The sequence below is a fragment of the Macrotis lagotis genome, chromosome 1, assembly GCF_037893015.1.
Source record: "Macrotis lagotis isolate mMagLag1 chromosome 1, bilby.v1.9.chrom.fasta, whole genome shotgun sequence".
NCBI classification, from domain to species: domain Eukaryota; kingdom Metazoa; phylum Chordata; class Mammalia; order Peramelemorphia; family Peramelidae; genus Macrotis; species Macrotis lagotis.
This window is the reverse complement of record NC_133658.1, coordinates 557,288,116-557,432,294: the sequence shown is the minus strand read 5'-3', so window position 1 is coordinate 557,432,294 and position 144,179 is coordinate 557,288,116. Positions and strand designations below refer to the sequence as shown.

Here is a 144,179-nt window from a genome sequence, read left to right as displayed (position 1 = left end):
TTGGGCAAGTTACTTAACCCCATTGCCTTGCAAAACAAAAAAAAGAAAGAAAGAAAATAAAACTGGAAACCAAAACTGTAAAAATTGGATTTCTGCCACATTCCATCAGCAACAAAGAAGTTTATTATCTGTCAACTATCTTATTTATCTATCTTCATATCATAAACAAATTGGAAAAGGTAAAATGATACCTCTCACAATGATGATTAGAAGCTGAGATATTGAACAGACCAGGGAGAAAAGATCATAGGTGACAAACTAAATAATTTTGATTATATAAGAGGACATTTTTTCCATAAACAAAATCAATGCAATCAGATTTAGGAAGGGAAGAGTTAACTAAGGAAAAATCTCTGCAAGAAGTTTCTCTGAGAAAGAACTGGTAGTCAAAAATAAAGAAAAATAATTCAAATAAATAATGTCATTATCCAGTAGCTAAATGGTCAGAGAATGTGGATAAGGATGTTTTCAAAAGAAGCAATGCAGGCTATTAATTACTGTTCAAAAATTTCATGACCATTTAAAAATAGAGAGAATCACAAAGATGAAATGGACAATTTTGATTACATAAAATTTTAAAAGCTTTTGCATAAGCAAAACCACTGTAATTAAGATAGGAAGGAGGAAAAGGAAAATGATCAATGTTAGAAGAACTTCAAGAAGAGAAACATAAGGATATGCTGTTGGTAATGTTGTGAATTGTTCTAGTTGACTCAACAATCCCCCCCTTTTTGGGAGGTTTTTGCAAGGCAACGGGGGTTAAGTGACTTGCCCAAGGTCATACAGCTAGGCAATTATTAAGTATCTGAGACCACATTTGAACTCAGGTACTCCTGACTCCAGGGCCAGTGCACTATCCACTCCCTACCTAGCCACCCCCAACAATCCCCTTTGATCCAGCAATACTAACACTAGGTCTACATCCAAAAAAGATTTTGTTTTAAAAGAGGAAAAAGACCCATATTATAAAATTATTCATAGCTCTTTTTTTAATGGAAAAGAACCGGAAATTAATGGAGTGTCCATTAATTGGGCAATAGCTGAACAAATTATGATATGTGAATATAATGGAAAAATTATTATGCCACAAAAAATAATGAAAGGGACAGTTTTGAGAAGACAGAATATTTCTATCAACTTCTGCAAAGTGAATAGAAATAAAAGAAATTTCATGTAAAATTACTACAATAGTATGAAGGAAAACAATTTTGAAAGATTTAAGAACCCAATAAATAAATTCATCAATCATGACATCAGATGACAGGTGATAAATCATACTTCCAACCTTTGGTCAGGAAAATGATAGACCAATTGTACAGAATGAGTGATACAATTTTAGATATTTGGATTTGTTTTGCTCTACTATGTTTATATGATAGAAGGAAGGTCTTTTGGGAGAAGTTAATAGAAAAGAATGGAGTGGAGACACATAATGATAAAGATATACCCCACCTACCCAAAGAGAAAACCACATGACATTTGAATGTATCCAGAAAAGAACAAAAGGAAGATTATAAGGGACCTAGCAGTACCTCATTTCTCTGCTGGAAAGGAGAAAACATGTTTCATTTTCTTCTCTAGGACCTTCATTGCTTCTTCCATTACTGATTTTTATTTCTTTTTTGTTTTCATTTATTTTATTGTCATCAATTTATTGATTATTTTCTTGGTCCTGATTATTTTCCCCCACCAGCTCATACAAATAGAAGTAGAGGAAATATCAAAAGAAATATGTTCCATAATAAAGCCATTCCCTCTGTACTTTACATTAATACTAATCACCCTTTCTTCAAGTCCCCATCCATTTGTGCAAGGTATGAGATTCGATCAATTAACATTTAGTAGAATACCTTCTACTCTCTGGTAACTACTCCCAGTTTGCCCCCAGGCACAAAACAACCCCTATCAACAATACAATGGATCCCTGCCTTAACCTAAAAGGACTGAGTCTTTGACCTTTCACTTTTCATCTAAGTATCCCTAATTACCTCATCTCTACTCTCCAAGTTAAATGCCTCCAAAAACTTGTACCTAATCATCTCATCTTCCTGATCTTTTAAATGCTTACTCATTCAATTGAGTTGCTTGTGTCCCTTTGGGAAGCTAATCTTCTCTTGGGGGGCATCATTCCCTAAACTCTCCTGCATCTACACACCTTGTAATTTATATCTTCTTAAAATTGTATTTATTTATTTTGAATTTTACAATTTTTAATCTAATCTTGCTTCCCTTCCTCCACCCCCCACAGAAGGCAGTCTGTTAGTCCTTACACAATTTATTTCTTGATGGCTTCTCTTCTAGTGAAGCTAGCCTACTTTTGGGGAGTAGGTTGTCTCAAGTAATCGCTCATGTTTCTCTATACCTTTCCTTTATACCTATACCTGCTCATCTTCTCATGCCAGTTTAGGTTGTTAATGTTGAAGCTGTTGCAGATGTGGCTGCTGCTGCTGTTGATCACTTTAAAAAAACTTCTTCAAAGAAGATTCCACTCACCACCTGGGCACACACTCACAGACAACAAAAGATTCAATAGACCTGAAAGTGGAACAGCTCTTGTATGCAAGCTCAGTAGGTATACACATAGCAGCCTTGAATGAAACAAGGCTGGCAAATGAAGTCAGAGCTGGATATGCGTTTTTTTCAGGAGTGGTTACAGTTAAGGGGAGCACCTGAAACTATCAAAACTAATCTAGTCAACAAGCTTCAATACCTACCAAAAGGAGTGAATGACAGGCTCATGACAATGACATTACCACTTCCAGTAAAATGCCAAGCCGCCATCATCAGTGCCTATGCTTCCACCATGATGAACCCTGATCAACTCAAGGAAAAAAAGAAAAATTTTGTGAAGACCTGGAGACCCTTATCATCAATGTATCAAAAGAGGATAAGTTTATAATGCTAGTGACTTTAATGTTATATTAGACTCAGATTACTAGACATGGCAGGGAGTCCCTGGGAGGAATAGGGTTGGAAACAGCAATAGCCATGTCACCCACTACTGGACTTGGGTGTCTCATGACTTTCTCATCACAAACACTGTCTTCCATGTACTTAAACATAATAAAAGTTCCTGGATACATCCTCATAGCAAACATTGGCATCTAATGGACTGTGTGATTGTAATGTTTTTCTTTCATCTTCGAAGAAGCCCACAGTATCAGGGAGATGATGCCATGACAAGTATGTGAATTGGTTTTGAGTGAAGGAGTGCTGTGCTAAGTCACCAGCCTCACTTTCTCCCCCAGAATCATCTGGGTCCAGTGGCCAGATATGAATCAAGACAACTGGACATGGCCCTGGATGTGAGGGTTAAGTGACTTGTCCAAAGTTGCACAGCTAGGGGCACCTAGGTGGTACAGTGGATAGAGCACTAGCCCTGGAGTCATGAGTATCTGAGTTCAAATCTGACCTCAGACACTTAATAATTACCTAGCTGTGTGACCTTGGGCAAGCCACTTAACCCCATTGCTTTGCAAAAAAAAACAAAACACCTAAAATAAAAAAAAAGTTGCACAGCTAGTAAGAGTCAAGAGTCTGAAGTTGAATTTAAACTTCTGTCCTCCTGACTTCAAGGTCAGTGCTGTATCTACTATACCATCTAGTTGCCCATAAGGCCAAGAAGCAGACAGAATGTGAGTGACAAAGGCAGAGTGGTGCAGAGTGCTAAATTGATCACAGACTCATCTTCTCCTAGCTAAAAATGTACATTCAAACAAAACAGCAGCCCCAAGGAAAGAACAATTTATTCCTAACTTGGAGGGAAAACTGAGCCAACACACTGTTGAGCAGAAAAGAAGTGGATAGCTTTCAGAGATCTGGTGTATAGCACCACCTTTGCTCATTTGGGTCAGAATACTCACAAACATCAAGACTGGTATGTTGAAAATGATGGGGAAATACAGAGGCTGCCAGATGAAAAACAAGAACTCCACAGGGTTTACTGGCAGGTTAGTTTATCCATTTCTAAGAAGACAGTATTTAATTTCATCAAAGGTAAAATACAAGTGAAGCTTAGAAAGATGCAGGACTCAGTAAGAAGGCAGATGAAATTCAATTTCTTTTATGATGCCCTGAAGGCTATTTATGAACCAAAGACCTACAGTGCATCCCCACTACCAGTGCTGATGGAGCCATATTGATTGATGATAGGGAAATGATCCTAGAGAGCTGGGCTGTTCTGAATAGAGTATCAATTAATGCAGAAGTCATTGACCATTTACATCAAGTTGAACTCAATCCATCCCTGGCTGAATGAAGAACCATGCCAGGAAACTGAATCACTTCCATTTAAATTGTCTTAGAAAGATTCTGGGGGGGGGCCGCTAGGTGGCGTAGTGGATAAAGCACCAGCCTTGGAGTCAGGAGTACCTGGGTTCAAATCTGGTCTCAGACACTTAATAATTACCTAGCTGTGTGGCCTTGGGCAAGCCACTTAACCCCATTTGCCTTGCAAAAAAAAAAAAATTCTGAAGATTACCTGGCAGGAAAAGATACCAGACGCTGAAATCTTTTCTCAAGCTAAACCACCTAGCATTCCAACATTACTATAGACAATGCAACTGTGATGGGCTGGACATGTTAAAATGCCAGATGTATGCTTGCCAAAAAAAAGACACTTTTGTGGAGAACTCACCCAGGGCAAGCACTCACAAGGAGGGTTAGAAGAGGTGATACTGGAACACCTCTTAAGAACTTCAGAATTGATTATACAGCATGGGAGAACACTGGCACAGCATGGCATGCCCTCATCAGTAAGGGTGCTGCACTCTATGAAGAAGGCAGAATTGAAGCAACTCAAAGGAAATGTGACATCCATAAGTTTAGAGGAAACACCCCAGGTGTGCACATGGATGATTTGTGCCCAACCTGTGGTAGATTATTCTGAGCTTGTATTGGTCTGATCTCTTTGAACTTCTTGGACAATGAAGGACTAGAACCAACTAGCCAACCAAGTAATGTTCTTAAGGGATAAGTGTCTCCCAACTGCCTTTACTCTTTCTTTTTCCTTAACTTCTTCTAACCACAATATGTAAATAAACCTTTTTTGCCCCCAAATCCTCCTGGATTAGAGTAGGTCTTTTACATGAATTCTTTCATGTTCCACACAAAAAATTTAGCCAGCTATATTTTCCCCCCAGCATCAAGATTTTCTTTTTTTTCTTTGAATTCTTCATATTAATCAGTCTGTACTTTATTATATTATCCCATTGCTTTCATTTCCAAGGGGGTACTGAAGCCAGAATATGCCAGATCTTTGAGAGACAAATTATAGTTTTCATAATGACCAATTACAACTTTGAAATCAGCAAATGTTATACATCAAGCCTTGATTTATTTTGCTGATTGTTTAGAATTAAAGTGATGGAGAAAAGGTAAATAATACCAACTAAACTTAAAACTGTCCTGTTAAATATTTACCTGTATACCCTTGTGTATACAGTCATTCTTTAGTAATTGAACATATTCCATTTCTAGTCCTTTAATACCACAAAGAGGGCAGCTATGAATATTTTAGTATATATCAGATTTTTATTTCTATCTGACTTCTTTGTTTAGTGTTATTATTGCTTATTCTGTAAAACCCCACCATTAAAGACCAACGAAATACTGAAGTTATCTTTTATGTGGAATTTATGTTGAATTCATATTATTTTAAACTAATTGAATAAAATTGGACTTATAGAATAACAAGAAAAGACCTTAGCCAGTGAGATTGAAAATCACTACATAGGAGCAGCTAGGTGGCCAAATGGATAGAGCACTGGTCCTAGAGTCAGGAGATTCTGAGTTCAAATCAGTCTCAGACACATAATTACCCAGCTGTGTGATCTTAGGCAAGTCATTTAACCCCAGTCTTGTAAAAACTAACCCCCCCCAAACACTACATATCATAGATTTTATCCTAGCAATTATAACATAAATTTTCTCCATAATAGACCAACAAGAAGTTCTTGAAAGAAAAATAACATGTATATTCTACAATATCTACAGATTAAGCCATATTCTTGTTCAAGCTGCAGAAATATGTACAGATGCTATTGGTAGATTCTTTAGAGTTTAAATGAACTTTAGAGGCCACCTAGAACAATCACACTTCCCTTTAGATAGAAAGCTCCTTGGCTGTTTTGGCTGTTGTTTCTCTCCCTGGTGCTTAACATAATGCTAGCTGTTACTGATTCCTTTTACCCACAAAGAAAACAAAGCCCAGAAACATGACTTGCTCAGATCAGATTGGGAAGAAGTGGCAGAGGAGGCATTTGAACCCTGGGCCTTTGACTAAAATATAGCACTCTTTCTGTTGTACCACATTGTCTATATTTTATTAAAAATACATCACATAAATGGTCAAAGGATATGCAAAGACAATTCACAGATGAGGAAAACAAAGCTCTCCATAGTCATATGAAAATTTGTTCTAAATCATTACTGATTAGAGAAATGCAAATTAAAGCACCTCTGAGGTACCATCGCACACCTATCAGATTGGCCAATATGACCAGAAAGGACAATGTTCAATTTTGGAAAGGATGTGAGGAATCTGGGACACTAATACATTATTGGTGGAGCTGTGAACTCATCCAACTTTTCTTGAGAGCAATCTGGAATTATGCCCAAAAGGCAACAAAAATGTGCTGGGTCTATACCCTGAAGTCATGCAAAAGGGTAAAAACATCACTTCTACAAAAATATTAATGGAAATCAAGTGAATGTCCAGCAACTGGGGAATGGCTGAACAAATTATGGTACATGTATATTGTAGAACACTATTGTTCTATTAGAAACCAAGAAGGATAGGAATTCAGAGAAGTGTGGAAAGACTTGCATGAGCTGATGATGAGTGAGATGAGAAGAACCAGAAGAACATTGTACCCCCAACAACAACATGGGGGTGATGCTTATTCTGTAAAACCCCACCATTAAAGACCAATGAAATACTGAAGTTATCTTTTATGTGGAATTTATGTTGAATTCATATTATTTTAAACTAATTGAATAAAATTGGACTTACAGAATAACAAGAAAAGACCTTAGCCAGTGAGATTGAAAATCACTACATAGGAGCAGCTAGGTGGCCAAATGGATAGAGCACTGGTCCTAAAGTCAGGAGATTCTGAGTTCTTATTGGATTCTGAGTCTTATTGGACTTGCTCATTCCATCAATGCAATAATCAGGGACAATTTCTATGAGAGAGAATATCATCTGTACCAAGAAAGAACTGTGGAGTTTTAACAAAGACCAAAGTCTATTATCTTCAATTTTTTTTTTATAAAAAAAGTCTTATGTATTACATAATTTTGCTAGCTCCAATATTTTATTTTCTCCTGAAGGATATGATATCACCTGGCATATTTCATGGGTGTATATCATGTATTAATGATGGTCAAAATGGCCCATAAAACTGCTTTAAAAAATATAAAGTATCAAAAATGTGAATTAGAACTGTGGTTGTCACTTTCACACTATTTCAATGAGCTAATCCTCATCTCAAGATAAAATTGTGATATTTGTCACAAACCTCCAAAAAGAAGTACTTTAATACTTCCTGGGACAATTCAATTTATATAATATTTTTACTCTATACTCTATAAAAGAAAACAGTTATAGAATCATTACTTGATCTATTGGTATCTTCCATGGTACTGGAACTCTCTAGCATGAGGCCACTTTGAATGCTGAGTAGCTCCTAAATTTTTAGTCTGTGTTAAAATATGTATGCACGCATTTTATTATGAACATTACAATGAACATAAAATACTTCTCTTTATCACAGATGCTTCACCTTAGTGGGTGACTTAGCCATTAAATGACAGATGGCACCAAGGAAACAATTGCTTACCAATCAAGAAGAATGTTGTCTACAGAATGAAACTAGGCAAAAATGATCAAATCCCCAACTGTTCCCAAGAAGGCAAAGTTCCATAACTACCTCCATGCCTACAATGTTACTTTTGTTTGTTCATTTTTTAAATCACAAACTCACTTGTGGAATTTCTTCCAAAAGCTCAGTTTATATTCTTAATTAATTATAGAATATTTGCAGTCATTCTTTGGCTCCAGAATTATTATTATTATTACCACATGCTTACCCACTAGTCTGGAAGAGAGCAACATTGCATGTTGATATAAAGAAGAATTATATATTTCAGAATATTCAGTGTAATTTCCCAAAAGATACTTTCTGTTCCTCAAAAAGTGACCAAGAACCATCTCCACAGATAAATTTCACAAGCCTGGAATTCTTAAGCATGACTGCTTCAAGTCCTGATTTATATCTGGCCACTGGACCCAGATGACTCTGGAGGAAAAGTGAAGCTTGGTAACTTAGCACAGCATTTTCTTACTCAAATCCAATTCAGTTTATAAATGCTTCCTTAAGCATCCAAGTAATTTACATAGCCCTAGTACCTATCAGACAAATGTTCTCCAAGTATGGTTAAAGTATCTCTAGAGCGTTCTCAAGACCCTTGAGTCTTGAAGGTCAAAATTTTTCAAAATAACGTTAAGGTGTCATTTGGATTTTTCTTCCATTCTCTCATGAGTATACATACAGCAGAGTTTTCCCCAGGTTACATAACCTTTGAATTAAAGATGGAATTGCAAACCCAAAATCTGAATTAGTGTCCTACAAATTTGTCCTTTTGCCCTGTGAATGAATGAATCTACATACGTGGTTATACTTGCTATTTTGTTTGTACTTGCCTACTATTAGAACCAACTAATCACTGAAAATCTGTAATGAAAATGCTTAGAACAAACAAGTGGTACTGAGATATTCAAAGTGTTAAATAACTTCTTTTGAATTTCATGGTTTACCTGGAGCAACTGTGCTGACATGAACCCTGATGATACAAAGGCAAAGATGGGTAAAATGCCTTAGCATAGCTACCATACTAGGAGTCTTATATTCTTCACTATCATGCACTTTCAGCAAAAGTAAAGTAAAATTAAATGCCAGTTTCACTTAAGAATGTTCTTGATGAAGCAATAAAAAACCATTAATTTTGTTGAATCTCAACTCTGAGTACACCTCTTTTTCATATTCTGTGTGAAAAATGGGAAGTATATATATATAAAATACTTCTGCTGCATCATCAAAGTATAAGCAAACTTTTGAAATTCAGGTGCTTCCTAAGCCAGTGTCTAAGTTATCTTTAGTCTCAAGGTAGAATTTATAAGACAGTGATTCAGGACAGCCTAGCATGATATGCCCTCATCAGAGAGTGGTTATATTCTATTAGTAAGGCAGAATTGAAGCAACTCAAAGAAAACATGAAATTCATAAGTTTAGAGTAACTACCCCAGGTTTCTATTGAGCTAGCTCTGGTAATGTGAGTGTCAGCCCATTATTAATGTGTACCTCCCTGGAAAACACACTTCAATGTCAGTGAACTTGTCCATAGTACTCAAAACTTCTCTATTTGCTGTTACTGATGGTTTCACATATGGATGGTGGGGTACTGGCTGTTGGAGCACCTGTATATTCTTGGTGTTGTTAGACCAAAATTAGCAACAGAGAATTGATCCAGACTTTGTAGCATCTCAGCTTCAGAGGGTTGCATTGAGAGCACAATCATCTGCAAACAGATGATCATGCAACAACACTCCCTCCTGTTTTGTATTGATTTGTAGCGTTTTCAACTTGAAGACTTGATGCCATGATCATCTCAGTGAAGATATTTGATAACAATACTAAAAACATCATGCTAAAAAGCATGGGAGTAAGGACACAGCCTGGTTTCACTTCATTGGTTATTGGGAAAACATGACAGCATTGTTCACTGTCCAGAACCCGGGCAAGCACATACTGTGTATTGTACTTCATTATAAAATCACTTGATTTTATGTGATAAACTTCTCCAGAAACCAAATTTTGACAAAATTTTCCATAAACCCTCATGACTGATAGTATCAAAGCCTTGGTCAGATCTACATCATTGTGATAGGGACATCATCAATGTAACTCTATCAGTACTGAGTAGTTAAGATGAACCATAGGTCTTTGACCCATAAATGCTCTTCAGGGCATCACAAAAGCACTTTGGATTGTTACCATTAATATAAAACTAAATTTCACCTGTCTTCTTGCTGAGCCAAGAGTCCTGCATCTCTCTAAACTTCACTTGTACTTTACTTTTGTTGGAATTAAATGTTGCCTTCTTAGACATGGATGGATTGGGGGCAGAGCCAAGATGACAAGAATAAAAGCAGCGATTCCCATGAGCTCTCCCCCAAACTACTCCAAATATCTTTAAATAATGACTCTAACCAGATTTTAGAGCAGCAAAACCCACAAAAAGACTGAATGAAACAATTTTCTAGTCTAAGACAAGTTGGAAAATCTGAGGGAAGGGTCTGTTACACCGGGGTTAGAAAAGGTCCTTAGTACAGCCCAGGCTCACCAGAGAGAACCGGAATAAACTTTGGGATGCCTGTATCCTTGGGGGCTTCTGGGTGAGTGGCAGCACCGGTGGCTTCCAGACCTCTAAGCCCCAGGATTTCCAAGTACAATTGGGCAAGTCAGCAGGAAAACTGCTACCAGAGTGAGAGTGAGCACAGGCCTGGGGAGTCATCTGCAACTACTTCTAGAGAGCTCAGCCCAATGAAGGTAAGGGGGTCAGGGGAGATTGCAGAGGACTCTTTACTATCCCTGAGGCAGGACTCTGTGGCTTTGCTAATACTCAGATACAGGTCACAGTCTGGGGTCCCAATCCCAGGAAAAGGAGCAAAGTAAATCTCACTGCACACATCAATAAGGGAGCAGAAACACCCCTCATGGTTCCAGGGCAGAAAGGCATGCTTGTAGTCATTCACTCACAGACCAGAGTACAGGTTAGGAGAGCAGTTAAAGCTTCTCAGAAGACCTTGGAGGAATTGAGAACTTACAGGTCCCTGGAAGTGGGGAGGTCCCTGAAAACAGCTGCAAAAATCCTCAAAAGCCTTGAATCTGGAAGTAGAGCTCCACCTTAACAAAGAGTTAAAATCAAGCCTATAGGTTGAGGAAATGAGCAAAAAAACAGAAGAAAAAAATCCAACCATAGACAATTACTTTGGTCCTATGGAAGATCAAAATATACAATCAGAAGATAACAAAATCAAAGATTCTGTTTACAAAGGCTCCAAGAAAAATATGAATTGGTCTTAGGTTATGAAAGAGCTCAAAAAGGAAAGCTGATAACTTTGTGAGAAATCAAGAAATAATCAAATAAAGCCTAAAGAATGAAAAACTGGAAGAAAATGTGAAATAGCTCATTGGAAAAGCAACTGACCTGGAAAACAGAACCAGGTGAGATAATTTAAAAATTATTGGACTACCTAAAAGTCATGACCAAAAAAAAAAAACCTACAAATAATTTTTCAAGAAAATTATCTAGGAAAACTGCCCTGATATCCTAGAAGCAGAGGGTAAAATAGAAATTGAGAGAATTCATTGATCACCTCCTGAAAGATATCCCAAAATGAAAATTGCTAGGAATGTTATAGCCAAATTTCAGAACTCTCAAGTCAAGGAGAAAATATTACAAGCAGCCAGAAAGATACAATTCTAACATGGAATTACAGTCAGGAAACCACAAGATTTAGCAGCTTCTATATTAAGAATTCATAGGGATATCTATCCCTATGAGCTCTTTATATATATATATATATTATAACCAAGAATCAACTACCCAGCAAAACTGAACATACTCTTTCAAAGGGAAAAGATGAATATTCAGTGAAATAGGGGACTTCCAAACTTTCCTGATGAAACAACCAGAACTGACAAAAAGTTTGATTTTCAAGTACAGGATTCAGGTGGAACATAGAGAAGGTGGATGGCAAGAGCAAATCATGAGGGATTTAATGATGTTGAACTTGTATTCCTACATGGAAAGATAATTCATATGAACTTTCTCATTTATTAGGTCAGTTAGAATATAGACAAGGCACAGGAAGGAGTTGAATTTGAAGGTATAATACATTAAAAAGATGGAGTTAATGGGGAAGAAAGGAATGTACTGGGAGAAAGGGAAAGGAGAAGTAGAATGGGGTAAGTTATTCACATAAAAGAAGCAAGAAAAAGCTTTTGTAGTGGAATGGGAGATGGAAAGGTAAGAAAGTGAGTGAGCCTTATTCTCATCAGAAGTGGCTCAGAAAGGGAATGAAATACTCACTCAATTGGATATAGAAATCTATCTTACTCTAGAGGAAAATAGGAAAAGAAAGGAATGGGAGAAAGAGGCGGGGGGGGCGGGTATAGGTGATAGAAGAGAGGGAAAATCCTGGGAGAGAGTAGTCAGATGCAGCACACTTATGAGGAGGGACAGGGTAAAAGGAGAGAAAGGAATGAATGGAGGTGGGGAGAAATAGGATGGAGGGACACACAACTAGCAAGAGCAACTGTGAGAAAAAAGATTGAAGCAATTTCTCTGATGGACTTATGACAAAGAGCAAGCCTATGGTGTCTGAATACAGACCAAAGCACACCCCCCCCCCTGTATTTTTCTGAGAGTTCTCTTTCTTTTGGGGGGGTATGTTTACTTTTACAACATGACTATTGCAGCAATGTTTTTCATGGCTACACATTTTTAACTTACTTGCTTTCTCAATGAGGGAGAGTGGGGTGAGAGGAAGGGAGATAATTTAGAACTCAAAATTTTAGAGGTAAATGTTGAAATTTGTTTTTGCAGGTAACTGAGAGAAAAATTAAAAAATAAAATAAATAAATAAATAAATTTAAAGAAAAAAAAATAGAAGGAAATGAATGGATTATCCTACTGGTAAACCCTGTGAAGTTCTTGTTTTAACTTTAGCAGCATCTATATTTCCCCATCATTTTCATCAAACAAATAATTGATGGTTGTGAGTGTTCTGACTCAGATGAGCAAATGTGTGGCTGTACACCAAATCTGTGTAAGCCACTCACTCTTGTTCTGCTCCACTGTTGCCAATTGTGTGCTGGATCAGTTTTCCTTCCAAGTTATAAATAAACTGTTCCTGCTCAGAGAGACACTCTAATTTCTTCACATTAATTCTTCTTCTGTAATCATTGTGCCTTGGTGCTGCGTTTCAGTTGAATGTGAAAAGTTAGCTTGGAGAGGATGAGTCTGTGATCAGTCCAGCACTCTATACCACACATTGCCTTCATCACTTTCACATCCTAGTTGCCTCTTGTCCTTATAATCATATAGTCTATTGATACTAAGGTTTGCTGAGAGGGTACATTCAGAAAATTTTATTGCATTTAGGTTAAGTGGAATACAGTGTTTGCGATGAGGTCATGAGATGCACAAGTCTTCAATTGTAGGTGACCTTGGCTGTTGTTATTTCCAAGTCCATTTCTCCTAAGGACTCTCTGCCATGTCTGGTAGTCTGAGATTATTCTAGCATTAAAGTCACTCAGAATTATGAACTTGTTCTCTTTTGGTACATTGATGATAAAGTCTCCAGGCCTTCATAAATTTAGGCACTGATGATGGTGGCATGGCATTTTCCTCTAGGTTCCAATCTTACTGTCATGAGTCTGTCATTCACTCCTTTGGTAAACATTCAAGTCTGTTGACCAGATTAGTTTTGATTACAAAACCTCCCTCAACTGCAGCCAGTCCAGAAAGATGTATATCCAGCTTCAACTTCAGTAAGCTACCCTTCATTTGTCAGCCTTGTTTCACTCAAGGCTTCCATTTGGATATAATATCTGCTGAGTTCTCTTGCCACAAACACTGTTCATCTTTCAGGTCTATTGGAGTTTGTGTGGTCTATGAGTATGCACATATTCCATGTACCAATGGTGAGTGGAATCTTCTTTGAAGAAGTTTAGTACTTTTTTTGTGTGTGTTTTGACCATAAAGTAATGAAGCCAGAGTTGAGAAAGCAATTTTAGGGCACCTTTTCTAGCCCCTTGCTCATACCAGGAGGTGGGCAGTGTGATCCTTAAAAGGTTGCTCAAGGAGCAGTTAGGTGAATAGAGCACCGGTCCTAGAATCAGGAGGACCTGAGTTCAAATCTGACCTCAGACACTTAATAATTACCTAGCTGTGTGGCCTTGGCAACTTAACCCCACTGCAAAAACCTTACAAAAAAAAAAAAAAAAAAGGTTGCTCAAACACCCAGGAGGCTGCTGAATCCCACTGAGAAGACAACTCTATGACCTAGGTCACTGTATGCAGGATTGTGTATCCATACTCCCAGTTTATCCATACCTGTTGTTTCTTCACTTACCTTCTGATACCACAGAACTTTGAGATAAGAATGGTAAAATGGTATGGGTGATGTCTTTTGATTCCTGAATAATTTGGATTTAAGTGATGCATAATTCCACAAAGTCTTCAGCCTCACTCTCTCTTCCAAAGTCATTATGGTCCAGTGGCAAGACAGTCAAGATAACTGGTGATGGCTCTTAGATGCTCTAGAACTTGGAATCTTTGATGTATAATCAAGCTCCACAGAGCCTATTTTAACTGCCTTTGTAATCATTGGAATCAATTGTTCTCATCTACCCATTCCACCAATGAAAGACTTCACATGCTTGAGATGGATATCCCACCAACTCCTCCTGAGTTACCCTCAACGGTTTACCATCTTCCAAAAAGTTTGACCAAGGTGTGGCTGCTGTACATGCTTCAGCTTCTTAATGGCACAGGTGATAATTAAGTGGCTCAGGTGGACATCAAAGATGAAAAGCAGTCCTGAAAAGGGCTCAGTAGCCCTCATAGCAAAGATACTAGTCTTCCTTGAATACATCCTACACTCATAACTCATGGGTGAATTAGATTTAAATAAGGCAGAGTTGCACAAAGTTATTAGCCTCACTGTCTCTTCTAGTCACCAAAGTCCAGTGACAAGCCACAACACAACTACTGAGATAGTTTTACTAGAGTATGAACATTATGCATGATGCCACAGATATGAGTTTGGTGACAGATGGACACCAAAGGTGGATGAGTATCCCTGAAAAGTCCTCAATCAGAGGTACTTGCTCTCCCAGCAAGAAACCAATGGAAGTTTCTGAGCAGGGAAATCACATAAGAAGACCAACACATTAGGAAGATTATTTTTGTAGCCATGTGAAAGCTAAATTGCAAAAGGGAGATTCTCAAGAAAGGAAATTCAGTTACCAAAGTACACAGAAGTTCAGCAATTCAGGTGAAATATGTTGAGGGACTTGAACCAGGGTAGTGGAAGCATTGAGTAAAGGGAAAAAGATGTTGACTCAGCAGTAGAATTGTTGAAGTGTCTGCTCTCCTCTAGATATAGCTGATATTTTTATCTACCTATCTTGAAGACTAACCTGAGCTGTTAGACTAAGGAAGTAAGAATTCTATACCTTAACTCTGCCATGAATTTACTTGGTTTTTCTAGACACAGATTTTCATAAGATTATCACCCAGATGATAAAAAGATTATCAGTTAAAAGGAAAGGGGTGCCAGATACACTATAAAATATTTTGGCACAGTGTTTGTTTTTGTCATTTAGGACCTTCAACGAAGAGAAGAGGGGTTATTCTTAACACACCATAGTCATAAAAGGATGCTTTCTCAGACCAATTCTACGTATGAGGCAAAACTCAGTTGCTAAGGCATCATTCTTTTCTGCTTTCATAGCATTCTGCTGACCTATGCTGGTTCATACCTCTTTCTTGTCCCTCTGACCTTTTTTCCTACCTTTTGTCTCACTGGATCAGATTATGTTCTTTGGCCCACACCAGAGATTCTGATGCCTGGAAAATATTGTCCCAGTTTGAGTGGGGGGGAAAAATTACTGGTTCTATTTCCTGCCTGTTGGGGAATCAAAAGTGAGTTGCATTTTTAAAACCTTCTGCCCTTAGACAAGCACTCTAGACACTTCTCATTGCCAGCTTTGTTGCTTGTCATAGTTGTGCTTTCCACATGGCTATACAACTATGACAGCTGGAATTGAACACAACTGAAAATTACTTAAAAACACAAAAGAGTATTGCCAAACTTTTAAAAAGTATCTCCAGTACTGTATATCATGTCATCAAGATTAATAGGTTTTTCTACCACTCATTGTGGAATTCAGCCATGACAACATTTACATTCTCTCGGATACAAACTATGATTTTCACCCTTGGTTCTTTCCTATTCTATTTGTACTATTGTTTCTGTAGTTAATGCCTGCCCAGGGGATCTGGATACTGCCCAAGTCTACTTACATTATTATTCTGCAGACAGTCAAAAATACATATAAATGGGAGCTAATGGAGCTCAGATTCCCCCAAGGAACACTTACGGGCAGATCAGGTTTGGATGGTTACTGAAAATCTGACAGACCCTCAAGGTAACAGAATAGCCTTCCAATATAACACTGCTGCCCTCTTAACTACCCCAACCCCAATTACCATTGTTCCTTATTGTGGTGTACCTGTCTTTAATTTGGACTTTATCAAGTCTAGATTCACTCCCACTCCTTGAAGAAATGAAGAATAATATGAAATATCTTGCACTTACAGAAGCATCAGCGTTACCTCAAGTACCTTGGGTTGTTCTAATTATACTCCCCTCTGATCTCTTCTGCCTTTTCCACACCATTCAGAGGTCTATAGTTTTCTCTATGTTTTAAGAATTTTTTTTTATGGGAGCTAAGTGGCACAATGGATAGAGCACTGATCTTAGGAGGACAGGAGTTCGAATTTAGCCTCAGATACTTGCCTACTTACTAGCTGTGTGACATTAGGTAGGTCACTTAACCTTGACTGCCTCACACCCAGGGTCATCTGCAATTTTCCTGATTCAACTGGTCATAGAATCCAGATGGCTCTGGAAGAGAAAGTGAGGCTGGTGACTTAGCACGGCACCTTCTCACTCAAATCCAATTCATATGCTTGTGGTGACATCACCTCCCTAAAGTCTTCTTTAAGAATGACGGACAAACAACATCAAGAATTTTTTAATAGCATTTTATTTTTTTTCCTCAATTACCAAGAAATTTTTTAGCATTCATTTTTACAAGATTTTGAAGTTTAATTTTTTCTCCCTCTTTCCAATTCTAAAAATGGGATGTAGATTGATATATTTTATGCATGTACTATCATATAAATCATATTTCCAAATTAGTCTCAGTTGGAGAAGAAGAAACAGATCAAAAGGGGAAAAGACCCTTGGAAAATATTTTTTAAAAAAGGAAGAAAGAAGCCTAGGTTTCTCCTTCTTAATATGTCTACAGAAGTTTGCTCCATTGCTATAGAAGGCTTTTAAATCAGGAACTCCTCATTAATGATCTGATTTCATTACTCTGACATTAAAAAAACTTTGCCAAAAACCGCATTATCTTAGGTTAGGGAAAAGATTCATCACATCTAGGAAAAATCACATGGTTTGGGAATTATCCTAAATAAAAATATATTATTAAATACATTACTAGGGCTTTACTCACTAAGAATAACATGTCTGAACCCAGCTCAGTTTTTCTTCTAACTCTGATTGGAAGAATCTGCTTTCTCCAAAGGACCTCCCCAGACCATTTTTTAGGAACAACTAGACCACCTCTATTGTTGATGTTGTTTGTCCTTTGTTCTCAAAAAAAGACCATGACATCAGGGAGGTGATGTTATGGCAAACATATGAATTGGGTTTGAGTGAGGGGGGTGCCATGTCAAGGCACCAGCCTCACTTTCTGCTCCCGAGTCATCTGGGTTCAGGGGCTAGAGATGAATTAGAGAGATGGTCATGGGTATGGAGAATCAATCCGGGTTCAATGACTTGCCCAAAGTCACACAGCTAGCATGTCTCCAAGTGTCTGAGGCTAGTTTTGAACTCTCATCCTCTTGATTCCAAGGTCAGTGCTATTTCCACTATACCATAGTAATGGTAGTACTTATCCAAGAGATAAATAATTTAGGTAAATTAACCAGATATGGGTAGTATAATAGCCCATTGTTAAAATAGGTGCTAAAATTTCAAGGGGATAAATGTTGAGAATGATAGTAAAACATTTTGGAGGATGTAGTTTTCATTTCCCTTGGTGGGGTAGGGAGATTGAGATTTTGCTTTGGACAGAATTTAAATGAAAGGGCTTTTGGAATATAGGGAATGAAATGAGATCTGGAAAGAAATAGCAGCATTGTTAGATGGACAAAGCAGGTGGAGGCTGTTTGGGGAAAAAAGTGATTGCGAACCTCAACAGTCAGAGTGGGAGAAGACAGAGATAGTTTATTTTCCCCTCCTTGTCTGAGGCCAAGAAGGTGAGGTGTCTTTTTTCTTCATTTTCCCCTCATCTAGTCTCTCAGCTAGAGATCATCCTTAATGTCTTTTATTCCCTTCGTGCTGGTCATTTATAATTATAATTGATGAAGGAAACATATGAGGGTGTAGGGTTTGAGAATGTAAATGAACTCACTTAAAAGAACAACTCCTGACCCAAAAGTATTTAGGAACAAAAAAAGTTTATTCAATCAAGATAACAGAGTAAACCATTTTAAACAGTAATGGAATTTAGCAAAGAAGAAAAGTAAGGGCAGTTACAAGAGGGTTGCAGTTGAACTGTTCAGCAACAAGGAATAAACAGAATAAAGAAAGAAATTAAGGACAGGTGCAATGGTATTGCAATTAGTTTGATAATAACAGGAGGCAGGGATTAAGGCCAGGGTTTAATACCAACTCCAGGCATAATCTCTGACCATATGTGTTCCCTGTTTGTATGGATGCCAAGACATGCAAGTGAATTGGATTTAAATGAGGCAGGGCTGTACCAAAGTCACCAGTCTTTCTCCTTCAGAGTCATCTGGATCCAGTGGCCAGATACAGATCAGAACTGGAGATGACCCTGGATATAGTGAGGACCTTGACTTTTTATATATACCTTGATCTCTCTCAATTAGGGGCAGATTGTGAGAGAGCAATCATTTGTCAACCTAGAAAGACAGAAGAATGGCACAAGGGATCCTGAGAATGAAATGGTAGGGAAAGTATAAATTAGATATCTATTTTTCACTTGATAAAATGATATCTCTCCATTTTCATAGTCAAGGAAAATGCCAACCTTTAAGTCAGGCACACTGAACTGGCGAAATTGTACATGGGTATTAAGATTATTCTGGGCCATAGCATAAAGATAGTAGAAACCATTTACCTCCATATTTCTAAGCAAAAAGAAATATCGAGATTCTGTTGATTTTTTACAGATGCCAACACACCAGGCAGTATCATCTGGCACATCCACCTCCCAGTAATATCTTCCTGAAATGAAGGACTGAGTACCAAGAACTTGGGGAAAATCTGTTAATCTCCTACTGTTGTTGGGTACTTCTTCCTGGATCCCTCCATATCTCACACTCTTCAAATCCTCAGATATGATGAGACCAGGATCAGCTGTGTTGCGATCCAGAGTGATGTCCACTTTCAAATTGAAAAGCCATTCCATAATTCCTGGGATGGGCCGGATAGGGACACATATTTGGATGACTTCTATATCCTTTTGGAGCACAACTTCATTCCTGTTTAAGATTCCTTTCACATCCTGGAGCAAATCAAGATCTGGTTTCTTACATTCATCCTCTAACTCTGTTATCCTCTTCCTTAATTCTTGACTCTGATGGGACAATTCACTGATTCTCTTCCTCAGGCCTTCTAAACTGATCATTCCCTTTGTTTGCAGATTTGATAGATATACATCCTTCTCTTCATGTAGAAACCGTATAATTTTCCGGAATTCAGACAAAATATTCTTCTTTTGAATTTCTAGTTCCATCTTCAACAATGCAAATGTAATCTTCTCCTTGTTTATCTGTTGAATAACAACCTCACTTTTCCTCCACAAAGCAGTCACAGTTTTTTGGAACTTTTCCCTGACGTTCTCAGCAGCCTTATCTATGTAGTGGAGGCTGTGAGCTTTATGCTCTTGAGATTGAGAACAGGACATGCAGATTGGGCTCAGGTCATCTTCACAGAACAGCACCTTCACTTTCTGATGTACCTCACACTTGGTATATCCTTCACGGCATTGCCCACCATCGGTTTTTAGATGTCTGGCAATGGTTGCCAGTTTTCCAAGTCGCACATTGACTCTGTATTCCCTCAGCTGGGACATATTCTTGCACTCTGGACAGGAGAAAACGGTGGAGGCTTCCTGCCAACTCCCAAGGAGGCAACACTGGCAAAAATTGTGGCCACAGTCAATGGACACTGGGTTTATGAAGAAATCCTGGCAGATGGGGCAAGTGAGCTCTTTCTGGAGGTCTTGAATCGGCTCTGGAGAAGAAGTCATGTTGCTTTGTTTCTTCTGAGATATTTTCTTGAGCCTCAGAGCTCTACCTTTTTCTCTGCTTGTGGTGCCACAGAGAATCTGAGCCTGCCTTATCTAAGTAAGACTATAATATATTCCTGGAACTCTGAAGCCCCTCCTTCCTTTAAAGTGAAAATTCTGGTTTTCATCAGATTTTTTCTTCAGCTTCAGAGCTCTGCCCTTTTTCTCTTCTCATAGTGCACAAAAGGAATCTGAGTCTGCTCCATCCCAGCAGCCCTTTTATATATCCCTGGAACTCTGAAGCCCCTCCTTCCTTCCAGGTGTGAATTCCTCAAGTTTTCACTAGATGTTTTCTTCAGCCTCAGAACTCCACCCTTTTTCTCTGCTTGCAATTGGACAAGAAAACTTATGTATGGAGTATATATCAATAGGGAAATAACTAAAAATATAAATTGTTAAATTTCTAAAAAAATACAATTGTTCAGTAAATGGGCACTGTTTCAGAAAGAAAGTATTTCATGAAAACCTTGAGGCTTTTTTTGTTTCTTTGAAGGTCAGTGAGGTTAAGTGACTTGCCCCAAGTCACACAGCTAAGTAATTATTAAATGTCTGAGGCCTGATTTAAACTGCAATCTTTCTGACTCCAGGACCAGTGCTCTATTCACTATGCCACCTAGCTGCCCCAGAAGGCTTGTTTAAACCCTACAGAATAACCTAAGAAGAACTAGAAAAACAAATTATACAATCACAATATTATAAAGAAAAACAACTTTGAAAGACTTCAAAAAAAGTCTGATCAAGGATGGATGAAATAAGTAATCACAATTTTGAGTACTGATATTAAAAATATAAGATGTAGAATGACATTTTTGAATATGGATAATATGGGAACTTTGTTATGATTGATTATGCAATTTTGTTATAGAGGTTTCAGTTTTCTTTTTGTGGGGGAGGATAGTCATAGGGTCCTCTGCCCTCAAAAACTAAAGGAAAGAAAGAACAAAAGAGCAATAGAAAAGACAAAGAATAGAAAATCACTGACAAGTTGGATAGCTTTGAAAGTTACATATTGAATGCATTATATACTTATAAAGAAAAACAAGCTCTGCATGATATAAACTCCAAATTTCAGATATAATCTACTATTCTAAAATATACAGGGAAATACTCAATTTCTTTGGTGCTTGCTAAATACAGAATTTTTGGAGGGAGGAGTGGTGGTGAGGCAACCTGAGTTAAGTTACTTGCCCAAGGACACACAGCTGATAAGTATTTGAGGTCAGATTTGTACTCATGAAGAAGAGTCTTTCTTTCTTTCCTAGTCTTTCCCCTCTCCCCTGCCCAATTTTTTTTTAAGAGAAATTAGGAAGGAAAAAACAAATAGAACTAAACTAAAGGAGGAGCTCCAGAGAGTATGAGTGTGTCTGAGTCTATGGGGGGAGAAAGCCTTGTCTGGGAACCCATCCCTTACATGAAAGTCTGAAGATTTCCTCCCTTGTCTCTCACCCCTTATAGTGTTGGTCTCCTCCTCCCCTCCCTCCACCTTGTGGTTGACTTCTTAGTGACACCTTGTGGTTACACAAAGAAAACACAACTTCCATAGGATCCATTTAGATAATCTTTTATAATTATATAAAAAAACCCCAAACAAACCAAAACCTTTCATGTACATTTTTTTTTGCATTTGAGTAAGCTTGTAACAACTCAAAGGTCCTATGACAGACATTATTTCTTGGTAATAGATAAAGAAATGGAAACTTATAGAATTTTGTGATTGTCTGGTCATACCATCATTGGTCAATAACAAAGCTGAGTTTAGAAACTAGGTCTTTGATATCTATTCCGAGATTCGTTCCGCAGAATTTCCCAGTTCCATGAGGTGTCCAACCATCATATGTAAAAATCCACTAAGCTGACAAGATGTTATTATCATTGTCCAGTATATTCAGAAGATGCTCACCTTTTGCATGAAATACCTTGAGATCAAGGAACATGTCTTATTTATTTCTATGTCCACAGTCTGCATTCAGGGCCATCTCTGGGAAGCTAGGGGGTGAAGTGGACAGAGTCAGGAGGACCTGAGTTCAAATTTGAATTACCTAGCTGTGTGACCTTGGGCAAGTCACTTAACCCTATTGCCATGCAAAAAATAAAAAGGAAAACAAACAAAAGGCAGGGCTATCTCCAGTTGTCCTGATCATATCTGGCCACTGGACCAGAGAGTTCTGGAGCAGAAAGTGAGACTGATAACTTTGCACAGTGTTTCTTCACTTAAATCCAATTCACTTGCATATCACAGCATTGCCTGTGATATCACCAGCACATGTCACTTATTATTCAGTTGTGTCCAAATCTTCATGACCCCATTTGGTCTTTTCTTGGCAATGATACTGCAGTGATTTGTCATTTCTTCTCCAGTACATTTTATAGGTGATAAAATTAAGACAAACCGGGTGAAGTGACTTGTCCAGGGTCACATGATTAGTAAGTGTCTGAAGTTAAATTTAAACTAAAGAAGATAAGTCTTCCTGACTCCAAGCCTGATTCTCTATCCACTGTGCTACCTAGCTGCTCAGCACATACCACGAACCTTGTATATAGTAGGAACTTCATGAATGTTAAGTTAATATTTTAAATCTAATATATCCTATCACATTTGCAAAATAAGTGTAGTAGATGATACTGAAACAAAGAGATTTAATGACTTACAAACTCGTGGAATCTTAGAACTGGAAAGTATTTTAGCAGTAATCCAGGTTTACCCATCACTTTAAAATGAAGTTCATTGACAATTTCCTCTCAGTGATCTCCAGTAATAAGGAGGTCACCTTTTAAAAAAGTCTATTTTATTTTGGGATAGTTTGAGAGTTGTATTCTTATTAAGCAGAAATCTCACACTCTGAAACTTCACCAAGTCAAATAATTTCAGAGCTAAAAGGGTCCTCAGAAACTTTTAATTCTATTCCTGAATGAGAATCTCCTAGTTCTATCCTCTGGAAACAAAGAATGCTATCCTAATCCTTTTTTCACAAGACAACCTACAGTATTTGAAGATATCCAAATGTCTAAGTTCTAACTCCCAAATTTCCTCTTCTCTAACTAATCAAATCATTATTTCTTTTATCATAATCTTCAATCATGTGGTTTCAAGTCTTTTCCCCATTCTGGTCCCCATAATCAAGATTTTTCTAGCCTTTTCTTCTTAGATTATGGCACCCAGAACTAAAACTAGCACTCCATAAACTTCATGAACAAAGAAATGTATAGTAAGACTGTTGATTTCACTGAAATATTTTTCTTTTTCTTTTTTTATTCTTTGTTACAAAGGAGGCCCTACTCAGAGATGGTTAGGGAAGGTTATATTCATAAATGAATGCAATACAAAAACAAAAGATATGAATAACAAGTTTCATTTTATTCAGTTTAATCCTTCAACTGGTCATGTAAAATTCAGTGGAATTCTGATCTCAACTATGGGAGTCTTACCTTCATATATTGGTATAGTTCACAATCAATCTATATCTTCTGTTCCTGTGCAATTTGTATCCTTGTTTTCCCATAAATCTATCCCATCATGATAGATTTGCCTATTTGTAAGTCCTTTTTCTTTTCTGTTAGTACTTTTGTTGCTTGCAGTCTATTCAGATGTTATTCCAGACTGCTGGATCAGACTATGTCCTTTTCTATACTTTCTTAGATATTATAACTTAGGTCTGTTTTTGCAGATAGATTGTAGTTAGAATTATATTGTAAATTCTACTTGTAGCCACAAACTAGAATATCTGGTGGGGAGGGAGGAATCTTATTGTCCTTAGATAATATATCCTCTTTCCATTTGAACTATGTGTGAGATATCTTCCATAATATTGATGATTATATCCATAATTCATCTTTGCTGAGTATGCATTTCTCTATTACATACCTTGCTTTATAACGATGATCTGAAGAGAGTTCTCCGTGATTGATTACATCTATCAGAGAATCTTTTATGCTTTTAATAAATGCATAATAGTCTCCTTAGGGGCAAGCCTTTAAGAACACATTTTACTCCATAAAGTTATTTTGTAGGAAAAGGTAAGTCAACAATCAGCAAGCATGGTGACTTCTTGTCTTTTGTATTTTTCCATATATTACATCACTCTAAGATAGTCTGATGTGGATAACAATTATTTGTGAACTTTTGTTTCATGTTCACAGAGAATAGGCTTGATATCTTTATAGATCATTTTAAAGATTTATAAAGGATGAGAAAGCATCTATATGCATCAGTAACTATTGATGTCTCTTTCTAAGTAACAATATCATTCATTTTTTCCCCATTCTTTTCTCCTTTCTGAACTATTTTATTAAAAAACTAAAAATCAATCTTTAATGTTTTTAAGATTGTATTGTCTTGAACACTAATTCTTCTGTGTGTTCTTGGTCTGATTCAGTCATTCTTCCCTCCTTAATCTTCATAAGTGCCCTTTCTATTTCCTTTATCTAGTATAGACATGTCAAACTCATGGCCATTAGACCACAAACAACACTGCCCCCAAAACAACAGCAATAATAATTCAGGAGTGAAAGTTGAACTAGATTGAAATGTAATTGGGAAATATTTTAACAAAATAAATAAAAAAAACACAATACAACATAAAATCCTGGTGCTCCAAGGATTCATTTCTATTTCAATTTGACACCACTGATCTGAATAGCAAAGTTAAGATACTAGTTTAAAAGTGGCAGCTTCAATATCCTTGATAAGGGGAAAAAAAATAGAAAAACTGACAAATCTGTCCTGCTCCACATCTTTATTGTACTCCATTATTTTCCTCCAAAATTCCTTTGATATAACATGGCTTAAGTAGTATTTTTTTGGTACTTGCAAGGCAAAAAAGAAACACTCAATAATTATCTAACTTTCCCAAGATCACACAGTTAGATAATTATTAAGTGTTTGAGGATGGATTTGAACTCAAGTCTTCCTGACTCCAGGGCCAGCAATCTATCCACTGTGCCACCTAGCTGACCCTTAAGTAGCATATTTTTCCTTTTATGGTTTATTTTATATTATTATAATTATTTTGTGAAAATAAACATACCCCCTAAGAAAGATAGAGATATCTCAAGAATAGTGAGAGTTCCTTTTATGGTTTATTTATTTTATATTATTATAATTATCTTGTGAAAATAATACCCCCCCCCCCCCAAGAAAGATAGAGATATCTCAAGAATAGTTAGAGAGGAAAAAAAAGTACACTTCAGTCTGTGTTCAGATTCCAACAGCTCTGTCTCTGGGATGAGTTGCTTTCTTTTTCACAAGTCCACCAGAGAAGTTGCTTTGACATCTTTTCCCACAGTCATTATTACTTGTTATATTTCCCTCCACTCTCATTTATTCTATTCTCTCAGTCCTTTCATGCTGTCCCTGCTCAGAAGTGTGTTGCATCTGACTCCCCTGTCCTATAAACTTTCCTCTCTTCTATCACCTACTCCCCCCTCCCCTCCCTCCCCTCCCTTATCCCATCCCTTTCCTCTCATTTTCTCTAGAATAAGATAGATTTCTACACCCTATTAAGTCTGTATGTTATTTCCTCTCTGAGATGTTTCTGATGAAAATGAAGGTTCAATCATTCCCCCTCACTTTCCCCCATTCCACTCCTTTGTAAAAGCTTTTTCTTGACTCTTTTATGTGAACTATCTTAGCCCCTTCTTTCTCTCCTTTCCCTTCCCCCCAGTACTTTCTTTTATTACCCATTGACTCCATCTTTTTACTATATTATACCATTACATCCAATTCCCTCTTGTGCCTTATACATGCTCCTAACTGCTGTTATAAATGAGAAGGTTCATATGAGTTATCATATCTTCTTCTTATGCAGGAATAAATGCAGTCCAACATCATTAAATCCCTCATAATTAGCCCTTACCATTCACTCTCTATATGCTTTGCCGGAGTTCTGGACTTGGAGATCAAACTTTCTGTTCAGCTCTGGTTGCTTCAACAGGACAGTTTGAAAATCCCCTGTTTTATTGAATGTTCATCTTTCCCCCCCTGAAAGAGGACATTCAGTTTTGCTGGGTAGTTGATTCTTTGTTGTAAACCAAGCTCTTTTGTCTTCTGGAATATCAGATTCCAGTCTCTATGAGCCCTTAATATAGATGCTTCCAGATCCTGTGTAATCCTGACTATAGAGCCATGGTATTGAATTGTTTGTTTCTGGCAGCTTTTAGTATTTTCTCTTTGGAAGTTGGCTATAATATTCCTGGGAATTTTTTTGGGGGGGATGTCTTTCAGGAGGTGATTGGTGAATTCGCCCAATTTCCATTTTACCCTCTGCTTCTATTTCAGGGCAATTTTGCTGCCTTATTTCTTGAAAAATGAAGTCTAGGTTCTTTTCTTGGTCATGACTTTCAGGTAGCCCAATAATTTTTAAATTATTTCTTCTGGGTCTGTTTTCTAGGTCAACTGTTTTTCCAAAGACATATTTTATACTTTCTTCTAATTTTTCATTCTTTTGGTATTGTTTTATTGTTTCTCAATTTTTCACAAAGTCATCAACTTCCCTTCTACATTTGAAGGAATTATTTTCTTCAGAGGGTTTTTTTTTTAAATCTCCTTTCCCAGCTGGCCAATGCTGCTTGTCAAGGCACTCTGGTCCTCTTTTTGCCTTTTGGGGTTTTTTCCCATTTGGCCTAAAAATAGTTTTTAAAGTGTTATTTTCTTCAGTTTTTTGTATTTCTTTCACCAAGCTGCTGACCTGATTTATGATTTATCTGTATTGCTCTCATTTCTCCTCCCAGTTTTTCCTCTACCTCCCTTACTTGTTTTCCAAAGACTTTTTGGATTCTTCTTTTGCCTGAGCCATTTCCTATTTTTCTTGGAGGCTTTGGATATAGAAGCTTCAATTTTGTCATCTTCTGAGTGTGTACAATTATGTAAACTTATTCCCAAAGCAATTTTCTATGGCTAGATTCTTCTTTATCTGTCATTTGCTCATTTCCTCAGCCTATGATCAATTTACTGCACTTCCAAGGCTTTGGGGGTGGGGAGTTTAGGACACCCCCACAGAGACCTTAATTCCTCCAAGATCTTATGAGAGGCTCTGACTGCTCTCTTGCCTGTGCTCTGGGAGGTAGATGATCACAGGCCCTTGCCCTGCCCTGGAGCTGTGAGCAGGATCCCAGCTCAGGGATGGGAGCCCAGACTGTGACCTGGATCTGAGTGTGGGCAAACAGGGGAAGAGCAGAGAGAGAGCTCTGCGGTCTCTCCTCACACTCTTACTGTCTGTGGGCTGGGCACTCTAGAAGTACTGGGTGGCTCTGCTGATTACCACTGCAGGTTCTCACTACAGGGCTGCTCTGACACCAGTGCTCTGTGCTCACTCTGTCTGGTGCTGCAGAGTTCTCTCACCATCCCTTCAAGCTATCCCTGGTGATCCCTGGGTCAAGAAGTCTGAAAACCACTCCCCCTGCCATGGACCCAGGTGCTCCCAGGGACCAGGTGCCCCACAAGCTGCTCCTGGAAGGTTGGAGCTGGTTTGCCCCAGTCCAGTTGCACTGTGTTGCTGCTGTTCTGTGGCTCTTTCCAACCTCCAGTTCCAGTGAAACAGACCTGTAGTGCAGAACTTCTAAGTTGTCTTGGACTGGGAAGTTGTACCACTCAGTGGGTTCTGCTGTGGGTTCTGCCCCTCTAGATTTTGGCTGGAGTAATAATTTGATGGCTTTTTGAGTTTTGAGGGGGACTAAGTTTCTGGGAATTCCTGCCTTCACAATGACATCCTGGTTCCTCCCCTTAAAGTAGTATTTTTAACAAGTTTTTTCTTCCTTTGCATATTGTTGTTTTCTAAAGCAATGTTATTTCATCATTCTTCATAATGTTTTATAAACTGGTATTTCAAACTAATATTGCTCTCGGCTGCTATGTTTCTCTACTGGGCAAGCAGAACAACTCCTTGGGTTCTTTTAGCTTCCTCATTCATGGTGGCTGCTTTACACTGGTTAAAATTTTGCTGGAAATTGGTGACAAAGGTCTCATTTCTCAAATATAGAGAAAACAGTCAAGTAAATAAAAATGTAAGTTATTTTTGATAAATAGTTAAAAGCTATAAAAGGCAGTTTTTAGATGAAGAAATCAAAGCCATCTACAATCATGAAAAAAATGCTGTAAATGACTATTGATAAGAGAAATACAGATTAAAACAACTCTGAGGTACCACCTCACACTTATCAGGTTGACTAAAATGACAACAAAGGAAAATATTGGATGTTGGAGAAGTGAGCCTGATACATTAGTGATAAAGTTGTGAACTAATTCAACCATTCTGGAGACCAATTTGGAACTATGCCCAAACAGCAATAAAATACTAGGTCTCTATCCCAAAGAGATGATAATAAAGGGAAAAGAACTCACATATACAAACATATTTATAGTAGCTCTTTTTGTAGTGATAAAGAACTAGAATTGAGGGAATGTCCATCAATGGATGAATGGTTGAACAAATTGTGTTTTATGGATGGGATGGACTCCCATTGTTCTATAAAAAATGATGAGTAGGTGGATTTTAGAAAAAACTGCAAAGACTTACATAAAGTGATACTGAGTGAAGTGAGAACCAGTAGAACATTGTGTACCATAATAGCAATATTGTGCAATGATCAACTATGATTGATTTAGCTTTTTCAGTTATACAGTGATCCAAGACAATTTCAAAAAGATTCATAATAGAAAATGCTATCCACATGCAGAGAAAGAACTGATGGAATCAATGCAGATTGAAGCATATTTTCACTTTTTAAATAAGTTTTTCATTTTATTCTATTTTTTATTTTACAACATGACTAATGTAGGGATAAATTTACATAATTGTACATATGTAAACTATATCAAATTGTCATTTTAGGGAAATGGGAGGGAGAAAAGTTTGAACTCAAAATTTTATTTAAAAAACACATGGTTAAAAGTGTCTTTAATGTAATTGGATAAAACAAAACACTTAAAGAAATTTGTGGCAATGAAGATAAAAATCTTTGCCTCTTCTATCTCATCCCTTGAGGAAGATCACATTGCTACCCTAAGGAATGAACACTATCTCCCACTGCCTGAATAAGAAGATATCAAGAACACTTCATATTCCACCCTCCAAGTATTTTCCTACTGATTCTGCTTTGTAGGCATTTCCCTTATATCTCAGCTTGGACTCTGTCCTTTTCACCCAGGTTCATTACAGGCCTTTTGTTCCTGGAATTGGCAAAGTTGAGAAGTTTGTATAGAAAGAAAAGATCTATGTTTAAAACTTGCTCATTTTTTACTTGATTTACTGCTATTCAGTATAGAATATATTTTCGATATTTTTTTTTCTTTCAAAAGCTATTTCTATTTTGCACATAACTGACATCTTTTTTTGGGGGGGGAGAAGAGGGGATTGCTAATTTTCAAGTGTTTATACTCTGTAATGCCCTAGAATTCCTCTGTGCTCCCCAATGAAATAAAACTATCAAAAAAATTCTTGTTTCTATATTCACTAGGATGGTCCTCTATTTGATTTCATGGTCTAAACAATTGGCTCCTATGGGACTCACCTCTGTTAACATCTATTTTCTGCAGCCTTCTTTACAGAATACTAGTTTTCTGCTAAAGTGCTCTGGGGGGGAAAAAAGTCAGTTGGCATATAAAAAATGCTTGTGCTCAAGGAAGAGACCAGCTATGAGAAAAGAGCAAATTTCTGTTTGATATGGGAGAGTGCTAAGGGTAGAAAGCAGACTTTAACTGAGTAAGTAGTAATAGCTAAAACAGAGAGAGGGTAAATGTCAATCCTCCCCAGGAAGCTTCACACTTAACTCTCCTGTCTTGGCAGGGAGTTACAATGGAAGTCATCTTTCCTAAATGCTTGGTCTTTGTAAAAGGTTAGCAGCTTTAGGTATTCATTAGACCTTTCTTCCCCTTCTCAGGATAAGTCCAATGGGGGAAAAGTACATGTTATTGATTTATCTGTTCTCCTTTCTTTGATAATCTCTAGGTTCCTGAAGGGTTTTGATCCATTGGTTTCCATACCTAGCTTCCTCCCAAATTTAAAGGGATGCCTGAGTATGATTTACAACTGAATTTTAGAGTTTAAAAAATGTATCTCATTTAGTCCTAGGTCCCCCAGTATTGCTTCTTGTATGAAAATCACCAATAAAGAGGAAACCCAAGACCAGCCCATTTCACCTTTGCTTTAGTATAGGAAGAATTTCTTTACATTAATCTTATATTCATCCCATTTACTATTACTTCTAGTTCTCCCCCTAGGGTCTAACATAAACAGTCTAATCTCTCTTCCTTATAATAGCTATTCAAGTTTTTGAATACACCACTTCTTTCCCTTTGCTCCTTACCACCAACCTTCTCCTACCAATGTTAAGTTTCAAGATCATCTTAGTGGATGTGGGACAACTCTTGTAGGATATTCTGACTACTGGTCACCCTGGGTACATCAACATCTACCTCAAAACTCTAAAAACTAAGAAAAAAATTACCAACATTTAAGAGCTGAAGAAAAGAAAAAAATAGTAGGGGGTCACAACCATAGTTTGTAAGGAATTTTTACTATTAACGAAACAAAACCTCTGTTTCATTTTTCTTTACAGCTGCGGTGATGAATCTTTTATTCTGCCAAGAGTCATTTGGATATTTATAATATCATTTGCCTGCTCTATAAGGTAAAGCATTTACTTAATTCACCCTAAAAATCTATTAGATTTATTGAATTTTGAGTACTGCCTATGATTGCACAGGTTTATAGGGCACCTTCCTGAAACTGCCTTCAACTCACTTTATCATCATGTAGACTACACTTTAGAAATTAACATACTGAATTAAGGACACAGTTCAAGACCATAACTTTAATTTAATGAAGAATTTTACTTCTATTTGAATGAGGCCTGGTTCAAACAGAGCTCTGATCAGAGTCCCAAGCATCAGAGAATTCCTCAATTTAAGCAACTGACAAATAGGTCCACATTAATGACACAAAAACATTCACTGTAGTTAAGACTCTCACACATATTGGTCATATACCGTAGAATTGTGGAATATGAATTAGATTCCAATTCATGCAAAATACCTACATACTCTATAATTAACACTTTACCAAGTTGTTCTGTATGAACTGGCCTCAACTTTCCTTTTCAAAGGCAATAATGTATGTAAAGCACTTGACAAACATTAAAATGCTATTAAAAATGTTAGTTATTATCTATGATCCTACAAATTTGCACTTTTCAAGCATCTCAGAGGCATAGTAGAAAAAGTCCTTGTCATAGAATTAGGAAAACCCAAGTTCAAACTTTGTCTCAAAGTCTTATTAGCTCTGTGGTCTGAGTAAATAACTTAATCCTTTTCTCATTTACAAATAAAATGACTAACTCTGTATTTCCCTCCATGACATCTCCCCCCATTTATACTTTTCTCTTTCCTTTCCCCCTTAGTCCTCCTCACAATGTTTTGCTCCCTTGCCCCTTTACTTTTTCTTTTACCTTCCCTTTTATCAGTCCCTTCCCCCCTTTCTTTCTCTCTCTCCCACTTCCCTGTAGGGTAGGATAAATTTTTAAACCCAATTGGAAATATATGCTATTCCCTTTTTGAGCTAAATATGTTGAGAGTAGGATTTTCTCAGTGTCCACACCCTCCCTTCTGGTTAAATCACTTAATCTCTCTCTATTTCTCATTTTCTCTTATGAAGTTACTGATGGCATCAAGCTTCTTAGGATTATTGTGAGAATCAAAAGAGATAACATGTATAAAACATTTTGTAAATCTTAGGCTACCATATAAATACTAGATATTGTTATTTTAAGCCTTTACTTTTATCCTTCACAAACTGAAGATTAACATTGTGCACGTAGTTTTTTTTTTAAAACTACTGTGATCAAATAAAATGTCCAGTTGTTTTCTAAGGATAGAGATATCTCCTTAAATTTCTTAAAAAGAAAGGCAATCATTCTGATTTTGCTAGATGGGCAAATTCATAAAAATGACTTTGTGACTTAATCTACCATCCCATACAATATAGAAATACTTTCTAATTAACAAGTTGATAAGATCAACTACCTACCATATATCAGACAAGGTAATGGTGATGATGATATTTGTCCTTTGTTCTTGAAGAAGACCATGACTTAAGGGAAGTAATGTCATGACAAACACATGAATTGGATTTGAGTGTCTCCAGCCTCACTTTCTCTTCCAGAGTTATCTGGGTCTGATGGCCAGATATGAATCAGGACAACTGGAGATGGCCCTGGATGTGAGGTAATCAGGGTATTGGTAAGGAATAAAGTATAAGAAGACTGAAATAGGAGGAGGGGGCAAGGGCTCTGAATGCCAAACAGAGCATTTTGAATTTAATCCTGGGGGCAATAGGGAGTCACTAGAGTTTCTGGAGGAGACATGGTTAGCCCTGAACTTTAGGAAAATCAATTTAGTGGTTGAATGGAGGCTGGACTGGAATGGGGAGAGACCTGAGGCAAGCAGACCTATCTGCAGGCTACTGTAATTGTCCAGGTGTGAAGTGATAATATCCTGTACTAGAGTAATGGCTGTTTCAGAGGAGAAAGGGGGGTGTATCAAGAGAGAGATGCTGGAGACAGAGCCAAGATGGTGACAGGAAAGGACCTTCTCTCAGTTGCTCTGGAGCAAAACTTATAAACTAAGGACTCTAACTACGTTTTTGAGAGACAGAACCCACAGAGGGACCCAGGGAGGCACTTCTCCCACCCAAGGTAACCTGGAAAAGAGCGGAAAGGCTTGGCTCCATGGGGTTGGAGGAGTGACCCACCAGAGGGGTGGCCTGCTAGAGCAAAGGAACTTCAGCCTCCCCGAGACAGCCCCAGGGCACTGGGAGCGAGGCTCACAGCAGCAGGGGCAGTTTCCTGACTTACACCCTGGGGAGCACTGGGCACAACTTGGGGGAACAGCAGGGGAACCTCTGCCAGAGCACTTGAAGCCCAGCCTGAAGCAACCCAGATCCAGGAACCAGAAGCAGGCAGAGCCGGTAGGAGCCCCAAGGGCATGAGCTTGCTGAGCCTAGGGAGGGGAGTAAAGAGAGACTGCTGAGTTCTGTTCTCTGTCCCTGGAACAGGACTCTGGGGCTCTGAACACATTCAGATCCTGATCTCAGTATAGGCCCCCCCCATAGAACAGCAGGCCCCCCCCACCTCAGCCCTGCAGCAGAGAGGGGTGCTTATGGTCATTCACAGACCAGGAGGGAGGACAGAGCCTCACACACTGAGATCCTTATGGGAGGTGTCCCAAAAGCTCAGGAAGCACCCCAAAACCAGGCTCAAGCTGGGAAAATGAGTAAGCAGAGAAAAAAGAGGAACACCATTGACAAATACTTTGCCTGTGATCCCAAGAAGGATCAAAACATTCAATCTGAAGATGAGGAGGTACAAGTTCCTGCATCTAAAAACCCTAAGAAAAACAGAAATTGGGCTCAGACCATGACAGAGCTCAAAAATGACTTTGAAAATCAAGTGAGAGAGATAGAGGAAAAATTGGGAAAAGAAATTAAAGAGATGCAGGAAAAACATGAAAATGAAGTCAGCAGCTTAATCAAGAAGATCCAAAAAAATGCTGAAGAAATAACATGTTAAAAACCAGCATAGGTCAAATGGATAAAACAGTTTAAAAAAGTTATTGAGGAGAAGAATGCTTTAAAAAGTAGAATTGGACAGATGGAAAAGGAGATAAGAAAGCTCTCTGAGGAAAACAAATCCTTCAGACAAAGAATAGAACTCAGGGAGACTGCTGATTTTATGAGAAACCTGGACTCAATACTTCAAAACCAAAAGAATGAAAAATTAGAAGAAAATGTGAAACATCTCATTGAAAAAAACAGCTGCTATGGAAAACAGATTTAGGAAAGATAATTTAAAAATTATTGGAATACCTGAAAGTCATGACCAGGAAAAGAGCCTTGACATCATTTTCAAAGAATTATTACAGGAAAATTTCCCTGATATCCTAGAAGCAGAGGGCAAAATAGAAATGGAGAGAATCCACCAATCTCCCTGAGAAAGCGATCCAAAAAAAAACAACCCCCAGGAATATTACAGCTAAGTTCCAGAACTCCAAAGTCAAAGAGAAAATATTACAAGCAGCCAGGACACAACTCAAATATCGTGGAGCTGCAGTCAGGATCACACAGGACTTAGCAGCAACTACATTAAAAGCTCATAGGGCTTGGAATATAATATTCTGGAAGGCAAAAGAGCTTAGAATGCAACTGACAACTACCCAGCAAAACTGAATGTCCTCTTCCAGGGGAAAAAGATGGACTTTCGATGAACCAGGGGAATTTCAAATGTTCCTGTTGGGATGGCCAGAGCTGAACAGAAGGTTTGATCTTCAAATACAGGACTCAGGTGAAGCCTAGAGAGTGGAGGAGAAGAGGAAAATATGAGGGACTTAATGATGATGAACTACATGTATTCCTGTATAGAAAAATGATAATGATAATACTTATATGAAATTTCTCATTTACTAGAGCAGGTAGAAGGAGCTTTTATAGATGAAGCACAGGAGAAAACTGAATTTGAAGATATATTGTGGTATAAAAATGGAGTCAATAGATAAAAGGGAAATGTAATGGGAGAAAGAAAAAGGAGAGGAGGAATAGGCTAAGATATTTCATATCATAAGATTTTTCTTTATTACAATGAGCTATTGCAATGATATGGAAAGGGGGGAATGTGAGGGGGAATGAGGGAATCTTTGCCCTTATCAGAGGTGGCTAGGAGAGGAAACAGCATACATACTCAATGGGGTATAGACATCTGGAGTAAGAAGGATGGGGGAAGGGCGGGGTATGTGAGTGATGAAGGACAGGATGGACCATGGGGGGAGAGTGGTCAGATATAACAAATTTTCTTTTTAATTTCTTGCAAGGGGCTGGGATTGGATGGCCTGTCCAGGACCATAGGGCTGGGTGGATGCTGGGTAAGGGGTGGTATGTGGGTTCAGGGCCTTTTGGCCCCAGGGCTGGGGATCTGTTTGCTGTGCCACTCAACTACCCTACAGCAGAGACAGATTGAAAGGAGAGAAAAAATATAGTATATGGTAGTAGAGAAGTATGAATGGAGGGAGTTGTGATCAGCAATGGCAATGGTGGAAAAATATGGAAGTAACTTTTGTGATGAACTTATCCTAAAGAATGTGATCCACCCGCGACAGAGCTGGTGGTGTTGGAACACAGACTGAAGCACAATTTTTATTATTATTATTTTCTGGGGGGTGTTGCAGGGCAAATGGGACTGGGTGGCCTGCCTGGGACCGCACAGCTGGGTGATTGTTGGGTGACTGAGGCTGGATTTGGACCTGGGTGCTCCTGGTTCAAGGGCTAGAGATCTGTCTGCCACCCAGCCACCCCTACTATTATTATAACTATTTTATTTTATTTGGGGGGGGTTGTTTTTTGTAGGGTAATGGGCTTGGGGTGGCTTGCATGGGGTCACACAGCTGGGTGATTGTTGGGTGTCTGGGGCCGGATTTGGGCTCAGGTGCTCCTGGCTCCAGGGTCAGTGCTCCATCCACTGCACCACCTGGCCATACCTACAATTATTATTATTTTTTTTAATTTTAATTTTAATTTTTTTCTCTCCCCTTTACTTTATCACTTATGCAGGTCTATATTTTCTTGGGGGGAGGGGGTATTATGTTTACTCTTAAACAAGAATATTTTAGTAATGTATAAAAAAACATTATTTGTGCAAAATAAGAATAAATAAATTAATTAATTAATAAAAAAAAAGAAATCAGTAGGGATGGGAATTCAGGGAAGCCTGGAGGGATTTGCATAAACTGATGCTGAGTGAGATAAGCAGAACCAGAAAAACACTGTACACCCTAACAACAACATGGGGGTGATGATTAACCTTGATGGACACACTTATTTCATCAGTGCAATAATCAGGGACAATTTTGGGCTGTTTGCAATGGAGAATACCATCTGTATTCAGATAAAGAACTGTGGAGTTTGAACAAAGTTCAAGGACTATTCCCTTTAATTTAGGGGGAAAAAACTGCTATCTTATTGTCTGATCTTGTTAACCTTATACTTTATGTTTCTTCTTTAAGGATATGATTTCTCACTCATCACACTCAATTTGGATCAATGTACAACATGGAAGCAATGTAAAGACTGACAAATTGCTTTCTGTGTGGGGGTGGGGGAGGGAAGTGAGATTGGGGGAAAAATTGTAAAACTCAAACAAGAGGGAAGAAAGAGAGAGAGATGTTACAAAGGTGAAGCTGATAGACCTAGAAAATAGATTGCACCTGGGGAGAAGACTGGGGAAGGAGATAGTGAGGTGTTTAGGGTGAGCCTAATAGGAAAGGCAGGAGGTAAGGGGACTTTAGGGGAAAGATAACAATCCCTGGTTCAGACAGGTTAAATTTAAGACATTTATTGAGCATTGTTTGGAATGTCTGAAAGACATTTGGAGTTGTGAGAATAGAAGTCAGTAGAGAATACCGGGCAAGAAAAGTAGATTGAAGAATCATCAGCATAGAGATGATAATTGAATCTATGGGAACCGATAAGGTCACCAAGGGAGATAATATAAAGACGGAAGAGAAGAAGGCCCAGGACAGAGCCTTAAGGAAGACCTGTGGTTAGAGGTCATGACATAGAGGTGGCTATTGCTGTTCAGTCCTGTCTGACACTTTGTGACTTGGGAGTCATACTGACTACAGGATTTTCTTGACCAAGATACTGGAGTAACTTGCCATTTCGTTCTCCAGTGGATTAAGATAAAGAGAATTTAAGAGATTTGCCTAGGGTCACACAACTAGTAAGTTTCTGAGATCAGCTCTGATCTCAGTTTTTCCTGTTTCCAGGTCGAGCTCTCTATCCACTGAGACTCCTAGCTACTTCCATGACCTCAGAGGAGGATACAGCTAAAGATTCTTAAAGGCCACATATTATTTTAAAATGTAGTCTTATCTCTACTTTATTATATTTTATTTATATTTTTAAATATTTCCAATTACATTTTAATTTGGTTCAGAGCTATATGTTGCCTGAAGGCCACATGTTTGACATCTCTAGACAAATTTATCTTTGAAGTGCCTTCCTGCTCTAGATTTGTGATCTACCTCATGTAGTAGGAGGGGACAGAAATGAATGATATGGCTGAGGTAGAATCAAGTGTTAGTATTAGTTTTAAAAACAATTTCCCTATAGACTATTCATTGGTCTTGATTTTGCCTTCTGGAAATAAAGAAAATAAATTTACTGCTTTTTACTACATAATAGCCCAGAATTATACTCAATATATGATATCATTCAGGAGATGTCTCATCCACAGTTTCACCAGCTCCCTTGCCATCTTTTTTCCCTCTCAATTACTGGAATCATGAAGCATGATCAACTGTACCATTGTTCCAAGATGTAGCATGTCAATCAACTCATCATCCCAGTAATTTTCCAGACCACAGTACTCCTCTCTGATCACCCCTTTCTTTTGTGCTTATAAGCTCTTTGAATATAAGAACTATAGGTATCTCCAGTCAGCCAAATGCCAAGGCACACATTCAATATTTAATAGATGCTTTATCATTCATTCATTAAACTATTTACCAAGGTATGTATGAGTTATAATTTGTGTGGCAGAGAGAATAACTCTAAGAAAGGCATGGATTTATTTTTTGAAGATGACATTTTTTGGCAGAGAATCATAGGTATAGGGAATATTGAAATTAATTGGAAATAAATTTTGTAAATCTTCTGATTGCACTGTTAAAAAATCTTAACTCTTCCTCTGTCACTCTGTTAAAATGCTTCATCTTGACCTCCAGTCTGACCTTGGCCATGATCTCATTGGTAAAGCAAACTAGATTACCCAGGCAATGAAATTTCATCTTGAGAACACCTAGAATCAGAGACTCCTGAGCCCTCCCCAAAAGGCAAACTCTCCATTCAGGACTTGGGCAACTCCCAAATCAATACCTCTTCCCATGGACCCTGAGGGGGATTTAAGGAGATTTACTTTCAGACTTCTGTTTGATCTTGCAGCTGGACTGTCAGGATTATATTAGCAATCCACATAGTTTTTTAAAAATTTCTCTTTAACTTCTTTATCACTCTCTTTGTGTTGTGACTACTCGATAAATTTCTATTTTCTTTTTTACAACTGCATTCCCAGATCAGGTAGTGATTCTTCAAAGGAAAACACTGAACCACTGGAATATGGTGACCAGGTCTCATTATTGGTCCTTTGAAATTACAGCCTAATGCTCTATACCTTTCTTTTAAAATTTTTTTTATTTATTTAAGGCAATGAGGTTGTGACATGTCCAAGGTCACATAGCTAGGCAATTATTAATTGTCTGAGGCTGAATTTGAACTTAGGTCCTCTTGACTCCAGGACCAGTGCTCTGTCCACTGTGCCACCTAGCTGCTCCCACTCAGTACTTTTCAAAGGAAATCAGATCTCACTCATCTAATATATAGACTAGGACTGTTGAGTTTTCAATAATAATTTTTTAAAACTTTGATATGTTTCTTCAAACATGTCCTAAAATTAGAGTCTTGTTCTAAACGTTTTTTAAAGGAAAAATTTCAAGCATTGGCTATAATGATCATCACCACAACTCTGCCACAGTTACCATTTTTAGACTGACAATTCTGCATTATAATTAGATGTTTGCTCACTCAACCAGGGTTAATCGTATTTATTCTGTTGAGCAAGAAGCTATATGCTCTTTCAGTTAGGGACTGTCTCAAAGCTAGTAAAGTACTGTAGGTAATAACAAATTTCCTTTGCAATATAGATTTTAACAAATGGACAAGGGTGTGTGTGTGTGTGGGGGGGTAAAATTGAATAGGGAGAGTAGGATTGAGGAACTCAGGAGTGCCCAAACAATAAACCTTTCTGTCTACCTTTGTCACAGACTTCTGGCTTGTTAATTATTCTCATCAATTCACTAATCTCTACCTTATCAAGTTTGAACAGGGTTATACTAACAAGGTAAGACTCAATATTTTATAAATTCAATTGAAAAAGACCAGGGGAACTTAATTCTCTGAATGAATTTTTTAAAATTTCATGAAAACTTTTGGTGACTTATTTTTTCAAGAATAAAATTTTAGGTATCTATGTTATTTCTAAAAAATAAAAATAACAGTTGTGTTATCTATCTTACAAGATCATAAAGAAAGTGATTTGTAAACCATAACTGTGATTGATGAATAGTACCAAGTAAAAAGTTATAGAAGCTAGAAAACTGACATTTGTGGGGCAAAGAATGTGGGCAACATTAGATGGGCTAATTCTCTCCTACAATTGAACCCCCAAAATTGATTAAATTCCAATTTAATTTTTCCCCTTCCCCCCCTACTCCTGCCAGTTTACCAAATAGTTTCTCCAACTGCAAAAAGGCTTCTTGGCCTACAAGACAGATTTCCAAAATACACACATTTGTGGATTGGTTATTCAAAAGTTCCTTTCTATCATCATTAATCACCCTGATGCTTTTCTACATCACACATACACTGCACATATATGAGGGTTCCTACAGAAGAGAGGAAATCTGACTTTCACAGCAAGATTTTCAGTGTATTCAGCTTTCTTCTCTAAAGTGTGTTAACCCAACTACTGAATCTTGAATTTAATTTCTTTTTAAAAAAAATTTCTTCTGACTGTGAAATAAATTGAATCTTTTTAATCTGTCCCTCACAGAGTAAACTAAATTTCCATTTAACCTTCAAACTCGGGCAATCAGATCAATTCTCCTTGTTAACAGTTTGATATGTAACAAATTAAACTGCCACTAGCACATTTGATGGAATGGAACTCGTATCATGAAAACAGACCCAATATTTGAAATATGGAGTTACTTATCTGCTGTTTTTCCAGCTGAGTTTATGCAATAGCAGATTATGTCTTAAGTGTCTCAAATTTTTAAAAAGCATAAGACAGCCCCATCAGCTGAAAAAGACTCAAATCAATTTTATACCAGGAAGTCAAAGATGCAATTAGTAGCTTTGTTTAATTCAATTCAACTCAGCTAGTATTTATTTAGTATCTTTTGTGTTCCAAGTACTATGCAAGGTTCTTGGGATGAAGAGAAAAGAAAACTGAATCAGTCCCTGCCCTCAGAAAGCTTAACATTCCTTGGAAGGAAACAATATATACAGAAAAAAACCCCAATGCTTTGTTATTACTGGGATTTAAGATGAGGTGGGACAGCAAGTGAGGGGCAGTTCTGCCTCATTGGCTGACCTGATAAGGAAGGAACCCTAGGTCAGGGTTGTAGGTAAGTGACAGAATTCACAAGGATAATCGATATCTTGAGATTTAGGGAGAGTGAGGGCTCCCAAGAGACAGGGATGGGAAGGGAAAACATTCCAGGCAGAGAGACAGCTTATACAAAGTGGGAGATGAAATGTCATAGTAATAGCATTTAAATCATTACTGTATTTCAGGCACTATATCCTGGATTCTAGGAAATAGCAATTTGGTCAGGCAGCTGAAATATAGGGTATGAAGGAAAGTAGTCTAGAAAGGCAGATTGAGGCCGGATTGAGGGGTTTAAGTGAGTGACAGAGCAATTTCTATTATATCACAAAAACTATAAGGAAGTACTGAACATACTCTAATACTGAGGAGAATGACTTGATTTCTAGGTGGGACAGTAAATAGAGCACTGGCCTTAAGTCACAAAGACCTGAATTCAAATTTAACCTCAGGCACTACTTATTAGCTGTGTGTCCCTGGCCAAGTCACTTAACCCCTATTCAATTTAGTAAATCATCTGTAAAATGGGTGCACATCCAAGAAGAAAATAGTGAATTCTTGGCCAAGAAAACCCTATGGAGAAGTCCATGGGCTCACAAAGTTTAGGACATGACTGAACAACAATTCCTTTAGGAACCTCAATTTGGCTATTGTTTAGAAAATTAATTAAAGAGGTTAGAGCCTGGCAACAAGGAGACTAATTAAAAAAGCTACTGGAATAATCCAAGCAAGGGGTGTTGAGGGTCTGAACAGCAATTTTATGCCCTCAATAAAGAGATAACTGCTCTATAAGGCATAAATTTAGGCTTAAGTTTCATCCTCATTGACATGTCTTTTAATATACTGGAAGCTCCTAATAATAATATAGTAAGTCCCTGGAGAAAAGAGGCTTTATCTTAAATTTCTTCTTTGTCTTCCTAATGCCTACCAGTGACTTACACATCATAAACATTTAGTAAGTTTTTCATTAACTTGAATTTATATATTAGCTAAACACCAAGAAAACAACTGGAAAATAATGCAGCTAACATTTATTAAGCATTTGCTGTGTACCAAGTACCATGATAAATACTACATTTACAAAGAAAAAAGAAATAGACCTCTGTCTTCAAGTAAGTTATTATGTTTTATTGGGAGGGGAGAATAAAATTAACCTGTCATCAGTTTACAATTATACCACATGATGCCTAAATTCATGAAGCCTAAACAATTTGTACTTTGGTAGAGCTACTAGCTCAGTATTTTTCAAACAAAACTGTAACATTTTTCAATTCTCTTCCATAGACTGTTCTGTCCCCTGAAGCTTCAACACCTCTTATCTCCTAAAATATATTGGTAAGAATTCAAGAGTTCAAGGAAAAGCAGTGAGGCAGGGTTCACGTTAAACTTAAGAGATATGTGTAGTAAGCTTTTTGGAAGTGAATGGGTTAAAATGTGAGATTTCTTATAGAAAATATTTTAGAGGCCCCCTGCTCTTCCTTCCTGACCTCTTCCTTCCTGCATTAGGCACTTTTGGATATCCTGTTTATTACCCTCTTGCTCCAACCCCACCTGCATTAGGTGCTTTGGGCAAATGTTTCACTTACATCCTGTTCATTTAGATTCCATGGTAAGAGCACATCCTCAGCCAATGAGGATAAGGTCAGTGTTGGGCAGAAGCTGTAGCAGGGACCCTATATAATACCCTCACTAGGTGTACTTACTGTCTGTTTTCTGGTATTTTTCTGGTGAAGATGTTGTTTGCCTCTCATGAGGAATGAGGAAAGGTTTTCATTTTGAATCTAGAGGCATCTATGAGTTTTAATTTTGGTTAAAGGTGCATTCTGTACCATATGGTTTTAGGGGGTGCAGGATCATGAGTAGTGGGAGGATTGAAAGTTTCTCAAGCCCACCAAGACAGTGTAGCACTCTGCCTGATTATTTCTTGGCAGCTTGCATGGGTTTTCAGGATTGCATGTCTAACTCCTGTAACTATCAACTTTTTCAATTCCTGCAAATGCCCTTGGTGGACTAGCTTACAGTGGTCCCAGTAGAGTCCAGACTGTATAGATAGGGATCCTGAAAGTAGATAAAATTTGGGGGATGTTAGTACTCAACAGTATTAGGAAAGCTCTTTTTCTGTTTGTGAACATAGCCAAGAACTGTATAGCATTGGCAGTCCTACCCCAAGTAAGAGAAGAGGGGAGAAAAATGAGACCCATAGATTTCCTATCAAAAGTACTAGGTCCTATAGCAAAAGGATGGCCCATTTGCATGCAAGCGGTGTAAGCCACTACCTGGTTGGTGGGAGAAAGTGGAAGCTCACCTTCTGAGGAAGCTCCATTGTCAAAGCCCTTCACCAGTTTAGAACTATATTAAACCAGAAAGTAGGCAGATGTTTGGCTGACTCTAGAATCATGAAATACGAGACTATATAGTATTACAAAAATACAATTTGGTAATATCTCCAAGTCAATTTAAACCCAACCTCATTTTTAACCTCAACCCTGGAGTCTAACCCAGATGAAGAATAATGTCTGGAATTAATGGACTACCAAACTAGAGTGAGGACTGACTTATAGGAGTCCCCAACCGGGAGAACTCGATTGGTTCATTGATAGATCTTTTAGAGTAGAAAATGGGAAAAGAAACAGTTGGTTTGCAATCATTAATGGAGACATGACCACCGTTGTAAGGTCTGGGGGATTACTAGTCACTTGGTCAGCACAGACCTGTGAGCTGTATGCACTTAATTATGCCTTAAAACTCTAAAAGGAAAAAAGATGGAAACATATATATGATTTTAAATATGCCTGGGGAGTAGTACACATGTTTGGAAAAATGTGGGAGGAAAGAGGATTGGTCAATAGCAAAGGGAAAGAGTTGGTACATCATACATTGATTCAAGAAGTACTAGATAACATTTTTAGACCTGAGAATGTGGCTGTAATACATGTTAGAGGGCATCAGAACGGTAACTCCTTCAAAGCCTAGGGTAACAAATTAGCAGATGAGGAAGCACGAGAGGTTGCAGGGAAAAATGAGAATCCAGGTATGTTCGTGCTAAGACCCCAGCACTTCTCCCTTGTATATCCTCTCCCATCTATGTAACAGAAGAGACAGAAAAAGCTTCATCCCTTGGAGGAATTAAAAGGGCAGATGGCTGTTGGTTCCTACCAGATAGCAGAGAGGTACTGACGAGAGCAAGTATGAGACAGGTCCTCCAACATTACATCAAGTGAGCCAATGGGGTATTCAAAACCTATGTGATGCCATATTAACCTAAGTATGTAACTCCTGGGTTGTTGTATACTCTGGCTTGACAGATGGTAGGTGGCTACTTGATTTGTGGGATGGAGGATGAACAAGACAACCCCATGCCACATCTCATGGGGAGGTCGACCACCTAGCATAAGGCCTTTTCAAAACATCCAGGCAGATTTTACTGAACTTCCCCTGGTAGGATGACTCAAATATTTGCTAGGCATAGTGGACTATCTGACCTCTTGGGTGGAGGCCTTCCCCTTGTCTAAAGTAACTGCTTCAATGGTCACTAAAACTTTGTTAGAGCAAATTATCCCTAGATATGGAATAGTGGAGAAGATAGACTCTGAGCAGGGAGCACATTTTACAGTCAAGGTTCTGAAGGACCTAGCTAAAGCACTTGAGATTACCTGGGAGATTCATAACCCTTGGCATCCTCCATCTTCTGGCAAAGTTGAGAAAATGACCCAGGAAATCAAAAGGCAGTTGACTAAACTGGCAATAAAAACACACCTCCCCTGGACCAAGTGTTTACCCCTGGCTTTGGTAAGGATCAGAACTAAAACTCATCAAGATATTGGACTATTGCCTTATGAATTACTATATGGACACCCCTTTCTCACCCCAACCCTTCCCTCTCAATAAACCTGGGATCCTATCTTTGATACCAAAGACTTATTCTTGTAAAGGTACCTTAAAACCTTAATAACTCACAACATTACATCAGAAAGGGTTAATTGCACAAACCCCTCCTTTAGGTTTCCCTGTACACAAATTCCAACTTGAATATACATAAAATTTGGATATAATTTTGAGTATACATAAAAATTTGGAAAGATGAAAAACTAATTCCAGACTGGGATAGCTTCTTTCAGGTTTTGCTAATTTCAAATACCTCTATCCGCAGTCAGGAGCGTAGCTGTATATATATCACACCTGGGTGAAGGGACCTACACCCCCACCAGAACCAGAGTGAATGACCAAAAAGAGGAATGACTTCAAACTACACCTGAAAATGAAACTTCCCACTGGGTGGTTGCATGATCCTTGCTTTGTCCAGCTTCGCCTCTTCTTCAATCTGTAAGGGTTATTGGTGTACTTTTCTTCTAATGATAATATTGTTAATTTTGGTGTTTGTGGCAGGATGTATTGTTTATATTTCTGAATCTTTCCATACCTATCCCATGACATTCCAATGTCACTCCTTAGGATTAGCCCTATCGCTTCTCAGCTCATATTGACTTTATCAGCCTTAAGTTAGCTTATGTTGCAACCCTCCTGACATCCCTATTCCTCACAAAGGCTAGGCCTATTCCCTCTTAGATAGAGTACCAATTCCTATTGCTTATGCAGAATATTGGAGGAACTTTTAACTTTTCTAACAGTTGGATTTATGGGGGACCACAACAATTGGATCAGTGGCCTTGGGTTCCAGCTCCATTGGTCCCAGCATGGATACTTAGAAAAACTTGTGGGAAATTGAATATTTCCACCTGTTGTGTCAAAATTGATGATAATGGACAATTGATAAAGGAAATCATCAAAAACATCAGCAAGCTTGCACATGTCCCTGTACAAACCTGGAACACTCTCTTTAATACCTCATGGTAGCCCTGGTTTGGCAGAAATTGGTAGAAACAAATTCTTTGGTTCCTCCTGTTGTCAGTATATTTACCATGCATGATCCAACTAATGACCCAGGTGGCTCAGGATAGTCTTAATAAAATGGTCACTGTTACCACTAATCATACCAGGATATTAATATTAAAGGGGCAGGGATGTATCTGTCAACCAAAAAGATCCTGAGGATTATGACCAAATAAATTAACAATGTAAGGCAGCATTATGAAATTTTGAAGAAATCTCATCAAAATAAAGAGGAGGGATTGAATGGATTAAAATATGAGATTTTTTTTATTTTACCAAAATAGTATTTTTATTATTCATTTTAGGTCAAAATGTTGATGAAATAAAAGGACAGACCAGAACCATATCAAATAATAAGTCACAAAGGATCAAGAGCATTCAAGATTCACACATCCCTAATATACAGGCATTACTCCTTCCCATTGTTAGGAAAAAAAATCACAAGAGTATTTATGCCTACAGAGCTCAGATCATTTTCAGTGCAGAACAAGGTTGAATATAGAGTCCAGTCTTACTGCAGTCAAATCAGATAAATACTTAATTACAGTTTTTGCTACATCAGGGCTTTGTCCTTTAAGTATAAAGAATACAGATGGATTTAAAAGCTAAACTGTGAGATTTCTTATAGAAAATATTTTAGAGGCCTCCCGCCCTTTCTTCTTCATCTCCTTACTGCATTAGGTACTATAGGACATCCTGTTTATCATTGTTCCAACCCCACCTGCATTAGGTACTTTGGGCAAATATGTTTCATTTACATCCTATTTATCACCCCCTTGTTCAAACCCTTCCTGCAGTAGGTATTTTAGGATACATTACCCCCTTGTTCCAGCCCCACCTGCATTAGGTACTTTGTGCAAATATGTTTCATTTACATGCTACTTATTTAGATTTCGTGCTTAGATTTCAAGATTGCATCCTGGGCAAATGAGGATAAAGGTCAGTGGTGGGCAGAGGCTGTGTCAGGGACCCTATATAATACCCTCACTACTTATATTTGAGTTGATTGTTCAGTGAATAAATGAATAAAACCTTTCATTTTGTACCTAGAGACATTTCCAAATTTTAATTTTGGCAAGAGTCAGTTTCTATAACATACAAAAGTAAAATTTTTATGGAATCATTGGAAACTGACTATGTATCAACAGTTGGGAATCACTGATTTAATATCAGCTCCCTTTTTTGGAATTGATAATTTAATTTTTTTTCCAATTACATGATATGGTAGTTTTTCAACATTAATCCCTTCACAAATGTTAAAGTTAAACATTTTTCTATCACTCTCTTCTCCCCTCTCCTTGGCAGCAGTCTGGTAAAAGTTGTTTATATTCGTTTGTATTTAACATATTTACATATTAGTCATTTTCTATAAGAAGAATTAGGACTAAGAAAGAAAATCATGAAATAGGCAGGAAAAACATAAGAGAAGTTCTAAAAACGTGAATACCATATTCATTCAGATTCATTGGTTTGTTTTTTCTTTCTGGATGTGTGTGGCATTTTCCATAACAGGTCTCCCAAGGTTGTCCTTGATCTCTGAATTGCTGAGAGGAGCTATATCGTCAAAGTTGATCAACTATCACAATGTTGTTATTGTGTACAATGTTTTCCTCGCTTAGCATCAGTTCATGTAATTCTTTCCAGGTTTCTCTAAAGTTTAAATACTTATGACAGAACAATAATAATCTATAACTCATATACTATGACTTGCTCAGCCATTTCCCAATTGATGGGATTGTATCTCAATTTCCAATTCTTTGCCACTACATAAAGAGATCTAGCCTCTTATTTTTTTACAGATTTAGATAAGAACTCTAAGGTGAAAGAAAAGAAGCCTCAAAAAAGGTGATTTGCCCAAAGTAACACAGTTAATGACAGATTAGGTGCTAAAACCAGCTAAATGTCAGTCTAGGGATTTTTCCATTGTAACCACTATTTGATATTTTTTTTTAGGTTTTTTTTTTTTTTGCAAGGCAAACGGGGTTAAGTGGCTTGCCCAAGGCCACACAGCTAGGTAATTATTAAGTGTCTGAGACCAGATTTGAACCCAGGTACTCCTGACTCCAGGGCCAGTGCTTTATCCACTATGCCACCTAGCTGCCCCCACTATTTGATATTTTTGCTGACTTTTATTTTTTTAAAAGAGAGATTTTCCAAAGAAAATTCTCAAGATAATATAATGGAAAAGTCAGATTGAGTTCAGGATTTACCCATGTCTGTGAGCAATGAGCAGTAAGTTCTAGGGGCTATTGTCCTCAGTTCTAACAAGGAATTTTTTTTTTTTTTTTTTTTTAGTTTTTGCAAGGCAATGGGGTTAAGTGGATTGCCTAAGGCCACACAGCTAGGTAATTATTAAGTGTCTGAGGCAGGATTTGAACTCAGGTACTCCTGACTCCAAGGCCAGTGCTCTATCTACTGCACCACCTAGCTGCCCCTAACAAGGCATTTTTTAGGAATTTATGATCTGTGCTATTTCTTCATGTCTTTCTCCCATTCCTTGTGTAGCTGGATGAAAAGGATACTAATTGGATATATAAATCTCTGTGTGTGTGTGTGTGTGTGTGTGTGTGTGTGTGTGTGTGTGTATTTATATACACATTTACATAACATACACACACATACACACACATACACAAACATTTATATATTCAAATGAGAGTAGAAATCTACCCATCCAATCAGGAAATAGGAGAGAAAGAAGATAAGAGATAGGGGACATTATAAAAGGAAGGGTAGATAAAACAAGAAATAAAAAGTGGTCAGAAGCAAAACAGACTTTAAAGGAGAGAGAAAATAATTACAGAAGTAAACAGACAAAAAAGAAAAAAGTTAAAAAAAGTATGCTTCAATCTGTCTTCAGAGTTCATCAGTTCTTTCTCTGGACGTGAATATGATATTTTATCATGGCTCTTTTGAAAATGTCTTAGATCATGCACAGTTAGCAAGCATATAAATATGAATGTGAATGAGATGAACTCAACCTTAAAATGGAAGCAGATAGAAGAATGGATTAGAAACCAGAATCCAACAATATATTGTTTTAAGAAACATAGCTAAAACAGAGAGACATACTGAGTTAAAATAAAAGGTTGGAGCAGAATCTATTGTGCTTTGGCTGAAGTAAATAAAGGTAGAGTTAATGATCATGATTTCAGACAAATCAAAATAAAAATCAGACTTAATTAAAAGGGGTAAGCAGGGAAACTATATCTTGCCTAAAGGAACCACAGACAATGAAGTAATATCAATAGTAAATATATTTGCACCAAATGGCCCTTAACTTCCTCCTCTCAGAGCTAGATAAATTTAACCAGAAAATAAATAAGAAAAAAAAAATCAAGGAGACAATATAATCTTAGAAAAGTTAGATATGATAGACCTCTGGAGAAAACTAAATGGGAGTAGAAAGAAGTATGCCTTTTTCTTAGTTGCACATAGCTCTTTTGTGGTGGCAAAAATAGGCCATCAATTAGAGTATGGCTAAAAAAGTTGTAGTACATGAATTATGATGGAATACTATTGTGTGATAAGAAATAATGAATAGGATGGTTTCAGAAAAATCTGGGAAGACTTATATGAACTGCAAAAAGAAATGAGCAGAATTAGGAGAACAAACAGCAAATTGTAAGGATGACGTGAAAGAGTTAGTTACTACTCTAATCAAGACAGTGATCCAAGGCATTTTCAAAAGAATCATGATGAAAAATCATATCCACCTTCAGAAAAAGAACTGATGAACTCTGAAGACAGATTGAAACATACTTTTTTTAACTTCGTTTTTTTTTTCTTTTTTAATGTTTTCTTCTGCAATATCACATGTATGACAGATATCAAATTGCTTACCTTCTCAAGGAGGGAGACAGAATTTGGAATTCAAAATGTTATTTTAAAAAAGAATGTGAATTTTTTTCATATAACTGAAAAATATATAACAAAAGAAATAAAAATAGGAATAAGCTACCACACCTTTTAGCTATCTCCCCAGGCTATTTATGTATTTATATATTATGTAATTCTGGGTCTTCCCATGAGGAGTAAGGGAAAGCTAACTAACTATCTCTACCCAGGCAGTCTTCTAAGTCCTCCCATGTGGCAACTGGAATAAGCCCAGCTAAGCAAACTTAAGCCAGGGTCTCTGCCTACTTCATAGACTTAGAAGGGACTGTAGAGATCATGATTTTGGAACATTTGTTTCACTTGGTGTATTTAGTGTCTTTTGACCGGGTTTGGGCAACAGAAAGGTTAATGGGAAGGTTGCACTTGCTTATTTATCTTTGTGAACATGTAGGAAGTCCCCAGGGAAAAAGGATTTAGGCTTGGCAGATACCATTTCTAAAAACAAAAGTCACAGAAAGGTGGGATAGGGACAGAAAGAGTTCCTTATACATCTTTTGTCTTAGCTTTTCAGACCTATAAAACTTTAAAGACGTATCTCTCCTGCTTGCTTCTAAAGTCTTACTATCTTTGTAACCCTGCAATCCTAGTGCAGGACTCTCTCTTTCATGCCCTTAAATTGAAAGAACTTAAGGGATGTTTCTTGAAGAGATTTGTTTAATAATTCTTTTGTTTTTCCCACTGTAACCAACATCAAAAGAAATGTAAATTGGAAAATTTTTTACAACTAGTATTTCTGACAAAGGACTCATTTCTTAAATATATAGAAAACTGAGTCAAATTTATAAAAAAAAAAGCCATTCCTCAATTGACAAATGGTCAAAGGATATACAGAGGCAATTTACAGATGAGGAAATCAAATCAAACCATAGTCATATGAAAAATTGCTCTAAATCATTACTGATTAGAGAAATGCAAATTAAAGCATCTTTGAAATACCACCTCACACCCCTCACATTGGCCAATACGACCAGAAAGTACAATGATCAATGTTGGAAGGGATATGGGAAATCTGGGACACTAATACATTGTTGGAGGAGCTGTGAACTTATTCAATCTTTCTGGAGAGCAATTTGGAATTATGTCCAAAGGGCAATAAGAATATACATACCCTTTGATCTAGCAATATCACTACTGGGTCTGTATCCTGAGAAGATCATGAAAAAAGGTAAAAATATCACTTATACAAAAATATTCATAGCAGCTCTATTTGTGGTGGCAAAGAATTGGAAATTGAATAAATGTCCGTCAATTGGGAAATGGGTGAACAAATTGTAGTATATGTATGTGATGGAACACTATTGTTCTATTAGAAACCAGGAGGGATAGGAATTCAGGGAAGCCTGGAGGGATTTGCATGAACTGATGCTGAGCAAGATGAGGAGAGCTGGAAAAACACTGTACACCCTAACAGCAACATGGGGGCGATGATCAACCTTGATGGACTTACTCATCCCTTCAGTGCAACAAACAGGACAATTTTGGGCTATCTGCAATAGAGAATACCATCTGTATCCAGAGAGAGAATTGTGAAGTTTGAACACAGACCAAAGACTATTACCTTCAATTAAAAAAAAAGTTATATTATGTATTATGTAATTTTGCTATCTCTTATATTTTATTTTCTTTCTTAAAGTTATGATTTTTTCTCTCAACACATTCAATTTTGATCAGTGTATGGCATGGAAACAATGTAAAGACTATCAGTGGGGGGTGGGGGAAAACTAAAATAAAAAATACAAAAAATAATTCTTGTGTTTTCTCTGGTAGATGTCTGTTAAATATATCAATTCTTTAAGTGCTTAAGATGGATTACTGTTTATATTTCTATTGCTATGGCTATGTTACCTTTCTGTACTCTTGGGGGACCATACCTTTGTTTCCCAATACTTTACATTTAGTAGGCATTATTTTTTGTTACAAAAGATTAACAATTTCAAGTTGTCTTGAATTTTCACAAGTTATTGATCATAATACTAAAACTTATATTTGTATAAATAATACAAATTTTCCATTTGATCCTCAACTACTTTTTGTGGTATAGTATATAGAGTCAGGAACACTGAGTTCAAATTTGACTTCAGATGTTTAATAAACTGCATTACTCCAACTTAACCTCTGTTTACCTCCAGTAAAAAGGCAATAATAGCAACTATTTCCTAGGGTTTTTGTGAGGATCAAATGAGATAACAAAGGTAAAGTGTCAGTGGTAGCTAGGTGGCACAATGGATAAAGTACCTGCCCTGGAGTCCAGGAGGACCTAAGTTCAAATTTGACCTCAGACACTTAATAATTACCTAGCTGTGTGATTTTGGGCAAGTTGCTTAATCCCATTGCCTTGGACCCCCCCCCCCCCCATGTAAAGTACTGAGCTTAATGCCTAGCACAGTAAACACTACATAAATATTACTTTCTATTATTGTTATTATTTGCAATCAGAGTTGGAAATGAGCAGCAAATCAGTGAAATATGCTCATTTAAGCTCATGTAAGACAAGATTCATTGTTTTAAGGACTTAAAAGAACATTTAGTTCTACTCCCTCATTTTATAGATAAAAACAAAACAAAAAATGAATTATACAGAAATTAAGTGACTTGACCAAGGTAATGCAGCAAATAAATATTCAAATCAAGTGGACTAAAGCTCAGGACTTCTATACCTGAAGACAATGTACTGCTATTCTTTTTGTTGTCTCCCCCCCCCCCCCCCCATGAGGTCATTAGAGGAACCAGAAAAGTCAGAGAAAGGAAGAGGACTTGAGTTTCCAGTTCTAATTTTGCCATCTATCTCCAGTATGGCAAATTTATGCCTGCTTCAACTTTTGATGGCAAATTCCCCTGTGCCATTTTAAAAAAAATCTTCAGTTGCCCTCCTCATGGTTTCTCTGCTTTATTAGTTGCTTAACTAAGAATGAAAACTGGAAACAATATCTCTTTCTGTCTCTCCTTTCTCTCTGTCTCTTTCTCCTAGACATTATTGTCCCAATAATGACTAAATTGGGGGGGAGGTGTCTTTCTAAGCTATAGCTGACCATTTCACCAGGAAAAAAAATGAGAGCTATTGAATATTAAAGATGAAAAGGGCTTGAATCCAAAGAGCCAATTAATACCATGAGATATAGAGCTTCAGGAAAATGGAACTTGTTTGTGATGAGTAACTGTTACCTCCCAGGAGCATAGAGAAAAATGTACCGTTGCCAAGTGACATCCATGAAAATTAATGGATAAAAAATCCTGAGATCTAGAACAAACAGTTTGAAAGGCTAAGATATTTTATCCACTGGAATTAGTTTAAACGTAGTGAAAAGTCAAGTGAGTGATGTCACCCTCCTAAAACTTTACATTTCCTGTATATATGTCTTTTTTGTTACTTTAAAAAATAAAAGAAACTACAGAGAAAGCTTTATTCCTTAGTTGATATTTTTCTCCCATACATTAGACAAAAAGCACATGGAAAAGCAATATATTGCCTGCCAATTAAATAGGAAGCTGGAATACTTTATCAAGAACACATCTAACACCTTCAATGCTTATTTTCCTTTCCAGAATCACCCTAAACGTGAACTAGAAAGTTCTATACTTTTAAGTGGCCAATTGAAAAGGTTTCAGAAAGCTTTGCGGCTAAGAACTTGAACTTCTCTCACTCTTGGAACCAATTAAAGACATTAGCTAAGGGCTGAGTAATATTTATTCTTAAAACAGCTAACAATTCCCTTTTAAAACGTGTTTTTTAGTATTCTCTTACAGACATTATGCAATTGTAACCCTTCCCAGGGGTATTCCTCAGGAGACCGCTTTTGCAAACTTGCAAGTCCTTTCCGCTTCACTAATTTTTGAAGTAACAAGTCGTTTGCTGGTTGTATATGTCTCTACATCATCTGTCGGGAAAAAATGCACCAACAGAAATTCTCTTTCGTTTCTCTTTCTGTCTCCTTTCTTTTTGTGTCTCTCTTTCCTCTATTTTTTGTCTCTCTGTCTCTTATTTCTCACACACACACACACACAAAAAGAAATATACAGCATTTATTCCTTAGAGAAATCTAGAAACCTTGGGCAAACCACTTAACCCCATTACCTAGCAAAAAAAAGTACGAGAGGGAGGTCAAGTGCGAGGCCTGGAAAGGGGGGAGGGGCCCTCGCCCCGCCCCGCCCGACTGCGGCTCGCGTCCCAGGCCCCGCCCGCTCCTTCGCGCGGAGCCTGGGGGCGGGGCCGAGGCACGTGGCGTCCCGGGGATGGGGGAGGGGCCCGGCGCGCCCGGGCAGCTCCCGGAAAGGGCGGGGCTCCGGGGCGCCGAGGCCGTGACGTCACCGGAGGTTGACACGTTGCCCGGCGACCGCGGAGTGAGCGGCGGCGTTGAGCGCGGCCCGCGGGGGGCAGGGTCTGGGGCCCGCTTGGCGCCTACCTCGGGGCGCTCGCCCCTCCCCCAGCCTAAATGGCGGGGGCTGCGTCCGCGCCGTCGCCGCCGGGCACGGAAGACACCGCGGCTCGGACCCGCGGGGGGGACGCGGCCGGGGAGGGTCTGTACGTGGAGCGGGGCCCCGGCGCGGCCTACCACATGTTCGTGGTGATGGAAGACCTAGTGGAGAAGCTAAAGCTGCTCAGCTACGAGGAGGAGATCCTGCGCAGGAACAACCTGAAGCCCCTGTCCAGGTAGGACCCGAGCCGCGGCCCCGCCCCCGCCCCGCCCCCCGGCGGCGGCTCTGAATGCCTGTGCTTGCAGCCCGGACGCCTGTGCTTGCAGCCCGCGCCGGGACAGCGGGGCTCGGGGCACGGAGGCGCGGGGCGGGGCGCGCGGGAGCTCCCACGGCGGAGACTTCGAAATGCGTCCCGCCTGCCAGGCCCGGTGCGGGCAGAGGCGGCGAAAATGCATTCGCTGGGGACGTGGACATGCCCTCCTCGCTGTGCGCCCCAGGCGCCTGGCCTCTGACTCTCCACTCCCGGCCCAGAACACTGAAAATGCCTACTTCTGTTGGTAGGGAAAAGCCAAAACCCATCTTACCTCCAAGGCACTGCCTCTTTTTTTTTGGTAAGAATAGACTCTAGCTGCCACTTTTTTCAACAACCAGTCCAGACTAGATTTAACCAAATAAATTGGGGTTCATTAAATTTCTTTCCAGAACTATTTTGGATTATAGTTTGACTTCTAGAGCAGGAAGCAGTTTTACTGAGATTATTCCAAATACTTTACTCTTCATTGCATTATTCATCCAAAATTTAAACTACTTGAATTTTTTATCTGTCATCTCTCTTGCATAGTTTATTCATATTCAGTGGAGAAAAAGAACAACATGCTTATAATGTTGGTTTTAGTCATAGGTTACCATATATCATACATATAGACACACATTTTATATATATATATATATACATATATGACTGACATGTTATTAAGAGGTTGCTTAGGTTGAATTGTTTAGTATAACATGGTTCATTTATATTTCAGTTCAGCACTAAAGTACCCACTCCGTGCACAGTACTTTTATTGCTAAAGATATGACACTTTGTCCAAATTTATTTTTTTAAGAAAAAAAGTAATATGTTCTTGTGTTTCTGTTAGTATCGATTATATATATACATATCACTATTACCTGACCAGTGCTTCTTTAGTGTGTATGAGACATAATGGGTTACTTCATTTCCATTCATCAGTTTTGATCAGGAGAGTGAAAGTAAAGTAATAATCATAATCTTGAAAGAAGCAGTAAAAGGATTTAAGATGTATGCACTTGTATTTATAATTTGTTATCCTCCCTTTTTTTGCCCCTCTTTTTGTTGGGACCATTTCACTAGTGGACTGTGTATTGAAAAAAAGTTGAGAAAAACTGATATGCAAATAGATATCAAGCTCTTAATGAATACCTTTTTTATAAAGTTGTGATCCTGACAGCCAGGAAACACTCTTGAACTAATAGGACTTTAATGTTGTTGTTAGCTCTGTTACTCTAAAATTTATTATTAAATTTCATAGGATCTCAGATTTGGGACTATTTTTTGTTTGATTTAGGGATTAGAAGGCACATTGAACATGTATTTTAGAGTTGGAATGTGAAATCTTAAAACATCTTAGGTGGATGAATTCAGGATCTTCTGAATCTTTTTTATTTAAATTTCAAATATACTTCTTTATTTTATAGCATTCCTTCCTTGTGTTATATTCATACTAGTTCAGATATATTTCAGGTGTAATAACAGTAATGATTTTTCTGATACTGTTTGTTGGAAAAACCAACACACTGTGCCTTTCTCTTCATTTCTGATATGAAAAGATCTCTACTTTCTCTTGCAGCACTAACACTTGTGTCTGTATTGAAATTGATAAATAGAAGATTTGTTGTTGGTTTTTTTTGTTTTGAATGATGCTATTAAAATAAAATATCCTTTTGAAATATCACAGATGTTACTATTTTGTAATTCTTTTAAGATTTCTTTTTTTTTTCCCCTTTGAAACAGACATTATTTTGCTTTACCTACCAACCCAGGTGAACAGTTTTACATGTTCTGCACTCTTGCTGCTTGGCTAATTAATAAAGCAGGATGTCCCTTTGAACAGCCACAGGAATATGATGACCCCAATGCAACAATATCTAATATATTATCTGAGCTCCGATCATTTGTAAGTGCAAATTTTTTTTATTTTTAAATTGTGAATTTTAAACTTTCTGTATTTGTTAATTCAATATAAATGCCAGACTAATCTCTTTCCTCTTTATAAATTCCTAACTTTTTCAGGTGGGCTATATCAAAATGTATATCAAAGTTCTATAATTACATTTAAAGTATAATCAATAGTTTCAAATATCTCTAGGTTCCTAAGGCTGTCTTCCAAAAATCATTCTTTTACACTAAAATATAGTACAGACAATTTCATATTTTTCTTACTCTTGAATATTTTTTAAGCAAAAGTAAAATATGGATTTTTAACTCAGCTTTCTGAAAAAATAAGCACTTGAATAGCAATTTATATTTTAGCATATTTTTTGGTGATTCATAATGCAAGTATGCTTTTTATTTCTTTCTCCAGAGAGGGATACTAGTGATGCTAATAGAGATAGTGAACATAATGTCAACATTTAATTATTCATCAGAGAAATTGTAGATTATCATCATACCTAATTGTAAAAGTTGTAAAAATTAACAGAAGCTATATCTACTTGACCTACCCCTCTATATGTTCCTTAACACACACACACACACACACACACACACATTTTCCCCCTATCTTCTTATTGATGGTACCACCATCTGCATAGTCACCCAGGCATGAAATCTTGAAGGCAACCTTTGATTCTTTCTTTTCCATTTTCTCCAACATCTTAATAATTGTCATGTTCTGCCAACTCTATCTTCACATTTTTCACTCTAACTAATCTCAGTCAAAATTTTAGCTATTCAGCAAGTCAGTTAATCAACAAGCATTTATTAAGTCTCTATTTTTTGTCAGCTGCTCTTATAGGTGCTGGGTATCCAAAAACCAAAAATGAAACTGTCCCAGCTCTCAAAAAACATAAATTCTATTTTAGGAGAGATGCTATGTATGTATGTGTGTATGTGTGTGTGTATGCATATGTATGCATACACACACACACACAAAATGGATGCAAATAAATGCAACTTAGAGTGGAAGTGCACTTGTTGGGAACACTAGGAAAGTCATCATGTAGTCACTTGAGCTAAAGTTATGAAGGAAATGAGAGATACTAGGAGGTGCCATAGCAGAATTGGGGAAATATGACACAAGAAATGGAAGATAATACAGCTATGAAGACAGCCTTTGCTATCCATAGGTACAGGAATAAGAGGGAACATTAGAAGGGAAAGACAGGTTCAGATGAGGCCCTGAAGAACTTAAACAAAACAACAAGTTTTCATTTTTGTCCAAGAGGCAATAAGGAGACAGTGGAATGATTTGAATAGAGAATGTAACACGATCAGATCTACTTAAGGAAATTCATTTTGGCAATTGAGTAGAGGATAGCTTGCAGTGGAGAATGATGAGACAAAAAGAACAACTAGGAAACCAGTGTAATAATTCAGGTAAGAGATTAGAGACTGAAGTAAGATATGGTAATAATATGAGAAAAGAGCAGATGTGAAAAATATTGTAGAGGTAAAAAAAAAAAACCATATGAGACACCTGATTGGATATGTGGGATGCAGGGAAATAAAGGAGTTGAGGAATAATAGTGACTGAAATCATGTTGGTACTCCTGACAGAAATAGGAAAATACAGTGCAAGAATGAGATTTTGGGGAAAGATAATGGGTTAATTCTCTTTTGAATATTTTGGATTTGATGTGGCTACAGTCCATCCAATTTGAAATGCCCAGCTGACCCTAGAGCTCAGAAGAGAGATTAGCTTGAATATATAGATCTGAGGGTCATCTGTGGAGAGATGATAATTAACCCTATGGGAACTGAAGGAGGTCACCAAGTGAGAGTGTGGAGATACTAGTAAACTCTAGACCAGAGTGACAACCACAAGTAAGGCATGATGTAGATCATGAACTAACAAAGAAAGTTGAGAAGAAATAGTCAGATATGTAAAAAGAGAACTGGGAGAGAATGGTGCCATATTGAGTATCTGTTTTTGCCTAGCCTATTATAATAATATCTTAAATGCTGTTCCTATTCCCTACCTTCCCAGGCTCTCACACTTTTTCCACCCTGGATGCAGAACCAAAGAATTTTATTTTTTTAAAATTTTTTAAAAGTTTATTTAAGGCAATGGCCTTAAGGGACTTGCCCAAGGTCATACAGCTAGGCAATTATTAAGTGTCTGAGGCCAGACTTGAACTCAGGTCCGCCTGACTCCAAGGCTGGTGCTCTATCCACTGCATCACCTAGCTGCCCCAGAACCAAAGAATTTTAAATGCCATAATGCTTTCCCTTATGTATGGTTGCTCCTGTTCTATAACCCTCTCATACGTATGAGGATGTAAATTGGCTTCTGTGAATTTTTTAATCAAAAAAATCTATCCTTTCTCACTGAGAGATGTAAATAAATCACATATTAGGGCGTTCTCTGCATATCTGGATCTTTATGTAGTGAAAATTTATTCTCCCTTCCCCCTTATGGAATCTAAATTAGCATTTCACAAGAAGAGTGGAGGGAAGAAGAGAAGAACACCTCTACAAAATGTTTTGTGCTTTGATTCCATATTTTCATCTCTAAAATCTGATGAGAAAGTTTCTTCTTTTCCAAATAACTTCATTTATAAAATGCCCATGTGGACACAGACAATTCCTTAACACCTTGCATCATGTCATTAGCTAACCTTGAGTAAGTCAGTGAACATCCCCATCTCCCTCAATCAGTTTTGCTGTTCTCAAAAATAAAAGTTTATACCTGGATCAGATGTCAGAAAGCACTCAATGCGCCCCCCCCCCCCCCCCCACTCATCACCATCGTAGAACCTTGGAAAAGAGGGGAAAAGCTCTTAAAACATATCATAGATAGGACTTTTCAGAGTAAGTTGGTAAACTTACTTAATTTTTTTAAACAGTCTTAGTTCTTCATCCACTCCAAGCCGAACTGCCAAACCATTGCCCAAATCTAGATGTGATCTTGCAAGTTTATAGTATTCCACTTCATCTTCAACTGGCTATAAAAGATTATTCCTTAATATCCTTAGGGTATATAAACCTTGAGTATGAATTTCTCTTTCCAGATTCTGATGTGAATGCAGTTATTTGTAGAGATATTTGCCATGAAGAAGTTGCTTTCATTATAATTTTAAGACTGTGGGCCTTAAATGTCAAATAAAATGACTGATCTTTTGGCCCTTAGTTTATCCTACTTTCCATCCTTCATATGGGGATACTAATTCTCTTCTTAATGTAACACTGTTATCATTCTGTTCCTCCTCTCAAAAACTCATTGTCTCTCCATTGTCTGCAAATTTATAAATGCCTAATTATTGTATTTCAAGATCCTCCCCACTTTGACTTTATTTTATTTCATACTCCTCCCTTTCACTTAAGCTATGTTCTAGGCAGACTGTACTTTGTATACTGCAGTTATTGTGTTCCAGTGCTTCTACTAGGAATGGATTATCTTTTTTTGCTTCCTTAAGTCTCTGCATGTTAAAGTGTCACATCTTTCAAGATCCACCTCCTCCTTGAAGCATTTTCTGATATATCCTCCTCCATTCCTTTTTTTTTTTTTAATCTTTTTTTTGGGGGGGAGAGACAGTTCTGGGAATGTGATTTCAGTGATATAGGGAACTCCAAGTGAGAAAAACTTACCTACCAACGCAGATCCAGTTACTGCTTTGCAACTTATGGTCTTAAGAGAGTTGCTTGGAGACCCCAATAGATGTAGTAACTAATCCAAGGTCACATATGCATCAGAGATGGGACTTAAACCCAGATTTTCCTGACTGAGACCATGCCTTTTATAATCTTTATACTTTGGATAATCCTTTATATCACTTACATCTGTATGTGATGGTGTTTCTTCCCTAATTTTTTTTTTATAAATCCTCATCATAGATCCTGGTAGGGTTGTTTTTATATCTGGTGCTTAGAAAAGATACTTAATGTTTTTTGAATTAAATTAAATTAAACTAGGCAATTCAGAGTTGGAATTTGAGAGATTCTGTAACACCAGTTGGCATTATATAGATGAAACAGCAGGCTTATTGATTTTTTTTTTCACTTTTCAACTGGTTGTTTTGGCTTTGTGAATAGGATGGCTTAAGGGAATAATGATTCTCCCTAGTCAAATAGTTCATCAAAAAAAACGATGGGAACTGACTTCTTGCCAAATTTAGGCCATTTTTTTTGGTATCTTTTTTTGTATCTTATGAAAAGGAAATGGGGGGGGAAGATGAATTAACAGTATAATAATTTTAAACAGTACTTAACCTTCCTATCTCCAAACCATAAGAAAATACTTTGTTTTTATTTTAGGGGAGATCTGCAGATTTTCCTCCATCAAAATTAAAGTCAGGTCATGGAGAACATGTATGTTATGTCCTTGATTGCTTAGCTGAAGAATCTCTAAAATATGTTGGTTTCAGTTGGAAAAGGTAAGATCACAGTACATTAATACATTAAACTAAACTGTTCAGAATTTTAAAAAGTGATCTCTTGAGAAAACCCATCCTGTGGTTTTATTTTATATAGGAAAAACACTTCAGGCAATACAGAAGAAAAAAAAGGGCAAAATAGGGCTGAAATGTTTAGTGACTTTTTATACTAGTTTTAAAAGTTAAGTGTTAGATATTTTACTTTTGTGATCAACTATATAAAATGTCATTTTGCCATGTACGTGTGAATTTTATATTTTATTTTAGAGCTTGGCTTAGTTCTTATCCTTTGTTATTGAGGAAGACCAAAAATGACATCATGTTTGAGACAAATTAGAGTTGGCTGATCAGACCAGTCCGATCTTGGAATACTTTGCCACAGGTTGAGCACAAATAGTTCATGTAAACACCTGGAGTGGGTACTCTGAACTTACATATGACACATTTCTTTTGAACTGTTTCAACTCTGCCTTCCTTATAGAATACAGCACTCCTCAATGAGAAGACTTCAATGCTGGGTGATCCTGTCAGTGTCTCCCATGCTGTACAATCAATTCTAAAGTTCTTAAGAGAGGCCCTCAGGGTGTCTCAGTATTGCTTCTTCTGACTCCCTTGTGTTGCCCTGTGTGAGTTCTCCATAAAATAGTTTTTTTGCAAGCATAGGACTGGCATTGTACCATGTCAAGCCCATCATAGTTGCTTTCTCTGTAATAATGTTGAAATGCTAGGCAGTTTACCTTGAGAAAGACCCTCAGTGTCTGGTACCTTCTCCTGCCAGGTAATCTTCAGCATCTTCCTAAGACAATTTAAATGGAAGCAATTCAGTTTCCTGATATGGAGCTGGTAGACTGTCCAGGTTTCATAGGCATATCATATCATAGCAGTGAGGTCAGCATAACAGTTCTATAGATCTTCAATTTGGTAGTCAGTCTAATACCTCTTCTTTCCCACACTTTCTTTTGGAGCCTCTGAACTAGCTCTGGCAGTGTGAGTGTCAATCTCACTGTCTGTGTACTTCCCTATAAATGACACTACCAAGGTAAGTGAACTTGTCTACAATACTCAAAACTTTTCCATTTGCTAGATGGTGTGGTACTAGCTGATGGAGCACCTGTGTTTCTTGGTGTTAATTATTAGACCAAAATTAGCACAGACAGCAGAGAATCAGTCCATGTTTTATTACATATCAGCTTCAGAGGCTGTATCGAGAGCACGATCATCTGCAAACAGAAGATCATGCACCAAAATTCTCTCCACTTTTGTCTTGGCTTGTAGCCTTTTCATGTTGAAGAATTTGCCATTACTGTGGTAGCTGACCTTGAGGCTATGTTCATCCTCAGGGAAGGTGTTTGATAATGTGGCTAAAAGCATCATGCTAGAAAGTTTGGGAGCAAGGACACATCCTTGTTTCACTCTGTTGGTGACTGGGAAATCTGGAGAGCATTGTCCACTATCCAGAATCCAAGCATGCATGCTGTCATTAAACTGATGTAAAATACTGATGAACTTCTCTGGGCAACCAAATTTTGACATAATTTTCCATAAACCCTCATGACTGATTGTATCAGTGGTCTTGATCAGATCTACAAATGTTATTTACAGATCTCTGTTTTGTTCCTGGCATTTTTCCTGGAGTTGTTGGGCAGCAAACACTATACTGACTGTTCCTCTACCCTTTCTGAAACCATTGGCTCTTAGGGAGGTGACCATCTTCCAGGTGAAGGATCAGCCTATTGAGAAGGACTCTGACAAGAATCTTACCAGCAATGACTAAAAGAGAAATACCCCTGTGATTGTCAGAGGACAGTCTATTCCCTTTATCATTATTCAGATAGATGATGGTGGCATCCTTGAATTCTTGAGGGATAGCCTCTTTATGCCATAAATAAGCTGGAAAATTTCAGTTAGTTTTTGGATGAGCAATGGACCCCCTACCTTATAGATCTTAGCTAGAATAGAATCAGCATCAGGTGCTTTGCCACTTGAAAAGAGGCTAATGGCTTTCAAAACTTTTCTTCAGTTGAAACTTCAGCTAGGGATTGATTGATTTCCACTTGAGGTAAATGGTCAATGGCTTCTCCATTGATTGATGATAGACTGTTAAGAACACTATGTAAGTATTTAGCCCAGCTCTCTAGGTTCATGTCTCTATTGTTAATCAATGTGGATCTATCAGCACTAAGTAGTTGAGATGCACCATATGTCTTTGACTCATAAATAGCCTTAAGGACATCATAAAAGCATTTTGGTTTGTTACTGTCCCATAAAATTGGAATTTCATCTGCCTTCTTGCTGAGCCAAATGTCCTGCATCTCTCTTTTACTTGTACTTTACTTTTGATTGAATTAAATGCTGCCTTCTTAGAAATGGATGATCTATCCTGCTGGTAAACCCTGTGGAGTTCTCATTTTTCATTTAGCAGCTTCATATTTCCCCATCGTTTTCATCAAACCAGTCTTGGTATTTGTGAGTGTGACCCAGATGAGCAAATGCAGTGCTGTATACCAGATCTCTGAAAGCTGCCCACTCCTTTTCTGCTCCACTGTTACCAACTATGTGTTGGCTCAGTTTTTCCCCTCCAAACAAACAGTTCCTGCTCAGAGAGACATTCTAATCTCTTGACATTAATTCTTCTAGTATTCATTTTGCCTTGAGACCCCTTTGGTTGAATGCAAATATTTAGCTTAGAGAGGATGAGTCTGTGATCAGTCCAGCACTCTGTATCACATATTGCTTTATCACTCTCACATCTGTCTCTTCTTACAATCACATTGTCTATTAGATGCCATTGTTTGTTATGAGGGTGCTTCTAGGAAGTTTTATTGTGTTTAGGTAAATGAAAGACAGTGTTTGTGATGAGAGAAGGTCATGAGATGAGCAAGTTTTCAGTAGTAGGTGACCATTGCTGTTGCTGTTCGCAACTCCATTCCTCCCAAAGACTTTGTGTTATGTCTGCTAATCTGAGTTTACTCTAGCATTAAAGTCACCCAGAATTATAAACTTGTCCTCTTTTGGTACATTGATATAAGAGCCAGATAGGACCTTTAGCAACATATAGTCCATGTTACTCATTTTCACATGAGGAATGAAAAGTATGGTTAAAAAAAATGACCTTGTAAACTTACATACACCATAGATGAAAAAGGGTGACACAGAGGATAGAGTTCTAGGTCTGGAGAGGACTTATCTTCTGAGTACAAATCTAGCTTCAGACATTTACTAGCTGTGTGACCCTGGGCAAGACACTTAACTTTCTTTGCCTCAGTTTCTGCATCTATAAAATGAGCTGGAGAAGGAAATGACAAACCACTCCACTGTCTTTGCCAAGAAAATCCCAAATGTAGTCATGAAGAGTCACACATGACTGAAGTGACTGAATGTATGGATGGAAAAAAAAAAATTAGGGGACAATCAACAAATCCATAATTCCAAGTTAAAATCATAAAATCTTAACTGTCATAGATGACAAGTCTGTATTAGTACTGTGGTATAGTGGAAAGAACATTGATCTTATAGTTAAAAGACCTGAGTTTGAAGTTTAAAAGTTTAAAAACTAGCTTCTATGCCCCCAGGCAAGTCATTTAACTTCTTTATGCCTAGTTTCCTCATCCATAAAATGAGAATTGTAATTCTTAAACATTACCTACTCCAGAGATAAATCTAAAGTTCTACATATGAGTAGACTAATAATATAACATAAACATTATTATAGCACATACATCCATTAGAAGTTATGCACAAATACTAAATCCTATATTTTCATATTTCTGATTGTCACATTCAAGAAAATTCCAATGAAAGCTACTATTTTAGCTTATACTTTGTAAATCTCATATATCAGAAGTTAGAAAATTTTAATAAAAATTTGTTTCTGTTTTGAACATTTTCCTTTTTATTTCCTGAGTGATTTATTTTTCAAGTAAATAAAGATCTTAAACTTAGCTGTCTTCTTTTAGGCCAGTATACCCAGTAGAAGAATTAGAAGAAGAAACAGTTCCAGAAGATGATGCAGAATTGACAGTAAATAAAGTAGAGGAAGAAATTGTGGTACGTATTTGTTTATGTCACATTTTTAAAATCAGTTTTATTAATCACTAGGTCTGAGTTTCTTTTCTGTGGATAAATGTCTTTTGTTTCCTTTTCAGAAGAGGGGAGCATTTCTTTAGTTTTTGCAAGACAATGGGGTTAAGTGGCTTGCTCAAGGCCACACAGCTGGGTAATTATTAAGTGTCTGAGGTTGGATTTGAACTCAGGTACTCCTGGCTCCAGGACCTCTATCCACTGAGCCATCTAGTCGCCCCTGAGGGGAGCATTTCTTAAGCTCAATAAGCACTTAAAAATATAGTGATGGGATATCCTTGAATATATTTTTTCAGTGATTTTTAGAAAAGAAGTGTTTTAACTCTAGATCCAAGTCAGAAGAGTAGTCATGTGCTCCTTGTTTGCTCATTGCTATATCTGATTCTTCCTCTGCTATCTTCTTTATATCTGCAGATACTGTTTTTGTGGTTCTCTACCAATCCTCAGATCCTCCTATTTTAATCAGGTGGTTTAGCACCTGAGTTTCCAGTCTTCCTCATTAGCAAATCCCTTGCCTTTTTATTCCTCTCCCTGGGTATTTGTGATATTTCTCTCTTGATTATCCCCTACCTGTCTCAATTCCTTCTCAGTTTTCATTGCTAGATCATCATTCATGTTCCACCTCTAAATATTGTATATCAGGACCTATCCTCAGCTATCTTGTCCTGTATTATTAGGAATTATAGATAATCTTGATTTTAAAATATATATTTTGATGACTATTTCAACATAATTGATTTTCTTTTGTAATTCTCTGTTTTATTTTGTGCATTTAAAAAATTTTATTCTGAGAAGAGATTCATGGACTTGACTGGATTGCCAAAAAGGTCCATGACAAAAAAGTCTAAAAACCTCTACTCTTTATGCTCTCTCAGTGATCTTATTGATACCCAAGCATTCAATTAATGTCTCTTTTCAAATGATTCCTAAATCTTTATGTCTCATCTTTCCCCTGGGCTCCACAACCTGTCATTGCCAATAGCAAAAGATGTCCCATGGAATCTATCACCATCCTTTCATTTATCCAGGTTCACCACTTGGAGTCATCTTTGACTTCTTCTCCCTCCCTTTCACCCCTTCTCCCCCCCACCTTCTCTCTTTCTCCAAATCCAATCAGGTGCCAAATTTTGATTCTACTTCCACCCATTTTTTTCTCTTTTCCTCACCCATCCTCTTTTCTCTAGTCACATAGCCACTATTTTCTTTTTGTTTCAAAACAAAACTTTGTGTCCCCAGCACCTAGCATAGAGGAGGTTCTTAATAAATGTCTGTTGATTAATAATTAATCTTCTCATTATCTCTTGCTTGGGCCTACTTATTGGCTATCAGTCTTCTCCAATGTTTTCTACACAGATTTTCCTGTTCTTCATGCTGTTGTGAAAATAATCTTCCTAAAAGCATGACTCTAACATAATGTCATTTTCCTGTTCAAAAAGTTTTAGTGGTTCCCTCTTACCTCTAGGGTTAAAATACAAATTCCAGGGGCAGCTAGGTGGCCCTGAAGTCAGGAGTACCTGGGTTCAAATCCAGTCTCAGAAACTTATTAATTACCTAGCTGTGTGGCCTTGGGCAAGCCACTTAACCCCGTTTGCCTTGCAAAAAAACCCCCAAACTTAAAAAAAAAATACAAGTTCCTTTGCTTCACCAAGATTTATAATCTGGCTCTAGCTTACCCTTATATAGGCTTATTTATATCATTTCCCTTTATATACTCTATGGTCTAGCCAAACACGTAATCTTTACCTGTAAGTAATAAAATACCATGAAAACTCAGTATAGAAGTAACAAAGCAGTTAAGATCTCAAATATCTATCCTGCTTACTAACTACCTGAAGATGGAAAGAGCATTATATTCCTGGTAACTTCTATTTACAAATTCATTATCACTTAAAAGAATATACTTTTTTTCATTATAAACTGAAAAATTTTAAGGTATATATATATATATATATATATACACTTAGCAAATCTTTTGAGACAAATAAATATAATTCTAAAAATTTTTCAGTCTCCATGTTACATCTTATTCCTTTTACTTCTATTTTTTTGTTCATTTTTCCCCTGGTGTCAAAAGTTGAAGTCTCATCCTAGTGCTTCACTTTTTAATCTTTAAAGCTGTTCCAGTACAAGCTGTCTGACATAAATAAAAATGTAGCACATTATTGCTCTGACTTCTAGGCCACTTCAGCATTCCAGAGTCTTGGGTGCTTTTCAAATCTAAACTGTAGTAGCATTAGTAGAGGAAGGGAAAAAATAAACATTTAGCATGGATGCCTAACCTGACTCCAAGGGCTCCCTGCATTTCTGTTGATTAATTTTAGGGCATCCACAAATTTTGATGAGAAAAAATAAATCTTTAATTCAATATCCATTAATTTCCTTTGTATTTTAGGTACTTTGTGCCTTCAAAAGGAGTTCATGACAAAAAAAAAGCTTAAGACCATATTAGAGCAAAGATGTCAAACTTGTAGAGCTTGCAAAACTCCCCCCATCTCACCTCCATCATCATGCCTCTCTCCCTCCCTGTCATAGGTGGAACCAGATTAAAATTGGGAAATGTTTAACAAAGTAAATAATAATGCAATAAGGCATAAGTAATGTTAATTTATGGTTTTCTAAATCAATATGTAATTCCTAGGGATTCATTTCTGTTTGAATTTGACACTACTGTCATAGAGAAGCCATGAAAATAAGTTCCCTAGCTATAGGCTTTTCTAATAGGTTCAGATTCTTTCCTAGGATCTTTTCTGTCTATGTAGTTCAGTTTTATCTCTGCACTTCCTTCCTATTTTTTCATTACTTTATTAGCACATTCTTTTCAAGCGCTATTTGCACTTGTTTTCTTTCAGCAATGCTTAAAGTTCAGGGAACCCCTTAAAACAGTCCTTCATACTTTGTTCATGATTCCCCTTTTATTTCTCATATACTGTCTCTCAATACCAAGTATCAACCTTTGAAATTTTTTGAGGAATATAGGGCTAAAAGTTTTGGGCAATATTTAATTTGTTTCTGCAGACAAAAAATACACGTAGAGTAATTGATTGACTACCTGCCTAAGCATGTGATCAGGTTGTAGTAGGAAATTTCTAGGGCAAATACTTTGGGCAACCTGAACTCTGAAAAAAAGACCAGACTATAGGAAAACCAAGGTAAATTCTCTAACTCTATCAATCAGGAATCATAATTTCTTTGAAGAACATTCCGTGTTCATCTGGAAGAATTGTGATGCTTTTAAAATTTAGAAGAGCCTTGACTTATTTTAATTTTTTTCTAGGAAACCTTTTCTCTTTGTCTTTCCCTCTCTGTCTCTGTCTCTCTCTCTTTTTCCCTAAATATATGTATATTTGAAGAGAAACATATATGCATCTACAAGGGTATGTCTATGCACAAATATGGATATGAATTTTCCATTTTTATTTCTTTTTGTTTTTATATCACCTCCAGCTACAAATAAATCTTTCACCTTTCCTTACTTAGAAAGCTATCCTCTGTAAGAAAGGAATATGAAAACAAGAAAAAAAAGAAAATACATTTCAGCAAAACTAACCAACACATAAACCAAAATCTGTTACTATATAGAAGGGAGAGAGGTTCATTTTCTCTTCTCTGAGGTCAAACTTTGTTGTTAAAATTATAATTTGTGCATATACGGTTTTTTGTTATTCTTGCTTTGATCCTTCCATTTGTTGTAGTTGATATGTATGCTGTCTTCCTGGTTCTGCTTATTTCACTAACATTACTCTTCTTGTGCTTCTTTGTCCTCTTTATAATCATTCTTTTTGTAGGTTATAGTTTATTTTACTTTAATTGATGGCTGCTGTCTTGCTAGTCTTTTGCTACCTTGAAAAAGTGCTAGCATAAATATTTTAGATGACTTTCCTTTCTCTGGCCTCTTTGGGAGTCACAGAGGAACATCTGTGTCAAAGGGTGAGCAAAAATAAGTCACTATTTTTTTTTAGCATCGTTGCAATCTTTCCAAATTGGTTAGACTATTTCACGGCTCCAGTAATAGTGTGCTTTTCTTCTTATCATTTCATAGCCCTTTCAATTTACTAATCCTATCTTTTTCATATTTGTCAATTTGCTGTTATGAGGTAAAACCTTTTAATAATTCAGATCAGATCAGATTTTTTGACATCATGATGGAATAGTTCCTAGACATATATTTGTATTAGTTCCCTATATTATGTCTTGTATAGCAGACTCTTTTCAGAGATACTTGATACAAATTTGCTTTCAAATTTATTTCCTTTCTTATCCTGCATTAATTTTGTTTATGCAAATGTTTTTTAATTTAATGTAATCAAAATTATCTGTTTTATCTTTTCTGATTACCTCTTTTCCCTTATTTAGTTAAGAAGTCTCCTGTCTAGCCATGGCTATGAAAGTTAAATGATGTGGTTCTCATATTTTTCTCCTATTGTTTTCTTATAGTCATAATATTCAAGTTGTAGGGATTTTAACTTATTGTGGCATATAGTGTAAGTTGTAGGGCTAAACTCAATTTCTGCCAGACTTTTCATTTTCCCAGAAGTTCTTGTCAAATGGGGAATTCTTACCTAAATAATTCATCACCTTGGTTTTCAAGCACTATATTATTGAGTTACAATGGTTTCTGATTCTTCTTTATCCAACTTGTTCTACTGATGTACTTTTCTGTCATAACTAATTCCAGAAAGTTTTGATGAGCAGTCTTTTATAGTCTATATTGACACTTAACAAAACAAAAGAAAATGAATGACTTGGTTTATTTGCATGTTAACTCTCAAATCCTGCATCCCTATAAGTAACCTCTAATGATAAAAGAATCACTCATTTCTAGAGTGGCATAGATATTCTCTGTTTCTTAGTCATTAGACTGAGTCCCAATAAATCTGCTTATCCATTCCTTTTGGGCCCTTCACATGAGCTAGTAACCATTTATTTCTTCAAAAGAGAAAGAGAAACTTAGATGTCAAGGATTTGTGATTTTGTCAGTATAGGTTAAACTCATCTCAGTCCTAATAGATGAATTCATGATTTTCTCTGATGCAAAAGATTAGGTAGGTAGCCTTCCTACAGATAAGGAGTCTCTGAACTTTGCTTGTATGGTTCCTGGGTGACAAGATAGAAATTTTTGTTACTAGGAAATACTGCCTTTAATATACTACCTTATGCATAACTTTTATAGTTTTGAGTTTTTTCCTGCAGTCTTAAATAAAGCTTACTATAATGTTGTGTGTATATAGTCATGAAATATTTTAAAATTATGATTTCTGATGGCAATGTAGTAAAGAAATCTTTTCTTTTCCAAGGAAGAGGAGACTGATAATGAAGAAAATTTTATTGATCTCAATGTTTTAAAGGCACAGACCTACCGATTGGTGAGTTATATTCATTACTGATTCATGAACAAAAAACATTAAATTATTAAGCTTTAATAATAAACCTGCTGTTTCATCCTTTTGAGGATTTTGTTTTAAAAGTTTTAAAATTATTTTCACAAATCTAAAAATATAATTATAACAAAATATAAAGAGATGCATGCTATAGTTTGATTGATTTAAGGCTTAGTTAAATCCAGTTAACCTGGTCCAAGGGTGCTTTGACTATATCTAAGCAATTAACTTTGAGCAACCTGTTCTATCTTCTTTTAAATAAGATGATAATATTTATTTTGTTTACCTCATAGGGTTATTGTGAGCAAATTAGTTTGTCTATCTAAGGTTTTGGAGTCCAGCTTTTTAGCTCTTCTGGAATGCATCTCCAAACAAAAATTCTTGTCAAGTGCTACATATTTAGAACTTCAATGTAATCCATATTATCAATGAAAAGAATAATAAAATGTAATAATGCTGCATGAATGGACTTTGTGACCCATAGGCTGGGGGTTGGACATACTTACTTTAATGAGTCTATTTTTACTACTAATGGCCAGATAAGTAGAATTACTGCATTTGAAGGCTCATTTGATATTATCAAATGCTACTTTATAACATTAGTTTGTATTATTTTATTCAAATATCTTATTTACTAAAATTCTTGAAGACTTTGTTTTATATCTCTGTATATCACTCACAGTGCCTTCTGTATTGAGTGAATATTTATTGATGTCTGATAAACTGGAAAGTCAACAAATGACCTTTTTTATAGACAAAACCAATGCCTAACATTTGAGTAATCATTCAACTGTTAGGTTAGTTGCCACTATGTGTAGTATTCCCCTCCCTGTTGTGGTTTTTCCTTTTTTGTCTTTTGTTTTCCTCTTTGACTCATATTACCTTGGACTGTCTTTTTACCGTTCCATTCTCTCCCCTCTGTCCAGCCCAGGATGTCCAGGGTAAAGTCTTCAGCATATACTGGTGTTAGCAAGGGGGAGGTGGAAAATGGTAAAATCTAAAGAACCAGTATTCAGACCCAAGTCGTCTGTCCTCAGGCCTAGTTTTCTTTGAATTACATGATTAAAAAATAGTCAAAAATAATTGGTAACACTATAGAGGGAAACATGCCAATGAACCAAAGACCAAGGATTGCAGAAGAAAGTGTTAGGACATCCTATGTATGGGTCTAGCAGGATATAATAGTGAACCCAACCATCTTTCAAGCTTAACTAGAATGTGTATTTCCCAGTTCAGAAAAGAGGAGGAAGTCAGCAATAAACTGATTCCCTATTGGTTAGTTCCCCAATAAACATAAAAAAGAATGAACTAGTCAGTAGTATATGAAAAAAAAATTATAAAAGCCCAGGTAACTGATCTGAAAAGGGAATTCTCCATCACTTATTCAACAGATGGTAAAGGAAGCAAGATCACAGAACCTCTATAGATTGACAAAGAGAAAAAAATATTCCTTTCAGAGAACCAAGTTTCAAATTCTACCTCTCCTGTTTACCTGAGTGATTTTGGGCCCCAGTTTCCTTATCTATAAAAGGAGAGATTTGGATTAGATGACCTTTGATGCCCCATCTAGTGCTAAATATATGATCTAATGATAAATGGGAAAATAGTATTATTCTACACATAGACTAATGAAATATTTGTGATTACTAAGCCATAGTCAATATCAGCTAAAGTTAGAATATGCATGTATACACTGTAAACTTCTAGCTAGTGGTTCTCTCCAGTGGTTTTATTTTCCAGTAGAAAAAACAAAATGGTGTTGGCTATCCTCCTACTGGTGGTTCCTTAATGGGGAGCTAGTGGGCCCAGGGGAAATACAGTCATCTTTTGATTTTGAGAATTGCTCAGGAAGAGAAGCATGATTCTTTTAATTATAGTGAAAGGACGAAGAGAGGAACAAACTAATTTTTATCAAAATACCAGCTATCCCTGATCTTAAATGTAACATGTTCCCCAATACTTGAACTTTTCTGGGGAATTCTTGACATGTAATAATAACTGCTAGCATTCTGGCTGTGATTATCAAGGAGTTTCTCTGTGAGGGAACCACATACAATTTGGTAGCTCAGGACTAAGGATAATTTCTACTCTTGGAGAGAGAATAAGTTCTACCATCGACATTGACTCATTCTGAGAATAATGTAGAATAGTAGAATATTTAAATTCACTATCATATATGGATAAATCCTTTAGAGTATTTGCTCTCAGAATTCAGGGACCAGGACTTGGAGTTGAAGATAGATGGAAAGAACTGGATACTTTTTTTTTAAGTTTATAGAATTTAAGATGTAAAAACCTTTATTTGTTAAAAGTATGTTATTTTGATCACTAAAACTTTTATGCATTATTACAAATTGGGAGACACTGATTTAGTAGCATGGTCTTGTCAAAATCATATGCCTAATAGTAGAACAGGGTCACCAAAGCAACATCTGACACATTCATTCACATGGGAACAGGCAGTCAAAGACATTTTACCTATTTTCTCAATCTTCCCAAAGTTAAAAATAAGAAAGAAGTGATTGGGGAACAGGCCAATAGGGAGAGCAAGAGCCCTATTCCTATAGCTTTCAATCATCAGTCTTCTCAAAGCCCCATTCTTGCTCCATTTATTCTTCTAAACCCCCTCTTCTCATCTCCATAATTCATTCACCAGTGTCTGCCCTGTTGGAATCCTTGACCCAAACCAAGGGAATCAGGAATAGATTAGAGCCGAAAAGGTCTCTGTTCAGTCTGAGACTTTTACTTATTCCTGTATAAGGGTCAGGAGAAATGTATGGCTGGCATTGAAATTAGAACTCCAAAAGCCTCCCCCCCAAATAGAAACATTGTTAAACATATTGGTTTGGTTCTATAGTAGTAAGTATAATATAGAACTCATATTTTTAGTACTCTATGGATTAAATGAGCTTTTATGGTTTATCTTGGGAATGGAGCCACCATCTTAATTAATCTCCACTTCTAACTAGATCAGGAACTCCTTGGTTATAGGAACTGTGCTTTTCTGTATTTCCCTAAGTATTTAGCAAGTGCCTTGTACACAGTAAAGAGTCAATAAACATGTGTTGAACTTAAATTGAAACAATAAATGAATGTTTGGAATGCAATCAGGGGGATGCTGGGACCAGCTCAAACTGGCTTCATAGTTAAGTTTTCATTGTGAGCATTTATGCCCCTGAATTAAGCATATGTTTATCTCAGCTATTGATAAATGCTACAAATCAGGACTTTTTTATTGTCTTGTTGATTGTCTAAATTTAAAAAAGAGATTGAGAAAGTGTTAACTCTAGATTTAACTTTAAGTGTCATGTGTACTTTTTTCACCCAAAGGAATAAGTTTTTAAATATTTACCAAAAAACTACTGACTGTGACTGTTAACTAAGTAAACCAAGGAATTCCAAATTAAAATCCAACAATTATTACAGCTTTTATAAACCACCATTTTCCATCTAAATGCATTATTACCTTGCCATTTTTAAAAATTTATTTTTATTAAAGATATTTGAGTTTTATACCCCCCCCCATCTTGCTTCCCTCCCCACTCCCCCCACCCTTGCCATTTTTTTTAACAATATTTTTGCTTGGTGATCCTGGGGTGACAATGGATGGGGGGGGTCATAGGATAGAGAAAATAATATATATATATATCATAAAAGAAAGAAAATATAGTTGTATAAATAGTTATTAGAAAGAAGAAAATGTATTTCTTCATAATTTTTTATCAAACATTAATATCTCATGACTTATCCCTTAGGGGGAAAAAAGACAGTTATGAGTAGTGAAATAGAAGTAGTTTTTATGGTGCAGTATGGTTTCCCCAGCCTGATCACCACTGACTTTTGATCCTGTTCGAACCTTCTTTGCTCACCCCCATTACATAGAATACATAAGTTTAGGTGATTTTTTTCCTGCTTTGTGACTTCGTAAAATATTCTGAGTGCTAAATTCCATTGACTTGAGTAATATTATAAATACCCTTAACAGATAAGACTCTGATTGCTATTCCACAAGAGGAAGAAGTCTAGATACCAGGTGTTTGTGGATGGTCAGCCATCAAGTACTAATGAGGCAGAAAGCTCTTTCATTTTTTAAAAATCTGGCAAGCTCACCATGTTGCCCACTAAAGCCATCTGCACAAGACAGCTGTGTGTCTGACTGCAGCTTAGGATTGCTCAGGTTGCGCTTTCATAACAGGATTGCTGTTTAGGTTTGTCTCATTATAGATTTAAAACTTTATGATTCAATGAGATTGACTTGTAAGGTAGAAGAGAGATGATTTTAATAAAAATGGATATATTGGAACCTTTTCCAAGGCAAGAAATATTCAAACATTAGAGAAGATAGTGCATGCCCTGTGTGTGAAATAATAAAATAGGTTAAATTTGAAGTGGTATTCATGAGTTTGTAGTTTGGAACTGTTTTCCAATAGAAGCAAGGTTATGTGTGGTACTTGAATCCTGCGTCCAGAGCCCAAGCCTGCCAATTGGGATTGGTTGTCTCTGGAAAGAGAAAAATGAGTGCTAGGCAAGGGCTTCTGAGGTAAAAGCTTCTGGAGGAAAGAAGAGGGAGGCAGCGTCTGTTTCCATGTAACAGCCTCACCTCGGCACACGGCCTTCTCTTTCTCTGGTATAAAAAAAGTATAAGGAAGAGACTGCATATTCTTAAATAATGTTTTAAAATGCCCATCACTTCATTTCAAAACATTTTTTTCAGACATGTCTTAGAATACTATTCTTCATTGAGATGCTAAATTTGAGATTTTTAGAAACCAAATCCTGAGTTATATAGAATGAAACTAAGCATTTCAAAAGGTTTGAGCACAATTGGTTTTTAATTGCTTAGCAAAAATATCATTGTACCAAGAATGTGAAATTTCACATTTGAAAAGCAAAAGCTGTAAAAGTGAAAATGTGGGCTTGGAATGGAAATGTTATTTTAGTTTTAGCTAGAAGTCACCAGTACAAGTTTTCAATAATATGGCAGTCAAAGGAAAATGTAGTTTTTTTGTTAATTTTTAAAAATAACTTTTTTTCATACTTTGTGATTTTACATTTTTGCTTCCTCATTCTCCATTGGTGGAATATAAAGCTATGGCTGAATTATTTTTAGTTCTTCAATTTTCCCACATTCTTAGAACTTATATATCTGAAATGGGCACAAATGTAAAAAAATGGGGAGAAAAATCTGTCTGCTCTCCTTTTAGAAGGACAAATGATTCTTGGCCTCCTCAGTGGAAAGGACAGAGTTTCACCTAATCTGTTAATGCTGTGTTTTGTTTTATTGAGGCAAGGCAGGATTAGGTGTCTTGCCCAGGGTCACCCAGAAAGAACAGAATTTCTCCTAATCTGTTAATGCACTGTTTTGTTTTGTTGAGGCAGACAGGATTTAGTGACTTTTCCCCGGCCACACAGGTAAATAAATATATGAGACCACATTTGAATTCAGATCCCCCAGATTCCAGAGCTGGTGCTTTATTCACTCCATTTTTTTTTAAAATGGAAAGTAAAAGCATGGTATTTGTTTATTTTTCTACGTTTCCAAAATCTTAAGTGATTTTTCATGGAGTGTAAGAGAAAATCCAAGACCTTAACCAGTTACTCTGCTAATTCTGCCTATTTGTCTAAACTTTATGTACTGCTGCTTTTTTACATCATTACTGCGGTTAGATGGGTCTTCTCACTGTATCCCAAACATACCATATCATTACTGCTTCTGCAACGTCCTATACATACAAATTCTCTACACAGATTCTTAAAGGCCTCACCAAAATTCTGCCTTGTCAGTGAAGTCTTTTCTTGATGATTCCAGCCCTCGGTTGATTTCTTTCAGTCTCTAAGCGTTTAATAAGCTCTATTTGTCAAGCACTGTGCCAGGCACTTGGAATATAATTATAAAGAATGAAACCATCTTTCTCTTCAGAATCTTATATTCTATCAGGGGAATTAAGAATATATATATATATATATTTATATGTTATATATTCATTATATGCATATAATGTCAGGGGATATACATATATATAGTGTATATATAATAGGAATAAAAAAAATAAAGAGGACACATACAAATACACTGTAGTTGATAAGGGTCATGCAGTTGGTGGGTTTTAGAAAGGTTTTTGTGTAAAAGAAAGATGGTACTTTGACTGTTAAAGAAAAGATAATTAAGAATTGAACTAAGGGAGTGATAGAGTAGAGAGACAGGGTCAGATGTAAGGGATATTATAGAGGTAGAAATAGCTATTTTTGGTAGCTGATTAGTTATAAGGGAGGGTAAGGCATTAATAAAGAAAGATTACGAAATTTGGAGGTCAGAAGACAGATTGTGCCTTTGATAGAAATAGTGAAGTTTGGAAAAGGAATGGATTTGTGGGGAAAGGTAGTTCTGTTCTAGTCATGTTTAGACTAACATGTTTCAGGACATCCAATTTGAAATGATTAATAGGCAATTGGTGACGTGGGATTGAGGTTCATGTAAGCAATTGGGATTAGTGATCAGGAAGTGAGGTTGGGGAGAGTGGGAAGGGTTCAAGAACAGGACCAGGACAGATACCAGGAGGTGACTCACAGTGAGGCTGCATGATGTGGATGTTGAATAGCAAAGAAGACTGAGAAGGAATAGTTGTATGGGTAGAAAAATAGGAAAGAGAGAATGGAACCACCAAAATCCAGAGACGAGAGTATTTCCAGGAGGGGGAGGGTAGTCAGCAGTGACAGATGTAGCAGATAGGTCAGGAAGAAATAGAGAATTGAGAAATGTCTTATCAAATTTGGCAGTTAATAGTTCATTGTAATTTTGGAGAAAACTGTTTTAGTTGAATGATAAGGTCAGAAGTCAAATTGTAAAGGGTTGAGGGATAAATGAAGGGAGAAAGGAAGTGAGGCAATGAGAGTAGACAGCTTGGCTGAGAAAGAAAAGAATATGGACTTAAGGAATTGGGTAGGGTCTAATAATTTTTTTTTGAAGACTTGGGCACATTTGAAAACAGCAGGAAAAAAGTTAGTAGATAGAAAAATGATGAAGATTAAGGGAGGGAGTTAAGTAGGGATGGAGTATGCTGAAAAAGATGGGTGGGATCAGAAATCATGACAGTGAATTATTCTCAAAATAAATGTTACAGACAGTGATAAAGGGAGATTAAGATTAGGTAAAATTCAATGTTTGACTATCAGGTTTTATAAAGGAAGAGAAACTTGAACCCTATAGGCTTTTGAAGGTTTGAATTTAATGAGTGGAAAAGAAAAGAGAAGAACATTCCAGAAAAGGAAAATAGTACATGCAAAAGCACAGGACAGGAATCAATAGGATTTATTTAGGATACACTAAATAGAATAGCCTGAAGGAGCAGAGGGTGATGAAGAAGAACTGACCTTGGCAGGTCATTATTAGAGCCTGGGGAAAGAGGTTTTGAGAAGAGTAAATACTTTAAAGTTAAGGTGCTGAGCTTAAAAGGGTAGAGGTAAGGGAAGGTGTGATAAATTTGAGGAGAGAAAAGATGATTTATCCTTCACATTGCCATTAGCCTTTTTTTATAACTCAGGATTCCATCATTTATAGGGACTTCCCAGTATATAAACTTTTCTAATATAGATCAACAGCTCTTAAACAATTTATAATCCCTGCCTAGAGAGTTGCCTGGGACCCTGAGGCTGAGTGATTTAGGCCAGGTCCCACAACTACTTTGTATCAACTAAGTTTCTTCTGTCTATAATTTCAAGACTAGCTCTTTATACACTGCTTCTCACTATCAATCAATTAATCAGCAATAGTTAATTAAACACTTATTGTTAAGCCTTCCCAGATTTCACTTTCATAATTTTACTAGTTCATATACTTTCAAATAATAATCTGCTTTTAGGATAAAATAGAAATTTCTCAAAGATTACCTTTTCAAGGTCCCTCATAGTCTGCCATATCTATCCTTTATTATTTTCCAACAGCTCCACAATTCTACAGCACACCCTCTGTTCTTCAGGCCATTCTATTTAATGTATCCTAAATAAATCCTATTGAGTCCTGTCCTGTGTCTTTGCACTATTTTCCTTTTCTGGAACGTTCTTTTCTTTTCCAGTCATTAAATTCAAACTTTCAAAGCCTTATAGGGTTCAAGTCTCTCTTCCTTTATGAAACCTGCCAGTCAGACATTTAATTTTGCCTCATCTTAATCTCTCTTTATCACTGTCTTTAACATTTATTTTGAGAATAATTCACTGTCTTGATTTCTGGCATATATTTGTTTATATGTAATTTTTATTTATCTTATCAGACCCCAAATAATATAAATTCCTAGTAATCAAAGACCAAATATCAAAATGGAACCCATTATCTTTCCCCTACTTCTCCCCACATCTATCCTCCTTGTTACTGTAAAGGGCACACCATCCTCCCAGTTCCTCAGTTTCACAACCTGGGAGTTATCCTGGATTCCTCATTATCTCTCATCCTCTAAATCCAAGATATTCCTAAAGCCTGCCAATTTTACCTTTTCAGTTCTTAAATACACCCCCCCCCCCTCCTTCTCTCTTCTGACACTGCCACCAGTCTAGTACAGATCTTCCTCCCCTCATTCCTTGATTACTACAATACCTGTTGGAGGATCTGCCTGCTTTAACTCTCTCCCCACTCCAATCCCTTCTCCATTCAGTCACTAAAGTGATTTTCCTAAAGCATAGATCCGATCAGTTCTAGTGAACCTCCAAATAAAGATCTCTGTCTCCATATTGCTTCAAAGTTCAGTTCCAGAATACTCCATTTGGCATTAAGCCCACCTACCTTTGCAGCCTTCTTATACCTTACCTCTGCAGTCCAGTCATACTGATCTCCTGGCTGCCCCCCCCCAAAAAAAAAACAACTAGACACTTTAACTCTTGTCTCCAGGCATTTTCTCTCCACTATTCCCCAACCTTAGAAAGCACCCCTCCCTTCACTCTGACTCCTGACCTCCCTGGCTTCTTTCAAGTCCCAATTAAAGTCCCACCTTCTACAGGTAACCTTTTAATTCCAGTATTTTTCCATTGTTAATTATTTCCTATTTATCCTGTGGATAGCTTGTTTTATATTTCTTTGTACTTTATCCCTTCCCATTAGATTGTGAGCTCCTTAAGAACAGGAGTTGTCTTATGTCCCATTTTGTATTTGTATTTCCTTTGCTTGGCACAGAGGAGGAGCCTAATAAAAGGTTTATTTTTTTTTAACGGATTGACTGTCTGGTACTCATTTGGTTTAATTCGTACTACTAAACACATAATAATACTTGATTTTTTGATTTTTTTTTTTTACAAAATGTAGTTAAATTTTTTTCTTCTCTAAACTAGAGAATTATTAGTAATTTGGCTTTATTTAAAAGTTGGGTTTGGGGTCAGGATGTGTTAATAAGGATAGAGATAGATAGAATAAACTCATACATAACGTGGCGGTGTCAACCCTAGGGAATTATAATTAGGAAGAAAGGAAGTAGTCGACACTGTAACAACTTGCTCATATATTTGTACATTTAAGTCATTTGCTGTTTGTACACATGGGACCTGGCATTTCTAAGGACTTACTCTGACCATATGTTGTACTTTGGTACTTTGTTACATACATGATTTCCTATGGATTTCCTCCACTGATGCTGATTGTACTCCTTCTATCCTATAGTTTCTCCCATCCCACTTAATTAAGGATCCCTAGATCCTTCATATGTGCATGAAGGGTTTTCTTTCCTTTTCTGGTTGTTGTTTATTTTTAACTCAATAACTCTGCCTTACTCAGGCTGTCTAATAATGCTGCTTGAAAGAAAAAAGGTAAATTTGGAAATCAAACCTTTCAAAGATCAGTTAAAATTTCTAATTAAAGTAATACAATGGTGGTTTTATATTGATTATTTCTGTATTTTTTTGAAAAATATTTCTTGTTATGAGAATATGAGTTTCTCAGATGCTCAGTTTCTTAAATCTGTTAATTTCTTTTTATCAGCTTTGCAACTTGAGTTTTTTTTTTTAATTTTCTTGAACCAAATGTATTTAAAGACATGAGCTTCTATCCATCTTTTCCCCTTGATAGATTGCAACTAGTATTTAATTTGAATCATTCAGAATACATCTGAATATACATTTTTAACTTGAACTAGTAAACATTGATCTTCATGGTAATATACTGTTAAATCGTGTAAAACCAAATATAGCAAGAATGCAATGGATCAAACTCACTGAATTAAAGAAAAATACAGCCCTTAAAGAGACATGGTAGACTTGTAAAAATTAACTAAATAAAAATAAAATGGACTTAAAGATTCTTTCAACTTAAACTTTGAATAATTTAAAAATAGGTATAGCTTCTGAGGAAAATCCTCTTAATCCAAGTGGCATATTATTGTTCCTTATCCTTATTCTGTTTTTTCATTTGTGCCTGAAACAATGAAGAGAAGTTCTGTCACCCATTAGTAACCTTTCACCTATCTGGAACTTGCCTATCTTATCTGTCTAGAATAAAGTTAGGAAAAGTAGAAAGAAAACTAAAAAGACTTTTGAATCTGCAAACTTGGAGTCACAAAATTGTCACACTAAATAAGTTTTATTTATCCATGCAATTTATTAATAGGAGAGTTTCTCAGTCCTTTATTCGGAGTGTTTTGACTCTTATGCACATAATTTTAATAAACTTAATTATCTGATTTCCAAGGCCATAAAAATTTCAAGATGTAAAACAGGTGGGCATGGAGTCTTCAGTAGGCTGGAATAATTTGTGTCATCTGGCAACAAAGGAGGAGACAGAAAAATTGTGATGGGGAGAAACAGCAGACATAAGAACTCAGGAAGATTAGTGATTTATGGCCATTTTTTTATGAGGGTAAACCTCTAAAAATACTTTAATAAGCCCCTAAGGGCTTCACTATGTTCCATATAGTACAATGCAAAATTTGATATTCATGAAGTTGATCCTGTGTTAGGAAGGAAAAAACTAAACTGTTTTCAAAAAAACTTTTTAAAAGGAGATAAAGATATTCTCCCTTCCCTGTAAATGTAAGCTTTCTTGTAGGTGTGTATAAACTTACATTATACAGACTATAAACTCTTTGAGGACAGGAATCTATTATTTTTTATTTTGTATCTTCAATACTTGGCATTTATTAGATACTTAATCCTTTTTGAATGAATAAATGAATGTGTGCTTTATTTTTGTTAGAAATTATTAAAATTAAAAATATTATTTAAAGGAGATTAACAAGAATCAAGACAACTCTGACATCTAGAATAATGCTATGGGTCAAGGATTCTGTTTTTTTTTTCCTTTTTGGGTTTTTGCAAGGCAATGGGGTTCAGGGACTTGCCCAAGGACACACAACCAGGCAATCATTAAGTGTTATACGGTCAGATTTGAATTCAGATCCTCCCAACTCCAGGGCCAGTGCTCTATCCATTTACCACCTAGCTGCCCCTGAGCCAAGGATTCTTGGTGGTTATGGTGTGACTTAGATTTAACTATTTCCACTGTAGCTGTTTCCTAGAAAATGCTGTTTCCCAAGAGTAGCACCTACCCTGTGAATGCTGGTTTATAGAACTGCTTTGTCTTCACAATCGATCATTTTGATTAAATCAAAGCAACTTTTTTTCCCTTCTACTCAGAACCCTGCATAAAATTACATATACTAAACAGAAAACAAACGAATTGAGAAGTATAATTTTCTAAAGGAAAAATATACCTAGTAAAAGGTATGGGCTTTGAAAATTATACTTCAAATTTATGACTTGTGTAGTTAATGCATCAGGTTACTAGGCATTAGGAATTTCTGTTGGGGAAAATGGTAGTCAAATAAATGGGGCAAACAGGAAGTAATTTAAGTATCCTGAGAAACCTTTTTCTTTTCTCCCCTTCCTCATTAAGTAATTAGGTGGAGTCTGCCAGTGTATAAGTTATTTTCTAGAAGGGAGTTAGGAAATTTGAACAGCTACATTAAAGGCTTTCAGCTCACTTGGGTATCTTACTGATTAGCAAAGTACTATATAAATGAACTAAATGACACTTTTGTGTTCTGAGAAGGTTGATGCAACTTCCTAAAGTGTCCAGTTTAGAGCATAGAGCAGCTTATGAACTGGGATGGCTAAATGAAATTCTTGCTAAGTGACATTATGTTTATAGCTTGCCCATAAGGCACTCACCAGAGCCTGTATTTTCTTTGCACAGAATATCCCAAAAATCTTAGTGCAGTTTTAAACCTTTGAAATATGAATTAGACCTCAAGCACAAGTAGAATCCTTAACTGCCCTCTTCAGGGTCACGGGAGAAAGAATACCAGATCTAGAATCAGATATTTGGACTTTGAATCTTATCTCTGTGATTTGGGGGTGACCTTGTGCAAGTCAATTCTTTGGGCCCAAGTTTTCTTTTATGATGGGGTCAAATCAAAAGTCCTTTCAATTCTAATTATCAGACTGTATCTTATTTTTCGTTTTTTGGGTCAGAGATTTAGAGATTGAAAGGACCTTCAAGGTAATCCTCCTGTTTTTATGGATGAGGACAAAGGAAGTAACTTGCCCAAAGTCACAAAGATAAAAAAACAGCAAACTCAAATTTAATTCCAGGTGTCAGACTCCAAATATTGCTCTCTTTCCACTAGAACATGCTTTCTTTTTTGAATCTAGCTTTTTCTTTCTTTTTTTTTGGTACATTTTTTTTTTAGGTTTTTTTGCAAGGCAATGGGGTTAAGTGGCTTGCCCAAGGCCACAAAGCTAGGTAATTATTAAGTGTATGAGGCGGGATTTGAACTCAGGTACTCCTTACTCCAGGGCCAGTGCTTTTATCCACTGCACCACCTAGTCGCCTCTTGAATCTAGTTTCAAGCACCTATTTAACACTAGGTAGACTGACCCAGGGTTCAGCAATGTGATGCAGCAGCTAGAGCTCCGGTCTTGGAGTCAGGGAGATTTTAGTTCATATTTGGCCTCAGACAATTTACTAGCTATGTGATCCTGGGCAAGTCACTTTTCCCTTTTTGCCTCAGTTTCTCATATGTAAAATGGGGGTGCACTAGAAAAGGAAATAGCAAACAATTATAACCAAGAAAACCCCATGGATCGGAGTCCAAAGGGCCATATAAAGTTGGCACGACTGAACAAGACCACCCTATGTGGCAAAGCTGAGATTCAAACTCTAGTCCCATGGCTCTAAGCTCAATGTGAAAGTTCAGAATTCTTTCATCTGAAACATATTGCTTCCCTTCGAAGAAATGGACATGGGTTCAAATCCTGAATCTGCCACTTATTACCTGGATAATCTTAAGTCACCTAAACTCCCTGGGCCTCAGTTTCCCTATCTTGACTTGAGGAGATTGAACTAAAATAGACTCTAAGGTCATTTGCAGTTTTAAGTCTGTGATTCTATGACTCCTATACTCTTGCTACTTTACATGGAGTTTTGAATAATTTTGCTTTTAAATTGGGTAGAATGATAGAATAGTTTCTGTTCCCATTATAATTTCAGTAGTACTGTGCCTCATTTAAATTGCTGTTGAAATGCTTTAAGATTTCACCATAGCTTTTTATAAACTCAATCTCGTAATATCTTTCTTTTCTTAGGAAATGAACGAGTCTGCCAAACAAGAAGATATTTTGGAATCTACAACAGATGCTGCAGAATGGAATCTAGAAGTGGAACGTGTACTACCACAACTGAAAGTCACGATTCGGACTGATAATAAGGTATGGAGAGACAGAAGAGGCATGATGCTGGAGCTAGCTGCTCTTGTTGTACTACTATGATAGTGTCCCCGCCCACCCCACCACCACAAAATGAGCCAAAGGCCTAGCTGAAAGAGCCAAAACACCTCCCCACTTCCCACCTCTTTTCTGTCCTCCCCCCTTTCTCTTCTTTCCTTTCTTCCTTCTTTTCTGCTCCCTTGTTTACCCAAAGCAGAATGGCCTTAGGAAATTTGTTCCTAGAATTCCAAACTCATTGAAAAAAATGCTTTTTTAAGGTATTGCCTCAGAGTTAATGAGCCTTAAAATCTGTTTCATTTAAAAGTTGAACAAACTAGATCCTTGATAGCTACAGAATTTATTAGGATTCCCAAAGGTTCCCTGGGCTTGACTTAGTTTTTTTATTCCTCTTTTCCTTTAAACAAGGGTGATTTAGGAAGGAAAGAGTATATTATTTTAAGTCATCTAATGATTATATAACTCATATTTTCCAGGCTTTTTCTTCATATCTTCTATATGCCAGTACATATCAGTAGAAATTTATTTTTCTTTTACTAGATTGTGCTTGTAAATCTTAATTTATTGAAATTTCATTTAGAATTTAGTTCTCTCAAGAAGAAACTTTGTCCAAGACTGGTTGTCAGAAGAAATTTACTTCTTAAAGTAAAATTTAATTTGTTATGATACCTGTACATTATATATACTGTAATATAGTAAAATGTTAGTAAATATTAGCTTTTTAGTAAATAATAATTATCTTGAAGGAAAATTTGTATTTTTAAAAAATTTTACAAGCAAAACTCTCAAACTTAAAGATCTTTCATTACTTAAATATGAATATATAAAACATATGACATATATTAAAGTCTTATTTATATCTATTTCTACCAAACATACTACATAAAAAACTAATAATAAATAGTATAAATCATAAATGTTAATGGATGTAATAGCATTTCAAAAATTAAATGTAAGTTAAATCCTCTTGCAACAAATTTTGCTACAAAAAAAGTTTCTGTACAACAAAAAAAGATTTATAGACCCCTATTAATACCTGCTTCTCCTTTTAATCCAATATAACAATCACAATATGTACTAAAAAGAATTTGCATAATAAAATTTGACCTACATTTGATCTTGTAGTAGCTTATCCATGTGGTAAGAATAGGACCTAGAAGGAAATAAGTAACTCTATAATGCTGGTTTTTGTAAGCCCAATTTTTAAAGCTGATTAACAAAAACTTTCTAGGTAAAAACAATGAGACATAAAGTAGATACACCACTTCTGGGCCAGAGTCAGGGACTTTGATGACGATCAAGTTCAGGAACAATGGACTAGCACTGTAGACTTACCAGGAATTGCCTGAATCTGCACAATTCTAACATCCCCTTGTGGCACCATGTATTTTATTTAAAAATTATATATATTCAGTTTAGTTGAATGGTGTTCAAATATTCAAAGAGGGCCATCTAGGTGGCATAGTGGATAAAGCACTGGCCTTGGAGTCAGGAGTACTTGGGTTCAAATCCGGTCTCAGACACTTAATAATTACCTAGCTGTGTGGCCTTGGGCAAGCCACTTAACCCTGTTTGCCTTGCAAAAAAAACCTTAAAAAAAAGAAATATTCAAAGAAAGAAAAAAAGAGATAGGATACCTTCAAGGAGCATCTGGCAGTAATTGTTTGTTTAATGATGAGACTATAGGAGGTAATGCTGAATGAATCAGTTAAAAAACAGGAAAAAAGCGTATAATATGATTTCATTTGGGGGAAGGTTTTAGAGAGCTATAAAACAAAACATACCAAAATAATATGATAGCACAATGTTGGATTTATAATCACATTACTAGGGTTCATGCTACTTTTCCCCTATATGACTTTGAACATGGTAAACGACCTCCCTAGGCCTCTGACTCTTTATCCAAGAAATGTGGCATTTGGACTAGATTTTCTCTAAGGTCCTTTCTGACAGCTCTAAATTTTATGTTCTGTTAGTTCTTTTTCTTTTTCTAGATTTTTGTAAGGCAAACGGGGTTAAGTGGCTTGCCCAAGGCCACACAGCTAGGTAATTATTAAGTGTCTGAAGCCAGCTTTGAACTCAGGTACTCCTGACTCCAGGGCCGGTACTCTATCCACTGTGCCACCTAGCTGCCCCCCTTTTTTTTTTTAAGATGTTCTATTAGTTTTTAATATGAGGAGGACAGGTGTATTGTGATACAGAGAGAAACTAAAAGCCATGTAACTGCTTAGTAAAAAACAATAGTAACGTTTCTATTAATAAGAAAAAATTCTAGATAAAGAATTTTCAAATGAGTTCTGTAGATGATTAATAGCTTTGTAAATGAAAAAGAAATCTAAGTAATGAGAATTTGAATAGCAAGTTTAGTATCAGAGGTATTTGAATTTGTAACTAGGGATTTATATTTCTCTTAGTCTTTGCTATGAAATTGGTCATGTTAAACAAATTGATGGAAAAAATTTAGTGTTAAAGGAAGCTGTGTATCATTGTAAAGTTGAGACACAAGGAAGTTTGGTGTGGCTGTTGAACTAAGGGTTTCAATGCATTAATATATTTGGAGATAGGAGCAGCTAGGTGGTGCAATGGATAGAGCACTGGCCCTGAAGTCAGGAGGACCTGAGTTCAAATTTGACCTTAGACATTTAATAATTGCCTAGCTATGTGACCTTGGGCAAGTCACTTACCCACATTGCCTTAAATAAATAAAATTTTAAAAATATATTTGGAGGGGCGGCTACAGAAATTGATAAAATAATAGTAAAATCCTATTGTCAAAAACAAAACATCCAGAATATCAAGGGAAAATGATGAAGGAAGAAATTTTAGACTTCAAGCAGTAATTTGAAGCAGCAATCATCAAATTTATGCAGTATTGGTCAAAAAATAGAAAAGATCCATGGAACAGGAGAATTAGACAATGGAGAATTAAAAATAAGGGAATTCTGTCACATATAATGTTTGATAAACTTGAAATCATAAATTGTTTGAAAAAAGAACTCCTGGGAAGATTGAAAAGCAGAATATTGCACAATTGTAAAAAAGCAAGATTCCAAAGAAGAGATCTGAGCAGTCACCATATTTCCTTCCTCTAACAAACATTTCTTTGCAGACATGGGAGGTTGATAAGTATGAAATATTGCATATATTTTTATATTTTGGAGATATATTGATTGACATTGCTGCATGTTATTTTTTCCTCTTGCTTTTTCTAGGAGAGAATACAGAGAAAATTTTAAAAGGTACTCAAATTAAAAATACAAGCATTCACATATAGTTTTTTTTTAAAAATCTCAAATCAATCAATAAGGATCATTTTGCAGTCTTTCAACAAGTATTATACAGGGGTAGGAAACATCGGACCCAAGGGTCATTTTGTCTGATACTGCCATGGCAGCTACAAGTAGGACTTGCCGTTCAATAAATCTAGGAACTTTTAAGGGTGAATTAAATGTTTGACCAACTATAGCAGGTGAATGGTGTTAATATATATCCAAATGGAACCAATGATTTTTGTCTACTAGGTGCTAGGCAATAAATTATATATTTGCTATTCTCAGTTTCTATTCTGTCAGGGGAGATGAGAACATACATGCATACCAGAGCATAATTTTCAAAAATGAAAATAAATTAAAGGTAGTGAGAGAGAGTTGTAATATTAACTGGGAGAATCAAGAAAGGCTTTATATACAAGTTGGTTCTTGAGTTGAATCTGGAAGAATTCTATGAGGCAGAAATGCAGAGAGAAGGAATTTGAAACATGCAATACATGAAAAGAGAATAAAAAAGGTCAAAGGACAGAACCTAGGTTAACCCTTATGATTAGAAGTCATAATAGGATGAGTTAAGCCAGAAAAGTAGGGGTTAGACAAAAGAATCAGCAGAGAAGGAAGTCACAAAAATTTAGAGAATAGACTATAACCAGGAAGAGAAGCCAGTCAATAATGCCAAATAGAGAAGAGGTCAAGAAAATAAGGCTTTGTTAAAATTTATCAGATTTGGCAATTCTTAGTTCAGTAGTAATATTGGAAAAAACTTTAAGTTGAACAATGAGGCCATAAAGCACAATGGAGGTCAAGTAAGGAGTGAATGAGAGTAAAGAGAGAGAAAGTGGAAGCAATGAGTGTAGTTGAGTTTCTTTACAAGTTTAAGAAAAAAAATAAAGGAGAGAGTCAAATGAAGTTTTTTAAAACTAATTCCAGGCCCAGTTCCTTGTCCATTGCACTACCTGACTACCTTTTGCTGACCCAAGGATTCTTTTAATAGACTATCAGTTCTAAATGACCATTCATTGCAGTAAATTATCACACTGCTTATTAGTGCTCAAGAAAAGATTATATCTAGCAGCAGTATATTATATAGGAAGGTAACTCTTATGTCCAAAAAAGCATCATCCTTAAGTATTTATTAGGAACTTATGTGTCAGGGATTGTGCTAAGCTCTGCAGATGCAAAGAAAGGCAGAAGAGGTGTATGCAAAGAATAATAAATAAGTTTTTCTTCATGAACATTGATTAGATCTATGTAATGTATTTTTAGGAAGAATTAATTTGAAAACTGTTCTAGAACATTGAAAACAATTCTAGACATGATTGAATAAAATTATTTAAAGTAGCAAACTTCAAAGTTTAGGCAAAAGAAGTTATATTAAGGTAAAAAAATTGTTCTCTGCTCTTTCAGTTTACTATTTCTTGAAATACATCATCACTATTAGAAAACCACTAATCTTTTATTTTTATTAGTTGAGTTATTAGATAATCATTAGTCTTTAGAAATTCTCATTTTCAGCCAATTTGGCCTAAATTAATTATTCCCAATTGATATCAAAAGTATTTTCTCTCAGATTGAGCAAATGCAGCTAGAAAAACAAATTTTATATTTTACAGATTGGTTAGAAAAGTACCATGGGGGCAGCTAGGTGGCGTAGTGGATAAAGCACCAGCCTTGGAGTCAAGAGTACCTGGGTTCAAATCCAGTCTCAGACACTTAATAATTACCTAGCTGTGTGGCCTTGGGCAAGCCGCTTAACCCCATTTGCCTTGCAAAAACATAAAAAAAGAAAAAAGAACAAAAAAAGAAAAGTACCATAATAAAGTCAGACATATTCCATTAAACTTGATATAGTAAAGTAGAATTATATACTAGACACCATTTACAAGGTGCTAATGAATACAAATTATTTGTATGTTTCACATTCCAAATAAACAAATTTTACATGAAAACACATTTTTAAGGCTTCTTTTAAGTAATTATCGACATAAGCACTCACTTTTCTTTTTGAATACTTTGTTCAACTCCTGGTTAAAACAAAAACTTATTTTGGCCAGAATGATAATCTTTTATATTACGCATATCTGGAGCAGCAAATAACAGTTACAACTTTGTCCTGAAGCACATGTACATGTACATATACATGTACATACATGCAAAAATGTATTAAAGTCTCTTTAGAATTAATGGGTCTCATTCTTCCCATTTAAATTAATTAAATTAAATTTAATACTTAACATAAAGTATCAAAGGGATGGGAAAGACAGGTAATAAAGGGTAGTAGTTATATAAATTCATTATGGATTTCTTTTAAATGGCCATGAATCAGTTGTAAATCAGCCTCATGTTGGTTGGCACCTTACCAAACCCCTTACCTTTTTGGCCTTCTAGCAAAAAGTTCAGATTTCTTCCTGACTTTGCTTGCCAGCAACAAAATACGGAAGGATAAGGTTCCTTTCCATATCTTCTCTACATTTTACAATGCCTGTGCATTGTATACAACCTAATGATAATCCTTTAGTTACATGTAAACTCTCCATCTTTGTGGTTTATCCATAATTTTAATCTTGGGAAACTGAAAAAAGTAGTCTGAAAGACACTAGACTCCTATTGCTTAGCACATTCAAATCATCACCTTTTGCTCAAACAGCACTCGTGGAATTAAACCTTTTTTTTTGACATTAGTTTAACATTCATTTTAAAATTTTCAGTTCTAAATTCTCTCCTTTCCTCCAGCTCTTCCCCCATCCTTTGAGGAGGCAAGCACCTCCTCGTATGAAACCCATTATACATTTTTAAGTCATGTAAAATATATTCCCATATTAATTATGTTACCAAAAAAGGTAAGAAAAATAAATGAAAAAATAAATGTCTGTCTATACTATATCAATTCTCTCTCTGGAGCTGGAGAGCATTTTTATCATGAACCCTTTGGAATTGTCATGGATCATTGTATTGAAAAGAAAAGCAGTCTTTCCCAGTTGATTGGCTTTACAGTATTGCTTTTACTGTGTGCAGTATTCTCACTTCACTTTGCATCAGTTCATATAAATCCCAGGTTTTTCTGAAACCGTCTCTTTTGTCATTTCTTACAGTATGATAGTATTTCATCACAATTGTATACCACACCTTGTTCCTCAGTTGGTGCACATTTTCTCAATTTCTTATTGCCATAACAAAAAGTTGCTATAAATGTTTTTGAATATGTAATCGCTTTTTCCTTTTTTTCTTTCATCTCTTTGGTAAACAAATATAGTAGTGGTATTTCTGGGTCAAAAGGTAAGTATAGTTTAAAGCCCTTTACAACTCCATCAACAATACATTAATGTTCCCATTATATAACGCCACCAATAGAGCATTAGTGTTCCAACTTTTCCACATCCCCTTCAGCATTTACCATTTTCCTTTTTTGTCATGTTAGCAAATCTGCTAGGTGTGAGGTGATAACTCAGAGTTGTTTCAACTTTCTGTTCTCTAACCATAATGATTTAGAGCATTTTTTCATAAAACTATTTATGAAAACTGCCTGTTCATATCATTTGATCATTTATCATTGAGCAGTGGCTTTTACTTTTATAAATTTGATTCAGTTCTTTATATATATATATATATATATTTGAGAAACAAGACCTTTATCAGAGAAATTTAATGTAAATTTTTTTCTTGCTATAGAATAATTCTTTGGTAGTTTGATGTACTTATAAGCAATTAATATTTCTTCACTTGTTTAAATCTGGCTTTATTTGTATGAAAAATATTTTGTTTTGTTCATAAAGTTCTTGGGTATATCTTAGAAGGACACTCCCAAGTATTTTATACTGTTTGCAGTTATTTTAAATGGAATTTCACTTGTCTATCTCTTGCTACAGGGTTTTTTTTAGTAGTATGTTGAAATAATGATAATTTCTGTGAGTTTATTTTTTATCCTGTAGCTTTGCTAATGTTAAATGTCTCAACTAGGTTTTTAGTTGATTCTCTAGGATTGTCAAAGAATATATTTGCAGAGGGATAGTTTTGTTTCTTCATTGCCTATGCTTATTCCTTCAATATCATTTTCTTTTCTTATTTCTTTAGCTAGCATTTCTAGTAGAATATTGAATAATTGTTGTGATAATAGATATTCTTGCTTTGCTCCTGAAGCTTTACTCCTCAAATTTATCCCATTGTAGATAATGCATCCTCTTGATGTTAGATAAATATTACTTTTTAAGAAATACTCCATCTATTCCTATGCTTTCCTAGTGTTTTTTTTAATAGAAATGAGTGTGGTATTTTATCAAAATTATTTCTGCATCTATTGATATAATCATGATTTTTGTTTTAATTATTGTTCTGGTCACTCATGCTTATAATTTTCCTAATATTGAACCAGCCCTGCATATATATTATATATATGTATGTATGTATTGCTGTTGTCTGCTTACTGGTATTTAGTATTTTATTTAAGATTTTTGTATTTAATATTTATTAGGGAAATCGGAATATAGTTTTCTTTCTCTGTTTTTGCTTTCCCAGATTTATTTGTCATAAATTTATTTGTCATAAATGAAATTTAGATAGAACTCCTTCTTTACTTAATATATCAAATAGTTTATATTATACTGGAATTAATTGTTTTTTTCAATTTTTGGTAAAATTTGCTTCTAAATCCATCTGGGTCTGGGGATTTTTTTCTTAGTGAGCTCACTTGTGCAATTTCCTTTTTTAAAAATAGGATTATTCAACTATTCTATTTCCTCTTCTGTTAATCCTCACAGTTTATATTTTTGTCAGTTTTAGAGGCATATAATTGGCCAAAGTAACTTGTTATAATTGCTTTAATTTTATCTTGACAGTAAATTTCCTTTTTTTTAAAATCAAATTAACATGTAGTTTAAGTATTTTGGGGATTTTTTTCCCCCCATTAAAACCAGAAACTAGATTTATTTATTTATTAATTCAATCTTTTTTTAACTTTCAATTTCATTAATCTTTTAGATTTTTACAGTTTCTATTTTGTGCTTAAAATCGGGATTTTAAATTTACTCTTTTTCTTGTTTTTTTTTAGTTGGTTGCCCGATATATTGATTTTTTTCTTTTATTGATGAAAGCATTTATAGACATAAATTGTCCCCTAAGTTCTACTTTGGTTGTTTCCCACACATTTTGGTATTTTGTTTCATTGTCATTTCCTTTAACAAAATTATTGTTTCTTTGATTTCTTCTTTGACCCACTCTTCTTTGGGATTAGATTATTTAGTTTCCAATTTTTAATTTATGCTTATAAAACCCTTTGTTGAATTTGCCTCCTGGAATATTATATTACAAGCTTTCCTCTTCTTTATCATGTTAACTGCTAAATCTTGTCTGATCCTGTCTGTGGCTCCATGATATTTGAATTCTATCTTGCTGCTTGCTGTATTTTCTCCTTGACCAGAGAGCTCTGAAATTTGCCTATAATAGTTCTAAAAGTGTTCATTTTGAGATCTTTTAATTTTTGTTTTGCCTTTCTGGTTCTAAGATATCTGGGTGGTTTTCTTTTATAATTTCTTAAAATGTAGTGTCTAGTTTAATGTAGCAAAATATTCTTTTAAAAAAAAATTTAATTTACTTTTTTATTTATTTACGCATTACTAAAATAGTCTTATTGTAAGAGTAAACCTCCTCCCTCCCCCCACAAAACAAAAACCTCATGAGATATAAAGTGAGATAAAGAGAAAAAAAATGTACTTCAGTCTGTGTTTTGATACCAGCAACTCTGTCTCTGGGGTGATCACATTCTTTATCATATGTCCATCAGAGAAGTTACTTCCATATTTTTTCACAGTTGTTGTTGCTAATTGTAATTCCTTCCATCCATTCCTCCTCACTACCATCTATTATATTTTCTTTCTCCTTTCACTCTGTTCCTCTTCAAAAGTGTGCTGTGGGGCAGCTGAATGGCACAACAGAACATCAAACATAGGACAAGGAGGCCTCAAGCCTACATTCCACTCTAGAGACCCAGTAACCATCCAGCCACATGGTCTCGGACAGGCCATTCAATCCCACCACCTTGCAAAAGGTTAAAAAAAATAGGTTGTATTTGACTACCCTCTCCATGATCTACCCTCTCCTCTATCAGCTACATCTTCCCTCCCCTCCCCGTCCCCTTTCTCCCACACCCTTTTCCTCCTTTTTCTTCTAGATTTCTATACCCTATTAAGAATGTATATTGTTTCCTCTCTGAGCCATTTCTGATGAGAATGTAGGCTCACTCATTTTCCCTCACCTTCCCCACTTCTACAACATTGCAAAAATTTTTTCTGGACTCTTTTACATGAAATATCTTAGCCCATTCTACCTCTCCTTTCCCTTTCTCTTAGTGCATTTCCTTTTCAACCACTGACTCCATTTTTACAATATATTACACCTTCAAATTCAGCTCCCTCCTGTACCTTGTCTCTATAAGCTCATTCTTACAGCTCTAATAAATGAGAAGGTTCATATGAGTATTATCAGTATCATCTTCCTATTTAGGAATATATGCAGTTCAATATCATTAAATCCGTCATAATTTACCCTTCTCATCTACGCTCTCTATGTATCACCTGAGTCCTGTACTTGAAGATCAAACTTTCTGTTCAGCTCTAGCTGTTTCAATAGGAACATTTGAATTCCTCTTTTTCTGTTTCATTGAAAGTTCATCTTTTCCCCTTGAAGAATATGTTTAGTTTTGCTGGGTAGCTGATTCTCAGTTACATTCCAGGCCCTCTTGCCTTCCGGAATATTAAATTCCAAGCCCTATGTACCCTTAATGTGAATGCTGCTAAATCCTGTGTAATCCTGACTATAACTTCATGGTATTTGAATTATTTCCTTCTGACTTGCTTGTTATATTTTCTCTTTGACTTGGGAGTTCCAGAATTTACTATAATAATCCTGGGGATTATCTTTTTTGGATCTCTTTCAAGAGATTGGTGGATTCTCTCAATTTCTATTTTACCCTCTGCTTCTAGGATATCAGCAATTTTCTTGTAGAAATTATTTTAAAATGAAATCAAGACTCTTTCCTGATCATGACTTTAAGGTAGCCCAACAATTTTAAAATTATCTCTTCTGGATCTGTTTTCCAGATCAGTTTCTGGTTGTTTTTTGTTTGTTTGTTTGTTTGTTTTTTTAAGGATGGGACATCCAAGACAGCCTGTCAAGTTTTATTTTATGAGCCAAATAGAAAGGTACTATGTACAGAGGGGACAGGGGAGAATCATTTCTTAGTCTCTTCCTCCTTGGACAAAGTCTTGATAATCTCCTCTTTCTTAGCCTGCAAACACTCTTCCCGATGCTTTCATGCTTCTTTGGTCTTGGACCGGTGAGCTTCAGCCTGGTCAGCCAAGAACTTCTTCTGGGCCTTGTCTGTCTTCAGTTTATGAATGTGCTCCATGAGGATCCACTTATTCTTGAACACATTTCCCTTCACCCTCAAATAAAGGCTGTGGTACATATGGTGGTCAATCTTTTTGGATTCACAGTATCTTCAGAGTAGACATTGCAGAATCCTCATTTGCCTCATCCAAGTCACCTTCTCAGGCATACGAGCACTGGCAGTACCCTTTCTCTTACCAATGCCCATGTGCTTGCCCTTCCTCTGAGCCAGAGTATTTTTTCAGCATCTGGCTTGAGAATGCACAGTAACAAGCTTATAGATGATCAGCCCATCCTTAATCAGTTTTGGATCTGCTGACGGGAATTGGCGTTGGCAATTTCATTGGTCTCATTGGGGTCAAGCCATACCTTCTTCTTTCCACATCGAAGGACACTAGAGGCAAGTTTCTTCTGAAGCCTGAGCATACTCATGGCTGCAGCCACAGTGTGGAAAAGAAAAGGAGAGAGAGAGAACATCAGTTGTTTTTTCAATGAGATATTTTACATTTTCTTCTAGTTTTTCATTCTTTTGGCATTATTTTATTGTTTGTGATTCCTTGCAAAGTCATTGGCTTCCTTTAGCTCCATCCTACATTTTAAGAAATTATTTTCTTCAGAGAGCTTTCTTATCTCCTTTTCCATCTGTCCAGTTCTGCTTTTTAAGGTATTCTTCTCCTCAATAACTTTTTGGTCTGCTTTTTTCCATTTGACCTAAACTGGTTTTTAACATGTTGCTTTCTTCAGCATTTTTTTAATCTCCTTGACTAAGCTGCTGACTTGGTTTTCATGTTTTTTCCTGCATCTCTCTCATTTCTTTCCCCAATTTTTCCTCTACCTCCCTTTCTTGATTTTCAAAATCTCTTTTGAGCTCTCTGAGTCCAACTCCTATTTCTCTTGGAAGCTTTAGATGTAGAAACTTGGACTTTTTCATCTTCTGAGTATTTTGATCCTCCATGGGACCAAAGTAATTGTCTATGCCAGCTTCCTTTCTCAAATGGAAAGCCAGTGTATATGCAAGCTACTCGGTCAAGTCTGTCAGATGAGAAAACTCCCCTCAGTGTAAAAGTCTCCATGATGCCTCTGCATGAGGCTATTTACTTAGGACAAAAAGGTCCCTTTCTACATAGAGCATACCCAAAATCTCTAGGGTCTCCCTGATAATCCCCTGGGTCCTTATTCCAAAGAGTACCTGAAATTCCCTCCACTTCAAGTTTACAATTTGAAGGATAAATAAAATGAAACTGCAAATACTCCCAAACAGTTCAAATAGACAAGGAGAAAAGAATGTCAGCTACTCATGGATTTAGGTGCAAGCATTCTTAGCCTAAGAAGTGGTAGGCCTTTTGCACTCACAAAAGGTAAACAGTCTATTATACAATTTTAATGACCACACTTAACCCAAAGAAGCTATATGAGAACGTAACTCTGCTCTCCACTCTATAGACATGGAAGTTTATGGGTGTAGAACACTAAATATAATGTCAGCCTTTGGTTCATTTTGCTGTACCATGTTTTTCTTCTCTCTCTCTTTTCCCCCCCATTATTAAAAGGGATGATTCTGGGAAGAGAATGAGGAAGAAAAAATTGGGAAATATGATGTGTAAACAAAAGATAAAAAATAATTTTAAGTGTTAAAATGACATAAAATTTCAAAAATGTTTCTCTCTTATACATTAATGCTAGTACATAATATATTTTATGTATGTGTAAATTTCAAAGAAATGCAATAAAACCAGTTTAGAATCAAACCACATTGCAGATTGAAAATATCGGCATGATGCCTATAATTTCAGGTGATAGCTGAAGGACAATATTCACCTAGAAGATGGACTGTTTTTAAAAATTTTGTAAATTTTAAAAATTAAATTATTCTACTCCTACACTGCCCCCTCCTTGTTGAAGTGATTACTAACTTAAATAGCTGTGAAAATAGGTTTGCAGAGTAAAATGATAATACATCTTAAGATTATTTGGAACCTTATTTTTCATTAATTCTGAATCTCTAAATATTTGATAAAGTTTCTTGAATGCTAGTCATTTTGTGCTCCCTTTTTCTAGGCTTAATGATAAAACTAACTTTCATTTTATTTCATGCACTGAAGCAAGGGAAAATAGTTGCTTAAAATAAATAAACTTTTTAGCATTTATTTGGATAGTGATATTTCTAGATAAGAGTTGGGGCTCTAATAAGAGATAGAGGAACATTAATATTTTGATACCCTACTGCTACTCTTTGGAAATAATGAGTAATAGAAAATGTGAGGTAACTTTCTGTGAATGCTTGCATGACACTTCATTTATGCAGAAATTATTTCTAACATTATAAATTATAATGATTTAAAATAGGATATTTGATGCATTGAACAAATGTTCTAACATGCTTTAATGCCCAATGGATATGAGAATTAAAATTTTTGATTAATGACTTAGTTTTTTTTTCCAAATTGTAATTAAATATTTCCTCCTTTGTTATTTCAAAAGATGGTTGGCTACCTCCTTCATTCCACCAAAACTGTTTCATAATTATGTAAATTATGTAAGGTTTGCTACAGTGAATTTAGATATGGAGACTCTTACCAAAAAGGTTTGGAAGTTTCTAATGATCTCCAACCTCTTTGCTGCATTTCTTCTATGTGACTCTCCTCTCTCTATCACTAATTAGCTTTGTAAAAAGCTTAGATAATTTAAAAAATGATCTTAATCTTGATCTTAATATTTGCAAAAGATTTTTTAGAAAGTATGAATTGTTAAAGAATGAGGCAATTAGAATCTCATTTGACCCTTAGTTTTGCATTAGTTTCCAAATAAAACCCAAAGGAAAAAAAATCCTTAGTGAAGTATCACTTATTGATCACAGATTGTAAAAGTTACATTAGAGATCATATAGTTTTACCACTAAAGATAATGGGATCATAAGTTTAAAGCTAGAAACAAGATTAAAAGTCATTTAATCACACACACCCCTATTTTACATTTATGTATGAAGAAATTGAGGTACAGAGAACTTGTCACATGTCTATAGGTACAGGGCGGCTAGGTGGCGTAGTGGATAAAGCACCGGCCTTGGAGTCAGAAGTACCTGGGTTCAAATCTGGTCTCAGTCACTTAATAATTACCTAGCTGTGTGGCCTTGGGCAAGCCACTTAACCCCATATGCCTTGCAAAAATCCTAAAAAAACACACACACAACACACACACAAAAACACGTCTATAGGTACAGAGGTGATGGCAGTACTGAGATGTGAACCCAGGTCTTCTGACTCTTTGGTACAGGACTTTTCACACTTTATCAAGTAAAGATTCTTTTGCAATTGGTGAAACTGAGGAAGCTGTTTGACAGTTAAGGATGCATAGCTAGTCAGTGACAGAACTAAGAACTGAAGTTTGACTCTAGAATTTTTTGGGGGGAAAATATTTTGTTGATAATCTTTTTTTTTAAAGACACTTTCACTTTCTTGGGACTCCTCAATTCACTACAGAGTGGAACATCAAAGTATATTCAGCACATTGGCCACATCTGAAAATTAATACCTCATTCTTGAATCTGTAATCTACCACTTCTCTGATGACAGGCAAGAGGCATGTTTCACTGTCAGTAGTCTGATGGTTTACTTCATTGATTTCTGACTCATAAAATGACTAGAAATTAACTGATGTGGCCTACAGAATAAGAAACTGAGACCTCCCCCCCCAGGCTAAAGTGACTTGGCTATGGTTATACTAGGAAGCCACAGAGCTGAGATTCAAAACTAGCTTCTGTGTTCAGATAGCCAGCATTCTTTCCAGTGCCCTAGTTCTCTGTCTTTCACTTGTAAAAAATGTTACGGCTCTGCCTAAAATGACTGCATAAAAGGTTATATATTTCAAAAGATTATAAGTAGAATAGCATTTTGATAAACTTGAAAGGCCATCAGAGTTGCTTTCTTATATAAAAGCCCATAAAAATGAAAGTCAATTTTGGCATTGAACAAATAACATACTATATTGTTTATATTTTTTATTAGTAATAATTTTTTGGTTTGGACTTGTGATCTCATTCATCAAGGGAATTTCCAATATAAAAATTTCCTCTATTGATGAGAAATTGTTAACTCTCCTTCCCTCTTCTCTTTAAAAAAAAAGGTTATTGCTGCCCTTTATTTTTATATCACCTTTCATTTTAGAATATATCCCTTCTTTGTCCCCTCCCCTTTTTTACTTTGTAGCAAAGTATTAAAAGAGGACAATGAAAAAACCTTAACAAAGTTTGACTGTTTTATTTAACCTCTGCATAGTAAGAAGTACATTTTCTCATTTCTTCTCCAGGGTCAGAATTCTTGGTTATTATTATTGTGTAGCATTTAATATAACTTATAGTCTTAGTGTTGTCTGGGACACTAACAGGTTAATTGACTTTCCTTTGGCTGCACAACTGCTTGGGAGCTGGCAATAGGAGAGTGGAAAGAGCATACTGACTTTGGAGTCAGAGGATCTGGGTTTAGATTCCACTTCTGATGTTCTGTAACCTGTGTGACCCTGGTAAAGTTAACCTCCCTTGTCATCTGACCCTCAATTTCCTTTTCTGTAAAATAGGGATATTTATTCTTCTGTTTACTCATTTCACATGACCCAGTCAACCTCAACTCAGTGACATACAAAGATGGCCATACCCTTGATATCTTATCAAAGCCTATACATATTCTAGTTCTAATTTTGTATACTGTGAAATCCTTTATTTGATAACAGTTTGTTGTCATTGTACCTTTTTCCTCTGCCTTAAAACCCTGATGCCTCCTTCATTCACACAATGACCACAGTTCCTCTTTTCCCAGACCATCACCCTTATTCTTGTTTTATTCTACTCTCTTCCTCGTTTTGATCCTTTGCTAAGCCAGGTCAGTTCTATACTATCCTTTTCTCTTGAATTTTTTGCGTCTTATTATATTGTTAATCTTGCCTTGTCAAGTCTTAGCCTTGTATCATTCTCACTGTCTGTTGCCTTAGCTTCTATACATATATGATTGAACTAAGCTGGAAAAAAATCACAAACCTTTGCTAACTAGCTCCACTACATATGTATGCTACTCACCTGGGCTCTCATTTGCTGTCCTTATACACATCACTAATTCACTCATTATCCAATTCATTATAACCATTCTTCCAAACCTTTTTATCCCTCATTCAATTAAAGCACTTTTTGTTTGTTTGTTTTAGTTTTTTTTGCAAGGCAAATGGGGTTCAATTAAAGCACTTTAAGGACAGAAACTGTCTTTTGCAATTCTTTTTATCCCCAGCTTTTAGCACTATGTCAGGCATATTATAAATAATTAATAAATGTTCATTGATCGACCTATCTCACTGTACTGTTCTTAGTAACCTGTTTTGGAAATTTTTAAAGATTATTTTATGAATGTGAATTGTTATCCTTTGAACATGCCCCTGAGACCTGGAAAGTTTCACATAGTGAAATATTGACCCAACTTAAATTAGAACAAGCTCCCTTTTACTAGGACTGTTGAGTTAATTACATCATATAAAATATAATTAAATAATTTATGTGATCGTTCAAGATATACTCCATAGCTCTTGGTGGGATTTTGAAGCCCCCAACTCTGCTGTTAACTAGCTCTGAGCTATATGAGCTTGGGCAATTCAGTTAGCATTAATTCTCAATTTCTTTGTATTAAATGACCTCCAAATTCCTCTTAGCACTGAAATTCTATTATATCAATGAGTATGACAATTTTGTTTGGCAGATTTGGCATTAAACCATTCCTTTCTGCCTATCAAGCTTCATGGTACTAGTGCACTCAGATGACCTTAAATGTCAACTCAGACACTTTGTGATTTGAGCTAGTCACTTAAATTTCCTGGATCTTACTTTCCCATCTGTAAAATGAGGGAGTTAGAATGGATAGCTTCCTTATTCCCTTCCAGTGATCTAAAAAAAAAAAACATTTTCTACTTGTCTCCTCCATAAACTGAACAAAAAGTGCTCTCATTTTTCAGTCCCACTCATCCAAACATAGGCAGACAGGAATCATTTGTAAGAAACAAAAAAAATTGCAAAACATTAGTGACATCTTGAAAAAACATTCCAAATTTTGTCAAAAAAAATATTTAACACCATACAGGTATTGAAGTGCAAATAAAAACCTTACTGAGTTTATTTTTTTTTTACCACTTTTCTTTTATGTGTATTCTTGTATCAATATCAGCAAAGCAGTGTGAGTTGTCTTAGTGTAGTGTGAGTTAGAATGAGTTGTCTTCCAGGATGTAAAACTAGCCTTTATTAAATAGGATTGGACATTATTCATTAAAATGAAATTCCTTCCTATAATTTGGACACTGGTGAGATAACATTTTTATCTCTGATAAGTTTATAAGTGCATAGACCTTCTGTTGAAAAATATCTACAATATTTGAGGAAAAATAAACTGCCAAATAAAAAATTCAGGACTGAGAATTATACCGCAACAAAGAAATGTAAATACAGGTGGCAGTAAGCTGGTCTCTGTGAGACTTCATGCAGGAGTAATAGCACCAATTACTGTCACAAATGTTTGTAATTGTATCTATTGCTTCCAGACAATAAATGTTATTTAATATAGTAGGGCCATAAATGTACATGGTGCTGTTGTTTAAACAAAATACAATTTTCAGCAAATTTATCCATGAAACACCTGCTATAATCAAAAGGAGGTGAACATTATCAAAATAAACTGCTTAAATTAACTAGACACATACTTTCGAACAGCATGGATGATTAGTCAACTGACAAACATGTGCTGTCTGAGAACACAGGAAAACGTTTAGTGATGGACTGCAAAATAGCTTTTGCAGGAAGCTTTTCTTGACACATATAAAAACAAAACTAAACAAAACAAGGAGTTTTTGAATGAAACTTCAATAGTGGAGTTAAAGTTGCTTCATCAAGGTCAAACCTTTTCCTTTGTAGAGTCTGTTCCATAGAAGCATTTCAGGATAGTGGGAAGGAATCCTATAATTAAGGTTATACATGTAAAAATACACATTGAAGGGGTGGAGAAAAATCCAGCCAGCCTTGAATAACTGGAAAACATTTTCAGTTGTTTTTGTTACAACCTCTCTGAATATCCAGGATACTCTGTGTTTAAAGATAACCCAATAATTCCTTCCAGAATATTTACTCTGATTTTGATGTTTCAAGTTTTGGAAGAATACAAAAAGGACTTTAAAAATAAAATAAGAGAGATCAAAGAAAAATTAGAAGGATTAAAAAAGAGCAATCCAAGAAAATTATGTAAAGAAATTCAATCATCTGGAAATAAGGAATTTTTTTTCTTAAACTTTTGATTTTCTGAGACCTAAAATTGGGTAAGGGGGAGCCAGTGAAGTTATAAGAGACTAAAAAATAAAACAAAATCATAAGAATAAAAAACAGAAAAAGAAATAAAAATTGTCAGACTACCTGAAAATTATGACAAAAAAAGAATCTTTATAAAATATTGAAAGAAATTATCAAGAAAAGTTCTAAAACAAGGAGGCAAAGTAGAAATAGGAAAAAATCCACCTTCACCATATGAATGAGATCCCAGAAGAAAAACTTACAGAAACATCATGGTCAAGTTTCAAAACTCCCAGATTAAAAAGAAAATATTAAGGGCAGCTAGGTGGTCTGAGTTCAAACCTTATCTGAGACTGGGGTGGGGGAACCTTTTTTCTGCCAAGGGCCACCTTGATCAAACATTTAATTAATACAACCTGAAAAAGCACCTAAATATATTGAATTTGAGTCTCACCTATGGTTGCCTTGGCAATGCCAGACCATTATAGCTGGAGAGTTTCCCCACCCTGACACTTAACTAGCTGTGTGACCCTAGGCAAATCACTTAACCCCTTACAAAAAAAGAAAGAAAGAAAGAAAGAAAGAAAGAAAGAGAAGAAATAAGGGGGAAAAAATTATCGTGGAGTTACTATAGGGATTTTACAAGACCTAGCAGCAGTTACAATGCTGAAGGGACCTAGGTCTTGAAACAGTCTGTTCTATAGAACAAAAAGCTAGGGAATATAACTAATGGTATCTTAGCCAGCAAATTTGAGTATAATCCTGAATGGAAAAAAGTTGACAGTTAATGAACTCAAAGACTTTTAGGTTTTTTGGACAAAACCTTTAGAACTTAAGGGAAAATTCCACATCCAGGAGAAGTATAGGGTAAACATTCAATCAATTATAAGGGACTCAAGTCAAATTATTTACTTCATGAATATGAAAATGAAAATATTAGCAATACCTTTATGATTGTCATCTTTATATGTGTAATTTGAAAGAGATGTAGATTGAGCTGAGTTATGATGGGGTTATTCTTAAAAATAAATCTGTATAGGGAGAGATAAAAAGGAGTAATTGTCTCATACAGATGAGACTTAAAAGGAAAAATTGATATCAAAGACAGTAATAGGAGGGTGGGTAATGCTGAAACTTTACTCTCATTGAGATTGTGTTAAAGGGGAAATCTATCCATTTGTCTGTCTGTCTATCTTATCTGTCAATCTATGTCTCCATCTACATAGAAGGGTATAAATATCTTCTAAATTCAGGGAAAAAATGAGGATGAGGGGATAAGTTGGGGGGGGGGATAAGGGAGGGACTAGATTAAATAACAGGAGGGCAAGGTAGCAGGAAGAAGTAAAAGCAGAGTAATGAAAAGAGATAGGATAAATAGGTTGAAAAGTATAGTGAAGAAAAATAGGAAGGAAGAAAATACAAAACTAGTAACTAGCTTAGAATGTCAATGAGATGAATTTACCCATATAATGGAAACATCAGATTAAATTTTTGAATTCAACATAATCTTGCTTTTGGGGAAACATAAAAATGAGAAACACATGCAAAGATAAAAACGAAGGGCAGGAGAAGAACTCGGCATGTTTTTAAAAAAAAGGAAGGGTAGTAATCTCAGACAAAGTTAAAACAGTTAATCAAAAGTGAAAAATGATATACACTGTATGTCAGCAAATATAATTTAGACCACTTAAAATACCCGGATGGTATAAAATGATGTTTGTCCTTCATTCTTGAAAAAGGCCATGGCATCAGGGAGATGATGCTAGAACAAGCAAGTGAACTGGATTTGATTGAGGGAGAGCTGTGCTAAGTCACTAGCTTCACTTTCTCCTCCAGAGTCATCTGGGGCCAGTGGCAAGATATGAATCAAGACAATTAGAGATGACCTTGAATGTGAGGCAGTCAGGGTTAAGTTACTTATCCAAGATCACACAGCTAGTAAGTGTCAAGTGTTTGAGAACAGATTTGATCAGATGGTATAAAATACCTAAGCATATACTTGCCAAAACAGGAATATATGGACATAAACATAAAACTTTTTATACAGATCAACTCAGATCTAAATAATTGAAGTAATATTTATTGTTCATGGGTAAATGAAAATAAGATTTTTAAATGACCTTTTTATCTAACCTAGTATTCAATGTCATCCCAGTTAAATTACTAAAAGATTATTTTACTGAATTAAAAAAATAACAGAAGACATTTGGAAGAACAAAAAGTTAGGAACTTCAAAGAAACCAGGGGGGAAAGATGTAAAAGAAATAGATACAGTGGTATCAGACTTTAAATTATATAAAGTAAGAGCATTGTTGAAGTGTAAAAAGGATTAATTTTGATTATTTTACATTAAAATTTTCTTGTATGAATAAAACCTATGCAGCCATGAACAAAAGGAATGCAGTAAATTGTGGGGAAATTTTTCATAAACATTCTCTCAGATAGGATGTAACAGATAGGATACTGTAGTGAAGGAAATGATGAGCTGGTTGATTTAGAAGAAAAACATGGAAAAACTTGAATTTATGAAGGAATATGCTATCTTCCTTCAAAGAAATAGATAGGAGGAAATAATTATTGTAAATGTTTGTGTGTGTGTGTGTATACATATATATATATATATATACATACATATATGTGTGTGTATTTATAGCTGTCTGGGTATATACACACATATATGTATATATATGTGTATGTATATATATATATATATATGTATCCTTGCTTAATCGTAGCCTGGGGGAGGAGGGAGAGGAAAAAAAAGAAAAAAGTGCACAGCAAAGAATAAAAGAAAACCTAGAAGGAAGTAAAGAAAAACTGAGCAGCTTTGAAAACAATGTGTAATATTTATTATGAATTTTTCCTAACAAGAGCTTTTTAGTTTTTTATAACATTGCCCTATCTCTCGAAACCATTGGGGGGGAAAAGTGTGTGACTCTAGAAAGAGATATGGGAATCAGGATATATGCATAGAATGTCTTCATCAAAAAAAAAAGTCCCTTCCTTGGTAACAGGTGGCATTGAACAAAGATAGCAAACTCACAGCCTACATTAGAAACAAAAATTGAGTATAAAAGCATTTTTATTTTGCAACTAGGAGTCTCTAGCTTCATATTAATTATAGACAACATTGACAGTGACTTTTGATATCACATATCTCCTCTGTATATACCCTTTATCCCATTATCTTGCTTCTCTCTATATAAATTTTAAAAATTCAGAAAACAGGAACTACCTTTGAAAAAAGAAATACTTCAACTAATTCAATATCTCTTTCAACCTTCCTGTTTGGCTTGCTCAGGTGCTGCTTTTTGCAATTTTTGAAAACATCTAAAGAAAAATCATGCATACAAGTTTCAGGGGTGAACAGCAAATGTTTAGTACTATTGGCAAAAAGAAAAAAAGGTCAGATTTTAAAATTGAGAAAAGTTACATTTAATCATTGTCTTATAATGTGATCTTTGTCTTATAATGTGATTGATATAATTTTTCATTACTTAAATAATTTATTTATAGGAGATAGATCTTTAATTGAATGATGTCAACAGAAATTCCTGGCAGTAATGAATGTGAAATCTTCTTTTATTAAAGGAAAGAAACAGAAACAGACTGCTTGTACAAAGAGAAAATAGATGCCATTATTTTCTCTGGAAAGGAGCCTGAGGAGTAGGGAAAGGTTGATGTCTTATATATACACAATAAGCATGTAATTAGCACCTATTGAGTAAATGAATGATCTTAGAAATAAAAGAATAATAGCCTTGTCCCAGAAATATTTACTCCAGCCAAACGGAGATATGCTCTCATCTTGTGGTTATATAATAACTTGAATCAAAGGAATGGTACAGCTGAAAGAACAGTGGATTTGACTTCAGAACTAAAGCTCAGATCTTTGTTCTGCTTCTTATGATCCTGGACAAATCATTTAACCACTCTGTGCCTTGGTTTCCTCAGTTAAAAAAAAATACAGTTGAACAAGATGACCTCCAAGAATTTTACTTAGAGGAAAGGGGGTAGGAGAGAGAGGGCCATGGGAAACAGACCAGTAAGGAAATAAAAAGTTTTGACCTAGCAAGATAGACATCACAGAATGCTTTTTACTTAAAAGGTTACACAATGATAACAGTGGAAAAAATTGGAGTCCAACTGGAGTCACAAGACTTAGTCTCTGCCACTGAGTCCTGTCTTAGACAAGTCAGTTAACTTTTCTGACCTTTATTTTCCTCACCTATGAAATGGGTAGAGCAATATTTACTTTGTCTAGGGTGGTTGTGAAAAATAAAATACGATGTGTCCAGAATTTTTTGTACTCCCAAAGTGCTATGAAAATGAGCTATGATTCATAGTAAAGAAAAAAAAAACAGGCCCTCACTTAAAAGCCTGTTTAACTCTTTAATGCATACCATTCTTACCAACTTGCTCAGCTGGTTTGCAAAATCAAAAGTATATATTGTTAACGGCAGTAAGTGTTAAAGTCCACCAATAAAGGAAATATAAACACAGCTTCAAAAGAACTTAAAAAGCACCTATGTGAGACCATTTAGTGAAAAGATAAACATCCCTTTACCCTTCAGTAAACCTTTAAGTTATTGTATTATTTCTGTGGACAGTAATTGAAGTTCATAATCACGAACTTAACAAGCAGGAAAAAGATTATTCAAGAAGATGGAAATAGGTGATACAATTCAGAAAGCTTTCTATCACAAATGTTTAAATTAAACGTTTGGCAGTCAAAAAAATAAGCTTCAGTGATTTGACTTTTTACAGTTAATTCATTCTCTAGTAGAAGATACCAGATATATGAAATGGAACATTTAGTAGACAGATTTCAGAATTCATTAAGCATCCACCTACACACTAGGCTTTATGCAATGAAACTTAAAGAAATATGGTCCTTTCCTCTTGGGAGCTTGCATGTAAACAATTGTAATGCCTTTGACAAATATAAAGGATATAGTAACCACATACATTTGTGTGTGTGTGTGTGTGTATGTGCTGATGTAGCATGGTATTATGTTTTGGACACTGGAAAAACTGGTCTCAAATCCTACTTCAGATACTTGATTTGAATGACATTGGGCAAATCACTTAATTCAATGCCTCAGTTTCCTCATCTGTAAAATAAGAATGTTATACTAGATGACTTCTAAAATTTCTACTAGCTCTAAACCTGTGATCCTATGTTGGCCTGTGAATTACTTGGGACAAGCACATTACATTTTTAAAAAATTATGTAATATGTTCATTTTTTTTCTCTGATCATTTTATACGAACTGGCACTGAATTCATATGTTTTTACATATTATTTTCAGTGGAATTCAAATCAGGAAAGTTCCCAGGACACTCAAGCATGTTTGTCTTCCATTTCTTGAATGAATTTCTCAATCTTTAATGACTTGTGGCATGTTGCAAGTCATATTGTAGAATTCTGTTTTGATTTGGGAATTTCCTTCTGCCTCTAACAATATATTTATCAGAATGCCTCATTCACACCATGGGAACAAGATTTCCATACCCATTCACCATTAAAAAAAATTCCCCAAACAAATTTTGACTCTATTTTTTATAGTCTGATGACAGTGCTCAGGTCCTACAGGCTTACCTGGTGGTCTTACAATTGTTTTCATATAACCTTAAATGAAAAAGTGAGTTTTAATTATAAAATATGCCTTTTCCCAAACTTCAATACTAGAATCTTTATATTGTGTTACCATTGACAAATGTTTAACTTTTTTTTTTTAATTTAAGGCAACAGGGATTAAGTGACTTGCCCAAAGTCACACAGCTAGGCAATTATTCATTGTCTGAGGTCAGATTTGAACTCAGGTCGGTCCTCCTGACTCCAGGGCTGGTACTCTATCCACTGTGCCACCTAGCTGCCCCTCTTCTTAACTTTTAAAAACTGTTTTCACTGCTCCTCCAAATCTAAGAAACCTAATCCTCACTGTAAGGAATCAGTAACAATTTTTCCAACTGACAGATCCCCTTTTAAGGTCTCTTTTTTACTTTTTAAGGATTAATTAAGCTGATTCACATCAGTAGTTTTTTCAGGTCTTAAAGAAATTCCCCCCCCCTTCCATTTATGACAGTTTCCTTTGCACTTCATCACAACTGATCCAATATCAGCAACTTTAGTAATTCTTGTTAACACTTGACTTCCATCACCATGACTAGTTGCTTCAATATCTCTTTTGTCTTTGTGTTCTTTAAGAGCTACAACTTGTGCGTTTCCCTGAAATACTATCCATTGTTTAAAAACCATAGAATAAAAAAAAAGAACAATGAGATATGTATATGACATGAAATCTAGCATTCAACTGACAGAGAGGTAAATAAAAGGAAAAATTCAGCTCATTCTGGTTTCGTATGTACCAGATCACAAGTTCTAGTTCTAATGTCAATAGAGGCTGAATGAAACTGTTAAAAATGAAGCCTTCACAAAAATTATAGCTTGTCCCAAGTAATTTGAATACCATGTATTTACATTATGCTTTTCAATATTTACATTAAAATTTGATGTATAATTTTGAGTTCCTCATTTTACAATTAAGAAAACTGAGGCATTGAGATATGGTAGTACTTAAATTTGTTTCTCGTGGAAATTGAATGACAGGAAAGAGAAAAAGTTCTGGCTCATTCACTCATTTTGCAAACTTGGACAAATCATTTAAGGAAGTGAGGCGACGAGGAATCGAGGAATGATGATACAGATTAGAATTATAAAGCACTTTACTTTCTTGATCATGGGATATATAAAAAGTTTGAGAGTCTAAAACTTTGTAGTCATTTTATTAACCATGCTAACATTTTTTTATTATTATATATTAATAAAAGCTCAGTGGCACCTGCAAATGCCAAAGACTTCTCATGGCACAATTTATATGCCCTTGGGAAGAGTGGGTGTTTCTGAGGACATTGCTGAGGTTATCAATTAACCAATTAATGAATATTATAATGAGAGGTGGGTTATATTCCAGTGAAGGTCTTGAGGTAGATGTCACTTGTTTACACAGAGACATCAGTTTCCATATCATTTCTTTGGGTATCTCCTGACAAAAGGGAAAATCCACTTTTCCCCATATTTGTTTGAGTAATCACAATGAGCAGGAATCCTCCCATTCTCCTTAACTTAGAATTTCTTTTTCTGTCTTTGATTAGATCTTAGGCTGGGTCTTTGTCCAAGGTTTTCCATGCTAGATGAAGAAGTAGAAAAAGGAAAAAACCTTGGTCCTGATGTAGTTAATTAGTTATTACTACAGGAGAGGAATAATCATTATAATCGTAATATATATATAAAATCATTATCATAATCATAATCATTATAATCATAGTAACTTAAAGGCACATTAGCCAGAATATTGCACTTGCAGTCAGGAATTCCCTTGGTGATATCTTCCTTTAGATACCTAGTAGCAGCTCAGTAAATCCATGCAAGTCATTTAATCTCTCAGAGACTCAGTTCTTGTCTAAACTAGGGATATGAATTATAGACATTTATCCTCACTATGTTGTTGTAAATTTTAAATAATATTTGTAACTCTTTACAAATGTGAGCTGTTATCTTAACTGACTCATTTTGTATTTTAAGATTTATAGACACATTATATTGATGTTGTCATTTGATTCTTATAACACTTAGATTAAATATATCAGGTATTTTTTTGTACAGAAGATGAGATTAACCCAGGGAGAAATTGTGACTTGCCTAAGGTTACCAAAAGGAGGTAGTAACGAAGCCAGGACCAAACTCAGGTTTAATTTTCTTGCATATCTATCTTTTAGGGTTGTTTTGAGAGTCATATTTGGTCATGTATATGAAAATAATTTGAAAAAGTTTGAAACTTATGCAAATAGTAAGGTATCATCAGTAGTATTAGTCACCCTCCATTCATTTAAGAGTAAAGAGGTAGGATATAAAGTCCTCCAAAAAAGATGGATCAAGGATGTTTATTCAGCCATCAGATATGAGTAACATATTGAGATCCATTCCCTATCTTTCAAGTTACCCCCTTTATCTCATCACTACAAAATCAGCATAGTGCAATATAAGTCTTAGTTTCTTATTTTATCTTGTATATCAAGTTTGCTATCAGTCAAACATTTGGCCTACTGGTGATAAAAATAGAAAAGTGAGATTGTCATTGTTGTAAACTCCATTCCTCATGACTTAGAGGCATTGCAGAAAACCCTGATCACAAATTCAAATTATTTTCAAGTACTGGCACACCTCCAAAATCCATACTTTCTTTCCTATTCTTACTGCAAAAATTCTCATAAACTTTTTGATAATATAGACAATGGTAATGTTCTTCTAATGCTAAGATTGGTTTTTATGTTTTTAGATAAAGTTTTGTTGTATTTAAAATGTAAAAAGCATCTTAACTCAGGGCTGAAAGGCAGCTGGATTTATTTTATGATACCTCTCTTCTTCCCCCTTTAGAATCTTCTATATTTTAGATGTTAGGAATTCAAGTCAATATGAAATACCACAATTCAAATAATTACTTTTACTATAGCCTTATCAGTCAACCACTGCTTAAGTTTCTCCAATTTCCTCATAGCCTTCCATAAGGATTATTTTTTTTAAACAAAGTACACTCCTAGAATCCGTGAATGTGACTCTTCACCAGACTTTCATTTTTAAGGATGGTGGCAAATACTAAATTTTGAATGATTTAGGCTGAAGTCAAATATATATATATAGAAAAGCATCCAATTATATAGGAAAGCATACAATTCCAATCATAATTTCTCATCTTTTCCCCCTAGTATTTTCATCCCACAATGATGATGGTAATAGAATTAAATAAGCATAATGTCAGAGTTCAGTACCACCCTGTGGTCACTTTCATCATTGAGATTCACATTACCATTTACTTAAATAACAGTGATGCATCCAGAATCACACAGCCAAGACAAAGTTAATTGGAATCTAGATTTTTTTAAACATTTTTTCATTTTTTTAGCTAGCCTTCAATTTTTAAAAAATCATTTAAGAATGAGTATTTTGTTAAATAATAAGCTGACAGAGAGGCAGAGACAGGACAAAAAAGGAGATCTGCAAAATCACTTAAAGCTAGTATATTTATATTTAGAATTTGTACCTTTGTTACAGAGAAAGAAAATATAAGGTTAAGTCAGCTGCTCACTGCACTTTTGTTTCTTGGCAGGATTGGTGAGGCCTTATTTCTGGATCAAATCTTCTCAGTCATAATTGTCATAGTTCACTACAAGTCATTTTTTTTTTAATTGAAGGCTCTAAAGCTAGGCCAGTATAGGTAAAGGAAGGACAGAGATTAAGTAGAAAAAGAAATGAATGGAGAATATAAGTACCAATGTGTTCTTTGCTCCACAATCTGTCAATGCAAAATTCCTGGCTACTCTTTCAATTTGGGACAAAGTGAATGCTGCCAGTTGACATACTTAAAAAAGTTTCCAGGTAGCCCCTGGTGGCCTCCAAAGGCAAAGCTGTGATTAGTGACTTTTGCAATTATAACAAGGGCCACAAACCCTGGTAGGGGAAGAGAAGACAACCAGGAGCAACATCACTCTGGGGAAAAGATAGAGCACCTAGGACACCTATGGAGAGACTAATGCTAAGGAGGTCAGGACCACAGAAGGGAGACAGGAAAACCCAAGGGAAAACTGCCTGTCATCCACCCTAATTATTGCACTAACCCTACCCAGAGGTACTGTTACAAAACTGAAAGAAAAAATGAGAAGTTTTTTCAAAAGACATTTTTTGTTGTTTTTATAATAGTAAAGTGATATTTGAGAGTGTCAGGAAATAGGTTATATAAGTAAAAAATATGAATTATGTTCTGGAGAATTCCTTTATATGTACTCTCTGTAGATTACTTCAACATACTTATTTCCTTCTTACTTCCTTAATTGAGTTAGTGATTCTACTCCACTACTAGTTACCCAGGTTTCCTAGGTCACTCCTGGGCTTTATCTTTGATGCCTGCCTCATTTCCTCCAAATGCGTTTAACCAAAGTTAATAAAACAATTTTTTTTTCTCATTTGCTCACTCATTTCTCTCCCCTTTACCATTTTTTGGTATTCTATTTGTGGGTACAAATTTTCTTTCCCCTTTAAGACTGAAAGTCCCTTATTCATTTTTGTTTTCTCTGCCTCAGCTCATCTGATTCCTTTGCATATGAAAGGCAATGAAATTTTTAAAAATAGGTATAGACTTCTATTATCAAAATCTGGACTATTGTAATACCTTACTCCCTAGTCTCCAGGCCCTCCAAATCCATTCCCAATCTGTTTTACCAGTCTATCATACTCCTTACATTTTAGCCAAACTGTAATATTTGTTAAATTTCCTTTCTATTTTTTGCGCTTTTTTTTGGCTAAATTTATTTGTTATACTTTCAGTGCTCTGTGACCATTGAAATCTTTCCCATCCTTTAAATACTAACTCAGATGCCATCTCCAATTCAAAGCCTTCCTTCATCTTTTCAGCTGGAATTAATCTGACCCTTGTCTGAATTCCTTTGGTATTTTACGTATCTCTTTTGGTCCTTGCCTCATTCTGCTTTCTTTTGCTTTTTCATACATTTCATATATATACACACACACACACACACACACACACACACACACACATCTTATTTTCCCTCTCAGACTAAGCTTGTAGGTCTTGATCATTTTTCACTACGTACTACATTATAAAACTCAATAATCTATATAGTTGAAACTTAACTTTTTTAAAATAGGTACATGATGAGAGGATATTTCTAAAATTCCTTTTGTAAAAACTATAAGGAATTTTTAAATAGCAAAATAAATTTGAAATAAAAAACAAAATAACAAAAGCCTTGAAAAAAATAAAACATTTGAAATTGTTATTGGTTTTGGAATTAAGGGACCTATTTCAAAACCCAGCTTTGCTACTCACTACCTATATGGACCTGGGTTAGTCCTCTGCTTCTCTGGTCTCAGTTTCCTGATCTTTAAAATGAATAAGGGGTACAGCTAGGTGGCACGGAGTCAGGAGAATGCGAGTTCAAATTTGGCCTCAGACACTTATTACCCAGCTGTATGACCTTGTGCAAGTCACTTAACCCCCATTGCCTTGCCAAAAAAAAAATGAATAGGTCATACTAGATATCTCAGTTCCTTTTCAGTTCAAAACCTCTGATTTTTTTTAAGATATTAGATTAGTATAATTAAAATATTTAGATTTCAACAAGCATCCTAATCCTATCAATTAGCCAAACAGATTTAAGGAAGGTCTAGAAATCTAGAAGAAATAACATCCATGATTTATTGTATCTCATGTATTTATTGTTCAGTTGTTTTAAATCATGTCTGAATCTTCATGAACCAATTTAGAATTTTCTTGGTAAAGATATTTGAATGTTTTGATATCTCATTTTATAGATGAGGAACTGAGGACAATCAGGGTTAAAAGACTTGCCCACAGTCATGCAACATGTGTCTAAGGTCAGATTTGAACTCAGAAAAATGAGTCTTACTGCCTCTATGCCCTGTATCACCTAGCTAACCTCATACATACATCTCACACATAAAACTCAATAAATTTTGTCAAATTTAGAAAAGAAGCATCATAGCAATCTTCAGGAGCTTCATAAGAAAAAACTGATTCAAGTATTTTATTATAAGCAAGGATTTATTATTACTCCCAGTAGACACATAAAAAAATCTTTTGATATATGATATTTGGTCCAAGGATGCTCCTGGCAGCACCATTCCAGTTACTTAAATAATTATTTCTTGCATAATACTTTTTATGTTGATGGATAGTCATAAATATTAACCACCAGCAGTGCAATAGTAATTTATATTCAAATTGTCAGACATCATTCTGTGAACACATAAAATAATTTACATTTATTTAGAACTTTTTATCCTAAAATGCTTTACACATATTGCTTTATAATCTGATTGTAAACTATATTTAGGCACTTCATCATCAGAAATAGGACTATTTCTGGGATGAAATATTCTAAGTACAGTAATTAACATACAGGGCATACAACAAAAAGAGGGAGGGAGATTCAGTATATTTCTATTTTATAAAAAAACTTTTTTAAATATGCTATTGCTAAACTTGCTTTCATTTCTTTTTATTTCTAGGATTGGAGAATCCATGTTGATCAAATGCATCAACACAAAAGTGAAATTGAATCTGCTTTAAAAGAGACAAAAGTAAGTACATTAACAATCAATCTGAAAATATTTCCTCTCCTATAAAACTCTTCGTTGTGATGTGATATACATGAAACAGAAGATATATATTTCCATCCTGAGAGAAACTCATCTAGATGAATGGTATGTAAGAAATGTTAGCTTTATGTTGTTATTGGAATGACACTGTTGTCCAGGAAAGGAGAACATGATAAATATTAGAACAGTAGAAGCTCTGGGGATGGAAAATCACCTCCTCCCCTGAGGGAAATAATTTTAATCCCCACTTTGCACATATATTTCCATTGGAAATCTGTACAAGGTTAATACTACACCTACACATTTCAGGCTTACATGAAGATATTGATGCATTGACTTATATATAAACATAGCTGCTTTTTCAGTTTGCTAAATGTGCCTAAAACATCTTTATTAAACTTTTCATACCAAAAATTTCAGAAATTTTTTTCATAAATGTCTTTAGAGCAGTTCAGTAGTGATGATTAGGATTATGGAATGATAAACATGTTTCAGTTAGATATATGTAAAAAATTTTTGTGAAGTCTTTTTGTTACAAAATTTCCAGGGATTTTTGGACAAACTCCATAGCGAGATCAGTAGGACCCTGGAAAAGATCAGCAGCCGAGAAAAATACATCAACAATCAGCTTGAGCATTTGGTTCAAGAATATCGTGCTGCTCAAGCCCAACTGAGTGAGGTAACTTAAGACTGACTATTAAGAGTTCTGGTTAATGATCCTAATTCTTGGTATTAGCTTAACACCTTTATCTTGAGAAACTTGAAATTCTTTTATAACAGCGACATGTTTGTTCTCTTGGTAATCCTGGAAGCTAAGTAGACAACAGACCTAATTATACCCAATTGTCAGGTATGATGAGTCTCTAATTTCCTTTTTAAGGACTCCTATCTTCAGAATGGAGGTCCTTGAAGGACTGTCCATATGAAATAGAGATATAAGTTCATATTGCAGGACATAATCTAAAGTAGCAAGTAGGGAGACAGGGAATTCTCTTATTCAGGTTCTAATTCTTCCATCAACTTGCTTTGTGAACAGGAGGAAAGGTTAGTGCCCATAAAGAATGGCAAAAATTATGTTGGGATATATATTTAGGAATCAAGAAATGAAAGAAGCCAAAAGTTTACAGATGATTCAGAAGACTCCTATCTGCATTATTTAACTCAGTTCAGTTCATCATAGTGGTTTTTTAAGAGGTTTTTTTTTTTGCAAGGCAAATGGGGTTAAGTGGCTTGCCTAAGGCCATACAGTTAAGTAGTTATTAAGTGTCTGAGGCTGCATTTGAACTCGGGTCCTCCTGACTGCAGGGCTGGTGCTCTATCCACTGTGCCCCCATCATATAGTTTTAAGCTCCAACTATGTTCAGGGCCAAATACCATCATATAAAAATCAATATATGACTCTTAATAACCAGAAACATCTGATGACCAAAGTAGAAGTCATCTTAAAAAATTATAATGAACTCATCAGGGTGGCTAGGTGGCACAGTGAATAGAGCACCGGTCCTGGAGTCAGGAGGACCCGAGTTCAAATTTGACTTCAGACACTTAATAATTGCCTAGCTGTGTGACCTTGGGCAAGTCACTTAACCCCATTGTCTTAAATAAATAAAATTTTAAAAAATCAACTCATCAGCCATATAGAACAAAATTAATAGTAATTGAAAAGAAATGATAAAGATGAGATAAGTGTACATAATTAGAGCACCTACAACCTACCCTCTTTAATTAGCTGTTGGAGACAAAACTAATTATCATTGTTTCTTAGGCAATTATTAGCCCTATTTCTGAGAAAAATTTAACTCTGCAAAACAATCACCACACAGAGGAAATCAAAAATACTTAGAACACCTTGGTAGCAAGCACTTGCTCTCCTCAACAGACAAAAAAAATTTATAATATCAGATCATTTACAAAGCTATATAGAAGAGGATGACTAAAGATTTTGACCAGTATTAAAATTTTACAGAGTTTAATGAACATAAGATGGTTGTCAGTGGAACATGAAAAAACATAGAAACCATTTGAGCCTTACACCTGATCATCTTGTTAAAGCACAGAAATATAGGTCCACCAAAGCCAATATTAGTTTAAAGTAGAGGTATCCAGAGGCAGCCTTCTAGCCACATGAGACCCATAATACTCCTAAGTGTAGCCCAAAACAGATTAAAATATAATTGGGAAATATCAGAACAAAAATAAGAAAAAGCTCATGTAATATTAATATATGGCTAATGAAATCAGTATACAGCCCACAAAGATTTTTATGTATTTCTATTTGAGTTTGACAAATTGGTTTACAGTACAAACTCATCTGTAAAATATTACAAAAATGTTATGATAAATCTGATACCTCACAGGACAGTGAAATGTATTTGAAGGAAAAATGAGCTTCCAGTGAGCTTGGAATGAGACCCAGCTAAACCAGATCATCCCACAAACAGTAATAAATGAAGCTAAAAAGACAGAAAAGAGATGAGAAGTGGAGCATCTGCCAGCATTTCTAAAACAAGCAAAGACTCAATCTAATCTAATTGATAATAACTGAATCACCACAGTTGCACATTTGACTTTACCATCTTACTATACTCAGTATAAGAAAGAGGAAACAAGAATGTACTTACAAAGATAAAGTTAGAAAGAACAATCAAACTTTACTAAACAAAGGCAGAAGAAATTCATCCTACTGATTACACAATTTTTAAAGTACTCAGATCAATTTTCAAGCTATTCCAAAGAAGAGAAGATCCTGAAATAATGGGGAAAAAAATCACAAGCAATATTATTACTCCCAGAAAAGCAATTAAAAATATCTACAACTACTGAGCCACAAATTTATTTTTTTCAGCTCTATAAAATCTGAGTTTGGTCTTTGTATACATTGAAGGCATCCCTAAAGGAAATATAAGCAGGGAACAGGCAGGATACTTTTCTTCAACATGGCTCATTTTCATATTCATATAACTGAGAAGTTTTAAACCTGACAATCACTACCTATTTCTGGTGATTCAGAAGAGGACAGATGATACCTCCATAAGGAACTTGTAAGCTTTGCTAGGAATTATAAAGTTCTGGGCAAAAAATTGGAAACCTTTGGGGCACAGGTGGTGTTTTTATCACTGCTGCCAATTGAAGGGGGAGGGATTTTGGAAAGGCAAGCAGATTTGCAAAGTGAACAGCTGAGTAAGAAGATAGTATGTGAGAACAGGATTTGGATTTCTGGACCATGTCTTAAAGTACAGAAACAGTAGGCTCCTGGCCAGAGATGGAGGGCACCTAGTGAGGGCTGGTAAAAATATTCTTGCCTGGAGTTTTGCAAATCTGATTAAAAAGACTTTATAAGTGAGGATGAAAACTATCTGTTCATATAAATCTTTCTCTCTTCAAATCAGAGCAGCTAATAAATTCTTGAATAAACTTAATACTAATTTCCTTGTTCAAAAGATGGAGAAAACAAAGGGAACTATTTTATACCTGATTTTGACCAAGAAGAAATTGGTTGGACTTCTGTTGCCAAGATGGTAGAGGAAGGAAGGAATCCTCTGAAATCCTTCTAAATTTGCCTCCAAACAACTAGGAAAAACTGCCTCAGAACTGATCTAAGAACAGGGAAGCAACTCACCAGCATGGTAGGAAAGGTATGTGTCACTGAAGTGGGAGGGGGAGTGAGGACTAGAGCATCAGCAACCTCACATCAGGGGATTTGTATCAGGGGTCTAATTGTGGGCAATTCACTAGTAAGACCCTGCCCTCCTGCAAATTAGAAGCCTACTATGCTAGTAAGCAATATGTTAGCTCTACCCCACTCCACTCACCCATCCTACTCACTCCAGTCAACAAGGTTCCCCCCGACACACACACATCTAGCATAAGCCACCAGAGAGGCCTTGGTCCCATTACTGACCAGTAGTGAAGCCCCAACCCTGGGGCGTACCAACCAAGAGATCCTGTTTCCATGGAAACGCAGCAGCTGGGCCCTACCTCTGGGGCAGGCCAGAAACAAGATTTCCCCTTCCAGGGCCTGCCACCAGAAAACTCTGTTACCATTCCAAACCAGTATCAAGGACCCAACCCTCTGGAGCAGGCCAGCAGCTAAACTCCATACCCAGGGGAACCCAACAGGGAGGCCCTACCCACCTAAGACAAGCCAGAAGAGAAGCCTACACTTTAGAGAAAGGAAGTAGCTAAGCCCTGAAGCTCAGTAGAAGCCAGCAGTTAGAACCAGAGTCCCAACAAAAGCTTAAGATAGTGTAGGACCAGAGCCCAAGTCTCACATAAAAACACCAAGTCACATAAAAAGATAGAAAAAAATGATAAAAAAAAAATAGCTCCACTGTAGAAAGTTACATATGAGGACAGTGAGGATCAAGGTATAAACTCAGAAGAAAACAATAGTGTCAAAAAGGCTATATGTGAAAATTCAAAAAATACAACGTGGTTTCAGGCCCAAAAAAGAATTTCTGGAAGAACTTATGAAGAATTTAAAAAAATAGAAGAAAAAATTAGGGAAATCATGAAAGGAGTCAAAAGCTTGGGAAAAGATAAACAAAAATTTACCAAGGAAGATAATTCTCTAAAAAATAGAATTAATCAGGGGTGGCTAGGTGGCACAGTGGATAGAGCACTGGCCTTGGAGTCAGGAGTATCGGGGTTCAAATCTGACCCCAGACACTTAATAATTACCTAGCCATGTGGCCTTGGGCAAGCCACTTAACCCTATTGCCTTGAAAAATCTAAAACAAAAAAATAGTCAAATGGAAAAGTACAAAAGCTCACTGAAGAAAATCTTCAAAAATTAGAATTGAACAAGTTAAAACTAATGACTCTCAAGATATAAAATCAATAATGACATCAAGGTCTAATTAAACAAAATAAATAGAAGAAAATGTGAAATTTCTCATTGGAAAAAGGAAAAAAAAGCCTGGACAACATCTTTTAAGAAATTATCATAGAGAACTATCCTTGATATATTAGAACCAGAGGACAAAATAGAAATTGAAAGACTCCACAGATCACTGCCTGAAAGAGATCCCAAAATGAAAACTCCCAGGAACATCATAGTCAAATTCTAAAACACTCAGGTCAAGGATAAAGTATTGCAAATAGCCAAAAAGAAACAAATCAGATATCATTGAGCTATAATCAGGATTTGATGGCTTCCACATTAAAGAATTGGAGGGCTTGGAATATAATATACTGGAAGGTAAAGGAGTTAGGATTAAAACCACAAATCCACCTCACAAAAAAAAATTGAACATAATTTTTCAGGGGAGAAACGTGAGCATTTAATGAAACTGAGAACTTGCGAGCATTTCTAATTCAAAGACCAGAGCTGAATAAAAAATTTTGTTTCAAAGCAAATATAACGAAAAAAGAAAACATAAAAAATTTCAATAAAATCAAGCTGCTTATATTTCTCTATGGCAACGTATTTTTTGTAATTGTTGTTACTATAAGAATTAGAAGGAGTATACATGTATTAGAGAATGTGAGTATAAGGTGACTTTGACAGGATGATATAAAAATAAAGGGGTGAGAAAGAAAATTGCACTGGAATAAAAAGTAGAGGGGAGATTGAATGGGGTCAATTTATCCCACAAAAAGAGGCATGGAAAAAAGTTATTTTAATGGAAGGAAAGATCTGAGGGAGGAAGGGTGGGCAAAGCTTAAAACCTTATTCTCATCAAAATTGGATCAAAGCAGGAATGATATATATATATCAGTTGGATAAAGAAATCTATATTTTACTTCCATAAGGAAGTAAAAAAAGGGACAGGGATAATAGAAAATGGAGGTGACTGATAAGGAAGGTATATTGGGGAAAGTAGTGATCAGAAGTAAAATACTTATGAGCACAGAAAGGGAGAGTATAAGAGCCAGAGGGAATAAATAGCTTGTAGGAAAATAAAGTTATCATAGCTATAAATGTGAATGGGATGAACTCACCCATAGAAGCAGATAGCAATTTTACAATTTGTTGTTTAGAAGAAGCATATTTGAAGAAAAGAGATACATACATAGGTGAAGGTAAGGGGCTAGAGCAGAATCTATTATGCTTCAGCTGAAGCAAAGAAAGTGAGGATAGCAATCATGATCTCAGACAAAGCAAAAGCAAAAAAAAAAGAGAAAAAGATGGAAACTATATCTTGCTGAGAGGTACCACAGACAATTAAGTCATAGCAATACTAAAAATATATGCTCCAAATGGTATAAGCATCTAAATTTTTGAAGGAGAAGTTGAGTTACAGGAGACAATAAGAAATAAAACTATACCAGTGGGACACCTCACCTTTTCCCTTTCAGAACTAGTTAAATCTAACAAAAAAAAATAAGCTAGAAAGAAGTTAAGAAAATAAAATTCTAGAAAAGTTAGTTATGATAGATCTCTGGAGAAAATTGATTGGGAATAGAAAGGAATATTTTCAGTAGCTTATAGCACCTACACAAAAAAATAGATCTGTATTAGGACATTACAAGCCTCACAACTGAATGCAGAAAAGCAGAAATAGTAAATCTTTTTCAGATCATAATACAATAAAAATTAAATTCAATAATGGACAATGGAAAGAGCTTAAAAATTAATTGGAAATTAGATACTCTCCTAAAAACCAAGTGGGTCAAAGAGCAAATCATAGAAACAATAATTTCATTAAAGAAAATCACAAGAAGACAACATACCAAAATTTATGAGATGTAGTCAAAGAGGTACTTAGGGGAAAATTTATATCTCTAATTGCTTACATCAATAAAATAAAGAATAAGAAGATCAATGAATTGGGCATGCAACTAAAAAAAAGCTAGAAGAACAACAAATTAAAAATCTCCAATTAAACACCAAATTGGAAATCCTGAAAAAATCAAAAGAGATTCATAAAATTGAAAGTAACAAACCATTGAACTTATAAAACTAAAAGCTAGTTTTATAAAAAAAACTAATAAAATAGATAAACCATTTGGTTAATTTTATTTAAAAAAGAAAAGAATAAAACCAAAAGATGAAAGAGGTAAATTCATTACTACTGAAGATGAAATTAAGACAGTTGTTAGGAGCTAATATAATTGGGCAAGTATTGCTAATTATAATATGCTTATTATGCTTATTAATGGATAATTATAATATATAATTATAATAACATTCTAAATTTAATAATCTAAATGAAATGATTAGTATCTGCAAAAATATAAACTACCTAGATTAACAAAAGAAGAAATAAAATGATCAAATAGCCCAATCTTAGAAAAAAAGAAATTGAACAAGCCATCAATGAATTTAGTAAGAAAAATCCCCAGGAAGAGATGAATTCACATTCTACTAAATTCACATTCTACCAAACATTAAAGTACAACTAATTCCAGCATTCTATAAACAAAATTTGGAGAAACAGGCAAAGAAGGAATCCTACCAAATTGCATTTATGACACAAATATGGTGCTGATATCCAAACTAAGAAGAGTCAAAGAGAAAGAAATTGATGCAACAATTTCCAGATGAATATTGATGAAAAAATTTCAAATAAAATATTATAAAGATGTTGCAGCAGTATATTGCAAGAATCATGTATTCTAAGCAAGTGAGATTTATATCAGGAATGCAGGACTGGTTCAATATTAGAAAAATTTTGAGCATAATTGACCATATCCATAACCAAGCCAACAAATCATATTGTTATTTTGATAGATGCAGAAAAAACTTTTGACAATATAGGACACATTCCTATTAAAAACACTAGAGAATATAGAAAATAAATAGTGCTTAGTTTAAAATGATACATAATATTTATTAAGACAATCAGCAAGTATTAAATGTAATGGGCATAAGCTAGAAACCTTCCCAGTACAAACAGCTGAAACAAAGGTGCCTAATATCACCTCTGTTATTTAATATTGTACTAGAAATAGTTATAGCAATAAAAGAAGAAAAAGAAATTATAATAGGCAATGTGGAAACAAAACTATCAACTGTGTAGATGATAGGATATTATATGTAGAAAATCATAGAGAATCGACTAAAAGACTTTAAAATTATTAACAACCTTAGCAAAGTTTGTGTGATACAATTAAACTTAATATAAATCATGAACATTTATATATATCATCAAAAAAGTCCAGCCACACGAGATGAAGAAATAATATAAAATACATAGGAGTCTACTTGCCAACACAAACCCAGGAACTATATGAACACAACTACAAAACACTTTTCATACAAACAAAATTAGATCTAAACAATTTGAAAAATATTAATTGATCATGGTGGTCCTAGTCAATATAATAAAAATGTCAGTTCTGCCTAAATCTGTTTATTTAGTACCATACCAAACTATCAAAAAATTATTTTATAGAATTAGAAAAAGCAAAAACAAAATTCATCTGGAAGAATAAAAGCTCAAGGATATCAAGGGAATCAAAAAAAAAAACCAAAATGCAGAAAAAGGTGGTGTAACTGTACCAGATTTCAAAATGAATCATAAAGCAATAATTATCAAAACAATCTAGTACTGACTAAGAAATTAGGTAGTGGGGACAGCTAGGTGGTGCAGTGGATAGAGAATTGAGCTCGGAGTCAGGAAGACCTGAGTTCAAATGCAACCTCAAATATCTAATAACTTACTTAACTGGGTGACCCTGAGCAAGTCATTTAACCCTGTTGCCTTGTAAAAATCCAGAAAAGGGAGAAAAAAGTATAAAATTTGCAAATCTTTAATAAATGGTTAAAGGATATGAACAGTTTGTTTTAAAGGAAAGAAATTAAGCTGACTATATAGCCATATGAAAAAATACTCTAAATCACTATTGATCAAACAAATTAAATTAACCTTGAGGAACCACCTCACACCTATCAGACTGATAAAATGACAAAGTAAAATGATCAATGTGTAGGGGATGTGGGGAAATTGAAACACTAATGCACTGTTGGTAGAGTTGTGAACTGATATAATTATTGCATAGAACATCTTGGAACTATGCCCAAAGGGTTATAAAACTCTGTAAATCCTTTGATCAGCAATATCACTACTATGTCTATATTCCAAAGAGCTCCAAAAAAGGGAAAAGGATCTATTTGTATAAAAATATTTATAGCAGCTCTTTTTTGTAGTAGATAAGATTTGGAATTAAAGGGGATGCCCATACATTTGGGAATGGTATATTATTTTTCTGTAAAAAATTGCCAAGCAGTATGATTTCAGAAAAACCTGGAAAGATTTATGTGAACTGATATATACTGAAGTGAACAGAACCAGGAGAGCATAGTAGACAGCAACAGCAATGTTGTTCAATGAAGAGCCATGAATGACTTAGCTATGATGAAGCATCTGTTTTTTCCACTTTATTTTTTCTTTTGAATCTTTTTGTACAAAATGACTAATGGATATGAACATGTATAAACTATATCTTATTATTTACTATCTCAGAGAGTGGAGAGAATAGGAAAGGAAGGAGGTATAGAATTTGGAACTTAAAACTTTAAATAAAAATGTTAAAAATGTTTTAAAAATGGAAAAAGAAGAAACTGGTTATTGAAGTAGAAATGATAGGGACCTTATAGGAAAGAGACCATTCCATCTTATCATTTGTGTTGGGATAATAAAGGAAAGTCTGAAATGCTTCCCAACTTTGGGGAGACTGGATTTTAAAGTTCAGAAGTGGATAAATTCTATAGGGGAAGTGTATCCTCTGTAAGAAAGGAAGCTCTCCAGGATAAAATTTTAAAGACATAAACAAAAATAATTATAGTAAAGGAAAAAAAGATTTATTTTTCCACATAAAAAACAAAATGGAGACAAGGGGATATAGCAACTAATTTAGATTTTTAAAAGACTGAATCAAAGAGGTTAATGGTGGATGAATGCATAAGAATATGTCTTGAAAGAACAGTGGCAGAAATGGCTAAAACTCAGGATGAGCTAAAGTTAGTGGTGAATGTTAAGGGCAACAAAAAAATGCCCTTTAGTTATATTAGTAGAAAAAGAAGGATCAAAGAAGGGATAAGACTACTTCTTAAAATGAATAAGATAGCAGGTTAACAGGAGAAAATAGAACTATTCAGCTCTTACTTTGTTACTGTTTTCTCTGGCAAAAAAAAAATATTTCAACTGAGCAGTATAAAATAAGAGTTAATAGAGAGTTGAAATCAAAGTTGAGGGAATAAGAAGCATCTAGCTGTCATTGGTGAGTTCAAGTCACCACAACTAGATAATTCATTAGTGAAAAAATGTGATGTGATTGATGAGCCTCTGTCAGTGACCTTTGAATGACTTTTGAGAGTGGGAGAGATGCCATAGGCCTGGAGGACTGTTGATCTTTTTATTTAAAAAGTGAGGGGGGGCGGCTAGTTGTCACAGTGGATAGAGCACCAGTCCTGGAGTCAGGAGTACCCAAGTTCAAACCAGACCTCAGACACTTAATAATTACCTAGCTGTGTGGCCTTGGGCAAGCCACTTAACCCCAATTGCCTTGTAAAAAAAAAACAACCTAAAAAAAATGAGAACATTAGAATTTACTTAACTTCTAGCCAGTAAGTTTGACTGATTTCCTGGCTAAATTCTAGATTTTTTTTTAAATTAAAAGAAATGAGTTGGGTTTTTTTAGTATTTAGAAGAAAAGGTCATATAGTTTCATCCAGAACAGGTCATCATAGACTACTGTCATTTTCTTAACTGAGCTTCTATACTGGTAAATCACAGGAACACTAGATATAGATATAGAAATAGATATAGATATAGTTTACTTAGAGTTCAGTCAAGCAGTCAACAAAGTCTGTCATACTCTTCTTGGGGAGTTAAGTCAGAGCTTAACTGAATGACTGAACTGAACCATTTCTTTTTATCAGTTTCTTAAATGAAGGCATAAGTAGCATTTTTTATGTTGTCAGAAGACACAAAATGGTAGAACTCACTAGTGCATTGGATCACTGAATCAGGAACTAAAAAACAGTCAAGAAATTAGGGCAATTAGATAATCTTATTAGATGAAATTTAATAGAACCTACACTTGGATTCAGAATATCAACTTCATAAGTCTAAGGGAGCCTTAACTAGGCAGCAATTTATGTTAAAAAGATCTGAGAGTTTTAATTAACTGCAAGCTATCAGTATGCTTCAGTAATACTCTGTAACAGTCACATAAAGGTATTAGAAGAGGCATCAGCTCAGAATAAAGAAAGCGTAAGAGTCATTCCAAGGATTTGAATTACTAGAAAAGAGAATGGGTTGGTGTATATTTAGAGTTATAGGTAGACTTGAGTGCTATATGGATATCCAAAATATCAAAAAAACCAAATCATCAAAGACATTGGGTAAACATTGCAGAAAGCAATGGACAAAAATTGGGGGAAATGAAAAGACATGGGGTTATTTAGAGCTTTCCCAGTGAGATCAATGTCTATACCAGTGAAATCATAAAGCCACTGAAGAGGGGTTGAAGAAAGGGAAGGCAACAGCATTTACCCTATTATTTTACAATAGCAAAATAATTGGTACAAAAAGCAAGACTAAATTCTTGAGTCATGAGGCACAGGGCAGCTTATAGAGTACCAGATCTGGAGTCAGGAAGACTGAGTTCAAATTCAGCCTCAAGACAGCTGAATTTATTTAGTTTATTTAGCTGTATGTCCCCAGGGCAAGTCACTTAACCCTGTTTGTCTTAGTTTTCTTGAGTATAAAGTGAATTAGAGAATGAACTGACAAAACTATAATATTTTTGCCAAGAAAACCCAAAAGGGAGTCACAAAGAACATGACCAAAAAAATTAACAAAATTGGAGTAAAAAGGTTCTGTGTAGGGTTTATCTCTGCTTGGGTGAAACTGATGGTAGTAAATGCATAAATAAATTAAAAACTCATTTCTAACTTTATCAGGTATCTGTACCCATGGAAAGTAGGGAAAGGAGAAGGTAAAGGATCTTGTTAAATGGGAAAAAAATCAAAACCACTTTTGTCATAGATAGTGCTTTTTACTTGAGAAAATTGCCATGTTCCTAATACGTGATTAACCACATTTTAGAAACTTAGTGTTATTTCTTCAAAAATGCTTTGGAAATAGATTAAAACCATTTTGTAACTGTGAAACATGAATATTAGCTATTTTTGTAATTTTTTCCCGAAAACTATATACAAACTGATTATAGTCGTCCTGTTAGTTAGATCTGGTAAATTGCTGAGCATGATAGTCTGTTTTAATTGATTTTTAGCAGTCACTGTCTCTGCTTGTTGTGAAGTAAAAAACAAACAAACCATTCTCCCATACTGCTTAAGAATTGAAGATAATTATACATTGAATAATAATTTTGCAGGTTAAACAGTCAAAATCCTAAAATAAAGATAATGTTGTCATTTTATTGTACAGTCATTCAAATAAATATATGTCCAATGGACATATTCATTTGCCATGTAAAATAGCTGCACTTAATTATTACTTTTGCATACATTTTCACCAAAAAGGGAGGTTTCTATGATATAATGGTATGCGGAAATGGCTATTGCAAAATGGCCATATTTAAGTAATCTTGTGCTTCTATTTTGGACATGTGACTAAATTAAATGTCTTCTTTTTCAGGCAAGGGAAAGATACCAGCAGGGAAATGGAGGAGTAACTGAAAGAACTAGAACTCTTTCTGAGGTACATAGATGGCACCCTTAGCTATATATATTGATCCTACCATTACCTGAAATTTCAGATGCTATTTTTCGTTGTTTGAAATCCATACCATGGGCATAAATACTTGCTTTCTGCATTGGTTAATGTTCTCTGCAGCTTTTTTAAATTATACAAATGTCTAGTGACTTTTAATAATCTATAAGAGAAAAATCTTTAATATTCTGAATTAGAATATTAGAATCCTTGTTCATTATGTGATTAAATCTCTAATTGCATAAGTCACAATATACTACATCAAAATTAGGAAAAATATATAGTATGAAAAAATAAAACATTAATCTAGGATTCTATATCATGTAAGCAATGTTTTTAATCACATTCATTCCTTCTGTGATCCTAGGGTTTTATTTAGCTTATTTTTATCTTTTTCACCATACTTAAAGTATAGAGGAGAGATACTAATATAATAACTTCCTTCTAAGGATTTTATCCCATTCACACCTATTGTTTGATTTATTCTTATATTCTTAGAAATGAGGAGTCAGATTTTATTTCCCTTTTTTAATTGAAAAGTCCAAAAAATTTAAATTTACCAAGATCAGAGGCCATTTGGGGAAAAACCCCACATTTTCTTTTTTCCCAAACCAGTATTGTTTTCATAACCTATATTTCTTTTTAGGATTAAACCTGCTTTAGGGAAAAATGAGGGAAAACTTGCTAATGATTTTAAAGTACTTTGACATATAGCACTAGAAATATTGTTGTGTGATGCATCAAAGCAAATAAAAATTCTCTGAAAACAAAGTGCTTGGATATATTAGGGAAATCAACAATTCAAGGATTTCAGGGAATCATTTAGTTCTCTAAAAGAAGTAGTTTTCCCAATTGTTACTTTTAGGTGTCTGAAAAAATTAACTTGCTTTATGTGAATGAGTATTATATGCCTTGGGAGTATTTTATTTATCCTAAATTATAACAAAATTAAGACCTATTAAATTACAGTAATTATATCTAGATCATATCAAACAGTTTTCATAATTAACAAATAAGTAATTGACCACATTTTTTTAATGTAAGTTCATGTTGCTGCTGATAATAGACAGAAATAATGCAATCCAGATGTAAGGTTGTAGATAAGGACTTAAAAGGAGACTTGAAAATAAATATTTTTCATTTTAATATTGCAGAATTATAAACAGTATTTGTTTTAGTAGGCAATGTTTTGCCAAGCTTTATATTTTAACATTTTGTCACAATGTTTATAAAGATTTTGGTTTTTCCCCCCACAAGCCAAGGGAAAAAGGAATACTTTTTCTCTCAAAATCTCAAGAATGAAAAGATAAATGTAAAACTTTGGGGAATCCTAAACTTCTTTAGGTGTTTATACTTTTTTAAGAATTTAATTTAATTAGGGGCAGCTAGATGGTACAGTGGATAGAGCACCGACCCTGGAGTCAGGAGTACCTGAGTTCAAATCCGGCCTCAGACACTTAATAAATTACCTAGCTGTGTGGCCTTGTGCAAGCCACTTAACCCCATTTGCTTTGCAAAAACCTTAAAAAAAAAAAGAATTTAATTAATGATTTAGTATTAGGGATATGCATATGGCATAAGATAATCGCACATTTTGAACACCTAGTTCCTAAAACAATTTTAATAGATGGACTCAGTTATCTTGGAGCCTAGAAAAGTGAATGCAAAACTAATTTAGGAAATTTTAATGCTAATGTAAAATTCTTTGAAAATGAAAAATCTGTGAAACTGTAGTTAATGATTCTACTAAATGGGTGGGAGAGAGGAATGAGTTAGATATGACCACATTGCACAAGGCAAGAGGATGGTCATGTCTAGGCATTTTCCGTGAAGGTCTTAGGAAGCTGCAAGAACAGAGGAGGTAGGAAGTGGGTTGGAAAAGCAGATCAGTACAACATAGATCACCAGAAGCAGCTCAAACAAGGAAAGAGAAGCAATGAAATACATTGCCCTCAAGTGGAATGTTTTCCTCAGGACAATGATTTGGCATGGGGTTGGTGAAGGCACTTCTCTAAGGCAGTAACTAGAGACCTGAAAGTGACTTCTTTCTCATTGTGGCAAGGAAATGCTACCAAATCATATTTACTGAGGCAGCTAAGTGGCTTGGTGGATAGAGCACTTGGTCTTGGAATCAGGAGGAGAGAGAGGAGTTCAAATCTGACCTCAGACGCTTGACATTTACTAACTGTGTGACCTTGGGCAAGTCACTTGCCTCACATTCAGGATCACCTCCAGTCATCCTGATTCATGCCTGACCCAGATGACTCTGGAGGAGAGAGTGAGTCTGGTGACCCAGCACAGCATCCCCTCACTCAAATTTTCACGTGCCTGTCATGGCATCATCTCCCTGATGTCATGGTCTTCTATGAGAACCAAAGACAAATATCTTCACTGAGGTGAGGGAGTAGGAAGTACCATTGATTGATTAGATACCTAGGACTCAGTCTTGATTTGTTAATTAGGCAACTCCAAGATTGAACAGTGGGAAAGATCTCAAATGTTGCATGGGATTGGGACTGTTACCACTCCTATGCAGGGTATCCCAAAGTTGGTAAACCAAAAATTATCACATTGAGTATATGCATAGTTCTCTCTTGTTACTGGAATCATGACCAAATTATGCATTTTTAATACTAGCACAATTTTTTCTTCCTACCATAAGTATTCAGAATGTTTAAATGGTCATTAAAGGTGTGTTTATGTAAACCTTTTTTTCCCCTTCAATTTAAGATTACAGAAGAATTAGAAAAGGTAAAACTGGAAACGGAAGAAAAGGGAAGCAGCATGACTGATGGTGGTAGGTATATATTCATTTTAAGGAACAAATATGTCAGTGAAAGAGATGAGTGATTACTAAATAAAATTTTGAGTTAGTAAAATATTACTAAGATAATGATTACAGTTTTTACATGTTTAACTTGTTGGAGATGAAATACATAATACAGAAGAGTTTCTGTTAAATATTACTAAGATAATGATTACAGTTTTTATATGAACTAGTTATTTAACTTATTGGAGATACAATACATAATACAAAAGAGTTTCTAATTTTCAAAGCATGATTTTCCAGATTACAGTTCACTAGTAACTTGTTGACTGACTCACTTTGATTTTTTTTATTCTAGTCTTTTTAAAGTCAAAGAGTGAGAGTAAAAAGTATATAAATAGGCAGTTTATTTTAAAAAATGTACCATATGGTAAAAGATAGATGTTTGTTCTTGGTAGAGCCAGAAGATTGTTGGTTCTTTGAATAAATGGGCATAAAAATAATAGTGGGAATGATCTTATGTTGCTCTTCTTCTCATAGTAGACATGAAAGAGCAGAGGAAACATTCTGCTCAGAATCAACTTCCAGAAATCAACTTCCAAACAAACATGTATATATGTATGTGTATGTTCATAAGTGTGTGGGTAATTTTCAGTTTTCCCAAGATTGCCCAAAGCTCTCCCAAATGAGGACCATACATTTCCCACATTGCTCACTTTAGCAGCCCTAGTGCCCTAACATCATGGAAGGTGCCTGACCTGCTTTTTTCCTTCTAGACTCCAGCTACCTATATATGTGTTAACTCAAAAGGGACATATAAAATTCTACTTGTTCATCCTCACTCTTTCAGAAGCCTATTCCCTAGAAAAGATAAAAAGGATCAGGCACAACACATCAAAAATAAGGTCTTTTCCAATTTGGAAACTGTCACAGATGTCCAAAATAACACAGCAAAACTAAGTAGACAACAGTGAGTTGTTGGCTATATTTTTAATCTCTCTTTTTTGTGTAAGAATAAGATTAAAGAAATTGTTATTGTGCAAACTCAATAGTAGACAGCCCCTCAAAAGTATAGTTTTATTCCATGTTATTTTTGTTTTACAGCTCCTTTGGTAAAGATTAAGCAGAGTTTAACCAAACTGAAGCAAGAAACAGTCCAAATGGACATTAGAATTGGTGTAGTGGAACACACATTACTCCAGTCAAAACTGAAGGAGAAGTCAAATATGACTAGGGATATGCATGCAACAATCATTCCAGAATCTGCAATAGGTTCTTATTAAAATTTATTGTACTTTGTTCTCTGTTCAGTTTTTTCTTAAGTTCAATTATATTTCATATTGCTTAATTTAAAAAACAATTATTATGCCTCACTGAACATTATCAGAATGTCTAAGACACCTTATTCTTTTGTGTATGTGTGTGTATATACATATATATTTCACATATATTGTGTGATGATGAATTTGGTGATTTAAAGGCTTTGAGATGGAATATAATTTTAATAAAGTAATTGGAAATTTTTATTGGTGGTCTTGTTTCTCTCTACATATGCTAGACCTGTGGACTTATTGCTGGTTCTGCCCCTTTCTCTTGAACCTTAAACAGGAATAGAAGTAACAAGTTAAATTAACATTTCCTAAAAATCTTTTTCATGGAGAGCATTGTATTGGAATTTAGAAGGAACATAAACTAAACAAAATATATCTGACTTTCAAGGACCTTAAATACTAACTTTGAAGATAAGGGTACACACAATAACTGTAATACATAATGTACTCAAACACTTCATTGCATCTGATTTCATGCTGTGAGAATTCCCTACAATGACATACAAAGCAACCCATCTGTCCCATGTGTCCCTTGGCCCGCATCTAAGAAATCTACTACAGGGGAACCTTCATTGTGTTCTTTTGATTAAAAAGCATACTGCTTATGGGGGTGATGATCAACCTTAATGGACTTGCTCATTCCATCAGTGCAACAATCAGGCACAATTTTGGGCTATCTGATAGAGAATACCATCTGTCTCCAGAGAAAGAATTGTGGAGTTTGAACAAAGATCAAAGACTATTACCTTTAATTTAAAAAAAAAATCCATTTTCTTATATAATTTTGCTATCTTGTATGCTTCATTTTTTTCCCTTTAGGATATGATTTTTCTGTCATCACATTCAACTTAGATCAGTCTATACCGTGGGAACAATGTAAAGACTAACAAACTGCCTTCTGTTGGTGGGTGGGGGGAGAATCAAGATTAGGGAGAAAATTGTAAAATTCAAACTAAATAAATTAAGAAAAACCCAAAAGGGCAGCTAGGTGATGCAATGGATAGAGCACCGGCCCTGGAGTCAGGAGGACACGAGTTCAAATCTGGCCTTGAACACTTAACAATTGCCTGGCTGGGTGACCTTGGGCAAGTCACTTAACCCCATTACCTTAAAAAAATTTTTTAAAGCAAAAAAAATATACCACTTGGGGCAGCTAGGTAGTGCAGTATATAGAGCACTGGTCCTAGAGTCAGTAGGACCTGAGTTCAAATCCAGCCGCAGTCACTTAATAATTATCTAGTTGTGTGACCTTGGGCAAGTCATTTAACCCCATTGCCTTGCACAAAAACTAAATCACTAAAGGATGTGATCTACTAGTTTTCTCCATTGTCTTTTTTCAAAAATGTATTTCTTTGATAACATCAACTACCTCTCTTATTTATTTTCCTATTTATATAGTGTGTTGCCACCTTCTCAAACCAGACATGTACCTCTCTATTGCCATTTTAGTGATCTTCAGCTTTAATCTTTCAGAGGCCACATAATCATTATTATGTTAATATTATTCCATCATCATAATGATGATTAATATTTATATATCATTTAAAAGTTTTCAAAACACTTTATAGATATTATTCTCACAATATCCCTGGGAGGTAGTTGCTGTTATTGTCCCTATTTTATAGAAGATGAAGCTGAAACAGAAGTTGAATGACTTAACCAGCATCACACAACTAGGAAATGATGGAGATCAGATTTGAATTCACCACTTCCTGACTCCAAGTCCAACTTTCTACTCACTGTGCCATCTATATATAATCATATATTATCACTGGAAGAATATCACTATTTAAAAGACATGCTTTGGTTTAGAAAAAAATCTTAGGATCATTAAAATAACTTTGTAATTTCTGAAAGGCAGTCATGCTTATTTTTCCCCTTTTCAATTCTGGGCCCAGCCCATTGTCTATTTTCAATTTTTATCAAAATTGGCACACGTGTGTATACATATCTGTATGTATGTATGGTTACATTTCCAGCTATATAACTGCAAATTCAATTTAATTCAAAAACATTAAGCCTAGTTCTACATGGCCCTAAATTCTGGGGGGATACAAAAGAGTCTTCAGACTTCAAGGAGCTTTCAATCTAATGAGGGAGACAACGTAGAAATATATTCAAGGCAAGCTATATACATATAAATAGGAAAAAGAAAGGGGAAGGCACTGGAATTAAGAGGGGTTGGTGGTAAAGATTTATTGTATAAAGTGGGGTCTTACTTGGTACTTAAAGGAAGTCAAGAGGTCAGTACCTGCAAAGGCAGAAGAATATTCCAGGTATAGGATGGAGAGAGGGTGGGAGCAGTGATCAGAGAAAATGCTAGGAGCAAAGAAAATTGAGGGTTTTATTCATGCAACAGCAAGGAGGCCAGTGTCAGTGGATCAAAGAATACCTTTCAGGGAGCAAGTGCAAAGTACAAAGACTGGAAAAGAAGAAGGGGACTAGATTATGAAGGATTTTGAATGCCAAACAGAACAGTTTGTGTTTGATCCTGCATGTAATATGAAGCCAATGGAGTTTATTGAATAGAGAATCATGATTAGATCTGTGTTTTAGAAAAATTACTTAGATTGAACACTAGCCACTCATCAACCATGAAGTTGATCCTGAGTGGAAAGGCCAAACTCTATAAAGTTATTATGAATATATTTTTGAAAACTTTGCAATGTTCTGAGGCTTGATAATAGTCAATACAATGTTATTGACAAGAATGTATAGAAAACTTGAACATCAATGGTTCTTTTAAGTAACAATGATTAAAAAAAAATTTAGAAAGCATATGCTCCCTGTTTTATGCCTTTCTCTTTAAATAATTTCCTTTTAATCTGAACATAATTACCCAAAAAGGAATATTTCCATACATACAAAATATAAAAAGATCCTATATGTTCATCTTTATTTCAAAATGCTTGCTTTGAAAAAAAAAAGTAAATTCTAGATATTTTCAAAATTGTGTTCAGGTTTTTTTGGGTTTTTTTGGCAAGGCAATGGGGTCAAGTAGAAAGTTGGACTTGCCCAAGGTCATATAGCTAGGTAATTATTAAAATGTCTGAAGCTGGATTTCAACTCAGGTCCTCCTGACTGCAGGGTTGGTGCTCTATCCACTGCACCACCTAGCTTCCCCATGTTTATTTTTGAAACTATTTTCCTGTACTTCCTTCTAAACTTTCTTCTGTGCATTTTTTTTAAAATGTTGCAATGATTTTCTTTTATCATTTTTCTTAACTTCTTTCTCCCTCTCAAACTCACCCTTCCATTAGAAACTGAAAGAAGGGGCAGCTAGGTGGTTCAGTGGATAGAGCACTGGTCCTGGAGTCAGGAGGACCTGAGTTCAAATCCAGTTTCAGACATTTAATAATTACCCAAGTGTGTGACCTTGGGCAAGCCACTTTACCCCATTGCCTTGCAAAAAACAAAATACAAAACCAAAACAGAAAAATAGAAACTGAAAGAGTAGGAGATACATATAACAAGCATCTTCAAGCAAAATTATTCCACATAGTGGACATATCCAAAATTGTATGTCTCTACATCTTCTGTCCATCACTCCTGTCTCATAAGGCAGATGACAAATTGGCTTCATCACAAGGTTATGGTTGGTCATTGCATTTATTGATCAGAATTTTTAGGTCTTTCAAAGTTGTGTTTCTTTGTAGTATTTCTGTGTATGAATTGTTTTCCTGGTTATGCCTAATTCATTTTGAAATATTTCATACTGCCTAGGATTCTCGAAATCATTTTTACCATTTCTTTCAAGTCAATAATATTCTACTATATTCATGTATCACTATTTGTTCAGTCATTTCCCACTATTCTTAAGAATTGATCGAGTTCTTTGCTCTTTTTTTAATTCTTTCTTTTAATTACCTGCTTCAGGTTCAGAAAATGTCTTGTGTTTGTGACTGTTCCATCCTGGTTTACCCTTCCTTTAAAACCTCCCCTCTTGGGGATTGTGTGTGTGTGTGTGTGTGTGTGTGTGCACATGTGTGTGTGTGTCTGAAATAAAGATAGACTTTATATATGTATGCTTATATAAATGCATGAAGCCTATCTTTATTTCAGATAAATATTCAGTTCATCTGATGCCCACTTTCTTATCTCTTCCTCCTTATGTGTAAACTCTTATACACAATAGTTATGTGAAGTAGCAAATTCTAGTCCCTCTCTTCCTCCTTTCTACACTTCTCTTTCCTTTTTATTCTCTTTTCTTTCCCCATCTTCAGACGTTTAGAATAGACCCAATCTACCTCCATCTAGGGCAACTAGATGGCACAGGAGAGATAGAGCACTGGTCCCAGAGTCAGAAAGACCCAACTTCCTGAGTTCAAATTTGACCTTGGGAATCACTTAACTCAAATGAACTAGAGAAGGAAATGGCAAACCACTCCTATATCTCTGCCAAGAAAACCCCAAATGGGGTCACAAAGAATTGGAAATAACTGAACTACTCCCTAAGATATCATTTAGACCTAAGATCTCATTTAACTCCCTGAAGTACCCTTTGAAGACGAAAGTTCTGAGGGGATGCTTGCTTCTTCTCTTTTCCTATTAAGTTGTTAGCATTGAATCATCCTAGATTTTTTTCACTTCTTCAAATTCACCTTGCTTGATTTCTCTAGATTCTTGTTTTTAATATTTCAAAATTTATATTTCATCAGAACCTCTTAAAAGTTCTCTTCTTAAAAAGGTTATAAGGTTGGGGGGGTTGTTTGTTTTTGCTTTGCTGGGTAAGTTATTTTTTGGGGGGAGGGCCTTTTTTAAAATTTTATTTTATTTTCCCCCAGTTTACATGTAAACACAAGTTTTAACATTCATTTTCAAAACTTAGAGTTCTGAATTCTCTCTCTTCATCCCACCACTCTCCCCCACCACGTAATATGATATAGATTAAAATGTACAATCAAGGGGTAACTAGGTGGTGCAGTGTATAGAGCATCAGCCATGGAGTGAGAAGGAAGTGAATTCAAATTCAGCCTCAGACACTTTAGATACTTATTATCTGTGACCTTGCCTTGCCAAAAAAAAAAGTAATCATGCTAAACATTTCCATTAGAGTCATGTTGTAAAAGAATACAGACCACCCACCAAAAAAAAAGAAAGCTAAAAAAAAATAAAGTTAAAAAAGTATGCTTCAATCTGTATTCAGACACCATCAGCTGGGGATGGATAGCATTCTTTATCATAAATCCTTCAGAGTTGTCTTGGGTCACAGATCTGATGAGATAAACTAAGGTCATTCACAGCTGATCATCCTACAGATAATTGTTCTTGCTTTGTATACAGTACATTTCAAATTGCATCTGTTCATTTAAGTTTTACCAGGTCTTTCTGGAGCGTTCTGCTCGTCATTTCTTATGCCAGAATAAATAGCATTCCTTCATAATCACGTATTAGTTTGTTCAGCCATTTCCCATGCCCAATGGGCATCCTCCTCAATTTCCAATTCCTTGCTACCAGAAAAGAGCTGCCATAAATACCCGTGTGTGTGTGTGTGTGTGTGTGTGTGTGTGCGCGCATTTGTGCATGTGTGTTCTTTTCCTTTTATTTTTCATCTCTTGGAATATGGACCTAACAGTGGCATTAATAGGTCAAAGGGTATGAATAGTTTTATAGCCCTTTGGGCATAGTTCCAAATTGCTCTACAGAATGGTTGAATCAGTTCACAACTCCACCAACAATGCATTAATATCTTGTTTTCCTACATCCCCTCCAAAGATACTACTTTTGATTGTAAGTCTTTTATCTTCTACTTTTTGTAATATTCCAAGATCTCTCCTTTTTAAAATAGGAATTGCCAAGGTAGTATGTGATCTTGACTCTTTGATTCTTGAACTACTTTCTAACTTTTTGCAACATTCCTAATTTTTCCTGGAAGCTCTGGATTTTGGTTACTTTATTCTGGGGATTTTCCCTTATGGAATTTCTTTTTAAAAGCTAATGGCAGGGGAGGCTAGGTGGCGCAGTGGTTAAAGCACTGGCCCTGGAGTCAGGAGTACCTGGGTTCAAATCCAGTCTCAAACACTTAATAATTACCTAGCTGTGTGGCCTTGGGCAAGCCACATTTGCCTTGCAAAAACCTTAAAAAAAAAAAAAAGCTAATGGCAGATTCACCTCACTTGACACTCTAGTTCTAATCAATCTAGATAATTTTCTTTTATGATTCTTGAGATAAAGTGTCCAGGGTTTTTAGTTTTAATCATGGCTTACAAGAAATTCAATGATACTGAAATTCTCTCCACTCATTTTCCAGATCAGTTTTCTCAGTCATATATTTTATATTTCTTTTTTTCCCAGTCATTTCATTTTGTTCTGATATTTCTTGCTGTCTCACAGAGTTGTTGATATCTATTTGTCCTGAGTTTTCAGAGATTCCATTTCTTGGGGAAGATTTATCACTTTCTCGTCTAAGATACTTAATCTTTTTTTTTCAATTCTTTATAGCTTTTATTTCCTTTTTTTTAAGAATCTCAAGAGGGTGGAGCCAAGATGGCCTCTCTTAGGTGCTCTCTATAATATTTCAAAACACATAAAATAATGATTAACTAAATTTTCGAGAGTCCACAGAGGGATCCAGTGAGGTAATTCTCCAGCCCAAGGGACCCTGGAAAATAGTGGAAAGGCTCCACTCCTTGGGGTTAGAGGGGCAGCCGCCACAGTGAAGGAACTTCAGCCTCATGGAGGCAGCCCCAAGGTGCCTAGGAGCCAGGGTTCATGGCAGTGGGGGCAGTTTCCTGACCTACACCCCAGGGAGCACCAGCACAACTTGGAAGATCAGTGGGGGGACCTCTGCTGGAGTGAGCACATGAAGCCCATCCCTCGGGGCACTCAGTGAGCAACTTGGCAGCCAGGATCCAGGAAACAGAAGCAGATGGAGCCAGTAAGCAGGAGTCCCCATGCAACTGAGCCTTGAGTGCTCAGCTTACCAAAGGGAGGGGAGTAGAGAGAGACTTTCTGAGATTTGTCCTCTGTCCCTGGAACAGGACTCTGGGGCTCAGACCACATTCAGATCCTGATCACAGTCTAGGCCCCTCCCCACCTCAGCCCTGTGACAGAGGGGTGCACTTGTCGCCATTCACAGACCAGGAGGGAGGACAGAGCTTCACACACTGAGATCCTTGTGGGGGGGGGCGTCCCAATAATACTCAAAAGCTCAGGAAGCACCCCAAAACCAGGCAAAGGCTGGGGAAATGAGTAAACAGAGAAAAAAGGAGGAACACCATTGAGAAATACATTGCCTATGATCCCAAGAAGGATCAAAATACTCAATCTGAAGATGAGGAAGTCTAAGCTGCACCTAAAGACTCCAAGAAAAATGGAAATTGGGTTCAGGCTATGACAGAGCTTAAAAAAGATTTTGAAAATCAAGTGAGGGAGATAGATGAAAAAATGGGAAAAGAAATGAGAGAGATGCAGGAAAAACATGAAAAAGAAGTCAGCAACTTAGTCAAGGAGATCCAAAAAATGCTGAAGAAAATAACGTGTTAAAAACCAGCATAGGTCAAATGGATAAAACAGTTCAAAAAGTTACTGAGAAGAATGCTTTAAAAAGCATTGGCCAGATGGGAAAATAGATAAGAAAGCTCTCTGAGGAAAACAAATCCTTCAGACAAAGAATGGAACTGAGGGAGGTTGCTGATTTTATGAGGAATCAGGATACAATACTTCAAAACCAAAAGAATGAAAAATTAGAAGAAAATGTGAAACATCTCATTGAAAAAAACAACTGATCTGGAAAACAGATTCAAGAAAGATAATTTAAAAATTATTGGGATACCTGTAAGTCATGATCAGGAAAAGAGCCTTGAATGTCATTTTTAAAGAATCCCTACAGGAAAATTTCCCAGATATCCTAGAAGCAGAGGGCAAAAATAGATTGGTGAATCTCCTCCAGAAAGAGATCCAAAAATAACAACCCCCAGGAATATTATAGTCAAGTTCCAGAACTCCCAAGTCAAAGAGAAAATATTACAAGGAGCCAAAAGGACAGAATTTAAATATTGTGGAGCTGCAGTCAGCATCACACAGGATTTAACAACTACATTAAAAGCTCGTAGGGCTTGGAATATAATATTCCAGAAGGCAAAAGAACTCAGAATGCAACCAAGAATCAACTACCCAGCAAAGCTGAAGTCCTCTTCTAGGGAAAAAGGTGGACTTTCAATGAACCAGGGGAATTTCAAATAGCCAGAGCTGAACAGAAGGTTTGATCTTCAAATACAGGACTCAGGTGAAGCATGGAGATTAGAGGAGAGGGGGAAAATATGAGGGACTTAATGAAGATGAACTGCATGTATTCCTGCATAGAAAAATGACACTGATAATACTCATATGAACCTTCTCATTTAATAGAGCAGGTAGAAGGAGCTTTTATAGATAAAGCACAGGAGAAATCTGAATTTGAAGATATAATGTGGTATAAAAATGGAGTCAATAGATAAAAGGGAAATGCAATGGGAGTAAGAGAAAGGAGAGGTGGAATAGGCTAAGATATTTCATATGATAATATTTTTTTTATTACAATGAGCAATTTTTTTTTAGGTTTTTGAAAGGCAAATGGGGTTAAGTGGCTTGCCCAAGGCCACACAACTAGGTAATTATTAAGTGTTTGAGACCGGATTTGAACCCAGGTACTCCTGACTCTGGGGCTGATGCTTTATCCACTGTGCCACCCAGCTGCCCCTATTACAATGAGCTATTGCAATGATATGGAAGTGGGGGAAAGTGAGCGGGGAATGAGGGAAACTTTGCACTCATCAGAGGTGGCTTCGAGAGGAAACAGCATATATACTCAATGGGGTATAGACATCTAGAGTAAGAAGGAAAGAAGGGGTCAGGGGGAGGGGGGGATGTGAATCGTGGAGGAGAGGGTGGACCATGGGGGGGGGAGAGTGGTCAGATATAATACATTTTCTTTTTTTACTTCTTGCAAGGGGCTGGAATTAGATGGCCTGTCCGGGACCACAGGGCCAGGTGGTTGCTGGGCCTTAGGGGTGGTAGGTGGGCTCAGGGCCTCTTGGCCCCAGGGCCAGTGAACAGCCTGCTGTGCCACTCAGCTTCCCTACAGCACATTTAAGAAGAGGGACAGAGTGAAAGGAGAGAGAAAATATAGTACATGGTAGTGGGGAAGTACGAATGGAGGGAGTTGCGATCAGCAATGGCATCGGTGGAAAAATATGGAAGTAGCTTTTGTGATGGACTTATTATAAAGAATGTGATCCACCCACGACAGTGTTGGTGTTGGAACACAGACTGAAGCACATTTATTATTATTATTACTATTATTATTATTATTTGGGGGGAGGGTTTTGCAGGGCAAGTGGGGTTGGGTGGCTTGCCCAGGACTGCATAGCTGGGTGATTGTTGGGTGTCTGAGGCCTGATTTGAGGTCAGATTTGAGCCCAGGTGCTCTTGATTCCAGGGCTGGTACTCTGTCCACTGTGCCACCTAGCTGCCCCTATTATTATTATTAGTAGTAGTAGTAGTAGTAGTAGTAGTAGTATTTATTAATATTATTGGTTTTTGCAGGGCAGTGGGGTAGGGGTGGCTTGCCTGGGGTCACATAGCTGGGTGATTGTTGAGTGTCTGGGACCAGATTTGGGCTCACGTGCTCCTGGCTCCAGGGCCAGTGCTTTGTCCACTGCGCCAGCAAGCTGCCGCTATTATTTTTATTTTTTAATTTTAATTTTTTCTCTCTTTTTTCTCTTTTTTATTGCTCATGAGAGTATTTTTTTGAGGGGAGGGGGTTTTATGTTTACTGTTAAACAAGAATATTTTAGTAATGTATAAAAAATCTGTACAAAAATAAAAATAAATAATAATAAAAAAGAATACCAAGGGAATAAATATGACATATATACACACGCATATATACATGTATGTATGTATTTAATGTATGTAATAGCATATTACTGTGCCAAAGGAAATGAAAAGGATGGTTTGAAAGAAACCTGAAAAAACTTATATAAATTGATAATTCGTGAATCAAACAGAAACAGGCCAATTTATACAATAAGAACAACACTGATGGGGGATAAAGCATTGTCACCCATTTCTCCACATAATAAAATGAATTCAAGAATGAAAGTGAAAAAAAAATTTTTTCAACAAGAAAAAAAAAGAATCTCATGGAAATTGAATTTTTTCCTTTGTGTCTCAACTTGCAGAACTTTGTAGGTTTCCTTGTCCCTGGTCATCTATCCTTGCTGGGAAGCTGCTTCTGCACTTGATTTGCTTGGCTGGAGAGCCTTCTTGTCCTTTGTTTTTGAACTTGGCTTCCTTCCCACATTTTGTGTGCAGTTTTCAGGTGGAATCAATGAATTTCTTGATCATTGTTCAGTATAAGAAAATGACAGCTTTTTATCAGAAACAGGCTTATTCAAATATCTGTCTTAGCTATATCATACGGTTGGCCAAAAGATTGAAAATATGATGTTTTAAAAAGCATGTCTCCATGACTATGTCAAAAGAAAAAAATGAAACGGGCATTGAGGAAGTCTTTGCACAAAAATCACATAGCATCCTATTATTTAAAACTAGTTGAGGAAGTCATGAAATGCTGTAAAAAAAAAGTCATTCTTCTCTCTGCTTCCCAGTTATCTGAAATAACTTCTTATTTTTCTTGGAGAAATAAAATTTTTTTAAATACAAATTTTTTGAAAGTCCTAGCTATATTGAATTTTGTTGTTTAATTTTTTAGTGCTACAGGAGATTTCATGAAGAAAATGATTTTATTAGGGATATCATCTAGTTTCTTTTGCCACCAATGTAAGATTAGGTGTTCCCAAGAGTAAAGAAGGGAACAAGTATCTAGCCATATCATCATAATTTGTACCCAACATATGTAATAAAGAGGAATTTCATAAGTAAAAGAAAAAAAATGACAAACTCTTCAGGTGAAGGGCAACTTGTGCATGTCATCCATGCTAATGAGCAACAAACTGTCCAGCCATCCCTGAAACAAAATATAAGATATTAGGTTGGGTAGATATTATTGTGGATATTAGATCCTCTTTCAGACATTGAGAATGGCCTAGATTTAGAGAAAAGCAACAGTGATGACAAGTTGATAGAAGTAATATGTGTAATTAATCAGATTCCCCATCTTTATCACATTCTTTAACCTTTTTCTCCTTTTATTTTTAATATTTAATTTTTTTATCACTCCCTACATATTGTATTCCACCTGCCTTCCAAACTCTCATTGAAGATCAACTAGACAGATAAAAATTTATCACTATGTATAAATTACTTCATTACTCAAGAAAATGACAATCAATACAATGGGATGTGAGCCTATTTATTTAATCATGACATAGCAGGTAGATTAAATAGCCCCAGAATTTTTCTCTATTTATTAATAGAGTGAGAATAGGGACCCAGTTGGGAAAGGAAGGCCTACCTGAAAGTTTTACCAAGTTAATTTTGATTCCCTAGAAAATTTCTTTTAATACAAACAAAAGAGTAGAAAGATAATCTGATAAATTAAAGCAGGCATACAGCTAGTGTTTTTCATCTATTTTCACTTGTAATTGACTCCTCATGAACCCATTTGGGGTTTTCTTTGCAAAGATACTAGAGTGGTTTTCTATTAAATCTTTAAGTTTGGAGTTGAACTCAGGAAGAAAAATCTTTCTGACTCCAGGTCAATGTTCTATCTATTGTGCCACCTAGCTGTCTCCCCGCCAAAAGAGCCTCTCAAAATACTTTGACTCAACAGGCTCAGAGATCTAAGTTATCCAACCAATTGCTTCAATTTTCTTTTCATTTGAAACAAAATTATTATTGGATGGTGACAGCTATTTTCATTTGTACCAAAAGCATTGAGATTATACAGGTCTTTCTCTTTTCCCTTTAGGATAAAGTATAATGTTTAATATTGTAATTAAAAAGTATAACCCTAAAGGGAGATTAGGGGCATGGTGGATAGAGTACTAGACAGGATACAGGAAGATCTGAGTTCAAATACAGCCTCCAACATTTAATAACTGTATGACCCTGGGCAAGTCACTTAACCCATTGTTCCATTGAAATATGACATTATTGTAGTAGATAAAATGTATATAGCATTATATAGTCACAACTTGTGCTATTTCTGAATTCAGCGAGCTAACCCTAAATTCACATACTCTAAAAATCAGCATAGACAAGGGTGAAAAATACAAAACTGGCTTTGAAGTTACACTTTGTGTTATCTTGACAAGTCTTCATGACAAAAGTAAGGCCCCCTTTTTTGAAGGAGGGAAGGATTTCTGAAGTATTGAGCATCAAACTCGACATTTTGCTTTTTTAAAAAAAACTCAAAACATCAAATGTCATAATTCTGTGCTTTTGCCATTGGTATCAAGATTAAAATTTTACAAATTATTGTCAGCTACAACTTGAGAGAGAGGGCTTTTCCAATCCTGAGCTTTATTATTTAAAATGAAGTGAATTCTGCAAAGATGTTTCTTGACTCTCAGAGGGTTACCTGGTCTCTCTATCATACATTTCATGAAAATTGGGCCTGAAGATCTTAGTAGGGCTAGGTAATTAATAACAATGCAAAAATGTAACATTTATATAGCACTGTAAGATTCACAAAGCAATTTACATATATTATCTCAATGTATTATCAGTATCTCTAGCATCTCCAAACCTATTTAGGATGGTTCTCCAGTCTCAGTGTTTTTCCTGATTATGAGCATCTTTCTTCCTGTCACTTTAGGATGTTGTCATTTTTCATTTGTTTATGACTTTACAGAAATATATTTTATCTTCAGTCTTGGTATTCCGTAGTAATTTAATGAAACTGAAACCAAGAGAGTATCTAGAAGAAATGCCCAGAAACCATAGGAAACTGATAAAATGGAGGGAAAAACAATTAGAATGATTTCTAAAGTTGTGCAAAGAGGTTGAAAACACAAGATAAGAACAGGAACACAGATGGAGTATAGAGGACTCTGGAGACCTGCATCAGTCCCTCTTTCCTACTGGCATTGTGGCAGCTCATCCTCTTCCTATTTCTCTCAACAATTACATTAACAACCCTGGGAGTTAGAAAAGAACAGTGGGGAGGGGGCAGCTATGTGGTGCAGTGGATAGAGCACAGGCCCTTGAGTCAAATCTGTCTTCAGACACTTAATAATTGCCTGGCTGTGGGACCTTGAGCAAGTCACTTAACCCCTTTGCCTTAAATGAATAAATAAAATTTTAAAAAAATGGGGAATCTAGGCACAATAAACAATCATCAAGTTGAAAATTATGGCAAAGGTATATCAAAAATACTTTTATTTTATTTGTTTTAGAAATTTCAACATAGTACTCACCAGGAATATCTTGCCTGTCCATTTTTTGTTAAATATTAAAACAATGCAATTAATTGTATTTTTGCATTAATTGCATTTTGACAAACTGGTTCTGCATTACCATGTCCTATTACCTAAAATACTTTTCTTTCCTTGAAGTTCAGGTCCTCTTGCTTAGACTGTTGCAACAGCAAACTAATTGGTTTTCCTGCCCCCCAGTTTCTCCTCACTCTAGTCACCTTCATTCAAACTGCCAAAATGATCCTCAGAAAGATTAAGTCTGAATAGGTCATTCCCTTTCTCATGACTCCCTTTTTTCTCTTTGATAAAATATACACTGCTCAGTTCAGCATTTAAAACCCTTTTCTTTCTGCTTCTAGTTTATCCTTTCAGACTTATTTCATTTCTTTCTCATTATGCTTTCAAACCATGTTAGTCAACTTAATGTTACCCAAAATTCATCTTCTCCCATTTCTGTGCTTTTGCAAGAGTGGTCCTTCCATAACGGTAATAGCTATTATGCTCCTCATCTCCACCTCTTAAAACCATAACTTCATTCAGGGCTCAGTTCATGGATCACATATGGGAAACCTTTCGTAAGC

General features: G+C 35.8%; 2 protein-coding genes and 1 pseudogene across 4 annotated transcripts; 1 reads left to right on the top strand and 2 right to left on the bottom strand.

Annotated features, from left to right (window-relative positions):
- Positions 1 to 18,536: 18,536 nt before the first annotated feature.
- On the bottom strand, positions 18,537 to 20,399 carry LOC141521317 (E3 ubiquitin-protein ligase TRIM11-like). Its single transcript, XM_074233776.1, has one exon. The coding sequence runs from the start codon at positions 20,205 to 20,207 to the stop codon at positions 18,819 to 18,821; it is 1,389 nt and encodes a 462-aa protein (XP_074089877.1). The 5' UTR covers positions 20,208 to 20,399; the 3' UTR covers positions 18,537 to 18,818.
- A 33,150-nt stretch (positions 20,400 to 53,549) lies between these two features.
- On the top strand, positions 53,550 to 130,262 carry IFT57 (intraflagellar transport 57). 3 transcript variants are annotated; one of them, XM_074214437.1, is made up of 11 exons: positions 53,550 to 53,883; positions 55,684 to 55,846; positions 60,145 to 60,263; positions 64,220 to 64,310; positions 69,638 to 69,706; positions 83,279 to 83,401; positions 113,481 to 113,552; positions 114,118 to 114,249; positions 126,122 to 126,184; positions 128,927 to 128,993; positions 130,068 to 130,262. In XM_074214437.1, exons 1-11 carry the CDS (start codon positions 53,666 to 53,668, stop codon positions 130,244 to 130,246), a joined length of 1,296 nt encoding a protein of 431 aa, XP_074070538.1. In that variant the 5' UTR covers positions 53,550 to 53,665; the 3' UTR covers positions 130,247 to 130,262. The 3 variants fall into 3 exon arrangements, 2 of the variants coding, with proteins under 2 accessions (XP_074070538.1, XP_074070539.1); XM_074214438.1 differs by having other exon boundaries at positions 53,551 to 53,883; positions 128,927 to 128,997; XR_012474071.1 differs by lacking the exons at positions 128,927 to 128,993; positions 130,068 to 130,262 and adding an exon at positions 117,012 to 117,205.
- LOC141507084 (large ribosomal subunit protein eL19-like) lies at positions 93,831 to 94,530 on the bottom strand (annotated as a pseudogene).
- Positions 130,263 to 144,179: the final 13,917 nt, after the last annotated feature.

Excerpts from the sequence above, each read along its gene's own strand:
- LOC141521317 (XM_074233776.1), bottom strand. The coding sequence starts at position 20,207 with ATGACTTCTTCTCCAGAGCCGATTCAAGACCTCCAGAAAGAGCTCACT.
- IFT57 (XM_074214437.1), top strand. The coding sequence starts at position 53,666 with ATGGCGGGGGCTGCGTCCGCGCCGTCGCCGCCGGGCACGGAAGACACC. Across the intron at positions 60,264-64,219 it reads GTTGGTTTCAGTTGGAAAAG|GCCAGTATACCCAGTAGAAG; the intron begins GTAAGATCACAG and ends GTCTTCTTTTAG. Across the intron at positions 114,250-126,121 it reads CTCAAGCCCAACTGAGTGAG|GCAAGGGAAAGATACCAGCA; the intron begins GTAACTTAAGAC and ends CTTCTTTTTCAG.